The sequence below is a fragment of the Corapipo altera genome, unplaced genomic scaffold, assembly GCF_003945725.1.
Source record: "Corapipo altera isolate COAL_440 unplaced genomic scaffold, ASM394572v1 268, whole genome shotgun sequence".
Taxonomy (NCBI): domain Eukaryota; kingdom Metazoa; phylum Chordata; class Aves; order Passeriformes; family Pipridae; genus Corapipo; species Corapipo altera.
Genome location: NW_020884901.1, coordinates 9,637,014 through 9,738,440, shown reverse-complemented (window position 1 = coordinate 9,738,440; position 101,427 = coordinate 9,637,014). Strand labels below are relative to the sequence as shown.

Below are 101,427 nucleotides of genomic sequence, written 5' to 3'. Positions count from 1 at the left end.
CGGGGCGGGGGCGGTGTGGCCGCCGGGGGGGCGCTCGCTGGAGCCCCGCGGGTGTCGGGAACCCGCGTCCGGCGGGCTCCGGGGCTGCGTCCCCGCGGGGCGAGGGAGGCTCCGGGCGGGGGCTGCCCGCGGTTCGGGGGCTGCCCGCGGTTCGGGGGGTGCCCGCGGTTCGGGGGGTGCCCGCGGTTCGGGGGCTGCCCGCGGTTCGGGGGGTGCCCGCGGTTCGGGGCCGCGCTGGGCTCCGCAGTGCCCGGCGGGACCCCGCGCTGTGCGGGGCAGCCCCGTCATGCGGTGCCCGGGGCTTTGTTCGGCCCCTCCGCCCGGGGTTCGGCTCTCCCGGCCCGGCGGGTCCCCCCGCTCCCGCCCTTGTGTTTTGGGTGGTTTGGGTGTTTTTCTTTCCCTCTGCCCCAGCAGCGGCTGCCGGGGCTGTGCGAGCCGGGGGTGAACCCCTGCTGTGGTTTGTTCTGCTCGGGTCCCCAGACCCGGTTCTTCCTCCGAGCCGGACACCCGTGCTGGCTCATGGCTCGTTTGCCTGTTTGTTTTGTTTTGTTTTCACTTTATGAAAGAAAGAAATTCCCTCTATGAATTTTTTTTACTTAGCAGACTTCTATGGGAAAACTTTGCTTTTAAACTTTTATTGAAGCTTTTTCTGGTTGATGCCGTTGCTTGTTCAGTGGTGTGGTTCCCGTCCTCTCCGTGCTGGATGTGCTGGCTGTCTGTTCCTTTGGCTTGCACTGCCTTCTAAGTGTGCTTTAATGGAGAGGTAGGATTGGGAAAAGATAAAATATGAGAACATGAGACTATTTTGTGTCAGCTTCTCTAGTGGCATCATGTTAACCAAAGAGGAAAGAAAAAAAAAAGTGATTAAGTGGAGCTCAGGGTGCTTTGCTTTGTTGGAGGCAGAAAGGGAAAACTGTTATGAGGGAGTGACTGAGATTTTGTTTCACTTTATTTCTCTTCTTTTGAGGCTGAAAGATAAACCAGCATTTTGAAATGCTTTGGTTTAAAATGCCGAGCTCCTCATTTTCTCTTCAGCTGACTCCATTATAAAAAAAAGTTCTTTTTAAAAAAAAAAAGTAGCAGCATTTCTGCAGTTCTGGAGCCAGCAGCAGTGGTGTGTGTGGGCAGAGAGGCCTTGCTGCTCTTCCATCAGCCGTTCCTGCCTTGTCTCTGTGGACTATAAAATTAGAAAGGCTCCGATGTCCGTTCAGTCTGATGGCTGGGTAATGTGGGCTGTGGAGATCAGGAGCTCTCTCTGAATTAGCTGCTGTGCCGCTCGTGGCTTGCTCAGCCTGTGGGTTGTGGCCTCTGGTGTATAATTGAGGAAAGTAAATGTGCTTTAAGAAGCCTTAAATCTATTACCCAGGTGTGTGCTTGTCCCCTGGGCACGTGTTGGGGGTGTGAGCATTTCTGTGAGCAAATGATCTCTATCCTGCTGATGGTCATAGCCTGCACTCTGAAATGGGCAGCAGCTTGGAATCACTGAATAGCGTGGGTTGGAAGGGACCTTTAAAGCTCTTCTAGTCCAACACCCCTGCAGCAAGCAGGGACATCTTCAACTAGAGCAGGTTGTTCAGAGCCCTGTCCAGCCTGGCCTTGGACACTTCCAGGGATGGGGCACCCACAGCTTCTCTGGGCAACCCGTGCCTCAGCACCTTCATTTCAAGAAACTGCTTCCTTATATCTAATCTGTCCCCCTCTTTTAGTTTAAAAGCTTGTCCCGCTTAACTTAAAAACTTTAAAACTTCCAAGAGTGGTCCACGCTTCCTTCAGGTTCCTTGTCCTTTTCCTCCCCTGGGAATGGCCCAGGTGACCTCTTCCTCCTCCCCTGGAGCTGGCTCCTTGCCTTTCCCAGGAGCTTTCATCTTTCTCATTCCATTTACTGTCCAGGAAGGCTCTTATGTGTCGCCTCTTCCCCGAGTTTGGTTTTTGTGCACAGTGACAAGCCCAGCCGTGGAGAGCACAGGTCTGTGGTGAGGGACAGAGCCAAGAACAACTAGAACTGGGTGTAATTGAGAACTGTCAGCTTTGCAGCGAAGGAGGGTGTTCAAAGCATGTGGCTTGGGGTAGATCCTTGGATAACACTGAGCAGAGAATTGGATCTTGGAGTTCTAAAGAAAGTCAGAATATCCAAATCCTGAAGAGTTTTGTTGGCTGGAGCCCAAAGGTGAGATGGCAGGAGGGCTTTGGGTGGCTTTTCTTCAGAGGTGCTGCTGCCATTCTGCACCATCTGCCGTGGTTGCTGTTTCAGAACAGCTGAAATGTTCAAGTCCTGGTGTTTTGGAGTAATCTGCTTGTTCCAGGTTTCTTGACCTTCCTTCCCTTGGAAGTGGCTGTTTCCTGAGGGGTTTGGCTGCAGTGCCCTGGAGGGACCAGCAGTGTCCTGTGAGGAGGTTTTGGGGGAGCAGGAGAGCAGTGCAGAGAGCAGTGTGCCCACCCAGTGTCAGGAGCACTGGGAAGCTCTGGGCTGGGCTCAGGCAGTGCAGGGGCATCCAGGAGGAGATTGGAATTTGGGAGATAAGGAGCAAATGCTCACCTCAGCAGTGAAACAGCACAGACAGAATAACTGCTTCTGCCCGGTGTGCCCTGGCTGGATGTACTTTAAGCAGTTTCTGGATGAGCCTGTGGGTGAAATTCAGTGTTTCCTTCCCCAAATGTCCTGCCATCCCCTCGGGCCATTGTATCTGCTGGTGTTTGCCAGATATTGGCCTGAGCTGCTCTTAAACTGCAGCTGTTTTTGCAGGTTCCCAGTTACTGCACAGTTGTTCTTACTGTGTTTATTTTAGTGGTTATAAACTGATTTTTAAAAAGGAGTTGGAACTTGAGCTGGAAAGTCTCCTTTTTCTTCTTCCCTTCATGATTTGGTTGGGAAGCTGCACCAGAGGAGGCAGCAGCTGATCCCTTCAATATTGCCCCCCTCCTTTTATACTTTGAGTTTTCTGAGCTGTGGTTTTCCAGGGATTTGGAGGTGGTTGTCCTGTACCTTGATTTTAGTAGCAGACAGATGGTTGGGGGGGTTGTCTGCTCTTAATCTGGTAAAATTAGGAACTTGGCTAAGGAGTAAAAAGCTTGAAGGAGACTTTTCTCATAACATTTTGAAGGTTTGCATTCAGAGCTATGTGTTTCTTTTTCTTAAGGACACAGAAAGCAAAAAGCTTTTTAATTATTGCAATTATTTCAAATTGCTCTGAGGTTCAGAGTGTCGTTTGGAGCTAGAAGGTGCCACCATTGACCAAAAGAGTTGCAGCATGACTGTCATCCTGCATTGTCCAGGGGCAAATCACCCTGATTCACACAGTGGCTTCAACAACTATGGATTGAAGTGTAGGTAATCTTTATAAAAAGCAATAAGTGGCTTTTGGAGAGATATAAATTGAAGGAGAACCCAGTGTGGTTAACTTGATCCTCTGCTCTCACGGTAATAAACGTGTGTTGCCTGATCTTTGCTTCCTTCTGTTTGTTTCAGAACAGTTACTTTTTCAAGTTAAACTGAAATAGGTGCTGGAAGTGGTGAATAATCACTTCACTTGGAATGTAATCCATGTCTGGGAAGAGCCAAGGGCTCAGTCCTCCTGATCTCCTTTGTTAGAGACAGGCTAGCTTTTTCACCCCCTCCCTCCCCTGTTCTGTGTTGAACATTAAACAGTGATTTCTATGCAAGAATTTTAAGAAAAGTCTTTCAAAGCACTTGAATGACCAACTAGGGGCAGCTGGGAAGGGGTTGCCTGGGAGATGCTGCCGAGAGCAGCTCAGGCAGGGTGTGACAGCCTGGAAGGAAGTGAAGAAAGGCAGGATGCTGCTCTGATCTTCCCAGCCTCCCTGCTGAGTGCAAGAGTGGTGGTCCTGCTTCTGGGAGCTCGGGGGATGCAAATGTGCCTGAGTGTGTGAGCACAAGAGCCTGTTCTGCTCTCCACGGTGCTCCTGCTGCAGGAATGAGGTGCAGCTGGCCCTGCACAGCCCAGCTGGGAGCCTGCTCTGGGATCAGAGGCTGCACTTTGTCCTACACTCTGCAGTGCTCGCCAAGGTTTTCACTGGGAAGTGAAAGGTGTTGCCTTCTGGGGATGTTGTAGCACTGCAGCATCCCCAGAAACTCAGGTAAAATTCTGTTACATCACTTTAAGCAATCTCAGGGCAAAGTTGGGAGCTTATTGCTTGTTCCCTTCCTCCTCTGCAGAGCTCCTGCTGTACTGGTTATTCCTGTCTTCAGGTTTGTGTCCAGGGTCCAAATGATAATTGTGGGGAAATGCTGAAATACACCTCCAGAAATTAAGAGAATATTCTGTTTTACACATTCAGTGTGGTGTTCCATGTTTAATGGATTGCTTTGCTGGATGCTGCTCAACTTGCAGCTCTGAGTTTGTCCTTGCACTGTTCCAGTGCCTGCTTAGGATGAGTTCTGCTTGGAAATGGGAGTGATTTCAGGCTGTGGAGAATGCAAATAGGATGCTCCAGTTAGGTGTTGGCAAACTGTCCTGTCTGGAGCTGTGTGGGAGGAGAAATGGTTTCTTGGTTGTGTGACCCCAATGGGGAGAAGAGCAGCTGGGGTTTAACAAACTGCTTAAAATTATATAGGCCCCCAAATTCTCCAGAGACATCTCTCCTTTCCTAGAAGCTTCCTTTAACAAGCTGATTTCTCAGGCTGATTGCTTGCAGATGAGATCATGCAGTGTGTGTTTTGCAGGGAAAGAATCTGAACTTCAACGGGCGAGCCAGAATGTTTTAACACACAAGTCACATGCCCGGTGTCCTCATGGCACACACGGAACACCAGAGGCTGTGGAACAGCCCAGTTCAGGGCAGCTTTGTGCTCCAACAGCAGCTTCCTGAATGCAAAGAATACCCAGGGATGCTCTCGAGTGCTGGGGCTTGTTGCTTGGACAGCAACAGGAGATGATGGCAAGGAAGTATTTCATCTTTCCTTAGCTCTGTTTCTCTCCTTAGTGTGTGTGGTGTTGGGATAAGCCCAAGCCAGGGAAGGCTCTCATCTGCCTTAATTCCTCAGACGTTTTTCTGCTGGCTTCAGCAAAGGAATTTGTGTAGAATTGATGGGGTTTTTTTCTGTTAATGCATGAGAACATTCTGAGCAGGGAGAACTCGATGTAAATGTTCTGCTGCAGAGGATCCCAGCAGTCTCTGGTGCCTCTCAAAAGGGATGCTGGTTTCCATTTCTCATGATGGCAACTGGGTTACTCTTCCAAAATAATCACAGCCATCATTTAGGAGTGTTGAAAATTAGGCAAAGCTGTTCTGAGGTGATGTTGGGTGGTGTTCCCATCCTAGGGAGCTTTTCTTGCCAACAGCTTTAAAATACAACCTGTTCTCACAGGCAAGGTAAGAAGGCACCTTTCTGATGCCAGAGTCTCTTTGTGCCTAAAATCACTTCTTCCAAATCAAGAAGGTATTAATTATGCAAAAATGGATTGGGGGAGGGAGGAGTTTTCATTGGTTATGAAAACAGGAGCCAAAGAGCCACTTGTTTCCCAGTCTCTTAAAAAAAAAAAAAAAGGTAAGCAAAATGATGTCTGACTGGATGGGGAAAGTTTCAAATCCCAAACTTTAAATTTATCAACATTTTGTGCAACTTGAAGACAGGAATGTGTAAGGCAGTATGTGTTAAAACCTCCTACTACTTCACAGCCACGTTCTTCTGCCTGTAGGGAAGTCTCCTTCTGTGGGTCACTCCTGTGGGCTGGCTTTTTGGAACAAATCCTTGAAAGTAAATCTTAGAGGTGAGCACAGGCTTGGTGTTATTTTGTTTTCCTGCCATTTCAGCATATGTGCTCTATGGGAGTTTAGCAGAAGCTCTTTGCAATGCATAACTTCACACAGGTATTTTACAGAGGTGGAAAGTCAAGCACACAGAAGTGGGAATCTCCTCTATGCAGGCTGAGCAAACTTCATTTGGCTTCCTTGTGAGTGTGTAGTACCATGCAAGTATGACACATACTGAATATCTACTTTCTAAGTCGTATTACTTTATTCCCTTAGTAAAATAGTTGTGAACATAAGCTGCTTTGGTTCCATGCCCTTACCAGTAATCCCAGGAGCCTCCTCCCAATGGAAAGCACTGGTAGAGCACTTGTTGCTCTGATGGATGGCAGTGAGGGTGTGTATTTTTTGCAGCAGCTCAACCATTTCATTGTTCACTTTGCTCCTGGATGGGATCCTGCTGGGTCTGTTCACGGGCTGTCTGTACCCCTGGAGCCTGTTTGAAGGTCATCCTGGCTGGGTGCACATGGGAGGTGATGGTCTGTGCTCTGAAAAGTGCTGCTTAAACCTTGTTTTGCCCATGAAGCTTCAAGTGTGGAGCTGTTAGAACACCAGCCCACTCAGAACTAATGCTTGCAGAATGCATGACCAAGGAATTAAACTGGGTGGAGTTGTTCCAAAATTTGGATTTGAGGCCTGTCTGCTCCTAATGCAGCAGCTCTGGGTGTTTGCTTGGAAGTGCTCCCGGCATGGATGATGCTCTCCTGACCTGATCTGACTTTTCTTTTTTGATGCTTAGGGTGCTGTGCCCAAATCTGTCCGCAGAGCTCTGCAGTGCAGAGCTCCAGTGCCTGATGAACCTGAAACAAGTCAGCTCCTGTCAGGAGATGGCACGGAGATGATGGTGCTGTGGGGGATGGAGGAGGGGCAAACAAACAGAGTGAACAGTTGAGTTTCTTCCCCAGGACTGTCCTGTGTCCTGAGGCTGCCAGCTGCAGTTTGGAGGCCAGAGGAGAAGGGCGGGGTATTTTCTTCCAACCAGATGAATTTATGCTGTGAAAATGAGAAGTTAGTTCACTTTCTCTGGGAATAGCATTTAAGGTGTTAAAACGTCCCACCCATCGGGAATGAAGAGCTGCTCAAGAACAAGCAAATACAGAGATGGAGCCTGCAGAGTTTGCAGCTCTTCTGCCTCCTTGAAGGATGAGAGTCTGGGCATGTTTTTGTTGCATTTATCATTTGGTTGTGGTGTCAGTTCATTTGTGTTGCCTTCTTATGGAGAGCTAAACTAGCCAAGTGTCAGGTTTTGTTGTCCTCTATTACTGTTATGTTATTTCACTTGTGCTCGTTTGTTTCTGCCTGTCAAAAGGTAAAATAAATTAAATACTGCAGCAGGAATAGCTAGAGTACCAGTATTCTCCAACAGGAAGATGTCAGTGCTTTTCAGGCTGTTTCTGCTCTTCCTGACAAGGTGTCACATCTTCATGCTGGATAGTTTGACCTTCCAGGAATCTTTATCTTTTCTTTCTGCATTTATAGTGGAGCTGAGCTGGGGGTGGTGGGGTGTTATTTGGTGGTGTTTTTGAGATGAGGTGCTGGTCATGTGCACTGTGATTCAGCTGCTGAGGAGAGCAAACCAGCAGAGCTGCCCTGCAGTGAAGCTCCTGCACTGTTTCCTTGGATGAGGGTCCCAAAGCTGTGAATTCATCTTGAGGACTTTGGTTTTGAGTGCATGTACTTTACATTAGTCTGGATTGTGATGGATATTCTAATAACTCAACTTCCCAAAGTGTCCTTTCTATTTTCCATCAATTTGATGACTTCCATCTACATATTTAGCTAGAAGCAATCTTTTTTTTTTTTTTTTTTTTTTATGTTTTGGGGCAAACTGGACAGGGCTTTACTCTGAGAAAATGAGCTTTGCTGGCCAGGGTCATATGCAGATACCATGGTCAGTCCTGGCAGCACCATGGGTGGACATCAGGGAGGAACAGCATCAATGGCAGATTCGCTGGTCACAAAAAACCCTCTTCTATCTTGGTGCCTGCTGCTGCTTCCCCATCACCCTCCAGACAGCACCTCATGGAGACATGCTGCCTTCTTCCCAAGGCCTGAACCCACCAGTGATGAGTGTGGTTCAGTCTCTGCTGTGGCATTTTCTGGCCTCCTCCCAGCATTGGAAGGACAGCAGAGAGCAGCAGTGCTGCTGAGGCCTCCCCAGAGTAAAGACTTCGAGTGGGAAGTGAATTTTCTGATTGCTTCTAACGTCTTGGGAACTATTGGCTGTCTTGCTTTTAACCTGTGTTCTCGGATTATTGCAAGCTATTGTATTTGAACACATAGCTGAGTTAAATGCCAAAAAGAAATCTCTTCTGGCGGGTGTTAATTTGTGCAGGAACAGTGTGATGCGGTGCTCTGACCCTGCGTGGGACCCGTGCAGCACATTGGGGCTCAGATCCTGGTATTCCAGAATTCCTGCCAGTACAGAGTTAGCCCTCACTGAGTCAGTGCAGGCATCTTTGCTAACCAAGCTTTTAAATATAATCTGGGAAGATCTCTTCAGAGAAACTCAATGCAAGTCTGTCGTCTTTGCAATGATTGCTCTGCCTCTTCTCCTTTGCTGTCACAGAATGATGGAAACACAGATATCAGGAGGTGTCTGGCCTGACCTCCTGCTTGAAGTGGGACTGTCTCCAGTATGTGATCTCCTCAACCATGGCTTTGTCTGGCCAAGCCCTGAACATGTCTGGGGATGGAGCACTGGACCATGACAGATCAGCTTTTGTTTGCTTTTGCTTGAGAGTTGTACCTAGTGAACCACCCTATAGTGTGGGTTATGCATTTACATTGGAATTACCTCATCCTGCAGGTTTAAAAACATTTAAGTGAACTGTTGGGAAATGTCCCAGTAGGACTAATAATGTAATGTATCCCAATCCTTCTGTCTTTTCCATGCTAGTACGGGAAATATGAGCAGGCCCTCGTGCTGTTTGTGCAGGGGAAGGCAGGGATCCCGTTAGGTGGTTTTCCCTTGTTTGCACGGGGGATTGCAGGTGAAGCAGTTGCTTGTAGGACATTTGCTGGAATGATCTCATGGGTGTTTTCCCTTGGGTGTTATCCCTGGTGTTTGTCAGGAGGTGCAGCACTGTGAGCTTCCTTTGCCCTTGTGGGGTTGGTGCTGCTCAGTGTGCTCAGGCTGAGGCCACACATGCTCAAAGCACACAGCTGCCTCTTTATCCACCTTCCTCAGCCCCTCACCGTGGGAGGAGAGGGTTTTTCCCAGATTCTGCTGCAGTTATTTCAGAAAACCTCCCATGAGAGGCCAAGAGATGTGCTGGAGCTCACATCTAAGTTACCCATCATGGTCCTGAGCATTAATGGGATCACAACAGCTCTACATCTGAGGAGTGAACTTCCTTCCCACATGCCATGAGCCTCTGGACACAGTGGGTGCCCAGGGATGGCATGCAGTCAGGCCAGACCAGAGGCCTGCTGCTGAGCCTGGGCTGGGCTGGATTTCTTCAGGCAGAACTGCAGATTGCAACACCCTGGTGCTTGTGTCAGCCAGGAGGCCTTGCTTGGAAGGGAAGTGGCTGAGATGGAAGGAGCCGCTGAGGAGGTGGAAGCTTCCCTAGCCAAGGCCTCTTTGTTAGACTCCAATCTGGCTGCATCCCTGGACTCTGCATCCCCTCATGTAACAGGGAGATTCGGAAATGGTGTGTGTGCTTCATGGGCACTGAAAAGGAGAGTTCCTGTGGCTGGTCCCGATCTGCCTGGAGATTCATGATTCCTGATCTGTCTGCACTGCCTTCTGCTCTGGAGATTCATGTTGTGTTCTGTTAGAGTGCAAACCAGCCCTTGTGTGGGCTGAGTCTGGTGTGTGGGGTGAGCAGCAGTGTCCTTGGGCGGATCGTGAAATCTCACTTGCAGAGGGGCCCTTTGGTATCCTGTGCATCTGAAGTGCTCCTGCCTTTTGTTTCCATGCCAGAAAGGGCAGCCAAAAGGTCTGGGAGCATGGGCTTCTGTGTGCTCTGGTTATTTGAAGGTGCTGGTCCTCGCTGAGGAATCACAGAAATGTGGTGATCAGTGTTGTCAGCTGCTCCCTGTGTGTGCTCCTTTGGCCCCAAGTGCAGGGGTCAGGTTTGGGGTTGTGTGGCCAGAGGGTCCTGGAGCAGCAGCTGTACAGGGCTACAGGGGTGTCAGCTAGAGGCTGACAGCTCTTTTGTTACCACCAGTTCTTCCCTGCACCACTTATTTTTGGTTTTTATGGGGAGCTGTAATGGCATTGCTGCCACGAGCTGAGCTCTGCCTGTTCCATGGTTCAGCTGGATTGGTGTCCCTTGCTGGGAAAAGCACATGGCTGGTGCTGAATCTCTCCCTTTCCACGTGCTGTTCCTCCTCAATGAATCTGAAAGCCAGTGCTTATGGTTTGCTTGGTTTCCTGCTGTTACTTTCCATGTCTCTGGAATAAAATCTCCAGTGAAAGAAGCTGATTAGATTTTCTCTGAGCTGAATTTGGAGTTAGTACTCAGACATTGGTCTTCAGGTCCCCACAGCTTGTAGTTTTGAGATGTAATATGCCAACATAGATTCACCTGGGAAACTTCTGGGAGGGAGGAGCAGACATGGGGAAGTATCAGTGGGGGTGACATAGCAGGACTTGGTCCCCAGCAGTCCCAGGACCTGTGTAGCTCTGCTTGTCAGAACTCCCTTGCTCCGAAGTCATTACAAGGATGGAGGGCAGAAAGAGCTGCCTTGCTGCAGTGGTGGGGAGGAGCATGTGAAAGATAATGCTCAGGATGTTAGATACTATCTAGTGCTTCAAGAAGAAAAGTCAGCTTTGAAAGAGGCCCTGTGCCTGCTGAATATTATCACCTGCTTCCAGGGATTAGGTGTCAAACCCAGAGCACAGGTTTTCCAGCTTGTGGGAGTTGAGCCCTTCCTTGACATGGCAGTGATCCTCATCTGCAGCAGGACACCAGAGGGTTCTTGGCTCACCATGCAGACAAGAGAGAGGCTGGAGACGTCCTGCTTGGGCTGGTCCCGGTGTCCAGGGAGAGGGAGGGATGTCTGTCTGCAGATAATGGTTTTCTCTGCCCCTTTTCTCACAGTTGCGTCAGAAAAGATGGGCAGGGAGAGTGTTTATTGGCGTGTCCTTGCTGGGCCTCAGTGCCAGGAGTTCATTCCTTGTCTGGTTGACGTGTTCCCTGGGCCTTTGTCGTTACAACAGCTAAAGCTGAACTGATCTCACTGCCCTGGTTCTGACCTGGGGCTGCAAGTACCACCTTCCTTTACTCTCACCACCTTTGAGGCAGCCCATGATGTAGCAGCTGGGGACAGGGTTGTTTAAAAGACAGGGCAAATAGGAGGCTGCTGCTGTTTGGATCTTTTCTGGTAACGCAAAAGCTCTGAATGGGATTTTTGGGGCTGCAGTTCTGGGGATTTTTTTTGTTTTTCCATTGCCACCTCCTCAGCCATTCCCTGGGTGAGGGAGCTGTGGTGGCAGAGCAGAGCTGAGGCCTCTGCTCTGGTCTCCCAGCAGGACAGAGCAGTTGCCTGGGTGCTCAGAAACAAGCAAATTGGCTCAGCTGCAGAATTTTATCTGTTGGGGGCATCTGTCCCATGGCTGGACCAGAGGTTGTCCTTGTTTTGGTGATTTGGGAAGGGACTGAGGGGCACAGGAGACACCATGCTGCTCTGTGGGCTTTCATCATCTCCCTTTGGAGCAGGAAAAGCTGCTCTGGCATAGGGTGGGAGGCATGTGGAGGGTGAGTGCTCCCCTTACATCCATTGTTTTATGGGTTTAAACCACTTGGGAAGGGTGTGTCCCACATCAGGTATCTGTAATGTCACCACATGCCCTGTCCTGTCATCTCTGAGCCTCCTCCTGTTACCCTGCAGAGCAGCTCTAGTCAGCACCTGGTAAGGGTGGTTTGTCAGAATTTCCTGGAGGATGTCACACGTGTCTCAGACCTGCCCTCCCCACCATGCCAAGCCCTGCCCCGCTTCCCTCTTTTCCCAGGTTGATGGCTGGAAGTGGATTTCTCTGCAGTGTCAGAGCTGGGCTGAGCAGATGTTCAGCTGGGTGGTGGGAGTAAACACTCTCTCACACTGTGGTAAGGACAGGACAGGGCTGGAGGGTGTAAACAGAGCACTTTTACAGCAGCCTTCTGTGTTCCATCAAAAGTTCCTGGAAAGGTGAAGGAAGCTGGCTTTCACCACCTCTCACTGAAAGAATAAAAAGCTTGAACACTGTGCAGGCCCAGCCTCCTCACTGGGACTGTCCTGTGCTCTTCACCTCCTGTGTCCCTGTTGGCCCAAGGCTGCTCAGGTGATGGCCTGGTCCTGTGGGACATGATATGTTGGTGCTCACAGGATCACCAGCTCCTGCTGTGGCCTTCCTGGATGAGGGCAGGTGGAATTCCTGCCATAGCCAGCCTAGGTGGGAGGCAGGGAGTATAAGGACCGTGGAGCAGAGCCACTGTGGAGAGGCAGGTGGTGTTGTGGGAACAGCCTGTTTGCTGCTCCTGCTGCAGGAGAGGCCTGGCAGAAGGAGCCTTTAGATGCTGTTTAATGGGCATGTTCCTTATTCTCACTCAGACACCTATTCCCAGCTCACTGGTGGTAACTGGGGTGGTTCTCTGGCCACAAGTCACAGGTCTTGTCACTGCTACAGTGGGATTATGTAGCTTTTCCTCTGCAGGAACCTTGTGCTTGGTACAGAGGAGGGAACCTCTCAGGTGCTCCATGTCTGTCTGGAGCTGTTTGTCTAGTTGCCTTAGTGCCAACATGATCGTAGGTGTTCATTAATTTATTTCTCCCAGTGCCACCTGGCTTGGGGACAGCAAAAGGCAACTTCCCCAATCCCAGTGTGATCAGCTCACCAGTTCATCACCCACAAATTTCAAATTCCTGCTTTGCTGCTCAGCATAGCAGGTTATTTTTAAGCACTGGGAGAAAAAAATCCCCAACACTGAAATCCTTTCAAGGCATTATTTTTTATTTTGTGAGTCCAACTCTTCTCTTCTTAGAACACTTCTGGAATACTTCTGAGATTAATGATGCCGTATAGATGCCTTAAACCAAATAGTCCTGCATCAGGATAAAAAAGCTTTTGTGTCTAAATTTGTATGTGGAATTTAGTATGTGCTAATGGGTCTTCATCTGTTAATTGGATGGATCTTTTCCAAGGCCAAACACAGCCTGCTGGAGAAACCATCACGGTGCCAGCCCTGGCCTGAGCTGGTTCTGCTCTTTTGCCTGTGCTGAAGAAAGCTGTTCTGTGCAAAACCAAAACAGGGTCTGTTGATGTTATTCCTGGTCCTTTGAGAAGATGACTTAGTGGTCACATGTGCTGCTATGAGGTCATTAGGAAGTCTCTCAAATACACAATTTGAGAACCAGTGATGCTATTGCAGAAGTATGCTCCCTCTGCGATGAGAGATGCAAAACTCTCCAAAGTACTGGAGTTTGCAATAGCTCCGAGTGGGATCTGTTATTGTGCATATTTGGGCTCGTTCCAGTGGGGAAAAAAAAAGGCTGTTTTCTGCTTTGCTTTATCCCTCGATTGATTAGTGGATGTGTACCGTGGGATCAGATTACATCTCAGAGGGCACCCAGCAGGGAGCCTGTTTCTGTGCTGAACTGCTCAAGTGAGGCTGACTGCAAGGTCAGCAGTTTTCCAGCAGTGTTTTGTGCCTCCACAGCATTGTCCTTCCCCAGGGAAAGGAGTTCCTCAGCTCTGTTTGTGAGTTGGGCTGTTGCTCTTCCCAGTGCTGCAGGGAAATGAGAGCTTTCTCTGCACCCTTGATGGTGCTTCTGTGATCTGCAGCTGCTTTGGTGCTTGTATTGATGTCACTCCTGGACTCCCTGTTCCTGGATGTCCAGCCTTTCCTTCTACTGCAAACTACCCTGTGTCCTCCAAAGGGAATTGTTTTGGTCCCAGCTTACCCCTGTATCCAGCTTGGTTTGTGTGTACCATCACGTTGACCATCCTTGTTTTGGGATGAGAGGCCTTGGGAGGGTGTTATCCATCTCAGTGACACCCTCTTGGTGCAGGGCTTACCAGGCAGGAAGGGGCCTGATACCTTCCCACATCCACCCTTCTGCTGGCCCTGTGTTTCTGTCCCAAACCTTAGGGATTATCCCATCCCTCTGAGCTGATTGACTCACTCACACATGGGAAAATTACCCCTGGGGGGTGGGGGGGGGCGGGAAATAGTCTTCTGCAGAGGTGGATTGTGTGTCTGGGATGGGGTGTGGAGGCAGGGAGGAAGATGGCAGCAAGGTTCTCTGTGGTGATCAGTGACAGGACCTGAGGGAATGGCCTGAAGTTGTGTCAGGAGAGGTTTAGGCTGGATCTTAGAAAAAGTTTCTTTCCCCAGAGGGTGGTTGGGCACTGCCCAGGCTCCCCAGGGCAGTGGGCACAGCCCCAAGGCTGCCAGAGCTCCAGGAGGGTTTGGATGATCCTCTGGGGCTGTCACACCTCACAGGGTGTGACTCTTGGGTATGGGTCTGTGCAGGGCTAAGGGTTAGAACTTGATGATCTTGGTGGGTCCCTTCCAACTTGCCATATTCTGTGATTCTATGTCTTCCAGCTCACAGCTGTATTTTCCAGTTGGGACTTAGTGTGGCACAGTGTGGTGCATATCTGCTTCCTTTTTTCCTTTGGGATACCCAGAATACCTGCTGCTTGTGTTGAGGCTTTGCTGTGATTCCTGCCTGAAGCTGCTGTAGCACGTGGGAGTGTGAGGAAGGGCTGAATGGCTGCTGTCCCCACTCCTCAGCCTCCTGCTGTGGAATCCTTGGGAGTCCTGCACAACACCAGCATCCACTTCCCACCCGAGCACTGCTGTCACAGCCCTGCACTGCTGGCCCCAGGAGGGTGTTCACCCCTGCCAGGTGTCCAAGTGGGACATACTGCCCTTTCCTTGCAGGAGGCAGGCTGGCACCTGCACTTCCCAATAGGCAAGTCAGCAAAATCCATCTGCTCTTCAGTCTCCCTCTGCTGCCGTGGTCCCTGCTGCTGGTGCCCCAGCTGGGGGTGCAAACCAGTGCCCTCAGAGGGTGTTCCTCTCAAATCCCAGTGACCTTGTCACCCAGGTGAGCGTTGCCCCAGCCTTGTGTGTGCTCTGGGGCTCTCCAGGAGCAGTGGCTCTGCAGTGGAGCCCATGTGGGCAGGGGCAGCAGCTGGTGCTGGGGGTGGAATGGCTTTGCAGCAGTTTTGTAGCCCCTGTGGCAGGTGGGGGGGGTCTCCCAGTTTCTGGTCTGTGGGTGGGGTGCCACAGCTTGCTGGGCCCCCCTGCCCAGCTCAGTGCCTCCGTCTGCTGTGGTCCTGCTTGTCCTGCCACCATGGAGCCCCAGCAGTACCACCTGCCTGTGAGGTTCCTCCAAAGTGCCACAGCCTGGTATTGAGTTCTGTACTTTCCCTCTCTTTCTGTATTTTTAGGAGGAAGGGAAGGGAATGTGGTGTCACACAGCTGTCTGACAGCTGCCTTGGTGGCCTTCACTCCTGTGGGACCCCAACCTGAGGGCAGCAATAGGGCTGATCTGTTGTGCTGAGCAGGCAGTGAGCCCTTGTGTCACTGCTGGACTCTCCCTCTTCCAGGAAAGGCTTTGGAGGCAGAAGTCCAAACATCTGAGAAGTGCCCAGGGTTACAATAATTCTGTCTGCTGGACTGGCTTAATAAATGACTAGTTCTGTCTTTGCTTTTTACCTTCCCCCCCCGTGGACAGCCCAGGCTGGTGGAGGGTGAGGGTGAAGATGGAGATGTTCCTGCTGGGATCCTCCCTGGGAGCACACGGCCGTGTTAAGCAAGAAGGTGCAGGCTGGCTCTGCGGTGCCTGGCCTGCCCCTGGGACTACACGGGCCCTGCTTCCTGAGCAGGAGAGCTGCTTTATGTTGTGGTTTTACTAAATGAATTCAAAGCTTGGCCTTCCTCCAGGCAAAGTCTGGGCCAAGTGCCAGCGGAGCAGCCCCCAGGGAGAGCACTGGAGCAAGGAGGGGCCAACAGCAGGGAAGAGCAGAGGAATCCAAGAAGGCAGATTTGCCTAGAAAACAGCTCTGTTTCCATCTGCTGGGTCAGGAGTTGCTATAGGAACTGGGATGATAGAGGCAGGGCCATCTCCTGGGCCTGTCTGTGTGTGCGGAGGGAGGGAGGAGGGAGGAGTTACTCAAGTTTGAACATATCATGTGTGCTGGTGGAAAGTTGCAAGGAATGTCGAAACTACAGCCTGGCTCAACCTGTGGAGCTCAGAAGAGACATGGCAGCTGTTCCCTGTGCTCAGCAGGCCCCAGGAGAGGCAGGTAGGGTCCTTCCAGCTTAACCTGGCTCTCAGCTTGTTATCAGCTCTCCTCCCTCAGTTTCTGTCCTGGGATAAAGCACAAACGCCTGTGGAGACTTGTTGGAAGTGTGGGATTTGTGGAGGTGGCGGTGCTGGGAGGTGAAGGCTCTTCTCCCTGGGCTGGCAGGGAGATGGTGGCTCTTTGCTCCCTGTTTCACCTCCTGCAGCTGTGGGAGGGCTCACAAGTCATGGGTTTTCCCTCGGGGATGTGTGCCTGGGGACCTCTGGGACCTGCAGGGTCTCCTGTGGGCAGAAATGTGAAGGGGGCTGGTGGGGTTCTGGCCAGAAGTGGTTCCTGGAAAAGTGCACAGTGTTTGATCTCTCAGAGGTGCCTGAGATGTTTCAGGTGTTTGATCTCTGAGGTGCCTGAGATGTTTCAGGGCTAAGGCTGAGACAGATGTGCAAGAACTGGGGCTGGCAGTGAGTTGCTTGTGGACAGTGGGGAGTTGGGGGAGATGTGCTCCTGCCCCCCGAGCCCCAGCAGCTCTTGCCCCAGATGAGTTTTGTTGGCTGCACGTTGCCTGTGTTCCCTTTTCTCCTGAGGAGAGGCAGACCCTGTCCCCTTCTGAAGCACCTACTGCAATTTTGGGCACTACCAAACTTTCTCAGACTCCCATTTAGCCTAAAACATGGGAGTGTGACTGTGCAGGAAGCTGCACCTGAGAATCCTTGTTGTTAGGGTTGACCATGGGGCTCTCCAGTAGCAGTCCCTCCCGATAAAATCTGATTTAATTCCTCAGTAAACCAAATTTTTCAGGTGCTGAGAACTTTCCAAAATAGCTGTGTTTCCACCAGAGCATTCCAGGGTCGGTCACTGCTCCACAGGTATTTATTTAATAGGTTTGGCTGAAATTTCATCTGCCCTTCTTGTGTCACAGAGGATAATCTTTGTTTAAAAAAAAAAAAATAAAAGGTGGGTAGTGTTGTTTCTCTTCTTGAGAAGCTGCACAATAAGCTGCTGAAAACTGAAATGTGATCTCTATCCAGAGAGGCAGAGCTTGCCAAACTGGCTGGGATCACAGCCCACCTACTCAGGCACCATCTTATCGTGGGCACAGGAAAGCCCCAGAGCCTGAGGGCAGACAAATGTGGAATAACCTGCCCGTGCAGGAGATAACTTTCTGGTCACATTAATTCCTGGTTTGCTTATGCCTAACTAGAGGAAAATTTATATCCAGTGTACTCTCTTTTCACGTTAATGGAATTGCACATGTTCTTATTATGTAGATCCACTTCCAATATTTTATTGAATTACTCCCACACTGCTCTGTGGCAATATGTCCCAGAGGCTTAATGTGCATGGTATGCTGTGGAATTTCATTTCCTTAGTTTTAATTTGTTGTTTTTTAATTTCAGTTCATTTTCAATATGGAAAAGAGGTAAAGGGGGTCCTTTTTTTTTGGTCTAGGCATCATTGTTTTACATGTTTCTCCCCCCCCCCATCTCTTCTCTTTCTCTTGCCTTTGCCTTAAACAATCCTGGGATTTTCCTACAGCTACCTGCCTTCTGTGTAATTGCTAAATCTTATTACTTCTCTGTGGGCTTCTGTTTTCTGGTCTGTCTTGAGAAAATGTGGTCAGAACCGGCCATTCTGCCTTTCCAGAGCTGTGAAATGCTGCTCGAGCTTTCTCTGTGTCCTTGGCTTTTCCTTTGTTTATAAGCAGAGCATTTGGTTTGATTGCCTGAAATGCATTGTGGTAAGCAAAGATCTTCTCTGAGCTGTCTACAGTCATGCAAGGTATTTTTGCTGGAGCGTTTAAAGTTAAAGGCAATTTCATCCCTGTACATGGGAAGTTAAATTTTACTTGCAGAGTTGTTCTAGTGAATAGTAAACCCAGTGGAACGTGGTGAGTGAGACCTGCCTGGAAATCCTCCCTGGAGTCTCCAGGCTTGATGCAGCGGTTTCAGGTGATCTGTAAGTGTTGCCACTCACTGCTCCATCTTTGCCAGGCACTTCATAAATTAAACTTTAAAACCACTTTGGATCATAAGCAGAGTTTGCTCGAGCTGAATGAAGCAGCTGTTTGTACCCAGGCTTGGCTGCCTTGGCTTGGTGTGCAGGATGGAGGTTCTGCTCAGCCCCTGGAGAGACGGGACCCAGCGAGGTCACAGCCTGCCCTGTCCCCTGTGAGGCTGTGGGAGGGCAGGAGCACACCCCACTCACTGCAGTTTGGTATTTGGAGTAACTTCAGTCTGTGGAGCGCTGGAAAAAGCTGCTTCAAGTTTCATATCTTCCTGCAGCTGTAGGACATGGCTCTTCACATTTATAAACATTATTTGGTGAGACTACAACAGAGCCCATACTGCTCCTCAAGGTGAGGGCAAGGGGCTGTGTACCAGCAACAGGTGCTCTGAGTTTTATTTTTACAAATATGAAGAGACATTACAAAATTCATAAAATGTAACTCTTGGTAGTGTCAGCATTTCTGAAGTGGTTTGATGGAGACTAAATAGCCAGTTAAATTAGTAATGCTCCAAAATCATGTTTCTGGTTTGGTTTTCACTGAACTCTCTTAGGTTTTGGCTTCTACCCTTGCAAATAGCAGCAGGTCTCAGCTTGGTGCTGGGTACAATGTGCTGCTGGTTCTCCAGTGGTTGTGCAAAGAGTCCATCACCAGTAATCATGTTTTAGCTTTCAAACAGATTCCACTATGAGCAATTTGCCAAACAAAGGTTGTAGATAAGTGGCTGTTACTGTAAAGTCGGTGTTTTGAAAGTTAGGCAGTTGATAAGGAAAGCTAAAGAGAACTGGAAAAGTACAGCAAATATATTGTGGGGCACTGAGAAATAATATCTGTATAACAAAATAAATTTCATCAGTGGTATTTATATTGCTGGGAAAGGTTGAAAAACCCTACTGATTGCTGATAATAGAGAGAAATAAAACATTTCCCATGTTTGGGAAGAAGCTGGATGATGTCCTCGCTTTTATGAGGATCTCAGAAAACCTCCCGTTGCACTGGTAACCAGGGAGGGTGTTAAACCCAAGATAACATTTCAAAGCCTTTGAAACTCGAGCAACTCTGGAACCTGTTTGTTTAAAACAAATTGGCAAAGCAGCTATCTGAATCCTGGCTGCTGATTTGTAATAAATCTGGGAAGACCAAAGGAGTTCCAGAAGTTTGGGCAAACATAAATGCTGTGTAGCAGTGTTTTAAAATAAGAGAGGGAGCAGGTAACCAGCGGGCAGTGGAGACCAGCCTCTGTCCACAGAGAGATCTGGGGGAGCTGGTGCATTTGTAAATCAATGCCACATTAAAGAAGGAGTGTTCTCAGCGATCTGTGTGCTCTGATGGAAAACAGATCATGTCTGAAAAGTCTTCAGATTGTGGTTTTTAATGAGATTCCTGTACCAATTGCCAAAAGGAGCTGCATTGACATCGTATATCTGTGTCCTGACTAAGGTCCCTGCTGTGACCAAGTGCTGCTGCTCCCAGGAGGCAGAAGAGGCTCTGCTTTGGGATCAGGAGTGTTTTGGATCCCCTGGCAGAGCAGTGCAGGCAGGTCCCCCTCACCCTGGGACTGATCTCTGGCATATCCTCCAGGCTTTCCTAGGATGCCTCACCGCTGCTGGGGAGCTCTGAGCTGAGAAACGCCTTCCTGAGCAGTTTTGGTGTCTCTGATCTTTGCACATCCCCAGTCCCTGCCCTGTGCCAGGGTGGCAGTGCCTCAGTCTCCGTGTCGCTGACCAGCACCATGAATAAGCTGATTTAGAAAGTGCCACCTGATACCTTTCAAAAATAGTTACCAGTGGGAATGTGATCCCTGTACTCCCTAAGCAGAGGGCTGTGGAGTAGTGCCCAGTGTCAGTATGGGACAAACTCTCAGTTATTCCCTAGTTTGCTCATGAAGAAGCTGGTGGGAGTCATGGCAAAATCCAACCAGAGCTGTCCCACTGCAGTCCCACTGGTTCTGGATGGAGCCTCTGTCTCACCAGTGGTGGAGGCTCCCAAGTGGTGACTTGGCAGAAAGTATTAAGTAATGTAATACTGAAATTTGACTTCCCTGAGTGGGCTGGTGGAGCCAGGGTGGCTTAGTCAGGACAAGAGAAGGTGTTGGGATACCCAAGAGCAGGTGATCAAGAAGTCTCTTTACTGAGCAGGAGGGTTGACAGTGATTGAAATCACAGGAGTTCTACCTTGGCATAAGGAGGGGTAAAGTTTTCCCTTTGCAGCCAGTCGAGCAGTGTCCAGAGAAGTGGGGGAACTTCCATCCTTGGAGGTTTTTAAGACCCGGTTGGACAAAGTCCTTTGCAGGCTGTTCTGAAATTGGTGCTAACCCTGCTTTGAGTGGGAGGTGGGATTAGATGCTCTCCTGAGGATCTCCTCCAGCCCAAATGATTCTGCAGCTTGGTAACCTGATCTCCTTCCGAATGCAAGTTAGAGTACAGTTAAGTAAAATGTTATGGTGGAGCCCCTTGAGGACGGGGAGGGAGGAAGGTGGTTTAGATTGAGTGCTCTTAATACCCCATCTGTCATCTCTGTGGTTAATGTGTCACAGAGATGGTTGGTATGTGAGACTCTTGCAGTGGAAGATTGTAGGTCTTGAGAGGACTGTTGCTGACTTGTAGTTGGTATGTTTTAAGAAAAGTTTAAAAAATGAGAAAAAGCTCGACAGAGATGCCAGTATAAGGAACGGGGTGAAAATGTCACTGTGCTGGGTGCTCTCTGTGGCCTGTCAGGGTGGGAAGGAAGCTCCAAAAAGGGACAATAAGGAACACTGCTACTTGGGCAGGGAGAAGGGAGGTTCTTGGAACCTTTAGTTTGTACACAGTCTTCTCTTCTCCTGACACTTCAGTCCTGCAGAAGCAGTGGGACTGGAGCCTCTGCAGTTGAGGGAACCTATGTTTTGGAGGGTGTGCTAGGGTGCATGAGGAGAAAACCTGCTCCTGGGTTTAGGGTTCCTGGGGAATGCCATGTGCTTGTGTCCTGTGCAGAGTTGCAGGGGACCTGGCAGGTCTGCCTGGGTCGTGGGAAGTGCTTCCAGATTCCTCAGCTGAGATCAGCACAGGGTTCCCATGCCCTGGGCCAGTGGGGAAGGGGAGCTTTGTTTTTGGATTAGCTGAGCTAAGAACCACCACTGTGGTACAATGAATTTGCATTTCCTTATCTTTGGCTTTGCCTTTCTAATGGTTTCTAATTTTGGCCTTGTTACTTTGATGGATTAAATTACATTTAATGCATGTTCTTTTATCCCCAAGTCTGGTTTTGTGACAGAAGTGCTCTGTGCAGTTTCACAAGCCAAGGACTCCCCTCTCCTGTGGGACTGGCCAGCGGGCAGTGGGAAAAGCTGGAGGATTTATTGGTCTCCTTTCTTGTGCAGAAACACCAGCCCCTCTCTGGGCTGTAGGTGAGGCACTCCCTGAGGTTTGAGTCCCTGGGCTGAACCTCCTCTCAGTGTGTCATGGGTGACCAGAATGCTGGTTTTCTCCTAAAATCTAGTAAGAGTGAGGTGTCACTTTTTTCATAATAACCCTATTAAGATGTTTGGCTGCAATGTGGAAAATGAGGTTCAAACCTTCCTCAGCCTCAGGGCAGGTCTGTCCCTCAGCCTTCAAGAAAGTGACCACAAAGTACACCCAGACCTCGATGCTCCCATTCCTCTGCCACTGCCTCAGACCCAGGTCTGTGGTGTCTCTGTCCCCACCCCAAGTGCCACTCCTGAATGTTGTCCTTCTAGCCCCACATCTCTTGTGGTGACAGGTCTCCTAATGCCACCTCAAAGGTGACACTGGAGCCTATTCTTGTCTCCCTTTTCCTGTTCCTGTGACTGACTTCTCACATGCATCTTGATTAACTCAACCCTTTCACCTATAATCTGCTTGGTTTTATCCGTCCAGCCTTTTTGCTGCTCTGGACATCACTCTGTGGTGTCACTGTTTCTGCCCCGTCCCCTACCATGTTCCTAACATTGCAATGGGTTTTTCCTCTCTGGTGCCCATATCCAAAATCTCCTGTTGCAGCCTTGCACTTCATGCCAGGATCTTGCAGCCCCTGGTGTGTTGATTTTTGGTGTGACTGCTGGCACTTGGTTTGTCCAGATGCCACCCACATGTCACAGAGAGACCTCTCCCCTTGTGTGGTTGGTTGAATGTAGGGAGAGAGACCACACTCTTGAGTTCACCTAAGGGAAAACTTGTTGCCTCCTTTTTCCAGTCTTGTGTCAGTATTTGAATTTTAAACTAAGCAGAACGCTTTAAAAAGTGATCAGAATTCTTTCTGCTGAGAATTTTCATCAGCAGATTGTTTGGTCCAAACTGGAGCTGCGTGGGCTGTGTGTGCTCCAGAGGAAGGCTGCTGGGGGTTGGGGTCTCTCAGATTAACTCTGAGGCAAAGAGAAATGTTCTGCCATCATTTTGGAGCCAGAAAATTGAAAATCACACTTTCCAACCTCTTATTTCTTCAGGCATCAGATACTGCCCCAATTATTAGCTTTGCTGTTTCCTCGTTGAGTTCCTTTAGGAATGGTAGGAGGTGCCATCCAGTCCTCTTGATCCCGAACCTCTTCTGAGGATGCTTTGATTTAGGATAGATCCCCATGTTGTACACAGATCTCTGTGTGTTATACACTCCATGACTGTGGAGTTTCTTGGCATCTGTAGTGGGATTCCTGCAGCAAACCCTAAGGTCCCACTCCGAGGTAATGATCTGCGAAGGAACCAGTTAAAACAAATGCCTGTTTCACTTGGGATCTAGAGAGGCTTGCAAACATGCCAGACCTCCGTAATGGATCTCTGGAGGGAGAACAGTGCCTGGAGGAGCTCCAAGTCCCACCTTCTTCGTGCACATCACTAAAGAACAGCTCCCTCCTGTGCCCGCTGAGCCCGGGACAGCGCTGGGTCACAGCGAGCTGGTTCTCTGTGGAGACATGGATTGGCTTTTTAGGCATGGTGTCTGCTGGGTTGACTGGGGAAAAGTGCCCTCCTTTGGATTTCTTGTTGAGTTTTTAAACTAGTAGATTTTTTTTTTCCACTCTCCCAATGATTGTAACAGGATTTTATTCTCCTGCAGCCAGCTGTTAGCAATTAGCAACTTGATCCAGTCAGGCCTGAGAACAGAGTTTAACACTTTCTTGCCTCTGAGAGGATGTTGCTAATCCTGTTTTTGCTGGGTTTGGGCTTGTGCTGGAGTTTTGGCACTTGGTGTGTATGTGTGGGCAGGTCAGGAAGAAAGGCATGAGTACAGCAAGGGACTCTAATGCAGCTGAAAGAGCAGCAAGGAAAAGTATCAAGTCATCTACCCAGAAAAAATCATGGGGAATAGAATTTCTAGGCAGTTTGTACAGAGGGTTGTATTTAGTAGTATATTCCAATGTCCTAGCACTGGGAATTGTGCAACTTGGAAGTCCAGTCTGCTCCTGGCTGAGATTTAGACTCAGCAGAAATCAACATCAGTAGTTCTTCAAACAGGGATTTCTGACAGTACCAGCTCCTGAGTGGAGCTGAACCTCCTCTAAATGTTTCACCCTCCAAAGGGGTGAAGAACACTCTTGCTGACCTTGCTTAAGCAACACCAGCATTTGAAGATGAGCAGTGGCACTGTTTACTCCCTCTGTGCAGTGTCTCTCCCGGGACTCCCAAACAGGCACTTTGGTGGTCCAGGACTGGGAACCAAATGTGGTGGAAAGGACAAACCCAGCACAGCCTGAACCAGCTGCTGAGGTCCCTGGGTAGGGCTGAACTGCTGGAAATAATTCATCACTGCCACATGCAAAGGTGAGAATTCATGTCACCCAGCTGTGGCCACCTGGCAGTGGCGAGGCTGGTCCAGGCCAGCCTTCTCCTCTGTCAGCAGCACAGACACATCCAGAGAGCTTTCATCCTGCACCTTGGACACGCCTTAGGCAAAGCCCAAATTCAAAGCCAGCTTTTGTAGGCATGGAGCTGCTGACAGGTGAGCTCTAGAGCCAGCTCTGGAGCTTTCCTTTCCTCCCTTGGAGGCCAGGTTGGCCTCTATGGCCACATCTTCCAGTTTTGGCTTGGAGTTGCCTCAAGCCATGCTGTTTTTGTGGAGTTGCAGAGGTCCATGAGAAGCCCCTGGCTCTCAGGGTGGGAGACAGCTCTCTGTGCCCCACAGCCCTACCTTCCCTCCAGCCTGGTTCCTGGCTCAGTGGCAGGAGCTGACATGGTGCTCGTGTGACTTCCCTTGTCCATCCTCCACCTCATTCCTCCTTTCCTCCTGCTATTTTCACTCTTATCCCCACATTCAGGCAGTTAAATGATATGACTGGCTCTGTGGCAGCACAATAGGTGTCATTTAGAACATGGTGTGAGCTTTGCAGAAAGCAAATAGGAACTTAAATTATCCTGCTTGGTCTGTACCTGGTCAAGTAAGATAATGGTCCTGTTTGTGGTGCCTTTATCCTGTTGCTGGGACACTGTGGCCGTTGTCATGGCTCACTCACGGGTGATTTTGGGAGGATGGGACACTTAGCACAACTTCTCCTTTGTCAAAGGAAAGTCCTTATGCTAAGTCCCACCTCAGTACCCCTCACTGGGGGCTGCAGCCCATCCCAGCTGGGCTGGGAGGCAGAGGATGGGTGCTCCCCTGCTCTTGATCCTTCTTTGCTGGGCTTTGGATCAAATGGGAAGCTGAGGCATTTGAACACTTGGCAGTGTCTGGGGCTGCTCTCATTCCTTTGTTGTTTCAGCAGTGGGCTCTGGCCCTCACCTAGCCATGTGTGATTCCTATTGCAGTGCCTTCTGGCTCTCTCTTCCCTTATTCCTGGACAAGTTAAAAGAGAAATCCCGGAGTGTTTGGGAGCTGTCCTAAGTCTTTATGGATGCCTGATTTCACCCTGTTTACCAGGCTCTGAGGGGATGATGAGGTTATGCAGTCCATGTGTGCTATCCTCTGCCATCTCAGGGCTCCAGTAGAGCTGGCAGCTTTTAAAGCTCCAGCTCAGTTGTCACCTGGGAGATGTTTCCAAGCTGCTGTTCTCCTGCCAGGACCTCCTCAGCTCTGTTCAGTGGCTGGCCCAGCTGGGCACCCATGGGAAGGATCTATCCCAGGCTTCACACATATGGTGGAGCTGATCTGGGCAGACACCTGGGTCATGGTCAGGGCACCCCGTGTACCACCAAACAGGTCTCTGCTGTGTTCCCATCACCTCCTCCAGGAAGGTGGTTCAAGTTAAAGCCTTAATGTTTATGACAAACACCTTTCTGAGGTCCTGTGTCAGGACTGTCTCCCCTAGAGCTGAACTCTCTGCAGGTCCTGCTTTGGGAGCTTCCAGGACACCTTAGCAAATCACCTGCATAAATTAACACCCACTTGTCTTCAACCTCTGCCACAAAACTGTCTCTTTATGAAGTCTCGGTCCACTTGACTACAAGAAGTTGGGAGTTGCCATCTGTCCTGGGATGGTGGGAATCAGTGTGTTTTCATCAACCATCACCCCCTCCCATTTCAGTGGGGAAGGGTGGGTGACCTTGGGTCCACACACAGCTGGAGAGTGCTTGGTCAAAAGCTCTTTTGTGGTCACCAGACCCTCCTACTGAGATTTGGGCTTTTTCCACCGGTGCTTCACTTTCACTGGCCACCCAAAATGCCACGAAATCACAGCCCCTCTTTGGCAGCCCTCTCCCAGCCCTGGCCAGGGTGTTGGGGTGGGGATAGCTGGAACAGGAGGGGTGCTGCCCATCTGAAGGTGTGTGTTGGTTTGCTGGCCTTGTTCCCTGGCTGGGCACAGCAACCACCCAGCATTAGCTCTCCCCCCTGCGGGCATGCTTGGCTCCTTTCCCAAAAGGCCCATGGTTGTTTTTCAGGCTCGGAGCCATCTTTTCTGCTGGAATCCAGCAGGGACAATGGCCAGTAGCATATCCTTAGGAAAGAGAATAAAAACAGGGCAAGCTTCAGTGATTCTAACCCTGATTTAGCTTCTGGGCGTCCAGCAATCTGCGGTTTTACCTTTGGATGTAAGAAGCTGTGGTGTATCTGTCTGTTGTGAATGTATCCAGTTCCTTTGGTATCCACGGCAACTCAGGGCTGCGACTTGTACAGTTTAATTATGTTGGGTGGAAAAATAGAGCCTTTTGTTAGAAATCTCTGAGCTAATGGCATCTGATGCTCCTGCACTCATGCATGCACTGGCATAGTGATGGGCCCTTTTGTATCCTTTCTTTCTTTACTAACAAATCCAGTGTTGCCTTTTTACTACAGCTCTGAGGATTCTTGAGAAACACCCTCTGGTCCTGGCAGCTTTACATTTATTGATTTGTTCTGTTTTCTTCTGGCATTTCATTATGAGGCAGAGCCTCTAACCTTGCCTCCTGTAAAATTATGCTCCAGGATGGGAACCTCCCGAGGCTCTTTGTAGTGAATGTGGACACAAAGAATTCGCATAACTGCTGATGTGACCTCGTGCTCCTTTAGGTGTTATCATGGCTTTCCACTGAAATTGCCAGTGTTTAGGCTCTTTGCTGTTTTCCATGTTTCCAAACAGGAAATGGAGTGTGCTCACACATGTGAGTGCACATGCATTTTTGGCAGCAGTGTGGACATGTAGGGAGAGAGTTTTCACCCTGTTTTGTGCATATAGCTTAAGGGTGTGTGGCAAGTTCCAGAATGCTCACTTGGCTGCTTGGAGTAGGCACCTGGTGCAGGCAGAGGTGGATAGACCCTGCTTGGGGAGCCAAGTTCATTGTTGCTGCAGCCTCAGTACTTGTTAATGTAATGAGGAAGGTGAAGAATTGGTGAAGGAGAGATAACTTTGCATTGGACTTGTTTAAGAGCAGTTAAGAGAGTACATCCACCCAGGAGTCCTGGCAGCTGAGTGCCTAAAGGCCAAGTTGCAGTGACAGCTTTAGAGGTGGTGTAGACAGTCAGGTGATTATTAGTTCTTCACTGATGCAGTGATGGGTCAGAGCAGGGCTCAGGGCAAAGCCATTCTTGAAGGCATGGAAGGTTGCCCAGCCCATCACGAGGTGATGACAACACAGCCAGTGTGCAGCACAGAGGAGCCCTGTCTCTGGAGGACTCTCACCCACTCTTTGCTTTGTCTTTCAGAAATGTAGGTGGCAGCTGCTGCCCTTGAAGGACTGGCACCGGTCTGACCCTGCGGCGCCTCCGACTGCTACCATGATCTTCTGCATGCTGCTGCTGGCCTCACTGCCTGAGCCCTCTGGCACAGAAGTCAACCCTGGTAGGGAGAGGGTTCTGGTGTCCCACCTTTCATTTGCTCCTTCTCAGCCTTTCTTTGCCTCTTGTGGCGGTTGCATACGAGTGTAAAGATTTGATGTAAACACAGTCACTAACGCAGTTCCTGAATGTCCTGCTCTGGGCTGGGATGGCCAGTAGTCCTTGACAGCTGTGTTGGGGTGGGACACTCCTCCTGCCAGTCCCAGGAGGGCTCAGGCACATGGACATACTCCTTTGTCTTCCCACCCAGAGGGTCTGTGCTCTCAGCAGGCTCTGAATATCCCTCCACTGCTTTGACTGTGTGTCCTGCAGAACAGACCTGGCTCTAGGTTGGCTCAGAGATTCTGTGCTCACTGTGGAAAGCAAATTACCAGTTAGCAAAGCATCAGCCACAGCTCTGCAGCCAGCAAGGGGCATTCTGGAGAGAGAAGAGTGGAAGGAAAGGTAGAAAACCCCACCTGGCTAGGGTGGAGACAGAGATGTAAGCCTGTGAGTCCCTGTGGAGGGCAGGACCTCTTATCCTCCAGCATTTGGCAAGATACAATCATGATGGAGATGAGTAAGATAATTGTCTGTGATATATTGCAAAAATTCCTATAATGAGGTGTTTTGAGCTGGAGACAGACCGAGAAATAAATGAGTCTGATCCTTTCCCAGCTTGGCTGAAGGTGTGGTGAGGCGCCAGTGCTGGCTCTGCTGGGGCTGGCTCTGTTTATTTGGAGCCCTTTGTGGCTGGCTCTGACCCTGCTCTGGCCTGTGGATATTTGCAGAGGTTTGAGGTTGTGCTGCAACCAGCCAGAAGTGAAGTGAGGCCTGTGGGGGAGCTGAGCAGCACCACAGTGCTCCCTGTTTCACAGCCATTCCCTGCACTGGACAGCCCAGCACACATCCAGGGTGGGTTCTGCTGGCTAAACCATTCACAGAATCATAGAATCATAGAATCCTCTGGGTTGGAAGGGACCTCTGAGATCATCCAGTCCAACCCTTGATCCAACTCCGCTGTGGTTCCCAGACCATGGCACTGATGCCACATCCAGTCTCTTTTTAAAAATCTCCAGGGACGGAGAATCCACCACTTCCCTGGCTGATCACCATTCCAATGGCTGATCACCCTCTCTGGAAAGAAATTCTTTCTAATCTCCAACCTAAACCTCCCCTGGCACAACATGAGACCATGCCCTCTTGTCTTGCTGATAGTTGCCTGGGAAAAGAGACCAACCCCCCACCTGGCTACAACCTCCTTTCTGGTAGTAGTAGGGAGTGAGGGGGTCTCCCCTGAGCCTCCTCTTCTCCAGGCTGAACAGCCCCAGCTCCCTCAGCCTTTCCTCATAGGACTTGTGCTTGAGTCCCTTCACCAGCCTTGTTGCTCTCCTCTGGACCTGCTCCAGCACCTCAATATCCTTCCTGAACTGAGGGGCCCAGAACTGGACACATTGTGGAAGAAGAGGGAAGGTGGCACCTGGAGGGTCAGTCCCACACAGATTCCTTTGGGTGGTGATTAGTACAGAGGTTCCTGCACCCAAGGGTGCGGGAGTAGCTTCCCCCCTCCAGCTCCAGGGAGGTGGGGTGGGCTCTGAGCACAAGGCTGTGGGCCAACCCTCCTGCAGGAATCTTTTCCTTCAAGAAACAACCACTCACACTTGTCAGTTCTGCCTGTGACATGCTCAGGCTCCCTCAGCTGCTGTGCCCTGTTCTTCCCAGCCACACTCCAGCACCCTGGCCCAGCTGATGCCCCTTGGCTGTGATGGCCACAGGCTCTGTGGGTTATCCCAACCTCCTGATCCAATCCAGGAGCAGTTGGAAGCACCTCCTGCATTGGCTTCCAAACCAAGGGGGCTGCTTTGTGGGTGATTTCAGACCCATGTAGGAGGGTCCTGTGGAGTCTCTTGCCTTGCATCAGTTGTCTGACCTCCCTGACAGGTGAGCTGTGCCATTTCTCTGAGCCCCAGTGCCTCCTGTCTGCATGGCAGGTGAGTGTATCCCTGAGTGCATGGTGAAGGGTCAGGGATATCTGAGCAGGAGTCCTGGTGGCACCTAAACATAACCCAAGGGTGGTTTTGCTGCTGATAATGTGCATTTTGGTGAAAGCCTCATGCTGCTTGTTTTAGTGAGAGCCATGGCCACCCGTAAGAGTGTATCTCTTGATGCCAGGGACACTCTGGCTTCTGTCTGCCAGCCCTGGGGTTGTGAACAAACGAGTTTTGTTAAGGATTGCAGTAAGTCCCAGTTCCCCAGGGACCTTCCCAGCTCCCTCTCCATCTGGCACTGCTGTGTGGCGTGTGTTTGACCTTTAAATAAGGTGTGACCATACAGGACTCCCACTGCAGGAGCACAAAACCCACTTTCAGATGATGATCCACCCTTCTGGAAAACCTCCATGTATTTACCCATAGCTCAGTGACATGGCAGCTCTCCAGCAGTGGATCAGGGTGTACTGGTCTGTGGTGGGACAGGTAAGAGTGAAGACAGTCAAAGGTAATTGAGTTTACTAAATAACCTTATTGCACAGTGTCAGAGCAGTAGGCAGAGCTCCTGGCTGGCTCTCAGCAGTCACAATCATGCTTGATCCCAGGCAGACACCAGTTACATCCCAGGAAATTCTACAGAGAGACCTCAGGCATGGGAGTGACTGTTCTGGGGAGACCAGAGGCCCATCCAGCTCATGGCCTGACTCCAGCAGGGTCCCATCCCTCTGGTTCTGGAGGAGTGCAGGGATGGGCAGGCACACAGCAGTGCTTTACCTCAGGAGTGCTCTCACATCTCTGCAGCTTTCAGAGCTGCTGCCTGGGTATTTGCTTGTGGTAGCTGTGGGTCTGTCCAGCTGAGTGGTTTTTTTGAACCCCTGGGGACCTGTGGCATTGGAGTGTTTAATAGATTCAGGATGTATGTGCTGGTTTTGAAACTCTCCTACCTGACCTTTTGATTGCTCCTGGCTCTGGTATTTTGAGAGACAGTGAGGGTATGTATTGTTCAGGATATAAATGATCTTTGTCATACTTCAGTAATTCCATGTGTGAAGATGAGGCTGCTGATCTTTCCTTTTTCATCATCTGTGTCACCTTCTCTGCATTTTGACGAGAGGAGGAAGGAGCCAAGAGCTCTATTCCTTATCTGCCTGGCATCTGACCACAAATACAGACAGTGCTGTAATGCTGTTTTCTAGTTTATTTTATAGGTATTCCCATAATTTGCTTTTTTTTTAATATAAAATAGTTTGGTATCGTTAACAAACGTTGTTACCTCACCACCCATCTCCTTTGCAAGATTATTTAGGAACATATAAGGTGCCTGGCAGCTGCAGGCAAACCTTATTGAAGCACCCTCTCTTTGCAAACACTTGTACATCGAATCTCTTGGGTAGTTATTCAGCCTGTGATGGTTTATTCTCTGTGATGATAAAAAGGAGGTGGGTTTCATCCCCCTGTCTTGTCTCTTAATTGTTTCATTATTTAATCCTACCTGACTGTGGGATTAAATAGAATAGAATAGGGATAGAAGCTATTTAACTCCTCCCTCGTTACTGGGCTGGTGAAGATAATAATTGTTCCTATTTGAACACAAGTGGAACATCCAGTTTATTCCAGGAGAAGCAAAATGTTTAACAAAAGCTTCCTTTTTATATCACATCACTATTGATAAATAATTTTTCATTGTAAAACGGGCCAATGCAGCCACTAACAATAACATGGTTTGGGATTTCATGTTCTTAAAATGATTCTTTGTAAAGTTCTGCTTTTCAGCTCTGACTGAATGATACTGTAAGTCTATTAAATGACTTTTAATTTCAGTTTATGGTAATTATGAAGTATTTAATGCTTTTTATTTGCATCCTTTATTTTAGCATTACCATGTTCATTCCCTAGGCACGATAGTTATTTAGTTAAACTTGCCTGGTGATTTAAAAAAAAATCAGTACTGATTTTTTTTTTTTTGTGTGTTGTTTGCTTGCTTTGTGTTCCCATTTCCAGCTATCTGCCGTTATCCCTTGGGAATGCACGAGGGGACCATAAGGGATGAAGACATCACTGCTTCCAGCCAGTGGTATGATTCCACAGGACCCCAGTATGCACGGTGAGTACACTGGCAAAAAAATTCATCTTTTTTTTTTTTTTCTTCCAAACACCCAATATGTGATTTGGGGAAGAAGATCCCTCAGCCTTAAAACCTGTTTGCTTTGCCTTCCACGTTAAATCTGGTTGGTGCATAGTGAAAGAGCCAGAGGCAGTGGTCATGGCCTCAATCTGTAATACAGGAAATTCTGATTAAATAATAATAATAATAATAAAAAAATACCTCCCCCATGAGAATGAAGTGGGGGGGCAGGTACCCAGAGAGGTGGTGATGGTTCAGGACTTGGCTGTACAAGGCCTTGAGCAACACACTGTGGAGTTGGTCCTGCTGGGAGCAGGAGGCTGGACTGGAGGCTCAGAGGTTGCTTCTGACCCTCATCTGCCTGCAGTTCTGTGGATAAATCTCTAATGGGTTTGTGACTTACAGGTCAGCCAGGGACAGTGCCCCTGGGGTTCTTCTAGAGTGCTTGAAACCAAATCATAGGAAATCCTTTATAAGGGTGAACTTTTCAACAGCATCCTATTGAGGAAATGGGCTGTGCTCACTCTGACTCAAAAACCTGGGAACTGCAGAGTTAAGGAATTGTTAACAAGCAGTTACAGGATTTTCCTTCACTGTCAAACAGGACTACAGTGTTTGCCATAAACTTGGCTTTTCATTTTTTTTGGTAATCTTATTTCTCTCAAAACTGATGATTCACAAAATAGTTACAAATGTGAATTTCCTTAGATTTGTTTGTAGTGATGATGCCAAACACTCCTACAGTTTTGGTGCAAGTCAGATAAGAATTTCAGATTACTATGGTATTTTTGGATGAATTTAGGCAGTCCAGAATTCAGAAAATTCTCCTAGTGCTTGATTATAATTTTTTCTGTCTGTGGTAGAACAGCCATGCTGTGTGCTGTGTTTTAGGGGAGTCTGGACAAGCCTGTGGACCTGAAAGCTGAGAGACCTATTTTGTCCTCTGAGTTATGCCTTATGTCCAGTTCTGCAAACACTTTGGGCATCATTTACCATCTGTTACCATCATCCCTTTGCCAGAGCAGCTGGATGTCCACAGGGTGAAGACATGAAGCAGCCTCTAGCTGACTTTGTCTGGTTAGAGGTCACAGTTGTCCTATGCAGATGTTTGTTCCTGTCATTTCACAGTCGCTTTTCCTGCTTTTTTTTTATGGCTTTTTACTTGCTTCTTCAGTGTAAGAGTCTTTCACAAACAGCTGACCAACAAGAGACTAAAATCTTCTCTAGCCTGAGCCTTGACATTCAGCATGTCCTGGCTCCCACCTTCCTTGGTGCACAGGGGCTGGCACACTCTGATCCCATCAGTTAGAGGTGGATAGCTGTCTGAAAGGCAAGGGCACTTCAAGGCCTTGCTGTTTGCCAGGAAATCCCTGTAGTTAAAAAGCCCAGATGTATTTTTGGTGTCTAGATAAATTTTTCACCTCTACATCTCTCACCACCTCATAGCCTGGACAGCTGAGCCCTCAGCAGCCTGGGCCAGGTGCTTCCTGCTGTGGCTGATGGATGCAGTGCTGTGCTGGCCTGTGGATTCATGGAGTCACAGGCTGGTTTGGGTTGGAGGGACCCTAGACCACCTCAGTCCACCCCCTGCCATGGGCAGGGACACCTTCCACTAGCCCAGGTTGCTCCAAGCCCCATCCAACCTGGCCTTGGACACTTCCAGGGATGGGGCAGCCACAGCTTCTCTGGGCAACCTGTGCCAGGGCCTCACCACCCTCCCAGGGAAGAATTCCTTCCCAATATCCCGTCTAACCCTGCCCTCTGCAGTGTGAACCCATTCCCCCTTGTCCTGTCATTCCAGCCCTTGACAGAACTCCCACACAGCCGTCTTGGAGCCCCTTTAGACACTGGAAGGGGCTCTACAGCCTCTTTTCCAGGCTGAAAAACCCCAACCTCTTATTTCCAAGGATAAATACCTTAATCTTTGCAGCTGGTGCCACAATGTTCGACTTGGAGGCAGAGACCTTCCCATCACACAACCAGCAGTGTCCTGCACCAGCAGCTCTGATGGCTGAAGGGAATGTGAAATATGCATTGAAGTGCCCCAGAATAATTTGTAGATGGGCAAGACTTCTTGCTAAATCTTGTAGATTTCTTGCTAAAATGTATTTTTAAGACGTCTCCTCTTGGTGCTTGGTAGAGCTGCAGGAGATGGTTGAGCAGGAGTTCAGGCCTTACCTTGTGTGGTTTAGGAGCAGTGAAGATGCACTTCACCAGTAAGGTGCTACAAAGCAGTGAGCAGGATGGTTGTTTCTGATCAACATGAAAAAAGTACGTGTCTGGGGAAGAAATTATTTCGAGCAGTTAATGATAGATACCTGAAACTGAGGAGCTGTTCTGAAGTGCCCATGGGACTCCAAATCTCACCTGACCATCATCCCAAAGGGCAGAGGTATTCGGTAGCCATCTACCAGGTCTCACTTGCTGTTTTGGTTGATTCCTCCTAACCCTCAAAGCCTTGGTGTTTCCTCAGTTGCTGGGAAAGCCGGATCCCGTGAAAATGCCGTTCTTTGTGACGTGTGTGGTTTTCCCCTCAGGTTGCAGAGGGAAGAGGGGGATGGAGCCTGGTGCCCAGCTGGCTTGTTGCAACCAGAAGATGTCCAGTTCCTTCAGATCGACCTGCACAAGCTGTTTTTCATCACCCTGATCGGCACCCAGGGCCGTCACGCCCGTGCCACGGGCAAGGAGTTCGCCCGCGCCTACCGGCTGGACTACAGCCGGAACGGGGAGCGCTGGATCTCCTGGAAGGACCGCCAGGGCAGGAAGGTGAGGGCAGTGGAGCACACAGGGCAAGTCTCAGAACTAGACTGTGGAAGGCACATCCTCTGCATCCTGCTCTTTCCTGTCTCCTCACTGCCAGGCAGCGGGTCCTGCCTCGGTCCTGTGTGTGCTGTGATGTTGGGCTGTTGTTCCCCTGACCTGATCCCCAGATCACAGCTGTTGATGTGATAGAAAACTGGGTCTCTTTGCTGCCTTTCTGTGCCTGTCCCAAACATCCTGTGAGTGTCCCTCTACCAGCCATTTCCTTGCTTCTAAATTGGAAGCTGCAAAGCAGGTGCCTGCTTTGGCATTGAAAAAGGAAGGGGGTGGCAAGGAATGGAGAGGAGTTTCTGGGTGTCTGATAGTGTTCAGGAAGGAGTTTAGAGAGTAGAAAATGTGCTGAGCACACCCAGGGAGGCTTCCCCACTCACCAGAACTGTGTCTAATGCTATTTTTCCAGACCTGAGCACACAGTTTGTTGCTGGCTGAGCTCTGGTCATGTTCATAAGTGTTTGTTAAACTTCTGGGAAGGAATCCCTGTCTCTCAGCTGCAGCTCCTCTAACCTGGTCCCCTTGCCTCAGGCTGGCTTGGGGAGTCTGAAGACCTAAGCCAGACCAGAAAGGTACTGGGTGTGGTGATGTTTTCTTGCACTGGGTGTGCTTTGGAAGTCACAGCGGGGTCTGTAACAGTATTAGATAACAGCCTTTAGCTTGTTAATGAATTATTTGCTCACTCAGACCTTTGATCAGCTGTTTGTTCATTACCATTGTCTTGCCCATCCCTCACATTTTGGTGTGTGCTGCAAACACTGCATTTGCAGATGGGAGGGGAAGTTTAAACTCAATGAGCTTAACTCTGTCAGTGTTTGGTAGGTAAAGTCTGTCTTCATTTTGAGTTATACCAGAATTCAGTTGGTTGCACTGACCACAAGCAGTTAAATGCCCCTTGTCTCCCACCCCAGGCCTGTGCAGAGCAGTGTTCTGGGGCACTCAGGGCTGAGTTAGTGTCAGGTGTGATGATTTAGTGCAGGTCAGCTTTTACAAGATCTCCCTCTTAAGCCCTAATAAGGTAATGAGCTGTGTGATGCTGAGAAGTGAGGCATTTGGTCAGTAAATGTGGAAATCCACACTCTGTCAGTGTGTGTGTGTACCTGTTCCCAAGTGCATGAGAACAAACAGTTTTCTCTTCTGGTATCCCTGGAGGAGGTGCTTCTGCTCCTCTGCTCCTCCTGGCCTGAACATACACAGTGGGGTGCAATTCCTGCCATTTCACCTCCTCTGAAAAATGACTTTTCATAAAAAACCACGTTTTTCAAAATGTGTCACCAGTAAATGATGTATTTCATTAGTAAATTCATATTTTAGAAGTGTTGCTGTCTGCTTGCCTAATTGGGTAAAAGTGTCCTGTAAAGTCATTCAGACCTTGAAATGAGGTGCAGATGGAGGTGCAAGATCCCAGTCTATTTATTTGTATGCACTGGGAAGGCCTCTTTGTCCTGCAGCTGCTGGATGCCCAGTCACTGGTATTTCAGAGCTGTGACCATGGCTTGTCTCTGCCCAAGGGATCCCACAAAAGTTTCAGGCAAAAAGCTCCTGGGGGGGCAGCTGGATGGGGTGACTGTGGTGATGCTCAGCACTTCAGTCCAAGGTCTCTCCTGTGCAGCTGTTTGCACTTTCATCCCTCAAACAATGCAGCACCTCTGGAATTTTTTTGGCTTATAGAGAAAGGACATCAGGACCCTCCACCAGGTGATGAGGGCAAGCTCTCAGTTACCTGTTGTTGGAATGTACGTGGAGACTCTCTTAAAACAAGATGTTCCATTGTAGTAACTGGAGCTGTCTGCAACATAGCTGGGAGGTGAAGGTGCAATCTGTCTTTCTCCTCTCCCTCAGTGCTGCCTGGTGGGGGTCTGCAGTGGGCAGGAGGTGGGATGGCAGCACCTTTCACCCCTCAGCCAGGAGATGTAATGTCAGCACCTTTCACCCCCTGAGCCACATACCAGGGAGGAGGAGCCGGGGAGCAGCAGCAGCTCACCCTCTGCAGATTCCCAGTCTCAAACAACAGGGTACAAGTGCACCAGTGTGCAAATGAACAGCACAGTGGGGAGCAGTTGCTGGTAGGGATCTTTCTCCCCCAGGTGATCCAAGGAAACATCGACACTTACGACGTGGTCCTGAAGGATCTGCGGCCCCCCATCATCGCGCGGTTCATCCGGGTGATCCCCGTCACCGAGATGCCAATGACTGTCTGCATGAGGGTGGAGCTCTATGGCTGTGTCTGGTATGGTGAGTACCCATTGCCATGCCTGTCACTGGAAAATGGTCCTTGCATGACCCTGGCTGGGACTCACCTGCGTCCCCACGGGTGCAGAGGGGACCCCAGGCCACGGAACTGCTTCTGTTGGTCCAGGCCACAAATCAAAGGACCTGTGGGCAGAGATGATGGAAGGCTGCTGCTGTGTTTCTGAGGTGTATGGCCTTCTTTTTTAGATGGTTTGGCATCCTATAGCATCCCTGAAGGAGGGACAATAGCGGCTCCTGGCTTCCCCATCGTTTATCTGAATGACTCAACCTATGATGGATACCAGGAGCGCAGGTGGGAGAAGTTGTCCTGTTCTCTCTCTGTCACTGTGCAGATTCTCTTCTTTCTTCTCACTCTGTCACTAGTATCTTGTATCCCAAACACTGGGAGCTGCAAGTTCTCCAAAGCACTGTGGCTTTGTTATTCCAGGCCCTTTGACACGTTGTCAGTTGGTGTTTTAAAGGAGGGCTCAGGATGTATCAGATTCATTTCCCCCAGCTGGCAAAGGCTGTTGGCTGTGAAGAAGTAATTTTTTTATTGTTGGAAGATGTTGCTTCTCTTTAAAGAGATGACTGTTCTTAAATAACTCAGTGTTCTCTTTACTCATAGCTTCAGTCTTTACATGATGTGACCATACAATCCTGATGCCTGATTGCCTTAAAGCCCTCATGGCTCTTGGTCTCTAATTGTGATCATACTCCTTGCCCTGATTTCTCTGTTGGTTCAGGTAGAGCCTTTAGCTGTCATTGATACTGCAGATCTCAGATTGCTGCTACTCTTCTGTTGCCCCAGACTAGAGTGGCAGATCTGGCTGAACCTTCTGCCTGTGCAATCCCAGTGTCCCTGGAGCAGATGAAGGGCCTTCCCCTGTTCATTGCCTGTGTCGCTTCTGCAGTTTGACCCCTGACCTGCACTTTCTAGCAAACTGCATCTCAAACTGTTGCAGGAGGTCTCCAGGGTAAACTGAGCGTCCAGGGAAGTGCACAACACCTGAACTCTAGGCCTGCACTTGGTACCTGTCAGCTTCTGGACAGATTTGAGATACTGTTTTTGAAAACAGAGCTCTGATGGACTCGAAACAACTTGGAAAACTGCATCACTCCCTGTGAGAAGCTCCAGGTCAGCAGAGGCACCACTGCCCATGTGGTATGAGAGGATGGTGGCTGATTACTTGGGTATGATGCTTTTCCAATTTGGAGTCAAAAAGCCTGAAGTAACTGGATTTTGACAAGGTCTGTTAATTTTTCCTGTCACTGAGGTGAGATCGGTAGGGTGGCATGTTTTGAGGTGTCTCTGGTTTACCCAACAGTTGGCTCTCATGGAAGGAAGGTGCATTAAGAGTCTGTATCTGAAATGTTAAATAACTGGCTGAACTCAGAACATTTAGTATGACCACTTTCTTTGCTATAAATACAGATTTGAGTGTCTTTCAGTGGCTTGAAACCTCAGGCAGACTTGGGCATGGGTATCCTGAGACAGCATATCCCTGCCAGGGCAGGAATTGCCTAATGACTGATCTGACAGTGTCTCTTCAGTGACCTGGTGTCATCCATTGACTTGAGGTGTTTTTCCTATATGTCCTGTTTCAGCTGCCATTAACTTTCTGTAAATTTTTTTTGTTACCTAATTTTTTTTTATGCTTAAAGGTGATTTTTTTTTTTTTTGGTAAGCTTATTTGTATTCTGTCATGCTGGAAGTTAAAATAACAGGGTGGGAAGTACATTCTTCTACATGCTTGAAGGATGTTGCAAGATACCAGGTAGCAATGTCTTTATATGTTAATATATGATACTTTCAAGCTGTGCTGATGTAGCAGAGCTTGGATATCCACAAAGAAAGGTTTCATGTGCAGCAGTGAGCAGCTGTTGTGTGTAGCTGTCCAACACTGCTTAGGAAGTTGGGTCTGCTGGGGAGTGTTGGGGAGCTGCAGATTTAGGCACAAACCCTAAGGTGCTGAGCAAGGACTCTTTCAAACTACTTAACCTCTAGTTCATGTGCCCAACTGGCCTAGAAGCAGGAGTCTGCCTCTTCCAGCTGTTAATCCTGGTTTGGAGTCCAAAGGGATGTGTGCCTGTACTCCAGTGACGGGGACTCACCTGGGATGGACTCAGAGCTGCAGCCCAGCCTGGGTTACAAAGGCTGCCCAGAGACAGGGGAATGAAACTGGTGCAGGGAGTGAGTTCAGGCACTGACACAGCTGAGCTTTTGCACTTCTCCTGCTGCAGGACAAGGGACGTGGCAGGGCTGGCTCCCAGAAGGGTCAGGAGTGGACCACACTGTCCTCTTCTGCTCTGGGACAGTGCTGGAAAACTGTATAATGGGCTCTGCACCCTCAGATAGGAAGTGGAATGAGGCAGGATCCTGACAAAGAGTCTAATCAGCCTTGGAAACAACCAATAACACTCTCCTCTTGCACAGGAAGAGCCAGAAATGTTCCCAGTTAGAACTGTCTGTGACTGGGTGAGCTGCTCATGATCTCACTACTCCCTTTCCTGCTTTTCTGTGCCTGCCTGCAGATCTTCCCCCACAGGTTGCCCCAGGGCAGGCTGGAGCAGTGTTCCTCCTGTGCAGCTGCTGGGTGAAATACTGCAATTAAAGCTGTGTTTGGAGAACACAGTGTCGTTTTCTGTAGTGTCACTTTTTGCTCCCAGGAGGCTCTGTGCTCATAGCTTGGCTTTGCTGTCAGTGCAAAAACTTCTGCATTTTAAAAGCCCAGCCCAAACAAAATGAAGGTGATGTTGTATAAGAGCAGTGAATGAGTTCTTGTCCAGGGTGGTTTCAGAGTAAACTAATATTTTCCTGGTACCTGTTGAAAGCCCTGTGTGGTCTCACACTGGAGCTCCCCTGCTGCTGCTCTGGCTGACTGTGGGTTCTCCCTTTCCAGGCACCTGTATGGGGGGCTGGGCCAGCTCACAGATGGTGTGCTGGGCCTGGATGACTTCACCCAGAGCCACCAGTACCGTGTGTGGCCAGGCTATGACTACGTGGGCTGGAAGAACGAGAGCTTCAGCACGGGCTCCGTGGAGATGGAGTTCCAGTTTGACCGACCACGGAACTTCACCTCCATGAAGGTAAGTCAGGGTGGTCCCTCTCCTGGGGGGCAGGCTTGGGGGCTGGGTGCTTCCAGTTTGCCCCTTTGGGTCATAGAATCATAGATTGGTTTGGCTTGGAAGGGACCTTGAAGCTCATCTCGTTCCACCCCCTGCCATGGACAGAGACACCTCCCACTAGACAAGGTTGTTCCAAGCCCTGTCCAACCTGACCTTGGGTCCTCTTCCCCAAGCAGGAGGATACAAGGTGCCTGACAGCAGAATTTGAGCTGGAGATGTCCCAGGTTGCCAGTGTAGAAAGGTAAAGTAGGAGAGCACTTGCCTCTCCAGAGCTCAGACACTCTCCTTTGAGCATTTGGTTTAAAGGCATTAAAAGCAGACACCTGAGGCACTGCTCAGGCAGCCAGGATGGATTTAGGGTCTAGGCTCTGCTGTCTAGGGACTGCCTGACCCTTGAGGTAAAGGAATGTGATTGTGCTTCCATTTTGCCCAAGTGTTTCTCTGGATGCCTCAGTCTGTGCTTGTGCTGTGGGAAATTATTTAAGCACACAGGAAAAGCACGAGCTGAACTTTGAGTCTGTAGTAAACAGCAGGATCTTTTAAAAACGATTGGTGGCTTTTCTTGTAGAGATTTCAAATGAAGGAGAACCCACCACATCCTTAAGTAAATTGTTTTGGTGGTTACTTACTCTGGTTTTATTTTGTCTATTTTTAACTCGCAACCGTTGGCTCTTTGCCTGCTTTCACTGGCAGAAATAAGAGTCCTGCCTCCTCTGAAATCTGCTTGTACACTGTGATTAAACAACTCTTTTAAGCTCTGCTTTACTAAACTCAGTTGGCTGGACTTCTCAGTGCTTTCCTGCTGAGACCCAGGGTCATTTTTGGAGCCATCATCCAGTGCTTTCTTTCTTTGCTGGTATTCTTTTAGAGGTACAGAATCTGGATCCAAATCCAGGCCTTCCATCAAATTGCATAAAAGAATGGGACCAATTTCCTGCTTCTGGAGGATTCTTTTTGTTTTTGAATCTTGTGATGATTTTAGTCCTCCAAACCAACCGAGAGGGAGCCAGTGGTCATTTGGATTTTGGTATCATGCTAAAAACCAATTCCAAGTTACTGGTGTCCAGGATAAAAGTCCAGTGTGGAAAGCATCACTTACATTTTTGTCCCTGAGTTCAGTGCCCTGGCATGAGTCAGTCCTGAAAGCTTCAGATTATTTTTGGAAACTCCCTCCCCCCTATTTAATTTATTTTATTGGTAGTGATTCTGCTGTCTCTTCCAGGTCATTGAAAAACATAGCAAATAATTTTTATTTAGGAATCCATTCCTGTTTTATAAACACCTAGAGAACAATTTATACCTTAAAACTTTGTAAAACTTACTAGTTGACAATGTTTAATCAAATTACTATAATACATGAGTCCATACTGTGCTAATTGGAGACAGATGCTGTGAGTAAATCAAAGCCTTCCAAAAGTCTGTCATGTAAACACAGCCATCCTGATCAACCAAACACATTATCTTATAAAAACAACTACTTCATCTGGTATTTCATTATAAAGCTGTTTTTATTAGCATAAATTAGTCTTCATTATTGATTGAATGTTGCCTGTTTCAGCTTTGCATTTATTTTGTACAGGCCAGGTGGTCTATGAATAATTTTTGTATCCTCTTACCTGGTAGCTTTATCCCAGTCCTCTGAACTTTTCCAGTATCCAAGAAAGTATTAAAAATAAATGTTAGCAAGTAGTGCAGCTGCATTGCAAAATACTTAGGCTTGAATACTGTAAAATTGGACTTCAGTAGGAGGTGTTTGGAATAGAAAGTGTCTCTGTATCAGTCCAAGTTGTGAACATATCCAGCTCCTGTCCAAATATGGCCCAAATTGTATATTCCAGGCATCAGGCTTTCCTGCCTTGTTATGGATGACTGTTTCTCCTTATTGAATAATGTTGTCTGAGCTTCATCTGTTCCTAATTATATGCAAATACTCTTCTTTTGTCCTTTTACTGCTCATCAGGCCTGTTCTCCTCATTACTGCTTCACTGCTATTCACTGCAGGACCTGGCAGGGGCCAAGCAATTAATGGGGTTCAAAGCTGTGCATAGTTTGGAAACTGTTGTTGTCACAGTGGCAGTACACTCCAGTCATTAGGAAATAATTCCTAGAGTTCTGGGGAAGGTTGGACCACTGTGGCTATGAGAATGGAGCAGGCTGAAGACTTTGAGTCACCTTATTCCTTCTGGTTTCTCGTCACTGGGGTCCAGATCTTCAGGTCTGCGTGGCAGAACTCACTGGTGTGTGTGTGTTAAAAAGGGAGCAGGGTAAGATTTGCACTGCAGACACAGTGGTACAGCATAGAAGATGCTTCCAAGCATTGTCCCTCTTCCCAAAGCCTCCTTCCTTGGAGGTGCTGGAGGCCTGGGAGAGCACCAGGAGTTTGGTGCTCGTGGGTCTGCGGTGCCACACCCCAGGAAGATGGAGATGTCACCTTTTGGGTTGGCTGCAGCTCAGGAGCAGGGAGGGAGAAAGTTGCTCCCAGTTCTTGGAGGGTAGAACAGAGCTCTCAGGGAGGTGTGAAGTCAGTCTGAGAGGTGTTTGTGAAACACTTGGTGTGGAGCTGTAACTGGGAGCTGAGAGGAGATGCCTCTGTTCTGGTGAGGTGTTGGTGTGGCAGCACAGTGACTGCACTGACATTCCAGTGTCTTTAGCTAAAGCACAGGTGCCATTGCAGCAGGGACAGCCTGATGAGGAGCCACCAAGAGAGGCTGATGGATCGTGGTTTCCCTAAAACTCACATCCTTAGTTGTCTTCCAGGTGCAACTACAGCAGGACAACTGCTGTATGTCCGGGGAATTTCTCCTTGAACTTGTACTTTTTAATGTTTTTTTGGAAGAGATCGGCTTAGACTGCACGTGTTGAAAGCTTCCTAAGTGCTAAGGAAATTTTGAACACTAAGTTAGATTGGTTTATTGGCACAGATCAATTGTGATGTCTGGTAGCTCGAGCTGGTGCCTCAAAAGAGGGACCATGGACAAAGAAATCCTGGGGATCCTTCATGCAACAGTCCAGACCAAGAGCAATATTAGGGTCTGTGTCTTCTCACTCTTCATTGCTTCACTGTTTCATTACCAGGAGGCTGCCCCATGGTCACCTTCACCCTGCCCTCTGAGCTGGGTTTTGATCAGTTCTGTAGTCTGTTGTAACATGGTTGTTACAGTTCATAGACCACCAACTGTGGGCTGTTATTAATTTTTAAGTAATATTTAAGCTGCAGCTCTGGCCTGTTCTAACTAGTATTAATGATCAGATTCTTATCTTCAAGTTTTGCTACAATCCATCTTTACTGTTATTAATGATTAGATTATCAGCTTCAGGGTTCACTATAATCCATCTTTGATTTATACAACAGAACCATGTAGTTCAGATAAAGTTCAGCTTGTGGCCTAACAGTTCCAGCTGCTTATGTGAGGCAAGCACTTAGCTATTCAAATAACATCAAATTTTCAACACTAATAGAGTCTAAAGCCTAGGTGTGTTTTTTTTTCTTTCCCCTCTTAGGTTATATGTTCAAGGAGAATTGATCTGTGAGGCTTTAGATCAGTAGAGGGTTTGTTGGATTGATTTTTTTTATATGGGCCTTTTGAAGAGCCTGCCAAAAGGTGACCATTAGTGTGGCTTTTGCAGGTAAAGTTTTAGAGCTGTTTCAGAAGAACTTTTTGCACAGATGTTCTCATTGCACACTGTGAGCTACAAAGTGTTCATACAGGGAGATATTGGGAATGGAAAATTTTCATGAATGGAAAAATCCTTGAGGCTTGATGTAGGTGTCAGTAAACCTCTGGTTGATGGATCTGTTCTCTTCTTCCAAGGTGCATTGTAACAACATGTTTTCCAAGGGGGTGAAGATTTTCCAGAGGGTGGAATGCCTGTTCAAACCACGCCTGATTGCAGACTGGGAGCCTGAACCTGTTGGGGTGGCCACAGTCCTGGATGACAAGAACCCCAGTGCCAGGTTCGTGACCGTGCCCCTGAACCAGCGCGTGGGCAAAGCCATCCTGTGCCGCTTCTACTTCGCTGACACCTGGATGATGATGAGTGAGATTTCCTTCCAGTCAGGTGAGTGAGTGTTCCTCTGCTCAGGCAGGCCTGGGAAAGCACAGAGAGCAAAAGAAGTGTGGAAGTACAGGATGTGTGGGGTTAACAGAGCGAAGGTACCGTGGGGCCACACAGTGGAAAGGAGGAGGTGGGACAACAGCTCTTCAGTGGATGCTTTTCAGGCTGATACTGATGCACATGTACAGGAGCACGACCAAGGCAACCAAAAATTGGACCATAAGAGCATTTCTTCTTTTTGAGACAGTTCATAGAATCATAAGATATCCCGAGTTGGAGGAACCCATCAGGATCATCAGTTCCAACCCCTGGCCCTGCCCAGGACACCCCAGCAATCCCACCCTGTACCTGAGAACATTGTCCAAACCCTCCTGGAGCTCTGGCAGCCTTGGTGCTGTGCCCACTGCCCTGGGGAGCCTGGTCAGTGGCCAACCACCCTCTGGGGGAAGAACCTTACCCTGAGATCCAACCTGACCCTGCCCTGACATGGCTCCAGTTGTTCCCTGGAGTCCTGTCACTGGTCACGACAGTGAAGAGATCAGTACTTGCCCCTCTGCTTCCCCAGTTGCCTGCTGGTTATGAGGTTGATTTTTAGTTCTCTTTACCAAGTATTTTGTTATGACTAATTTTAGTAGATCTACAAATGATGATCGAGTTAGCAGATTATTAAAAATGAGAGGCTATTTTTTTTTCTCAAGTCTTAACTGTGGTGCAGAGGTTGGTGCCATGAGGTGCTTTAAAAGGCTCTGGAAGGGAAAGGACAAGAGACTTGGAGAAAACCACCAGCACTGATGGTGAAATGAGCTGACTGTAGCTAATCAGCTGTAGCAGGAAGACATTCCTGAGGAAGGAATGCTTTGGGTGCTGCTTGTTGCTGACCTTGCTGACAGCAGCCCCTCCTGGCTACTCTGTCACATGTGGGGCCAGGCAGGCTGTTGGTCCAGTCTTAGATCATGCTGAAGTGGAAAAAAGGCTCTTGTTCAGTGCCCTGTGTGTGGCTGAGCTCGGGGAAGGCCCTGCACACACTGGTGCTGTGCTGTGGCTGCACTGTACGTGCTGCTCCGTGCAGAGGCTCATCCTGCAGGTGTGCTGGGAAGGGCTTGAGAATCTCTACTCAGGCTGTTCCTGCCCTGCCTGGGCCTCAGCCCAGTTGGGATTGCAGGGAATGCTGGCAGGAGCAGGGAGGTTTTGTTGCACTGACATGTTCCCTTCCCTTCCACAGACATGGAGAGCGTGAATCCCAGTTTTGTTACAGCAGCAACAAGCACGACGGATCTGCTGGAGACAGAGTACAACGTTACTGAGGGGACCTGGGGTGAGGATTTCTGTCCCTTAGCCATGCCAGGGGCTCAAGTGCTGGGGGTTTTCACAGTGACATCCTAGTGAATGTGGTGTCTCCCTCCACTTCTGGACACCTGGGGGTGGCCTGGTTATTGCCCTCATGCACAGGGCAGCATCCGACAGGCTCAGGTGTTTCCTTCCCTCAGCTGGCTGGGGCTGCCTTGGAGTGGGGGCTGAAGGTATGTGTGCAGCCAGTGAAGCTCTGAACACTGTCTTGTCTAGTATGGATCCATTGCAGGGCCTGTTCTGCTAAGGACAGTGTTTGATTGCAGAAGGTCTCTGCACAGTTCTTATCTGAGCCTCCAAAACCAGAATTTCTGATAAGAGCAAGATGTGAACACAGCTAATGGTTGTGTTCAGGGAGCTGCCCAAGATCTTTTCTGTACCAGACTGTAGGAGGTTGGCCAGCACAGATAACAACTAGTGCTTTAACTCCAAATTCTTCTCTGTACCTCTGTGATTGCAGAAACCACATCTTCTGTAACCAGCACCTGGATAGGAGAGAAGGCAGATGACTCCAATACCTCCATCCTCGTGGGCTGCCTTGTGGCTATTATTCTGCTACTTCTGATGATTATAATCATCATTCTTTGGAAGCAATATGTTCAGAAAAGGCTGGAAAAGGTAGTACAATGGGGCTGTTTTGCAGACACAAGTTCAGTACTTATCATTAACCCTGATGAGCTCAGAACTGTGCAGAGCACAAGGTTTCCCCAGCTCTGCAGAGCAGCTAAAGCTGTTCTCACAGCAGGGGAGGATGCCAGCCCTATCCAAGATGTTACTGGAAGTTGCTGTGGTTGCAGCCAACACATTACTTAACAGCTGAGCAAGGCCTCAGTGTTTTTCCCCTCTCTCCTGCAGGCCCCACGTCGAATCCTGGAGGAGGATGCAACTGTTCGCCTCTCCTTCTACAGCTACACCATTGCCAACAACCAGACCCAGATCCACCAGTCAAATCCCACCTATGAACGTGCTTTCCCACTGGATTTGGAGTATCACCAGCCAGCTACACTACTCCAAAAGCTCCCAGAGCTCTCCCAAAGTGCAGAGGATTCAGGTAATTTCATCAGTCTCTAGAAGTTATGCGTTTATTCTTCCAGTGTTTCCATCAGACTGTAAAGTGTGCCACTTCTCAGTGTCTTAAGTTCTCATCTTTGACTCCTGTGCAATACAGTACTTAACCCAGGGACCTCAGGCAGTATTCTGGAGCTCTGGAACTTTTTGGCATGTAACTGTGACAGCTGGAGCAGCAGCCCCACTAGAGGGTGGTGGCCTTTTATTGTTTTATGTGAAAACTGTTTATACATTACCCAGGTCATCTTTTAGCAGCTGGTTTGAGCAGTCACAGCAATCACACTTGGTTTGTCTCATGGCAGTGGAGTGGCTGCCTGCAGCACTCTTGGGAGAAGACCTTTAGCACCTTTTTCTTAGAAAAAGCAGAGGAAAATGCAGCAGGGAGTTGTCAGTGGTGTCCTTGCTTCCAGCCCTGGGGAAGGTTTTGGACCCACGCAGAAAGGAACATTTCCAACAGTGTTTTGTGCTCAGCAGTGGCAGTGCTGAGCAGTGGATGGAAGGGCAGTCCCATTCCTGCATTCCTCACCCTGACAAGTTGCTAAGAAATCCAACATTATACTGCACAGAGAGACTGATTGGATTGAGTGAGGGTGTGAATTTGAAGCAGAACAAAGGTTCTGTGTAATACTGACCGTGCAGGGAGTTAATTCTATAGTGCTATCCCATGATATTTATGTGAATAAGCTGTCAGAGGGAGTGGGGTGTGCTAAAGAGGATGTGGGAAATGGAAGCCTCGATCAGTTCTTGTTGCAGAAGAGAATCCAGAGCAAGGTTGGAGTCACAAACAACATCCCTGCATCAGGTAATGGGAACAGATTGTATTTAGGATGAATCAGAAACAGAAAATCAGGCTCACCTCTCCATGTCTGGACAAGAACTGTAACTCTCATGACTGACTAGAGCAGGCTGTGTTGAACAGGAATTTGCTGGTGCTTCACAGGTATTTTGGTGTCTGCAGAAATGTGGCTTGTTCTGGTTGAAGCCCTGGTTAAAACAAGGCAGTGTCTCCCATGTGGGTGTCCCTTAGTACAGTAGTAGGTGTGTGTTACAACCTGCCCCAGAAAGGGGGGGGTAACCCAGGTTCTTATTAATAAATCCCTTGGGGTGGATTAGAGTGAAATGACACTGAATAATCGGTGTTTGAAAACTTATATATGTAGGGTTTGTTTTAGAACAATTTTGTTTCAAAGGTAGAGAGGTATGTTGCCATTTTGGGTGTTACCATCTATATCTGTCATCTACAGCAATATGGCATAAAGATAACCTTTGGGGAAAATGCATAAGGGAGAGAAAGGAAAGACAGGATAAGGGTAAGGGAGAGTAAGGGAAAGAAAAGATGAGAGTGGAAAGATGTCTATAGTCACTGCCCACGGGGTCCAGAGATGGAACTTGGTAGTTGCGTGTCTGTCATTTGAAGTGGTGGCCTTGATCTGTTGGGGATGAAGGAGGGAAGCCCCCACAGTCTAAGAAGTTATGAGTTATTATATCCATGGATGGTGTCCCAGGCCATGCCACGAGCCTCCAAGGTCTGCTGGGCCTGTGCAGAGTTCCCATGGGCCTGGTAAGCAGGGCTCTTCTCACCTTTTCAGGGCACCTCCAGCAGCACTGGCAGGGGTTATGGGTCCAGCTGCCTCTTCCCAGCCTGAAAAAGTCCCCTGGCAATCCTAGAATGCATAAATCACTAACCATTTCAGTCTCTGACAGCGTGCAGCTGGGCTGAATTCCCAGAGGAGCTGAGAGGACTGAATGTGGGATTGAGAGCAGTGCAAGCTGGTCCTAAGGCAGTCTGACTTCACCCCTCTCTGGTTTGCCCTCAGTGTGCAGTGGGGACTATGCTGAGCCCGACCTGACCAAGTCCACCCCTCACCAAGGCTTCCAGAACAACGTCCCTCACTACGCCGAGACCGACATCGTGCACCTGCAGGGCGTGACCGGCAACAACATGTACGCGGTGCCCGCCCTCACCGTGGACTCCCTCACCAAGAAGGACATCTCTGTGGGGGAATTCCCTCGGCAGCAGCTGCGCCTCAAGGAGAAGCTGGGAGAGGGGCAGTTTGGAGAGGTACAGCCCTTCTCTTCCTCTGCTCCACCCAGAGAAAGGAGGTGCCTGGTGGAGCTGAGTCCTCTGAGCCGCCTCTTGGTGGGGCTGAGGGTTCTGCATTCCGTTCTTTGCTGTGAGAGTGGTGTGAACAGTTTGCCCTGGGAGGGTTGTGAGTGCCCCAGCTCTGGCAGTGTTCAAAGCCAGGTTGGATAAGGCCTTGAGCGGCTGGATAACTGGTTGTAGTTCCTGGGTGCTTTCCTGCATGCTCTCCATTGGGATACATGTTCTGGTAACTTCTTAAGCAAGTGTCTTGTCACCCCTTCGTGTACAACCCTGGTGGTAATTCTATGTCTTCATTTGTTAATTTATCAGAAGTAATGTGGAATTGTGTGTACTCATCAGAGTATTCGTCACTGGGGAGGTGTTCACATCACAGACACACACACACGTTTTTCTCCCTTTTTTTTTTTATCTCTGGAATTAGAGGACTTTGGATAACTGGTTGTAGTTCCTGGATGCTCCTCAGTTAAGTCTGAGCAGTGGTCTAGTGGGAGGTGTCCTTGCCCATTCTGTGGTGGTTGGGACTAGATGAGCTTTAAGGTCCATCTCAACCCCTTAACATTCTATGAATCCATGATTTTAGTTAATATATGTTTGCCCTTGGGGAAAGCTGCTGTTCCCTAGGCTGGGCCACAGAGCCCTGTTCTGCAGCTGTGAGCCTCTGCTTCGTACCATGGAAGCCTTTCTCAGCAGATGAACTTTGCAAACTTTTCTGTTTTACTGTTTATATCCCTATTAATGACCTTATGGAAAAGGGCTGGGGGTGGGAATTCAGCTTCACATCTTCCATGGACATCTCAAATGTGATGCTGTCACCCACCGTTAGGCATGTGAGTTTGAAAACTGTCAAGTCCAGCTAAGATGGATCCTAGCTGTGTAAAAACATCTTTCCCATTCCCAGATGAAGGTTCTGGGAGTGCTCTGCACACTCACCCAAGCCAAGACAGACATTCCCAAGCACTGTGGTGCTCTCATTCTCCAGCATTGCTGCTGCTCAGGCAGTGTGATGCACACATCTGTCACCCACCAAGCTTTCCCTTTGGTCCTTGAGCTCCTTTTAAGCTGTGAATGTTGTCACCCTGCCTTTTCTTCTCTCCCTTCTGCATTTCCACAACATCCCTAGTTCCATCCTGAGCAGGTCTTCCCCTCTCTTGCTCTCATTCTTCCAGTGTTGTTTTTTTCTTCCCAGTTTTTGTTCACTCAGCCTTAATTCTACCTGTCAGCCACATTTTGGCAAGCACAGCCCTTTACTGGCTGCTTCCTCCTCTGGATGTGCCCATCTTTGCAGTTCCTCCCTTCTGACACCACACCTTCCCTATCCCAGCCCCTTGCCTGTCCCCTCACTTCTTCCTGGCTCACTCTGTGTGCTGAGAAGGTTGTGACATCCTCAGCCTCTTCACCTGGTGTCAGTGTGGCCCCTTCTGCTGTTACCTGGATCCTGCCCTGTCTTGGGCTGTGCTCCAAAAGTGAGACAAGAGAGGGTGTTATTTTCTCATTGTTTTGCTTCGGGTTTCTCCTTTCTTCTCATCCCTGTCCTTCTGTTAACTGTAAGAACTCCTCCTCTGTGTTGATGGGAGATGGCTCTCCCATCTCCATTTTCCTTGGTGGTGGATTCAGAGCCTGTTCCTCTCCTCACATCACAGGCTCTTGCCCTCACCTTTGCAAACGTGCTGCCCCACATTCTCTCATCTCTCCTTCTCACCTCCTTAGTCTTTACCAGACTGGTCTCCCTGTGCTCTGCTGCACTGCTCTGGCTCAGTGTGCAGCCTTGTTTCTAGAAGCATGGCTCAGCTGCTTTCGCCTCTCCACTCGAAGCTTCTTTACCACTCAATCTTTTTTTTTCTTCCTCGTTCCTAACCGTCCCCTCCCTGGACTCAGTGACACATTACCTGCACTTGGCATACCTGTGCTTGATCCTGTGGCTCTGTTCCCTGTTCCAGGTCTCATGGCTGTATTTTCACCACAGCAGATTCATTCCCTGTGGAATTGCAGCAGCATCTTTGTGCTTCTCTTCCTGTTCTGCATGTTTGTCCCATTTTTTGTGCTGTCTCATTTTTCTCCTCACCATGTTTTGTCACTGAAATTCTTGCTGCTTTTTTCATACAAAATTCATCGTGCTCCCATTACATTCTCCTCAGTGCTGCAAGTCTGACTGACACATCCAGTCTGCTCCCCTCCTCCAGTCCTTGTTCTATCCACACAGTCAGGTCTGGCTGCCTTCCCCACCCAGGTCTCCATTTGGATACACATTCTGGTAACTGCTTAAGCAGTCACCCCTTCTTGTACAACCCTGGCAGTAATTTTATGTCTTTATTTGTTAATTTATCAGAAGTAATTTGGAATTCTGTCATCAGAGTATTTGTCACTAGGTGAATGCACTGGTGAGGTGTTCACATCACAGACACACACACATTTTTCTCCTTTTTTTTTTTTTTTCCCTCTCTGGAATTAGAGGACTTTGGATAACTGGCTGTAGTTCTTGGATGCTCCTGAGTTAAGTCTGAGCAGTGACTCAGGCCAGGCTGCAGGACAGTTCTGGGCTCCTGTGGCTGGTGTGAGGTGCTGTCCCTGCCAGCCCTGCTGCACTTGTGCTCTTTGCCTGCACATGCAGAGCAGACCTCTCCAGGCTCAGGGGCCTTTCTGAACACCTCTAGTCTGTGCTGGGTGAAGTGGATTGCCCCAGGAGGCTGCTGCACCAGTCTGAGATTGTGCAGAACATCACAGATTCTGTGAAGAATTCTTGTGAAGAAACACAAGAACTCAGTATGTTGGAGACACATCTGGCTGCAAGCCCTGTGCATTCCTATGCCATGGGCCCTATAGTGTATGAACATGTTTGTCCAGGATCTAGGACCAACCCAGGGGTTGTTTCTGATCAGAACTGTCACCTTCATTAGATCATTCACTTGCTCATTCTGCCAGCAGTGACCAAACCAGTGATGTTGTTTTCCTCTGGTTTTCTGCCTGTTCATGCTCTTACATCTGCCTCTACCCTCTTCCCTGCAGGTGCACCTTTGTGAAGCTGATGGCCTGCTGGAATTCCTGGGAGTCTCATCCTCAGAATTCACTCACCAGCCAGTTCTTGTGGCAGTGAAAATGCTGAGGTCAGATGTCAACAAAACAGCCAGGTAAGTGCACCTGCAATACCAACCAGCTGGGGAGGAGAGCAAAGACTTTTCAAGCAGCAGCTTCAGACGGGGGACTTGTGTAAAAGTGTCATGTGTCTCTGGTGCATGTTCCATGTGTTCATGGAAGGAACAGGACACAGCAGGGAGTGGGGGATAGGGGTAGCTGTAATGTCAACCTGAAATGCTGCATTAATCCTGTTCCCTGGGAAAGGGGCAGTGTACAGAAGCACAACCAGCTTTCGCACTTTGCTGTGTGCAGGAGTGTAAATGGCTCTGACTGAGATGTTGTCACGTGCCTCTTGTGCTTTTCTGAGATGGAGGAATAGTTTAGGATATTCAGCCATGTTTTCTGTTTTACAAGAAACGATTTCCTGAAGGAGATCAAGATCATGTCCCGGCTGAAGAACCCCAACATCATCCGGCTGCTGGGGGTGTGCGTGCGCGACGACCCCCTGTGCATGATAACGGAGTACATGGAGAACGGGGACCTCAACCAGTTCCTGTCACAGAGGGAGATCTACAGCAAGTTTGCCATTTCAAACAATATTCCCTGTGTCAGGTAAGAGGAGCTGCCAGTTTTGGGATAAATAACAAGAGAGAGCTGCCAGTTCCATCTGCTGTGCGTTGCAGGCAGTGACCTTCCTCCAGCCCAGCCACTGCCATGGCACGTGGACAACTAGTCCTGCTTTGTGTGGGAGGTTGTTCTTGAGGCCCGTGGAAGTCTGTGTTCCCCTGAAGTGTCCCTGACTGTGGGCTGTTCTGGTCACAGTGACCATCCTGATGTGTTGTTTATTGATGTGGCCATCTGTTTATGTTAGAGGGCTTGCATCAAGTATTTCATTAATATGAGAAGCCAGTTGCATTACAGCAGGAATTTTGGGATGAAAATCAAGAATGTCTCTTAAGATTTTAAGAATGTTCATATGTTCTCTGGATGTCTGATAAATATTGCTGAGTGTAGAGCTTCACTAAGGAAAAAAGATTTCATCAGCCTGTAGAAGGAGAATATTTGGCAAAGAAAACCATATTCTGTCAGTGGTGGCACTTGTCTCCCTCCTCAGTGGAAGGATTAAATCTGACATAAAAGCATCCCTGCTATTGCAGAAATCCTTTCCTCAGAGGAGAGTTGTGTGCAGGACTAGCATGTTCTGCCTGATAAAGAACCCTGCACTGCTCAGGAGCTGTGGCATTGCTGAGCCTTTGGCATGTTCTCCCCAAAGGATTAGGTGGATTTGTAGTTCAAGCACGAGGCAGTTGTGCAGAGCCAGTTCTGAGGTGCTGGACAGAACATGACTGGGTTTTACCATGTCCAGGCAACACCACAGTTGCTGCCAGAACCTGTCAGTGGTCCTGCTGGGAGTGCTAACCTGGCATCCTGCAGTCAGGACACACCAGGAGCTGCAGGATGAGAGGATTTGCATCTGACTAGAGACATGTTTCAGCTCTCTCCAGTCTTCTACCCTTCTTGCACATCAGAAACATCATTCACCTTTAGACTTGTGGCTTTTTTCCCCTGGCCAAAGCCTCAAAATGTTCTTTCTTCTTTATCTCCTCTTCGCTTCTTATCTGACTTCAGCACTGTCACTCACATTGTTCTTCCTTGGTTTCCATTACTTGGCTCTACCTCCAGTTTTTCATTCTCTCCTGCTGATCCTCCAGCCTCTTTTGTCCCTCCAGCCAGACACAGTGTCACATTAAAGGCAGCAGACTGGCTCAGATAGCTGGGGTTGTTTACTGAGTGACGTGAATCCCCCTGCCAAAGAGAAGTGCTGGCTCTGCTGGTGCCCAGGGGTGTCTCACAGATGTGAAAGGTCCAGCCACCCCACTCATCTCTCAAACCCAGTATTTGGTGCATCAAATGTGGTGACCAGCCCTTTCCTGCAGAGAGGTCACACATTCTTTGGTGTTTGAAATGCATCCCCCTGCTGTCCCTCTGGCTGTCTGCTCACAGAGTCATTTAGGCTGGAAAAGCCCTCCAAGATAATCGAGTCCAACTGTACCCCCAGCACTGCCAAGGCCACCACTAAACTGTGTCCCCAAATCCCACATCCACGTGGCTTGTAAATCCCTCCAGGGATGGTGACTCCCACCACTGCCCTGGGCAACCTGTGCCAGGCCTGGACAACCCTTTCAGTGAAAAATTTTCCCTGATATCCAACCTAAACCTCCCCTGATGCAATTTGAGGCCATTTCCTGTCCTGTCACCAGGAGAAGAGCCTGACCCCCACCTGCTCCAACCTCCAGGGAGTTGATGAGAGTGAGAAGGTCCTCTCTGAGCCTTCTTTTCTCCAGGCTGAGCCCCCGCAGCTGCTTCTCCACCAGCTTTGTTGCTCTTCCAAAGGCAGGTCTGCCTTTCTGCCTTTGGGGTGTTGGCCCCGAGGCACGACGAGGACTCTGTGTGTCCCATCCTGTCCCTCTGTGTGTGGAACCACTCGTGTGGACCCTGCAGAGCTGGCTGAGCAGGGGGCAGGAGCCAAGAGGAAGCTGCTGATGGGACCCTGCGAGGCTGCAGGTGGGACAGGAAAAACGGGGCTGCTGGGGTGGGAAGAGCAGCAGCCCCAGGCAGGGAAAGAGGCACAGCTGAACGTGGGATCCTGGAGGCTGTGCCACGAGCCAACAACCAGCTTAACAGGGGACAGGAGGGTGGCCAGGTTCCTTCTCTGGGGCCTCAAGAGGCCCACCCTGATCAGGAGCAACGTGGAGCTGACTGTGGGACTGGTCCGGGGGTCGACCCAGCTGGGTTATGGTTTCACCACACTGAGAGGTGGTGCCTTGACCCTCCAGCCAGGGCTCTGCTGGGCTGAGGGGCTGCCTCTGGATCACTCTGGTGATAGCTCAGCTGCTGGTTAGGGTAGATTGAGTGCATCTGTTATTGTTAGAGGCATTACAGTGCTGTCATTTAGATAACATGATAGTGCTTTCCTCTTTGTACCTTAAGGGGGCTTTTAAAGGGGAGGAAGACTTGTTATAGGGGCAGATAATGACAGGACAAGGGACAATGGTTTTAAAATGAAAGAGGGTAGTTTTAAATGAGATGTGAGGAAAAAATTGTTCCCTGTAAGGGTGGGGAGGCCCTGGCACAGGTTGCCCAGAGAAGCTGTGGCTGCCCCATCCCTGGAAGTGTCCAAGGCCAGGCTGGATGGGGCTTGGAGCAACCTGGGCTAGTGGATGGTGTCCCTGCCCATGGCAGGGGGGTGGAACAAGATGAACTTTAAGGTCCTCTCCAATCCAAACCATTCTACCATTCTGTGATTGTCACCAGAACACAAAGAGAAGGAGAGTAAGTCTTTCTTATTCTGACCCTTATCAGAAAAATACTGTGAACAGTTTACTAACTGTGTTCTGATGAGCATTTGGTGTTGTGAAGCATTTGAGATGCACAGTGGGAAACAGAGCAGTGGTGTGTGGAGAATGCTGAGAGTCTGATGGTCCAAACTCTGTGTATCATGTAACTTCATTAATGCTATCTTCATTTTGCTAATGGGAGAATTAAAATTAAATTAGATGGAAAATGCCTGTTTTTATTTTCAGTAAAGCTTAACATATTTTTTAAAAATAGTAAGCTCTCTCATGTGGAGTGACGTACTTATGTTAATATAAGCACGCAGTAGTGATGGTGTTTGAAATACCAGACTAAGTGGCTCATAAGATATGAGATTCTGAGATTGTACAGCCTAATTTTTCATGTCTCTCTGCAAAAAGCTGGTGCTTTGATGCACAAACTCTTTGAAAATCTTGAGATTAACGTTTGATATTGAAAAAAAAATAAAAATCTAAAGGATGTCAGATTCCAAGGGCCTGAATTTCAGGGACAGCTTGTCTGTTCCTGCTTAGTCAGCTCAGGAGACTTAGTCTGGCAGGGGAGGCTGTTTGTGCCCTGAAATGAGACAGTTTAGTTCCACTGTTATGGCAGAAAATAAAGTGACAGGTCACTGTAACACATGAAATGCAAGGAAGAGTTGACTGTGGGGAACTCCGTTGATTTATTTTTCTTTTTCCTTCTGTTTTGTTTTCCTTCATGCAGCCACTCCAACCTGCTGTACATGGCCACCCAAATCGCCTCTGGGATGAAGTACTTGGCATCTCTGAACTTTGTGCACAGGGATCTGGCAACTCGCAACTGCCTGGTGGGGAACAACTACACCATCAAGATTGCAGACTTTGGCATGAGCAGGAACCTCTACAGTGGGGATTACTACAGGATCCAGGGAAGAGCTGTGCTGCCCATTCGTTGGATGGCCTGGGAAAGCATCCTCCTGGTAGGGGCTGCACAAAGCCTCCCTTTATTCCTTCCTCTGATTTCCACTGTGCCCCTGAAGCAGTGACACGTGTCTGTGTGACAGTCCTGACAGCACCAAAATGTGTGCTGGAGGTGGCCCCAGGTGAGGAGTCCATCGGGTTGTGTTGGACATAACTCGTATCCTGGGAAAGGAGTGTGTCCTTGCAAATACAACACAGGTCATGGAATGGTTTGGGTTGGAAGGAACCTTTGAAGGTCATCCAGTCCCACCCCCTGCCATGGGCAGGGACAACTTCCACTACAACAGGTTGCTCCCATCCAGCTTGGCCTTGGACACTTGCAGGGATGGGGCAGCCACAGCTTCTCTGGGCAACCTGTGCCAGGGCCTCACCACCCTCACAGGGAACAATTTCTTCCCAATATCCCATCTAACCCTGCCCTCTGTCAGCAGACAGCCACTCCCCCTTGTCCTGTCCCTCCATCCCTTGTCCCAGGTCCCTCTCCAGCTCTCCTGGAGCCCCTTTAGGCTCTGGAAGGGGCTCTCAGGTGTCCCTGGAGCCTTCTCTTCTCCAGGCTGAACACCCCCAGCTCTCCCAGCCTGGCTCCAGAGGGGCTCCAGCCCTTGGAGCGTCTCCATGGCCTCCTCTGGACTCTCTCCAGCAGCTCCATGTCCTTGCTGTGCTGTTCCCCAGGGCTGGAGCAGCTCTGCAGGGGGGTCTCCCCTGAGGGGCAGAGGGGCAGAATCCTCCCCTGCCCTGCTGCCCACGCTGGGGGATCAGCCCAGGGCACGGGGGGTTCTGTGCTGGGCCATGTCCAGCCTCTCCCCCACCAGCACCCCCAGGACCTTCTCCCAGGGCTGCTCCATCTGCTCATCCCCAGCCTGGATTGATACAGGGGCAGCACCAGCACTTGGCCTTGTTGAACCATTGTCCCCATGGGCCTACTTGGTTTTGTCCATGTCCCTCTGGATGGCATCCCTGCCCTCAGCCCTCATCTGGGGCCTGACTTCTGCTCTGTGCCTGCCATTCAGGATTCCTGCTGCAATTGTAAGGAAGTTGTCTTTCTGTGTTAATTTTCCCAGCTGGGAAGCTCTGAGGGGCAGGGGCAAAACTTGCTGAGTTTCAAGAGCCAAGTCTGGTTTTGAGCTGGGGTTTCGTTTCGTGTTTAGGGGTCCTGCTGTCTCCCCTCAGGAGACTGTTCCACAGCCCAAACACACCCAGCCTGGAGGCACTTCCTTAATATTCAGCCCTGTATTTCTTTCTCAGAGCAGTTGGTGAGATCACTTGGTTGCATTTTTTATTACAACATGCTCTCCAGGTACCCAGAGAAAGTTGCAGTTCCCTCTGCTATAGAGGCTACCAGGCCTAGGCTTTTCTAAATTCACCTTCTTTTCCTGGTTACAGCTGCATCTCAACCAGAAGTCAATCCCATCTTCCTTGTGTGAACATCTTCCAAACCTTGACAGACTGCAGGGGTTGCCAGATAAAGCCTGGGCACTGCAGGGCTTGGATGTTTTCAGCCCAAACAGGCCCTCCAGCCCCCAAGTGTTCTGTGTTATTTTCTGAGCAATCTTTTTTTCTCTCCACGAACACATTGTTCCAAACACAGCCAGTTTGGGCACATTTTTGGAAGACACAAAGCAGGGACAGCAAGAGCACTGTCACTGGCTTCTTAATGTGCAAAAATCAAAATGATCTCAGGGTTTTCTCTAAGAGTCTGGAGTCTGCTCCAGCTCTGCTTTCACCCCCAGGGCTTTGCTTTCCCCTTCAAAGGCTTTTCTCTGTTCAGAACTGTTTCAGGTGCAGGTAGACAGTGGCTGTCCATCCCCAGCTCATTTTCTGCTGCAAACACACTGTCTCAGGAGGGCCAGAAGTCTCTGGCTTTCTCTGGGACGTGCTCCCTGTTGCAACAGGTTTACCCCAGTGAAAACTGCACCTTCTTAGAGCTGTCCCAGGGGTCCCACGACTGCTCCTGCCCCACAAACAGCCTTGGACCCTCTGTGTGTGGCTGAGAGCAGCTCCCCTGCTCTGCTGGGAGCATTTTCCCAGGTGTGGATCCTGCATCCTCGTGTTCAGCTGCAGAGGGTGCAGACTGAAAGGGGTTTTACTGAAGGGGGGCTGTGAAACAACCTGGGCTTAAAAGATCCTTTCTGTCCACAGGGCAAATTCACCACAGCCAGTGACGTGTGGGCCTTTGGGGTGACCCTCTGGGAGATGTTTGTGCTGTGCAAGGAGCAGCCCTACAGCCTCCTCTCGGATGAGCAGGTCATTGAGAACACAGGGGAGTTCTTCAGGAGCCAGGGCAGGCAGGTGAGGAAGCAAACACAGCTCCTTCCTTCCCTGGAGCTGGTCCCATCCAAGTGGATGTTCCCAGGGCCTCTCTGCTGGCCTTACTCATCTGCAGGAGTCTCGGCTGCCACTGCTCCTCACGTGTGTCCTGCCTCTCCTCCCCTTTATTGCACCAACTCTCCTCTCTTGGAGTCCCACTGGAAGAATCCCTTGACCCTGTCCAGTGCTTCTTTCTTATTATTATACTTCACTCTGCCCTGTCCTTGGCTTTTCCAGGCTCTCCTGCACAATTCCTCTCCTGCACAACTCTCTCCCCCCAGCAATGCCTCTGAAAGATGAGGAAGCACTTAAGGAGGTGGGGAAGGAGGATTTGTAACTTCCTAGGGCTTAGATACTCCCTGTAGTATCTCCACATACACCAGGAGGCCTTTGGCCATCTCCAGTTGCTGAAGGGCTTCCCTGTGTCATTCTGTCCCCTCTCACTCACTCCCAGGATTGTGCACCCCACTGCTAGATACCAGTGATGGTGCAGGACACTCCAGCTCCTCAGTACCCAAACCTGGAGTGCCAGTTCAGAACAGTTCACTGTTCTCCCAAAAATCACCTTTAGCACCAGAGAATTAAGGGAAATAAAATGATCAGGGGGGTTAATCACTGTCTCCCAATTAATCAAGAGCCTAAAAAATATGAGCCTAAAAGATGAGAGGGGGAAATATAATCATTCTGCCAAGGTGTGCTGTAGAAAAGCTCTAAAAGGTGTTTTTTCTGTCTCTGCTAACAAGCTGTCACGATGCTTAGAAAGCCTCATGGGTTGTCTACGGTGAGTTGAAAGTATTTGGATTTTATTGTGGTAAATTTGGTTTTGGTTTGTGTTTTGCTGTCTCTTGGAAGACAAATCCCTCTGAAGCATTCATGTTTTCTGGGAGACAAAGGCCTGTTTTGTGACCAGCTCATCAGACAAGTTGGCAGAGTGTCCGTGGTGCTGTTTGAGGTGGTGTTGGGGCCCTGTCCAGACTCCACTGCCAGGCTCAGGCTGACTGGATTTCCAACACTGCATGGTGGCTGTGTCTTGTAAACCTGGAGTGGAACTGTCTTTTGGTGTTACTTCAGCAAAGGTTCAGTTGTTTTGTGCAGGTCCCACTGAAATAGCTGTCACTCTCTTCCTTTCAGATCTATCTCTCCCAGACTCCTCTGTGCCCTAACCCTGTGTTCGACCTGATGCTGAAGTGCTGGAGCAGGGATATCAAAGATCGTCCCACTTTTGACATGATCCACCACTTCCTGCTAGAACAATTGGAATCAAACATTTGACTCCAGAGAGAGAGACAAACTGTCGAGAACAGAGTGACTCTGGGGTCTCTTTGCCTGTTCCTCACAGAAGATGGTCAGGCCACCTCGCTCCCCTCCCCGACTGGGCCCTATTTGAGTTGAGACGTCCATGGCAGCTGCTCGTTCTATTGGCCATGGTCTGACACACAGGACCAGAGGATCTCATTTGGTTGAAAAAATCATCTCCTCTTCTGAATCATTTCCTGGGAATACTGTGAGAGGGGGTTTTATTGGATACTTCAGGCGAAAGGAATGAGTAGAACTCGGAGGGACTTGGAGCTCTCTCCTGGCTGGAAGAGAAGGCGCCGGTCGGTGAGAGCCACTCGAGAACAGGTTTCTGGAAGGAAAGACTTGAGCCTTCTAGAGCTATTCCATTAAATCAGATGGAAGTCTTGTGCACATGAGCAAGTGTTTCTGTGTGCTCTTGCTACACACAGTAGCAAGAGGCCAGAAACGTCTGGAGCTGGGAAATGGTTTAACGGACTCGGGAACTGACGGAGCATTTTTAGCAACCCTTTGGGAGTGACACTGCCAGGGTCTACAGAGGATGCTGAAACAAGAGTCCAAGATGATGTTCTGTTTTCCTGTGGTTGTTAAGCACTGCTTTGGTTATATATGTGCGTTTTCCCCACACTGGATTTTTTTTTTTTCTAGAAAAAAATAATTTTGAAAATGAATGTTTAAAGGGTCATGGGAAGGTCACTGCGGTAGAAGATCTTCCCCTGACCTACAAATTAAGGCTAGGTAGGGAGTTTGTATTGAGAAGTAGCTGATACTGTACTACTGTCACTATGTAGATTTATTAACCTAATGAACTTGTAGCCACAATGGACTGATGTGCAATTAATCCTGTATAATTACCCATCAATATGAGATCTCTAAGTCAATGCTGTTATGTGTGAGAGGGAACTCAGATTTGGTGAAACCGGGTGGCCGAGAGCAGAACCCTCTTTGTCACTTGTCACAGCTCACAGGGGGGACGGGAGCAGCACCCGGGTCACCCCGGCACACGCGTGTCTGGGGGCACCCACACGTGTGTGCCTGGTGTCAGAGGTTCCTCCCCAGGTCTGCAGCAGGTTCGTGCCCATCAGCTGGGCAGGGGCAGCTTGGCCAGGCTCTGTCATTGTCCCCTGGCCCTGGGAGCTGGGCTGGCACATCCCCTCAGGGGATCTGTCCTGTATTTCGGGTGCTCCCCGTGCAGCGCGGGGCCAGTTACTCATTGAACTTGGGGTTGGTTTGTGTGTCCTGTCACAAACAGCTCATTCTCTGGAGGGTTTTAGAGGGCTCTGAAATCCATTTGGAGTGAGTTAGAGAGTTCAGTGTGTTTCTACAATAAATCCATTGTGGATTTACCAGGTGCCTGGGGAATACTCTGCTATTCCCTCTTTAATCGTTTAGCAAGATACTTAGGACCAAACCAAACATTTCATAAGCTGGGAGAGAATGAAAGCTCAGCACTTGGCTTCTTTTTTTTTTTTTTTTTTTTTTTTTAATAAGCAGCATCCAGCATAGCATATATTTCCAGTAAAGATGAAAAAGATAATTTTTATCTTAGCCACAAGCATAGATGCCTGGCTGTCTGTGCTGCGAGCTCTGCGAGAGGGCACTGCTGAGAGAGGCAATGTCTGAACAGTTACAACACAGCCATGATTGTGTTCAAAGAAAAACCCTGCCTCTGAACTGGCAGATGCCAGGATGGAGTGTGGCATGGCTGTGTCTGCTGCCTGGGCACATCAAACTCCCTTGTGACGTTCCCCAGCCTGGGAGGGGCCATGCTCAGGGTGTCCTGTCCTGGCTGTGTGGGGTGTCCCCATCTGAGCTGCTCCTCTGAGCCCCTTTGTGGCTGAGCAGCTGGAGGGCCCAGATCATCTCATCCTCCCTGCCCAAGCTCAGGTGAACCTCACCCCCAGTTCTTTCCCCAGTGACTGGGGGGGAGCTGCCATTCCCTGTGTGTGCCATCTCTCCAGAGCTGGGTGGTGGGAGCTGGAGTTGCTGCAGCCTGTTGGGCACCTGGCAAACCACTCAGCCATGGTATTTCTGGAGTGTTTCTGTCCTGTCCCAGAACATGTACCCCAGTAACACACAGCCCTGTGCATGGTCTCCTGTGCTGTAAAGTCACCAGACAGGCTCTGTGCTCCTGTTCCATCGGGATGTGCTGTTCCTCCAGTGACATGTTGACATACCAAGTTTCTCTCATATCAATAAATTCTAATGATAACCTTGACAAAAGCGAATTTCTACTTCTTTTTTGCCCAGGTGTCTGCCCTGAGCACTGATATTTTGGTGTGATTGTTCAGTAGCTCTTTGGTAAGTGTGTGACCCCCAGATTTGGAGGGAGCAGCTCTTGACCATCTAAAGAAATGAGCTTTGAGGGGGATTCTGGAAATGCTGGAAAGGTGCCAGCCCAAGGCCCCTCGGGCTGGTTGGACCTGGAATGGTCTGGGGTTGTTGGTTAGTGCTGCATTTCAGCAAGCAACTTTTCATCTTAATGTTAAAATCAGGTGCTTTAGGCTTTGTAGGTCCCTTATCAACCTGTCCACTAAAAGCTGAGCCAATTTCAAAGCTCCTTTGGGGTGCTCTGGGCCTGACCCATCTGGGCTTTGAACATCTCCAAGCTTGGAGATGCCACCCCCTCCCCTGACCCTGTCCCAGGCTGTTCTGTGCCCACAGAGAATTTTTCCTTGTGTCTGCTGGGCCTTCCCCACGTGTTTTGTGCCTGTTCCCTCTTGGTTTTCCACTGTGCATCTCTGAGAAGAGCCATCCTACCCCTGGCACACCCATCCACCCTGTGGACCTCACATTGCTGGGCAGTTTTGCCCCTGATCAGAGCTCAGGTACTTGGGCAAGCTCAAATACATTTTATAAAGGCTGGAAATACCAGAACTCTCAGTTTAGGCACCCAAAGACAAGAGTCAAGCAGCATTTTTATACCTTCAGATACAATTCTGGACGGAATTGAGACACCTAACAGGTGAGAACAATATTCAAAGGTTGCCCAGAGAGGTGGAAGATGTCCTATCCCTGGAAGTGCTCAAGGTCAAGTTGGACAAGACTCTGAGCAGCCTGATCCAGTGGAAGGTGTCTGTGCTCACTGCAGGGGGGTTGGACTAGATGGGCTTTAAAGGTCCCTTCCAACCCAAACTATTCATTGATTCTATGATTTAATGATTCTGTGCTTTCTGGTAGCTTTGAAACCTTAAAGGGACTCTGCAGCCACATGACCAAGCTCTCCAAGGCCACAGGGGACTTTGGCAGTGAGTGAGGCTGGTGCCTGGTATTGGGGTTGGTGGAAATTATGCTGGTGCCAACAGGCATGGGAGGATCTTTGACTTGAGGACATTTGGGGCCCAGTTGCTCTGGAAAGCCAGGAAAGCTGGGGGGGGGGGGGGTTTTTTTGCGGGGGGGGGGGGGGGGGGGGGCAGGTTTAGATCAGATATTGGGAATAAATTGTTCCCTGTGAGGGTGGGGAGGCCCTGGCACAGGTTGCCCAGAGAACCTGTGGCTGCCCCTGGATCCCTGGAAGTGTCCAAGGTCAGGTTGGATGGGGCTTGGAGCAACCTGGGCTAGTGGAAGGTGTCCCTGCCATGGCTGGGTAGTTAGAACAAGATGGGTTTTATGCTCCCTTCCAACCCAAACCATTGTAGGGTTCTGGGCTGTTCAGTGAACAGGAGCCCCATGTTCTTTCATGGGGGAGAAACCCAGCACACACCAGACAACGTGACCATACAACACTGGGAATGGAACAGCCTTTATCCTACGTGGAACTGGCAGGGAAGGATCACATCCTCCAACAGCCAGACCTGGGAGGGCACTGAAGAGCAGGGAGAGGAGGGTCGAGCCTCCCCCTGAATCCCTGAACCGGAGCCTGGAGGTTTCTGTGGTGGGAGCACCTGCAGGAGCTGTGGGCAGTGCTGGCCTGGCCAGGCAGGCACAGCCAGGCTCTCCTGAGGCTGTGCTGGCCATGAACCACACCATGGACATGTATCTGTGCTGGGGCTGCTTACAGGGAACGTCTGGCCCTGCTGTCCCCAGGCCTCTGAGCTCTCAGGACACCTGACAAGCACCATGAAATCGCTGTGCTCATCCAAAGCTTCCAGGTGGGGGAACAAAGAGCTGTGTCCAGGAGAACCTGAGGAGTTCTGTGCTGCAGATGGAGCTCTGTCAGGTGCTGACATCACAGAGGTTCCCCTGGAGACCACATCTCCTTCCCCCCTCCACCACCACCAGACGTAACATCACCATGGCAGCCTCCAGGGGGAACAACATCTTCCCCAGAAACCCCTACTACCTCCCTGGGTAAGTGCTGAAGTTCATCCAAAAGGTCCATTTCTGATGCAAATAGCTCTGGTTGGGATCATGTAGTATTTATGACTCATGATGTTTTGGGGTTTTTTTTTAAAGACACTATTAAATATTCCATGTAACAGTGCTCTGAAGGAGACAGAGCTCCAGGAGAAGCAGCACCTTCCAGCAGGGTAGAACTGCAGACCATGGCAAAGAACACTGAGGGCAAAGCCAAAATTTTTCTTTTTCCCTCCTTTTTTTTTTTTTCCCATTTCTTTTAAGCTGCCAGATGTTACCAGAGCTACTGTGCAGGGTTTGGCTTCTGAACTGTCATAATTTTTGCACCAAGGATTTTTGAAAGTCTCCTTTGAGTAAATAGTTGCACAGACATGGCACTCTCTGGTCAATGGGCTGGACCACAGTCCTGCTGGTGGGTCTGGAATGAGTCAGGGATTGGGAATGCTGGAGGTCTGGTCCATAGGTAGTAGGATTTCTTTCCAAAGGTGTTTGTGACATTCTCCTCTAAAGGCTTGGAGAGAAGAAACCAAGCTGCCAGGGGTAAGAGGGAAGGAGTTACAGGTGAGGAGGTAGGACAGGAGTGGCAGGAATAAGGGATTGGCTTCACTGGGAAGTTGTGTTTGGGGTCCTGTGGTCCATGAGACTTGTGAATGGGTTGGGAAGGGCTGGATGGCTCCTGAGGAAAACCAGCTGCTGTTGGCACAAAATCACTCAGATTAGCCCAGCCTGAGGTGAGCTGGTGCCTGACCAGGCTGCAAGCCCTGGCACAGGGAACGCCAGCCCTGTCCCCTGGGTGCAGGGCAGGTATGGGCAGGAGGCAGATCCTGAGCCACTGATAGAGGGTGGAGCACATTCCCTAAACTCTGCTTCTGCAGTGCTGATCCAATCAGTCCTTCCCATCACAGTGACATGCAGGATTTTTCCATTACTGATCTCTGTACCTTCCATGCTTACATAAGCTCTGGGGTTGGGGTTTTTTGGCATATTTTTGCATTGCTGTGGCCATCTGATGTGATTTTCTGTGTGTGTGCTGTCAAAGCCCTGTGCTGGCAGGGAAAGAGGAGGAGCAGCAAGGAGGGGGCTGTGGCAGGGCTTGCACCCCCAAAAGCCTCCAAACCTTCCCTTGCCTGCAGCAGCTGCCCCGGGAGCAGCTCCAAGCCCAGCACAGACACAGCAGCTGGGGCTGCTCCTCTCCAGGGCTGTCCCAGCCTCTGCAGACAGGAGGAGCAGCCAAACTCTGCTGCTGCATTTCTTGGTGCTGTGCAGGCTCGTGGCATCCCCCCAAGCCCCTGAGGGTGCTGCTTTGCATCTGCTTTGGGTGGCTGAGGGCAAGGAGGAGCTGCCTGAAGGGCATTGCCCGAGCCCAGCAGACAGTGCTCCCTGAACTGAGGTGCCAGCAGGAGGGGGGGATGATGCTGTGTCACAGGTGTCACCAGTTGTGCCATGTGCTGGTGAACCCATGAACACAATGAGGGGAACAAAGCAGGTTGCTGTCCCTTGGGCCAAGGGCCGGGTCCTGCACTTTGGCCACAACAACCCCCTGGCAGCCCCACAGGCTGGGACAGAGGGGCTGGAGAGCAGCCAGGCAGGAAGGGAGCTGGGAGTGGGGATTGACAGCAGCTGAACATGAGCCAGAGTGCTCAGGTGGCCAACAAGGCCAATGGATCTTGGCCTGGACCAGGAACAGTGTGGCAGCAGGAGCAGGGAGGGGATTCTGCCCCTGTGCTGGGCACTGGGGAGGCCACCCCTGGAGTGCTGTGCCCAGTTGTGGCCCCTCAGCTCAGGAAGGACATGGAGGGGCTGGAGCAGGTCCAGAGAAGGGCAGCGAGGCTGGGGAAGGGTGTGGAGCACAAGTGCTGTGAGGAGAGGCTGAGGGAGCTGCTCAGGGGGGCTCAGCCTGGACAGGAGGAGGCTCAGGGGAGACCTTCTCACTCTCTGCAACTCCCTGACAGGAGTGGGGAGCCGGGGGGGTGTCGGGCTCTGCTGCCAGGAACCAGCAGCAGGACAAGAGGGCACAGCCTTGAGCTGCCCCAGGGCAGGTTTAGGTGGGACATTGGGCAGAAGTTGTTTGCAGAGAGAGGGATCAGCCCTTGGAATGGGCTGCCCAGGGAGGGGGTGGAGTGCCCGTCCCTGGAGGTGTTTGAGCAGAGCCTGGATGTGGCATCAGTGCCATGGTCTGGGTGACAAGGTGGGGTTGGGTCACAGGTTGGACTCGATGATCTCAGAGGTCCTTTCCAACCCTGTTGATTCAATGATTCTATGAATGGTCACAGCAGGAGTTTGAAAATGCCAATGCCGTGCTTGAGAGCTTTGGGAAGCCTCTACCCAAGGAGTGGGATGATTTGGGACGTTGGTGCACAGAGAAGGGGTCAGTCCATGAATCCTGGGCACAACCCTGCCTACCCTGCCCTTGATCTGCAGAGCTGGGAAGGGTTTGGAGCTGAGTGAGGATGGGCTCAGGGCCAAGGCTGGAGACCAGGGAGGCAGAGCAGGTTTGGGTGTCACAGTCTGGAGAGTGGTGATGGGAGAGATAGGGCTGAGCAAGAGAAAAGGGAAATGGGCTCAGCCTTGGGCCAGGGGGTGATTGCTGCTCTCCAGTGAGGCCTGAGAGCAGCCACTGCAGCTTGAACTGGGAAAATGAGGATCCCTTGGGGTCCTGCATCACAGTCCCCAGCACAGGGGCACAAACAGCCCTGCTGAGGTTGGTCTCTTCCCCAAGATTTTATCAGCAGCACTGTAATTCCCTCCCTGGCAGATCCCTTCTCCGGGCACCCAGACTGACTCGCTGGGCTCCTCGGGTTACTCGTGTTTAATTGCTGGGCAATGGAATCCTCTCTCAGCCCAACCATTACTATGTTCATGATCAGAATCCCTCCAGCCATCCTGTAATTACCCAGGCTGTGTCATTTGTGCTCTTACTCAGCTTTATCATCCTGGTGCTGCTTCCCCATGCTGCAAGAACTTATTGGAAGTCCCTGGGGATGAGCCACCGAGCTGCTCCGGTGGCTGCTGGGGAGGGATCCCGCATGCAAAGTGGGAAAACCTGCCAAGTGTGAATGCACAGCTCTGCTCGCTGCTGCTTAAACTATTTGGAAGGGAAAGTACTTACTCATCATCTTATGATCCTCATGCATCATCTGGCTTTGTCCCCGGCTCCACGCTGGGCTCATTGACTGAATATTTCTGTCTGTCCATTGCAACTGGCAGCTCTGCCTTCCTTCAGTGGTGGAATAACATCACCATTGGGAAATTTGAGACTGGAGAAGCTGAAGTTTCTCGTGGTGCCTCGGAGCAGAGCCAGAGCTCCAGCACCTGCCCTACCCTCAACCACCCAAAGTCACACTGCCTGTCCCAGGGCTGAGAGCAGAGAGGTAGCACAGAGATTTCAAAAAAACAGAGCTGAGTTTGTTCCTGGGGTTGAGCAGCTGCCTGCCCACCCCTGCCTCCCCCATGCCAGGCAGTGCCTGGGGGGGCCCATGAGCCTGGAACTGAGTGGAGAGGGGGGGTGGAGGGTCCAAGCAAGGAATTTTTCTGCTTTTGAGTTTCAATATTGAACAAGAGACATTGGGAATTTCCCAGTTACTCACTGTGTCAGAGCAGAGAGGCATTGCAAAGCTTAAACTGGGGCATGTTGAACTGGGAATGGTATTTTAGCTGGGAGTCTGTGGATGTCAGCACTGCCAAAGTGACCAGCCCAGGCTGTGCTCCCGCTGGGAGTTTTCCCATCCACAGGTGCTGCTCCCTGAGCTCATCCCGTGCTCCTCCACAAACCAGAGCCTGTGCCTGCACATGCCTGGGAATCGATGAGCCAGTTTTCATGCTGCCACACGAAAACATGTGTGTGAAACCCAGACCCACCCTCCTGGCTTCATGTGGAACCACACGTGTCTCCTCAGCTCTCCCCTCGTGCTGCTGCTCCGGTGGCAGCAACTCATTCCCACTCAGGGGCACATCCTGTACAACCACCTTCCCTGGGCTCAGGTGCTCCTGGACGTGGTGTTTCCAGCACACAAAAGCTCTGCAGCAGATTTGCACTGACAGAGGGCAGGGTTAGGTGGGATATTGGGAAGAAATTCCTTACTCAGAGGGTGGGGAGGCCCTGGCTCAGGTTGCCCAGAGAAGCTGTGGCTGCCCCATCCCTGGAAGTGTCCAAGACTGGGTTGGACGGGGCTTGGAGCAACCTGGGCTAATGGAAGGTGTCCCTGCCCATGGGGGGTGTGGAATTGGATGGTGTTTAAGGTCCCTTCCAACTCAAACTGTGATTCCATGGTTATCTACCAGAGGGCACCTTCCATCTCAGTGACGGTTCTGTTCTGGTTTCCTCCCCAGCTACACGGGCTATGTCCCTCAGTACACCTACAGGTTTGGGAAAACCTATGGCAGAACCACCCACGATGTGCTGACAGACCCTGCCGTGGCCATGAGCCCCCGCTCCGTGCTGGCCCCGCTGCACAAGCTGAAAACTGTCAGTGAGTTCAGTTCCCTCCTTGGGCGTCCAGGTGGGCAGAGCTCGGGTCTCCTCCCTCCACCAGGACAGGCCCTGCTGATGGGCACAGGGTCAGTCACCTGCAGGGGGGTCTGTGCCCACCCTTGGTTGGCTCCTGGGTGAAATGGGACCTTTTCCTGGGAGCAGTCGTAGGGTAGGAGTGCAGGTGCCTGGAGGGCAGCACGGTGAGGGGCTGGAGCTCTCGGCCTCAGCTCCTGAGGGTGGGGATTGTCACGTTGGTGCCCAGTGGAGAGGAGAGTTTTAGTTCCCAGGTTATCTTTAGTTAGATGAAGACAAGTGATTTGATGCCTTTTTATGAACTCACTCCCCGATTCTCCCAGATTCCTGTCAGGGTTGGGTTAAACCCCACACAGCCTCTTGCTCACAAACCCAAAACAGGGCCCAGAGTAGCTACTACAGGGAAAATGACCTCTATCCCAGCCAAACCCAGCACAATTCCACAGGCTAAAATCCATCTTTCTGGCGAGGTTGACTCTCCTACCTCCAATCCTTTCCTGACTGGTGTTGATTTGTCTTCTTGCTGCTCCTCAGCTCAGCAGAAGGGCTCCTGTGCCTTCCATTTCCCTCCTCTCCCTCTCTTTCCCTTCCCTTCTTCTGCTAATGGGCCCCATCTCCTCCATCAGACACTGGGACATGCTCATGTAGACTCCCAGTGCTGGGAATTTGCAGGAGTCTCCTACCAGGTCCCAGCCCTTTGGGGCAGTGTCTGGTCCCTGCTGAGCAGATCCAAAGCAGGGCACAGCCCAGCCATCCTGCTCAGCCCCTTGGGAGCACATTTGCCATGTCCCACCCCCTGTGGCTGAGCTGTAGCTGTTGTGGAGCCCTGGACAGTGGGACTGAGCCTTCTCAGCCTGAACACAAGGATAACGTGCCCATGTGGGATCTGGGTCTTAATTTCCTCAGGGGTGGCCACACCAAGTGGTGCTTTCCCATTTCCCACTGGGAATTCAAGCCGTGTACCTTCCTCCAAACTTCTGGCCTCCCTGATTTCCAGGATCCAGGTCTCCACTACACAGGTGGTGTTTACAGCCTTCATTCCTGGACATTTAAATTTGCATTTCCTTGGACCAAAAGAGGGTTTGGACGGACCCAACCAACCAGCTGACCCAGTTGCTCTCTCTCATTATCCCACCCTTCTCCTGTGTCTCTCCTCACCTGCAGCTCAGAGCTCACGTTTGCTGCCCCTTGGTGAGATGCTGGAGAACGTGGCCGTGGGGAGCCACACCTTGCTGTGCTGGTAGCTCCCCACCAACAGCTCCTGCTGCCCAGCTGTCACTGTGCCACCCCTTAAACCCTTCTCTGGTGCTGCCCTGGGTGTTTTCTGGGATGGAGATCTAAGAGCTCATGGCACTGTTGGGCCTGTGGTGGCCTTTGGCAAATTTGGTCTCAGGACTTTTTCTGGACGTCTGGTTTTGGTAAAGCCTCGTTGATGGGCACCAAGTACTTTGCTGGCTTCTGTCAGTTGAATCCCATGTTGTTTTCTGTCTGGAAGTGAGGTCAGGCTCTGCTGCTTGGGGATATTTTGCCTCTGGTGACCAGTGACAGCACCCAGGGAATGGCTGGAGCTGTGCCAGGGCAGGGCCAGGTTGGATCTCAGGAAAAGGTTCTTCCCCCAGAGGGTGGTTGGCACTGACCAGGCTCCCCAGGGCAGTGGGCACAGCACCAAGGCTGCCAGAGCTCCAGGAGAGTTTGGACAATGCTCTGAGGGACAGGGTGGGATTGTTGGGGTGTCTGTGCAGGGCCAGGAGTTGGACTGGATGGTCTTTGTGGGTCCCTTCCAAGTCAGGGCATTCTGTGATTCCATGACATCAGCCAGGGTTGTGCTGGGTTATCCATCATCCGTGTTGGCACTGAGGAGGTTGTGGCACAGGCAGGAACCTGACCTGAAAATGTGGATATTTACTCAAATCAAATGCTCAGAGCTCTCCTGGCTTTTCATTTAGTGCCTCTTTGTGCAGCCTTTCTGAATCAATCAGTTTGCAAAACCCAGGGTCATAAGAAGGAGCTCATGTGGATTTCTCAAGTACAAAACAATTTAAGCTTCCTTTTGCTTCGGTCTGTGGGAGAAAGAGAGCAGATGCAACATTGTCATTAATAATTAAGTAAGAAATAAGACAAGTTGTGCTTTAAAATTTGCACACTGGATCGAAAAATGGCTTTCACCAAGGATTTTTCTTTATTTTGTTGCCAGCCTGGACACTTGATAATTCAGTTACATGGAGCATATTATACCTACTTCACAAAGTTATACACACAGTATATACAATTTATCATACAATTATGGGCAGATTGTAAACATAAATGCCCATCAGAAGTTTATACACTTGTGGAAAGGGGCAAATTTTGCTCTGCACTGTAATTCCCCAGAAATCATGGAATCATTCAGGTTGGAAAAGACCTCTAACACTGAGTTCAGCCATTGACCCAGAACTGCAGACGAACTGAGTCTCTCCAGATGGAGCCTTTGCTGGAAGATGATGCCTCATCCCTGGGGCTTTGCACTGGGATGCAGATGTCCTCCCAAGAGGAGGTCACAGGAAGGCTGTAATGACCAGAGGGTGGAAAAATAATGACCTACGAGCACAAAAATGGGAGGAATTTGGTTTGTTTTAAAAAGACAAGGCTGAGCTAGTAGCAGTTTTCCAAAAAGGAAATGGTGGTTGTGGGGTGCAAGAGTGATCCTCCTCTGGAACCACTGAGGAGGGAGGAATGGGCTTCCCTGCTGGCACAGAGCACAAGGAAGTGCCTGGGGGCTCACACGGGGCTGGGGCACCTGGGGAGCCACATCACAGGGGTTTTTAAGGGAAAATCAGACAGAAGTTGCCAAGCCCAGCTGTCCCTGCGCTGAGTGGATCTGCAGGGCTCTGTCCCTGGTTCACAGTGGAGATATTTAGCATATGCTGGATGTAGGATACATCTTTTATGCCAGTGTTACAGCAGAGCCTTTCCTCGATGAGCAGCAACGGTACCAGTGCCAGAATTCCTCGGTGTTTGGGGTGAGCTGATGCAGCCACAGGGAGTTAAGGATACAGGATGGTTTTTTTCCTGAGCTGGAAGGGACCCACCAGGATCATCCAGTTCAACTCCTGGCCCTGCACAGGCACCCCAACAATCCCACCCTGTCCCTCAAAGCATTGTCCAAACACTCCTGGAGTTCTGTCAGCCTCAAGGCCGTGTCCACTGCCCTGGGGAGCCTGGTCAGTGCCAACCACCCTCTGGGGGATAATATCCAGCCTCAACCTCTCCTGACACAGCTCCAGCCATTCCCTCGACTGGTCTTAATGAATGTCCTGTACAGGGATTGAACCCACAGCCTTGGTGTTATTAGCACTGTTCTCTGACCAGCTCAGCTCATCTCCCCTTCCTCCTGCCTTGGCTGGTGTTTTACAGTTTATGTGACACTTAGGAATAAATGTTAAGTCATTTGACTTGTATTTGTGCAGGTTTTCTCTGCAGGTTTCCCTGGTGGAGCTGACAGCACTCACAGCCTGTAGGATAATCCCTTCCAACTCGAGCTATTCTATGATTCCACGCTGTTGAATTCCAGTTTCCTTTCCTTTCCTACAGAGGGGCGTGGGAAGGTCCAAATGACGGGAATCCCACCCTGGGCCACTCCTTCCTCCTGACTCTGTCTGTCCCACAGGCTACTCTCCCTATGATGCTGCAGCAACCTCTCCTGAGCTGCTCATCGGGCCCAGGCCCATCCTGCCGGGGCCGGGGCGGGCGCAGGACGAGCCCATGATGGTTCACATGAACCCCACGCACTGGGAGCGCCCCGCGGACACGGGCGCGCCCGGCACCCACCAGACCTGGCCCAACCAGTGGGGCCCGGGGGGGCTCTCCCTGCACCCCGCAGCCGAGGAGAGGGAGAAGCAGCTGTCCGAGGTCCCCTTGTCCTGCTGCCAGGGAAAAGGGCCTGGAGCCGGGCACATCTGCGGCCCCTGCGCGGAGAGCAGGGTGGTGAGTGGTGAGGGACGGGGGGTCGGGGACTGGTGGGCACGGGGGGATCTCCTTGGTGCAGGGGTGTGAGGGTGGAATCTCATATGGGCGTGGATGGCAAAGGCAAGGGTGGAAGGTTTGGGGTGCTGTGTAGAGGAAGGTCAGACACACCAGTGTTTCCAGCAGTGGCAAATCTACTGGATCTTCTGGAAATTGTTTCAATAGTTAGTTGTGATTCCTAACCAAAAACGCTTCTCATTTGGTTGGGCTTAGCTTCAGCCCCAGTCACTAGATCCTGCTGGGCTGAGCAGCCAGGCTTTGGGTGCCCTTGGAGCCCTGATTGCACCCTCCTCCTGCCCCTGAAAAGACAGCACTCCCAGCACCTTTGGTTATGTGCCGGGTTTCTGACCCCATAACTGCCCCGACCATCGTTACCCCTCATTCGAACACAGGGTCTGGGATTTGCCTGTGGAGCTGGGGCTGTCGAGCCTCCCACAGCTGGTGTCACTCTGAACCAACGTGTTTGTGCCTTGCTTTCCCTCCCAAGCCACTGACAGCATCTGTCACGTTCCAGCAGCCATGGCTCTGCAAATCCTCTGAAGGCAGAGATTAGAGGTTTGACGTATGGAGTCAAAAGCTGGCTTGGATATAAATCCCAAGAAGGGGTATTCCTGCTCCTTGCCCTCAGAAACAGATTTGCAGATGAGTTCACGCCCAAAGCTCCCCTTGATCTCCACGGGGATTTTGCAAAGGTCTCTTCAAGATCTACTGCTTGCTCGTCCAGTAATTTACCAGAAATCTTTGGAATAGCTCTGAATATGAAGCTGGGAAGAACTGGAAATGGCAGTTGCCATTCCCAGGCTCTGGCAGAGATTTAAGCAATGGAGCCAAGGGAAGAAGCGAGTTTTACTGGTGTTTATTTTATTTTTCCTATATTAAACAGCTCGAAACTGGAGGCTTCACGCTGCCAGGAGGGGCTGAAATCCCGTATGAGGAGCAAGAAGATCCATTGCCAGTACTGCCTGTTCCAAATGCCATCCGACAGAAAGTCACCTTAGGTAAAAGAGAGGGGGGTCTTGTGCAGCACAAGGCCACCTCAGAAGAAATCAGGTCACCCTTTCTCTCCCATGGGGAAACCTCAGAGGCACTGGCCAGTTGCTCCAGCTCCTTTGAACACTTTGGGATGAGGAATGCCCCCGCTCCTCTCCATGCAGGGGCGTTTCTTTGGGATGCCGTCACCCCTGTGGGTGTGATGCTGAGAGCCAGTGGACAGGTGGAAGGGATTCAGGAGCCACCTCAGCTCCCTGCAGGCTCCAGAAAGTGAGGAGAGATGGGCTGTGGGCTCTGTCCCACCCCAGTGGCTCTGAGCATCTGTTCCCACTGAGGCAGTTATTCCTCTCCCTGAAATAAGGTGTTTTTCTCATCACCAAATCCACTCACAGTGGTGTGTGGCTCCCCCATAAAGGTATGAACCCTGTCCTACAAGGTTTATACTTGCTCTGGAAGAAGGTTCCTGTGCAGCAGAAGAGCTGTGATGGGTGTTGGACTGAGCTCCCCCTCGAGGGCCCAACACCAGTGGGTGGGATATTTCACTCCACAGGAATACAGGGATCACAATATTTCAGTTAAAATGAGGGAACATTCATGCTTAAGATGCAGAAGACAAATCTCCCTCTCCAAAGCATTCCTTTGGAAAGAGGGAGCTTTGGATGCTTTTAGGTTCTACCTGTCTGTGTTTTATGTAGTTTTAGACTTAATAAAGTTTCTGTCCTGGAAATGTGTTGGATGGGCAGAGTGGATGAGGAGGAAAGGTTGGACACCTGGTTGTTAATGCCTGAATGTGTATTAAACTGGGAGAGAACATGAAAGAGCTGTTGATGTAAAGAAAGACTGTAAGAAAATGGTTCTTCCATACTCATGGAGACCAACAAAAAATCAGTTCAGCCCATTGTGCTTTCCTTGGGAATCATAGGGAAAAAACTCTTTCAGAGAAGATGCTTTAGGAGTAAGAGTTAATTTTAAATTTAAATAGATTAAATTTTCCTTCATATACTCTGAGGTTTTATATTCATCCCAGGCTCCTCCACTTCCAGACTGGGTGATCCTTAAATGATATGTGTGTTCTCAAGCAGAAAATGTTCTCTCTTGCCTTCATCCCAAGGCTACACCGGATTCATCCCCTGCTTCACCAACAATCTTGGTCTGACCTACATCCCAGGTGTGAGGAAGGCAATGAAGGAATTTGACAACTACCAGGTAGATCACATATTGCTGAAATAAGAATGTGCACAGTGTTGATGCTGATCCACCTGAATTTTCAGTGGTAGGATCAGAAGTGGGTTATAAGTACAAATCAAACGCTGAAAAAAACATGAGTGATTAAATTCTGTAACTTGTTTCCTTGGGACATTAAGGGAGGATAAACGAGTTCATGAAAGGATTAAGCAAATCTACTGAGGGCTGGGTCAAAGGTGGCTGTTAAAAATGTTGCTCTGAGTGCAGAAATACAGGATGCAACTCTCTGCACTTCCCTTATGGAATATATCTTCATCTGGATGGCAGTGCTGGAATGGCTTCCTGTGCTGCTTGGGTGAATGTGTCTCCCTTTTAATTGGTTGTAAGTCTTTTTCCTTTACTGACATCATTTGTCTTAAAAGGATCTAGATCTTCTTTCTCCTCCTTTTTTGGGAGAAATATCCCTACTGGAAAACTGTATTGTAAGAGGTCCCATACGATGCCACATAATCCTCCTGCACAGAAAATGAGATCCCTCCCACAGCAGTTAATAGCTTGTATTCAAAGCACATCCCTTCCTGCCCCCGGGATGCAGGGAGATCCCCTGGGATGCAGGGAGGTCCCCTGGGATGCAGAGAGATCCCCTGGGATGCAGAGAGACCCCTGGGATGCAGCAGCCTCGCTGGTCCAGCCCCGGTGAGCGCATATGAGCTCACTGAGAGCAGGCTACGACATTCCAGCCCTTCCTGCTCCCCGGGAGCCGCTGTCATGCCTCTGATGTAGGAAAAACATCCAAGACTGAGCATCCCCAGCTCAGAGAAATCAGCTGGGAAGAAATGAGGCAGGGGGCTGAGCGCGTCGTGCTTTGGCCGAGATGTGTTTCCCCGCTCCGGCTTCCTTCTCCTTCCCTGCTGCCGTGAACAGGAATTGAAATGGAGCGAACAGAACAAACCCCAGGCATCATCCAAGCTAAATGTGCTGCTTGCAGAGCCTTTCTGCCCCTTCACTGCCGTGCAGTAAATCAGCGAGGGAGGTGTCAGGATCCGGCGCAATCCAGGCTGGCTCAGCAGCACCGAGGGAATAGGCACGCAAAGGAGAGAGAATCACACCGCAATTCCATCTAAGATGGCTTCTGACTTCAAGCCACTAATCTTCTGCCCTAAATCTCTGTTGCCCTAGGTTACGTGCGGGGCTGTGCCGTGGATCATTGCTCCCTGCCCGCACCCGGCAATAACACCCCTCCCTCCCCAGCGCCCTGTGAGGAGCCGCAGCCACAAAGGGCTCGGTGGCCCCGCGGTGTGACCCCCGCTCCGAGGGGGTGGCACAGCTCCAGGGACACCTTTAGGTGGCTGTGACACCCACCCCCCTGCCCAGCCCCTCGGAGGGCAGGGACTCTCCCAGGAGATGATTTACACTCTCCCTTCTTATGCTCCCTAAGCCTTCCTGTTCCTCCCGGCCTGGGAATTACAGGCTAATTGCTGTTTGTGGGACTCGTGGGTCAAACCCAGCACAGGTGTGCCCAGCTCCAGCAGGAACTGCTGGCTCACAGCAAGGCACCAGGCATTTAGGACTTGGGGATGATGCCCAAGGTCAGCAGAGATCCTTAGGACTTGGACTTGCTGGTCAGGACTCGCTCTGGGCAGTGCCAGAGGCTGCTGCCAACACCTGCCAGGAGAAAAACTTATGGAGTGGAAAAGGAGAGATTTCAGTGTGGCTTTTAATTATAAAAAAGCAGGGTTGGAAAGAGAGTTGCTTTATGTTGGCTTAAATATTTTATGTAATGTAGAGTCAAAGCACATGACTTTGGTAAAAATAGTACTTTTTAAAATAAACCGTTTCATGTTGTTGTGGGGTTTTTTTTTCCTTTTCCAGCTTTTGAAGAAAAATCCACCTTTCACCTTGGGCATGAGATTTCCCCTGACACACTGGCCAGACACCAAAATCTACAACAGTGGTGGACTGAAACCTGCCTACACAGGCTTCGTGCCACGTAAGTTCATCAACTGAGTGAAAAGTGAAAGTCACCGATACTAATTACTGTGCTAAGTAGTGCTGTTATTAGCTGGAGTGGCATGGAAGTGAACAGTTGCTGAAATGTTCCATACAGGTAGTAGAGTCTTTTTTTTTCTGGAGCTGTGCCTGCTGTGGGAGAGCCCAGAATTCCCACTGCCAGGCTCACCAGGACACAGTTCCAGCCACCAGCCCCTTACTGAGGCAGGAGAGACTCAGTGACACCCCAATGGTCACATGTCAGGGAAGGGATTCTGTTCTAAAAAGCCTCAAGTCTGATAAAAAGCAGAAGGTAGATGATACAAAGGGGTTGAGATGGCATAAAAAGTGTGGGAAATGGGACTGGCCATCAGGACATGTGCCTGCCTGAGCCTTGTCAGGTCTTGGTGCTGCCTAAAAGGAGAGGTCTGGAAGGATTTTGTGTGTAAGGGGAAAGTACCAGGCTAAAATCTCAACAAATCAGCAACTAATACATTGGTGTGTTTGGTCACAGCTCGGTAATGTGGGTGGGAAATCAGGGAGAACCAAACTCATGGCTTGTCCTTACTGCAGTGCAGAGGGAAAATAATAAAATAGATAAAATGTGGAAGAATTGAAAGCAAAGAGCAGGAAAATCATCGTGGCAGGGCTGGGCTGTGGCTGATGGAGAGGCTGAGGCAGTGAGTGTGGCTTTAGTGAGACTTGCAACAGGACCTGGGAAAGCCAGGCAGGAAAAGCCCAGCTGGACACCCTGCCAGTCAGGGAGCAAGAAAAGCCCACCCTAAAATCAAAGGCAAAAATCAAGTCCTCAGTGTTAATTCAGGCTTTAGGGATCTGTTGCCATCTTTCCCCCTACAGCCTGTTCTGTGCAGGTCTGACATTCCCACTTCCCTGCCCCAGGAGCCACCGGAGTCAGCACAGTTTTAACTGCTCCAACCAGTCTGGCTCTGGGTGGAGAAAATTAATTAAAGCAGAAAACCTTTAAACCAAAGCAGTTATGATTTAGAACCCTGACCAGAATTTCTCCAGCAGGGAAGCAGCCTGTTCCCTCCTGTCCAGCTTTGTCACTTCAGGTGACACTGAACACGTTTTTTCCACAGTAAAAATGTGTTGTGTTAATACAGGGTTTCCATGAGACAAACCAATGTCACTGTCAGGTGTTCAGCTCACCCCAAAAGCAGAGGCTGCACCAACACCTGATTTAATTTCAAATTCCCTACAGTGATTTAAGGGCAACTGCAGCAGAGCTGTGTGCACAGGACAGCTCTGGTGTCACCTGCCCCCAGCAGCAGGTGCCACCCAGCCTGTCACAGCTGCCCCCAGCACTCCTGGGCCAGGACACAGCTCCCTGCTGGGTTTGTAGAGCTGAGGAGCTGCCGTGGATCAGCTCAGCCGGTGCCAGGGACACCCTCAGTGCTGTGGCACTCGCTGGCACCATTTCATGCCCAGGCAGCTCAAACCTGCAGTGGCCCCTTCGTGCCCAGCCCAGCAGCTGCTCAGCCCCTGCCCTGCCAGGCTGCACAGGCCATGGGCAGGGACCCAAATTTAGAAACAGCTTGGAGCCAATTCCACCCTGTGTGTCAGTGTGTCCCCCCTCCAGCAGTACCTGATCACAAGGGAATACCAGGGAATTTCTCCAGTTCCCACAGCAGGGCTGTCACCACACCAGTGACACATCACCTGGCTGAGGGCAGCAGAGCAGGGGCGTTGCCGTGGGGTGCTCGTGCCAAATCCACCGTGTTCCTTTTCCAGACCTCCGTGACCTGTACTCGCTCACCTACGGGAACGGCACGCGGGAAGCTTACCGGAAAGAACAGAGGAGACGGGGCTTTGCACTGTGAAAACTGCTTTAATGGTGCCTGTACAGCATTGGGAGTGACTCGGAAACAGCAATAATAACACAACACAAACAGAACCTTTGAATGAGAGAGAGTTCATACAACTTTAAACAAAATTTACAGGTGTTCAACTGCATAGCTTTACTCTGCCTCCTCCTCAGCCTCCTCCTCAAACTCCCCCTCCTCCTCGGCCGTGGCATCCTGGTACTGCTGGTACTCGGACACCAGGTCGTTCATGTTGCTCTCAGCCTCTGTGAACTCCATCTCGTCCATGCCCTCGCCCGTGTACCAGTGCAGGAAGGCCTTTCTGCGGAACATCGCAGTGAACTGCTCAGAAATGCGTTTGAACAGCTCCTGGATGGCCGTGCTGTTGCCAATGAAGGTGGCAGACATTTTGAGGCCGCGAGGTGGAATGTCACAGACTGCTGTCTTAACGTTATTGGGGATCCACTCAACAAAATAGCTGCTATTTTTGTTCTGAACGTTGAGCATCTGCTCGTCCACCTCTTTCATGGACATGCGGCCCCTAAAGACGGCGGCCACCGTCAGATAGCGGCCGTGACGCGGGTCACACGCTGCCATCATGTTCTTGGCATCGAACATCTGCTGGGTGAGCTCTGGCACGGTGAGAGCCCGGTACTGCTGGCTCCCACGGCTCGTGAGCGGGGCAAAACCGGGCATGAAAAAGTGCAGGCGAGGGAAGGGGACCATGTTCACCGCCAGCTTCCGCAGGTCAGCGTTGAGCTGGCCCGGGAACCGCAGGCAGGTGGTGACACCGCTCATGGTGGCCGACACGAGGTGGTTCAGGTCCCCGTAGGTGGGGGTCGTTAACTTCAGCGTTCTGAAGCAGATGTCGTACAGCGCCTCGTTATCGATACAGTACGTCTCGTCCGTGTTCTCCACCAGCTGGTGCACCGAGAGCGTGGCGTTGTAGGGCTCTACCACGGTATCTGACACTTTAGGGGAGGGCACCACACTGAAAGTATTCATAATTCGGTCTGGGTACTCCTCACGGATTTTGCTGATGAGAAGGGTACCCATGCCAGAGCCTGTGCCACCACCCAGGGAGTGAGTAAGCTGAAAGCCCTGCAGACAATCGCAGCTTTCTGCCTCCTTCCTTACAACATCTAACACAGAATCGACTAATTCAGCACCTTCCGTATAATGGCCCTTTGCCCAGTTGTTTCCTGCTCCGCTCTGACCTGGAAAAGAGCCATTTTCGTATTAGATTACGGTCACTGCTTCCTGCTTATTGCTTGCAAGCAAAGCTTAAGAGCATCAGGCTCCACGAAAAAGCTTTCATCTTATCGAGCGCAAGGGCTGTGGTTTCACACAGGCACCTCCGCAGTGGCTCGGCAGACACAGGCAAAACATTAATTATCAATGATACAGCAGCCACTCCGTTTCTCTCGGTGTGGCAAGGGAGGCGGCAGCAAGAATGAGAAAGAGCAACGACCTCTGGTGCCGCCTGGGAGCTGCTCCCAGCCGCAATCCCGGTGCTCCACGCCAGGATTAGCCCCGGCGGGGCCGGTCCCTCGGAGCATGTGCGGCGGGGCAGCCCCGCAGTGCCCGGCCCTGCCCCACCCCGCGGCTCCTCCCGCCCCCGCGCACTCACCGAACACGAAGTTGTCTGGCCTGAATATCTGCCCGAAGGGCCCCGAGCGCACCGAGTCCATGGTGCCGGGCTCCAGGTCCACCAGCACGGCGCGGGGCACGTACTTGCCGCCTGCGAACACAGCGAGAGCCGTCACTGCGGCGCCGGGGGGGCGCGGGGAGCCCGGGGGGGGGGGGGGGGGCGGGGGGGGGGGGGGCGGCTCGGGAGGGGCCCGGCCCTACCTGTGGCCTCGTTGTAGTAGACATTGATGCGCTCCAGCTGCAGGTCGCTGTCCCCGTGGTAGGTGCCGGTGGGGTCGATGCCGTGCTCGTCGCTGATCACCTCCCAGAACTGCCGGAGAGAAGCGCGTCAGGGGCGGCCGCGCCGGGCCAGCCGCGCCCCTCTCGCCCCCCTCCCTCGCTCCCCCCCGAAGCCCCTTCTCCCCGCCCGGACCTTGGCACCGATCTGGTTGCCGCACTGCCCGGCCTGCAGGTGCACGATCTCCCTCATGATGGCGGCTGTTACGAGCGCTGCCACAGACCCCAACCTTCCCCCAACCGACTCTGGCTGCGTGAGGCAACCGCCAGCCCTTATATAGCAGCGGAATGCGCGCGCAGCCGCTTTTTCCCCGCCCAGGAGTCCACGCGCAGCAACGATTGGCTGCTTATAACGAGGCTCCACAAGCGAGACGATCCAGTTGGCCGCGTGGCTGTCACTCAAGCCGTTGGCTCCCGTTGGCCCCGCCCCGCTGTCTGTTGGCTGTGCTGTGGGGGAACCGCGGCCCGCGAGTGCCCGCCCCACCCGCTGAAAGCGCTCCCCATTGGCCGAATTGAATGATTGATGTCGCAGGCGATTGGCCGGCGGCCCCGGGGGATGAGCTCACGCCGCCTGATTGGCCGCGGGGGCCGTGCCCTGGTAACCGTCGCAGTGACTCCGCAGCGGGCGCTGGGCGGTGGCCGCCGCAGCCGCTCCTTCGCGGGCGCCGTGTGCGCGCTTTGCGCAGCGGAGGCGGCGGCTCCTCCTCACTGCGGGACAGGGGCGGGTTCCTCGCGGGCCCACATTGGTTCTCCTCTCCCTCCCCGTCCCGCTTCCCGCCGACCCCGGGGGCGCCGCAGCAGCGTTGTGTGTGTGAGGCGGGGGCGACAGCGCTACCCCATGTGCGCACGCGCGGGCTGCGGCGGCGTTCCAGTACTTTCTGGCGCGCGGCCCCGCCCGAGGGGCGGCGGGGCAGCGCGCGCGCGGGCGTTGTCATGGCGACCTCGCGCTTGGGAGGGGGGAGATGAGAAGAGGGGCTGGGGCGGAACATGGTGGAGGAGGGAGGGGGGAAGTGTGAGGGAAAGGCACTCTTTGAGGGGCTGGTAGAGTTCAGGGCGCTGTGAGGGCTTGGGGAGCTGTGACGGGAGCGTGAGGGCTCGGGGGGTCCAGTCGATATGGGGGCTTGGAGATCTGTAAGGATTCAGGGGTAGATGAGGGGAGTGTGAGGGCTTGGGGGTCTGTGATGGAACGGTGAGGGTTTGGGGGATCTGGGGGCTGTGAGGGCTCAGAGGGTCCAGCTGTTGTGAGGGGGCCATGAAGGTCCATGGGGCTTTGAGGGGTTGGGAGACTGTAAGGACTTGGGGGCTGTGAGGGCTTGGAGGTCTGTGAGGGGATTGTGGGGGCCTGGGCAGCCATGAGTGGTCTGGTGCTGTGAAGGCTCAGGAGGTCCAGCATTTTGAGGGGGCCATGAAGGTCCATGGGGCTGTGAGGGCTCGGGGGGGCTGTGAAGGGTCGTGGGGCCATGAGAGCTCTTGGGTCAGGCTGAACCGCTCAGTGCCAGCTCCCCTGTGCTGTGAGGGGAGTGCCCCTGTGAGGGGGTCTGTGTGAGGTGGGTGCTGCTTGCCCTTGGTGGCCCCTCCATCCTGAACTGTGTGTGGGTGCTGCAGCCTTGTCATGAGGCAGCTGAACACCCCGGGCTGGAGAAACCACCCTTGCCTTTCCTCTGACCCTTATTCCACCGCCCAGCTTTGTGAGCACATTCCTGCCCAGCCAGTGCATCCATTGGTCACAGTTTCTATTAAGCACACTTTGATTATTGTTTCAGCAGAGCCTTTGTATGGTTATATGTATTCATTGGGATGCCAGCTGGGTCTACGAGTCCCAGCATCTCTTCTTGTTTCACACTGTAGCAAAAACTTGAAAGAGGCTCCTAAAGCCAGGGAGTCTCACCCTCCTGCCTCGTTGTGCTGAGGCAAAGGCAGCAGTGACCTCAATCCTGCCGACACACAGAGCACACCAGGCCAGCTCTGTGTCACTCAGGCGTTCATGTGACACACAGAGATGTTGTTCCTTGTACACATATCCTGGGATCTGTGCCTGGATAACAATAATCCAATCCTGTGCCTGCATCAGGCAAGGAGGTGGCTGGAGAAGAACAGCCCTGTGGAGGTTGAGTAGCCCCTGGTAGTTGGCTTAATATAAAGGTTATGGTGATCGATATTTCTGGCATATAAACATCATATTCCCACAGAGGTGCTGGAAGGAGTCCAGGAACTCTTGGAGCAGCCCCAGAGACCCTGGGAGGAGCCCCAGAGCATCGGGAACCTGAGAGGATCCTGGGACAGACCTGTGTCTGCCTCAGAGGTGCCCAGGGAGACACACAGAGCTCATCCTTCACGTCTGAAACCGGAATGCAGGAGGTTTATGCAGTTTTCTTTGAGATAGCTGAGTAATGCAGAGCCATTAGGGTCCAGATGTATCCACTAATTACAGTCATTGATTGAATAGCAAACTCTGGGCTGTGTTCACACTGGAATCAGTGAAAAGTGTTGCCTTGGCCCACCCCAGCTCAGCACCACTGACAACACATTTCTGTTCTCTGTAATGGTGTTTGATGTGACCAATTCCAAAAACTGCAGCATCATTTAAGTATCAGAGGCAGCCAGGATAAATCTGGGCAGGACTTGCTCAAGATTTCATACAAGGCTGTACTAATCAGTAAAGACAGCTTTTCCTCCAGGATGTGATGCCATCTCTTCAGAGCAATGCACAAAAGGAATACAGTCTTCTTTCTGTTTAAGGCAGGGAATGTAGAATGCCTTGCATGTGTCATGCTCTCCAGGAAAGTACATTCAGCATCAATTCTCATCAGGTGTGCTCAGCACAGCGTTCACAAACGTGTGCACTCAGGAAGCCCTGGAAAACCCTCCCTAAAATGGAGCAGGGGATCCACTGCAGGGCTCGGATGATGTTTCCTGGTACAGGTGCTGCTGGATTTAATGCAGATACAGTTGGGTTTTTTTTCAGCCAGGGCCAGAAAGCAAAGGCCTGCACGTCAGTGCCATCCATTTCCTCACTTCCTTAGCAATCCTGAGCCTTTGTGCTTCCCACAGCCTGTGCCTCAGCCAGTGCTGCCTTTCATGTTTGGGAAGCTGCTCTGTAATGTGTGGAGTGAGCAATGTTTGCCACCCCAAGCATTCCCAGAGGCAGTGTGAGAGTGGGAACGCTCTGCTCAGTTAAGGCTCCAATACCTGTCTCTGGAACACCAGCAGGATCCCTCCTGCAGAGCAGGGGTAGGACCCTGTGGGTGGTTAAATTCTGAGCTTGCAGAGGTTTCCCTGGGAGATTCAGCCACCTGAATATCTGTGGGATAGGAGACATTTCCAATTATTTGTGCAACATTTATTTTTGCTAATTCTAGCCCAGCCAGTGAGTACTTCTGTTCTTAGCTACGTGCACATCCACAGGAAATGACAATTCTATCTTAAATATTTTTGCGTTTTAAAAAAAATGCCCGTACTTTTAAGCTCTCTGTGAGAAGGAACACAGGAGTCTGAGCCAGGAATCTCCATGGAGAGCTGCTGGAGCTGCCGACCATCTCAGCCCTGTGACTTCTAACGCCGTGGCACCACTAATTAGTGCGTGCCAGAAGGTGAGCTGGCAAGTGCCACAGCAGGTCTGTGCCAGAACTTTGGCTCACATGAAGCATTCCTCCCAGGGCAAACCTCTGTATGAAATACTGAGCACTGGGCACATTCTGGGAGAAAGAGTTGCACATTCCAAGGTCCTGCCTGAGCCAAATGCTGAAGTGTGTTTGTAATGGTCGCTGGTTTGGTGGAGAGGCTGCAGCTCGGTGGAGTGGGGAATGTTGGAAAGCAACTGGGAGGGCAGAGATGGGAATAGCTGGACCAAGGTGGTTCCCACATCGTGTTTCCACTGAAGACATCTGTCTTAGCTGGTATTTGATTTCTTTGAAAGCTCTCCTCAAACTGCTGCGAGCAACGAGCAAGGAGGTTTCACCTCATTTAGGGGCTTCTACACTTCCCAGCTGAAGTTTGCTGCATCAATTAATGCTGTAACAGGGTACTAGAAAACATCAGGGGCCACTGTTATGAGGCCAAAGACTCTGGGTATTACCCATAGAAAAAAAAACCATGATAATGAAGTTAAAGCTGACTTGGAACTTGCCTTTCTGTTTCACCGAGGGTTTTTTTACTTTTTATTGTAATTGTTTTGTTTGGTTTTGTAACTATTTTTACTACTTTTTTCTTGGAAACAGATTTTACTGTAAATACAACTGGTTTGAGGGGAGTGGGGAGGGACTTTCCTTTAACTTTTGAGTGTTACCTTCCTTTTTGCTGAACCAGTGTTCTCTGAGTGAGTACTGAGCTGATCCCTCCCCTCAGCAGGCAGGCAGGCAGCAGCTGTCAGTCTGCTCTTGGTGCTTAACCAGCAAGACAGAAGTCTGTGTCTGAAACAGCATCTAGTCTGAGGTGAGCCTGTATCTGGGCTTGCAGGAGCCCGAACAGAAATCACAGAACTAATTCTGGTTCTGTAGGTAAAATCATGAGGCCCTGAGTTCCAGGCAGGGACACTGCAGGACGAGGGTGTGGGAGCTGCTGGTGTTGGGGTCATTCCAGGTTTATGGTAGTGCTGAAGTGGGACGTGGGTATGTGCAGATGTTTTCTCATTCTAGTGTTTCTGATTGTTACTTCTAAGGATTTTTTAGAAGTAACAATTTTTTAGAAATTATGCTGCTGAGAGACCAAAGTTCCTTGAAGTGAGGGGCTGCTTCCAGAGGCTGGTGAGTGAGGAGTGCAGTTGTGGGATTCCTGCTTGAGAGAAATCAGAAGGGCTGGATGGGATCAAGCCACAGGCCCACCCAGGCCAGCATCTTGTCTCTCATGATCTGCAGCAGTTACCAAAGAACAGAGCAAGCAGATCTGGATGTGGCAGGTGGTTCAGCCAATTCTTTAGCCACAAGCAAGTAACTTTTTGTTTAATAGCCCTAATGGGTTATTATGAATTTATCTAATCACCTTTTGCAGCCCTGTAAACTTTTGGCATAAACAACCTCCTGTCCTGATGAGGTTTAACCATGAGCTCTGTGGAAGAAGAGCTCCTTCCATTTGGTTTGATGGTTTCCACTGAGCTCCTCTGCTCAGAAGGCTGTGAGCCTGTCCCTTCAAAGCTTGCACTCCAGGAGTGTTTAATATTGTCAGTGATACTGTGAGACAGAAGGTAAAGTTAAACCAGATTTTGAGTGGTTTAAAGTTCAGCATTGATTTTGCATTTGCACATCCTTGATGTTCAAAACCAGTGAACTTTGAACGTTGTTCCCGTGGAGGTTCCACAGCTCTGCTGCTGTTCATTGTCCACTGATAAGCCCCAAAACTGTCGCCTTCTTTCATTTGGAAAATCTGTTTCTCCTGAGAATTTCCACCAAGAAGTGGTGACTAACTCGATCATGAGGTGCACATATGGTGACACCCCTGCTGTGAACAAAAATAAGCTTTCCTTCACACAAAAGTTGATTTTATCATTGCTCTGTCTCTCTCAAGCCTCCTCTTCATTCCCAGGCCAGTCCTCTTCCTGGAGGAATTGTTATTTCTCCCCCTTATTTCCAAAAGAGCCTTCATCCCTACTCCATGCAAGTGCCTGTCTCCCTGCACAGGGGAATTCTTCCAATGCCACAGCTCCTTAAATCACTGGTTAGAGCTGCTTTCACATCCCACACATAGAGAGAGCTTCCTACTGCAGTGTCTTTCCCCTGCATCCACATCAGGAGTCTGCTTGACACGTTCCCAGAAATGCCTGCTTGCTAAATGATGTGATTTGTGGTGGGAGCAGCTCCTGGCTGTGTTGGAGATTTCCTAAGGCTGCCCTGGCAGCCTCCCTCTCCTGACTGATCGCTGGCATTGCACACAACTCCGGGAGCAGCAGTTTGTGTTCTGTGTTCATCTGACAGCCTCTGACTGCAGGAAGGCTGTGAGCACCTCACATCGAGGGCATGGTGGAAACCTGGTCACTGCTGTACAAACACACAGTGATTTCTGCACCTACAGAACATCAAAGCACTGTGACTTGCCTGGGTTTGATGGCTGTGTGAGAGGACTTTTATGTGAAGAAAGCTGTGGCAAAAATCGCAGGTTTGCTGATCCCAGTATTTCTTCAGGCTTGTTCCTCTTCAGTGTGTTCAGAATTAGCTCCTCAAGTAGGAGTGACAGTCCATGAGGTAGGATATAAACATCATATGGCTTCCTATTTCTCTGGAAAGATACTCAGATATGTGATCATAAACACGGTATAAGAACAACATGAAAATATACTGATACTAATTCCAGCCATCCTAAAAGGCATTCTTCTCATCTGCTGCTGGATTTACCCTTCTAAGTGGTTGTGGATTTCAAGGGCTGGGTCTCTCCTGGAAGAAAGAAACAACTCAGATCCTGTTGGGATGAACTTGGTACAGCAGAGTGGGACTGCAGGCAACCAACTGTTATTTCTCTCAGTTTTCATGGGAATTCATTGGTACAACCCAGATGGGATGTGCTGGTTGAGAATCCATGGTGCTTTGGGAATGGTATAGAAAAACAGGAGCAAATGTATTCCTACAAACATGCCTAAATGACATTTAGGCCCCAATAGCCAGGCCAGCCAACCTGTTGTGTGTCTGGAGCTAAAATAAAGAGCTTTCTGGTGTCAATTTTTGTATCTAATACCTTTGATTTCCTTCTTACTGACAGTTGCTGAGAGCAGCAGAACTGCAGTTGCACATGAGCAGAAATTATCTGCCAGAAGATCTCTCCCAGGGTTCAGCCTGAGTGAGAAGCAAGGGACTTGTGTATAAACATAAAGAACTTATGGACAGATAGAAAATCCTCATTATTTATCATTTCCACAGTTGAATTCTAACCAAAGGCCTGCAAGCATCTTTGTTTCAAAGTGAGTTATTTCATCTAGAACCTCCTTTTAAGTTCCGTGTAATCTAGGGATTAATTCTGCAAATTTACATAGTGCTGACAGGAAGGAGCTGCTCTACAGAGAGCTGGGAGAAAGGAATATCTTACTTTGAATATTTTCCATTCTTCTCATAGATTCCCCATTTTGTTATTTTTTTTGCCTTTTTTTTTATAACTAAAACCACACTGCAGTTTTAAAATCCTAATCTATTTTATCACATAGTAAATACATCTCTAAATGTTTTTATCTGGCAGGAAAAGAATCTCAAGGGGTTGTGGGTTGTTTTCTCATGGCAGTGCCAGGGGTTTCACAGGCACAGCTCAGTGGCACGTGCAAGGCAAAAGTGAAGAGTCAGGAGGCCATGCTGAGCTCCTTGCCTGATTGCTCACTTATTATCTGCATGGAAGTCCCAGAGCTTCTAAACAAGAGCTCGGGGAAGTTCCAGCCGTTGTTGTGTTTCTCTTGGACCCTGTGATCTATTCAAAATGAAGAAGGTGCAATGACTGACAGGCCAGAGCACCTGGGGCTCCTGGCATCTCACTGGCTTGTTTCCATGTCTGACAGTGGTAGGATTATTCTTGGGCAGGTTCCAAATGTCAGCCAGGAATCCCAGAGCTCACCTCTGTGCTGACAGGTCACAGAGCCAGAGCTCTGTTTAGTGATTGCATTTCCAGGTGTGGGATGAATGAAGTCTCAGGAATTTCCCTGCTATCACTGACTCCATGATAACCTCTTTTTTCTCTCTACCCAGGCTTGCCTAGATCCTTCCTACATTCTTCAGAAGGTTTGAGCAAAGAACACATCAGAAGGTGTAGGCACATCTCCCACCAACTAAATACCAGCAGCCAGGTTATCTGAAATAATTTTCTTTCACTGTGCCTTCAGGTGTTCCCATTGTAGCCCCAAAGTACAGCAAAACACAGCAAAACAGCTCTGGAGTAAACAGGCCAAATCAGCACCCCCCATCCTGCTCACTGAAACACTCTGTGTTCACAATAACCCCCCTGCTTTGATCCCTTGCCAAGAATAACACAGACAGTCTATTAAAACATCTTTAATAACATGATATAATTAAAAATATCTAACGTGCAACTCAAAGAAATGAATATGAAGCTTGTTTAAGTCTGTTTCCACACCCCTCCAAACTTGACTGACGGGTTCCAAACCTTTGTTAATTGGATACCTCAGTATTTCTGTGTGTGTGTGTCCTGTGTATCAGTTGGGAGCAGAAGTGGCAAATAATCAGATTTGAAAGGATTTAGGTGCCATGGTAGCTTTAAAAATCCTGCAAGGCACATCACTGCATGTGTGAGCATCTACATTTCTGTTTAAAGTGGCCTGAAATGCACTGGAGACACTTATCCCTGAGGCTTTTATCAGCCTGTGTGTTTTAAGTCTCTGAAGCAATTGAGAAGTGAACTCTAAATGCCTCAGTCAAAGGACAGTGTTTGACTGAATCAATCCCTTTTCTTCACAGTAACACAGAGAGTTTGTACAGCACCTCATCTTTTAGACAAGCAGAGCAGGCCAGAGGAGCCAGAATGAGTGCCAAGTCCCTGAGGAGTCCTGACTATTGGATTATGCAGTAACTCTGGTCATGGTCTAATATGAAAGTCAGTGTTCTGACAATCAGGAAAGCTTCTGTTCCTGGGTCTGCTCTGGTCTAAAGGACAACGTTGGATGAGTCACTTGCACAGTCAGCGAGATAAGCAGGTCAGTGCAAATAAACAAACAAGTGAACTTCAGCCCAGCGTGAGCCCAGTTTTAGCAGAGGTGAAATTAAATGTTCATTGAAGTCCTGGTTAAAGAGTTTAAATTGGCAATTTTAACCCTGGGTTGCCATGACTCAGCTGAGAGACAAAAACTCAGCTGTGTGTGTCTGTGCCCTTTGTTTCTCCTTTGATGCTCTGTAGAGACCAAGATTAAAGAGCATTGGTTTTGAATGAGCATTCACTGGATACTGTCACTGAAATGGAAGCACAGGCAGGTCAGCAGTGGCAGGCAGGAAATACCTGCACTTTCCCTAGAACATGGAAGCAAGTTGGCTGTTACATTCTGACTATATCTTAGTGCTCTTCCAGTCTTCACTAGTGGCAATACTACAGGTATCATCTCTTGAGGAGAAGACAGAGCACTCTTTGTCAGACACCAGCTCTCCTGATTTGACAGGATTATTCAGTACTCACTCCACAATAGCTCAGGGCCTGCCTGCTCAGAGGCATCGCCTCGTGCCTGACATGAGCGATCCCAGCTGTAGCCCAAGGAAGAGCCATGCAGGCTGTTCTTGTTTGGAGGATGAATAGCTTGCCATCCACTGGGAATCCCAGGTTTCCTGTGGAGCAGGATCCATTGTCTCAAAGTACAGTAGTGCAAGTGCCAGCAAGTTGAAATAAGGCATCAAGGTTCTGGGAGTCCTGCAGGGAAATCACTTCCATCCTCCAGTGACTTACACCTCTGTGGTTTCTGTCTGGACCCTGTTGACTGTGCTCTGGCAAGAGTCTTGAGAGCCACAGAAGTGTCAGTTGTCATCAAAAACGCTGCTGTTCCTGTTGCTGAGGGTGTTCTCCTTGGCCATCACCCGGTACGAGATGCGCATGAACGAGCCAGTGAGCAGCACCACGAAGAGGATCAGGAGCAGCGACCACACCCCTGGTTCAATCCCCTTGAGGATGCTTGGGCTGTCCTGGGGGATGGTGTTGGTCAGGCTCAGCAGGTACCCAAGAGTCCAGCCAGATGATCTGTCACCCATCTATTGAAATAAAAAGGAGGAGATGTCAGAAGAGAAGGAGACAATCTTGACCCCAGCTGTGCTTTTGTGCACGGGCCAAAAGCCTCATATGCCTTATCTGAGACTGGTCCAAGGACTGGGCTTGGAATGAAGAGCTCTCCCACTCTCAGTGCCCTGAGTGCACCAATGGGCCTTACTGGCCCCAACCAGCCTCACCTGGCACTTCCACCCACACCTCTGCCCATGGGCACGGGAGCTCCATTTAAGCTCTGACCTGGGCAGCCACCTGTTTCCTGAGCTGTGCTGTAGGTGTGTGCTGTTCCTGCTCCCTGACTGGTTTTCCCAGGTGGATCTCAGGTCTGCATTGTGAGCAGTTCTCTCTCAGACCTTTGTTGTAGGTTGCTTGTCTCTGGCTCTCCAGGCTGGGCTCCCTGGGGGGCCCTGGTCCTGCCTCTTTACCTTCCCTTTCTTTGATGGTCACCTTGTGGCTGACTGAACCGCAGCCCTGCTCAGTGGTACCCTGGCTTTGTGGGGAGCTGGGAAGAGGTCTAGGAAAAGAATTTCTTTTCCTTTGTGTAAGGGAAGGACCTGAATCAAATCCCCCTTTCCATAGGAGCTCCAGATCCTGAAACAATTTCAGACCTTATTAGATATTAGATTAAATTATTAGATATTAGATTAAATTATTAGATATGAGGAAGAAATTCTCCCCTGTGAGGGTGGAGAGGCCCTGGCACAGGTTGCCCAGAGAAGCTGTGGCTGCCCCTGGATCCCTGGAAGTGTCCAAGGCCAGGTTGGACGGGGCTTGGAGCAACCTGGGCTAGTGGAAGGTGTCCCTGCCCATGGCAGGGGGGTAGAACCAGATAAGCTTTAAGGTTCCTTCCAACCCAAACCAGTCTGGGATTCTGTGATTATAAGGCATTTATAAACCCTCACTAGTGAAAAGGGTGAAAGGGTTACAAAGAGGTAGGGCGGCATCTTTTGGCTCAAGAAATGTTATCAGCAGTTTGCCTTCAGCATTGAGTGGAGATCAAGCTGCACTTCCTTCCCTGTCCCAGACTCCTAAAGACAGTATTGCTCCAGATAAGGTCTGTTTTTCAGCGGGGACAAGTGTCACCTCTAGCTCTGTGACACTGGTTTTCTTCTTTATCACAACTGTGAATCCACTTTGCAAAACCATCCTGCTGGAGAAGCCCAGCTGGTCAGGGCTTGTGAGTGTGGAACCAGCCCTCCCTGGTGACTGACCTTCTTCTGGAACGCAGTCCAAGCAGGCCGGTCAACGTCGAGTGTGTACCCCTTTGTACTGAGATGGAAGATGAAGGCAGACACAGCACAGTACTCAGCAAGTGTATCCTGGCTTGCTTGGGACTCCCTAACCAGCTGGTGCCATTTCCAAAAAAAAAAAAAAAAGATGGGGGAAAAAATTAAAGAAGTATTCAATGGGTGAATTTCAGGCCAACTATAACCTCTCCTTTCCTGCTCTGGGAGTGGAGGAGGGGTTTGTGTCCTGTGCAGACTGAAAGCCATTTCCAGCACCCAGTGGGCTGTGATCTGGGAAGCAGTGTCAGCTCTCAGTGCCTTTGTTCCCATCTTATTAAGCCAGGCAGATCCAAGAGCAGCAGGACTGGCAGCCAGGTCTCCCACTGGCCTTGCTGGTGGCTTGTTTGGTGTGATTCCCTGCTCTTTAATTAGACTGAGCTAATGCTGCAGCCTTTCTCTCAGCAGGAACAGCATTTCCTCCATCCACAAGAGAATGATTTTGGGAACTGCTTATGGGCTTTGCTGCCTTATCAGCAAACCCTGTAGGAATTGTCTCATTCAGATGTTACTGTGGATGCTCAGTCAGTGTCAGTGCAAATGGGGGTGACCTCAAAACCACCAGCTGAGGGAAAGGACTGGCAAATTCCCCCTGGCTTGTTCTCCTTGGGCTCAGGTGAAATGGGAGCATCCTTGGAGTGTGAGTGGAGACTTTAGGAGAGGAGGATAACAGGAAGACCAGGTGATATACAAGAGAGAATCAACAGCCTTCCTGTTTACTCCTTAAAATGGAGTAAAAGGTATTTGTGGCTTTTCATTTAATTAAGTCCAGGTGTTACCAGCAGCAGCTGGGATTTGGGAGGAAGGAAAATAAGTGGAGCCTGTTTTCTCAAAGTGAAAAAAAAACCAAACTGAAACCCCAAAAAACTAAACACAACCCCCCCCAGAAAACCCAGACCCCACAAAAATCAAGCAAATCCAAGTTTTTCCCTAAGGGAGCCTATAAGTTACAGCTCTATAAGTCTGAGCTCTGTTGGCTTTTACAACAGGCTGTTTCTTCCCACTCTCCCTGCACACGAAGTTATTCCACAGTTACCTCTTTGAGGGACATCCCACACAGCCTCCTGACAGCCTGGCCCAAGTCAGGAGAGGGAACAGTTTCTCTCATGAAGTCCATGGCCTCAGAAATCACCTACAACAGCGGCAGAAATAACCATCAGGTGGGACTGTGCTCTGTGTTCCTGCATTGCACTCTGTGCCCACAGGAAAGGGAGGGGCAGTGCAGTGCCAGGGTGCCCTGTGTGTGCTGTGGTGGTGGTGTCAGGGCCTCGGATGGGTGCAAGGAAGATAAGATCTGTTACTGTCTGGAGATGGAAACATGTCTGTTCCACATGCAGAAGCCTTCCTGGCCCTGTATGGATAAGTAGACTAGTCACAGAATCATAAAATCATTTAGATTGGAGAAGATGTGTGAAATCAAGTCCAACCATTCCCCCAGCACTGACAAGGCCACCACTAACCCATGTCCCCAGGTGCCACATCTACATGTCTTTTAAATCCCTCCAGGGATGGTGACTCCACCACTGCCCTGGGCAGCCTGTTTCAGTGCCTGACCATCCTTCTGGTGAAAAAATGTTTCCTAATATCCAACCTAAATCTTTCCCTGGCACAGCCTGAGGCTGTTTCCTCTCATCCTGTCCCTTGTTCCCTGAGCCTGACCCCCCCCTGCCCCAGCTCCCCCCTCCTGTCAGGGGGTTGCAGAGAGTGAGAAGGTCCCCCCTGAGCCTCCTTTTCTCCGGGCTGAGCCCCCCCAGCTCCCTCAGCTGCTCCTGCTGCTCCAGCCCCTTCCCAGCTCCATTCCCTTCCCTGCACATGCTCCAGCACTTCAATGTCTGTTGTCTGTCTTGTAGTGAGAGGCCCAAAACTGAACCCAGTATTCCAGGTGTGGCCTCACCAGATCCTTGTGTTCCTCAGCACCATGTCCATGGGAGACTCAGGAACAGGGAGCTGGGGAAATTCCCAGAATTACCTTCTTTGAAATGCACTTAGTTTTTCCCGGGATCTTTAGCTGCTCTTGGCTCAACAATCCAATGCCTTTGGACACTAGATCCAGGTTCTCAGATAGAAACATGCTGGTGGTGAAGCATGCCCTGATGTTTGCTGAGGGAGTGGCAGAGGATCTTCAGCTTTACCATGGACTTGGTGTGGGAAGACCTGCTTAGCACACAGCTCCTGGCTCTCCCATCCCTGCTGGCTCTGTGGACACCAAAGTTGGTCACAGGAGCTCCACAACAGTCACTGGTGGGAAGCCAGGGATCCATGAAGAACAGCTGTGTGACAATGAGGGGGAGAGGGCAGGAGTGCCCCGGTGTGGCTGTTCCCACTGTATTTATTAATGGTCAAACTGGTCCCATTCCATGGATTCTCTGTGCCAGCTGTCTGCCCCAGTGTAAATGAGAACTCACCAGAAACCTGGTCCGGAGGGGCTGGAGAACACTGCTGAGGGAATGCTTGGAGAAGCTGCAGGAAGAGGAGGAGTTGAGCAGCCTTTGCACAAGTCTCATGCAGGCGGTGGGATTGCTGGAGCCCGTGATGTTGAAGACCTCCTTGGGGCCAGGGGTGTCCCATGTGTCACCACTGACAGCACAAGGCCCAGCATGCACTGACTGCCACTGCACTTCCCGGGAGTAGAAGAGGGGCCAGCAGGGATTAGACATAGTTTTAGCACTTCTCTGCTCCTGGAGGCAGAATAAAACAAGGACAGCAAGGGATGACATGGCATCCCAGGGTTTCACACAGGGAGCCAGAATGTTACCACAGAGCAGGACAGATTTCCTCTGGCCACCACAATGTTGAAGTGGAGCAGGAGGCTGTGAAAGGGTGGCCAAATCTTATGTCACTGAGTGAACCACAAGGCCCAGGCTGCTGCAGCCCTCTCACAGCTCCTGCTGGGGCCGGGGCAGCCACAGGGGCTGGACCTGCTGCGGGGGGCTGAGGAGTCCCAGCCCTGCCTGCCCTCCCCTAGACCAGAAATACAGTTTCATGCATCCTGTACTCTTTCTAGTTGCAAGAAAGAGGCTGTTCAGGTCTGCTTTCCAAGGGCTCAACCCCTCAAGAATCAGTGTTTCTTATCTCTAGTAATTCCCCACTGTAACCGTGGTGAACTTGGCCTCCATGAGGGACATTCAGGTCTCAAACAAGGGCAGGTAGGGTTTGAAGAGAGGCAAGTGCAGGGGCAGGGAGGAGTTAATTTCTGAAAAATTAGGTTTTTTATGCAGACTAAAGTGATTTCTGAGTTTGTATCAGATCCTATCCCACTCCCACCGTTCCCCAAATGAAATAATGTTTGGAAGAACCAAAACACCTGCATGTTTTCAAAATGAAATATTGCCCTGTTAAAGATGCTTCAGGGTTAAAAGCCAGCAAAGGGATTACCCCAAATGAAAGGTCCCAGTTGGTTCCTGGGTTGGTTGGTTCTCATTCTAGGATGGAGGAGCAGTTCATAGAAGGCAAGGGAAGCCCTGGCTTCTTGTCACCCTGAAAAGGATGTTGGCACCTCTGGAGAGCAATTTTGTGCTTGTGTGTATTAAGTAGGAGGCCAAGTAGAGCCTGCAAGTGGCAAACTCTAGAATGGGTGCCTGTGTGTCTGCTTGGAGGGCACTGATTTGGGCATAGAGGGTACATTTTACGAATGCACCGGGCTCTCTATAGATATGTGCAAATGGCCTCCATTAGGGGCATTTTGCCCATTAGAAGCTACACCTTGTGCAGCTGTGATTTAGGGTATCCAGGGACTTTGCTCGTGTCCTGTGGCAGAACTCACCTGGATGAGCAGGGAGAGCAGCCTCCTGTGGAGCTGGTCGGTGCCATGGCAGGGGCACTGATGAGTGTACACCCTGTGCATCTGCCCATACAGCTGCAGCCTCACTCCCTCCTTTGGGACCTGGTTCTCCTCTTCCAGCTGGGATGTGAGCCGTGCTGAGGTTCCTCCCATGGACAGGACTCCTGCCATCCCCTTCCCGGAGGGCACCAGCTGCCCTCGCCAGTCGTACTGACCAGAAAGAACCAGAGAGGTCAATCCTTGAGAATTCTCCATCTGGGTCACAGTCAGGTGCAAACAGTGCACAGAGGGACAAAGCAGCTTGGTGGTGCAGCACAGCCCAACTCTTTTTGCCAACAGGACAAAAGCCCATGGATGGGTTTGGAAGGAATAGAGGAGTCATTGTACAGGCACTGCCACCTGCACAGAGACCTTCCCACAGCCCGTGGGGGCAAACAGGGCTCACCAGCCTGGGGGGGCTGCTCAAGGCAGTGGTCTCAGCAGGCAGGAGGAGGGGAGAGAGGGAATGGCAGGGATGTTTCCAAGTGGGCAGATATGGGCTTCAAGTGCTGCCTTGGTGCTAAAGTGATCCTTCTGTAAGAAGAACCCTGTGGTTTCATCTCCTGCAGTCACTCACGTGAGCACCCTGAACGTTGTCCAGAAAGCCTCATGTGTGTCAGGGCAACTGCATGGGTGTGTTCATGAAAGGCTATAGGAGAGGTTTGGTCCTTCAAACTAGTTATAACCATAGAATCACAGAATGGTTTGGGTTGGAAGGGATCTTAGAGCTCATCCCCTTCCACCCCCTGCCATGGGCAGGGACACCTTCCACCAGCCCAGGTTGTTCCAAGCCCCGTCCAACCTGGCCTTGGACACTTCCAGGGATCCAGGGGCAGCCACAGCTTCTCTGGGCAACCTGGGCCAGGGCCTCACCACCAACTCTCATGAGGCTGGCATTTGATCCAACCTGCATCCTCTGAAAGGCAGTGGAACTTGTGCTCAACCACTGCTTAAACTACAAGGTTTTACCAATCCCTCCACGTCTCTGTAGCTGTCTGTTAGTAGGATTTGCTCAGCCCCAGGGAGAATCGTCCTTTACCTTGAAGAAGTTCTCCAGGACATAGTTCACAGCAACCCAGTTGAATGCTTCCTCATCTGGGCTGGACAGGATCTGTGCCCCCTGAAAGCTGAAGGGGGATGACTTCAGGGCCACAGTCAGGGATGCAAGGAGATCATCAGAGAGGGTGGGATGGGCGAGGCTAAAAAGAAGACAAAAAAAGGACATATTTGTTGTTACAGGACCCTGCAGGGCTCCTGCTGTGCACCCCACTTTGGGCTGTAGCACAGAGACACAACAACAATCCCACTCCTGCTGCTGCTTCCCTCTCCCCTCACGTGGCACTGGGGGCAAGAACAGCACAGGGATGATTGGAGCAGTTGTGGCACCATTCAAGAATTTAGGACTTCAGTACCCTCTGCCACCAAGGAAATCCTCTGGCCTCACCCCACTGACCTGGTCCCCTCCAGACCTTACTTTTCCCCAGTGTCTAAAAGGGAAAAAAGCCCTGGTAATGAGGGGACTCAGAAGAGTTTCCACAAAAGTGTGTGTATGATAAGATGGATCTTCCTGCTGCCATTCCCAATTTTTTGACAAGAAGCACCCCTGCAAGTCCATGTGTGTTGTCACATAAGCTGAAAACATTTGAGCTTCCAGACTGACAGATGTTTTCCCAAACAGTAATTGTGAAACTGTAACTGGGAAGGAAACACAGCACAGACTGGCAGCAGGGGCAGCACTGTGGTGCCCATGGCTGCTGGGGGGACAGGATGGAGCCACAGCCATGATATTCCTCTCAAGGACATCTGGGCCTGAGGGAGGTTTAGCTGATCAGCAGATCAGGGTGGAACACACTGCAGAGCAGACAGGGTGAGGTGCATGCACAGAATGATCCGTGTGATGATCTCTGGGTGTGGGTTTGCAACATTCACTCACTTCAGGTGCCTCGTGCTGGTGGTGGCTCCCACGTACAGCGGGGTTTGGCTGTGCTGCTCTGCTGGGATCTCCTTCTGGGCCCAGTTCAAACATGGCTCCAAGCTCTTCCCTGCTTTCTGAGGAGAATCTGAGTAGTTGGAGACTCCCAGACCTGAGAACCAGGGGACAGAATGAAATTTTAGGGAAAGTTATGGGAGAACTGTGAGAACTGTTACCCCAGAGATCATTGTCCTAGGGCATGGTTAAAGGCAGGACCTGTCACAGGTGGAATGAAGGAGCTCCTCCAGGTATCCACCCTGCTAAGATATGGTACTGGGAGCAAAACATGTGCATATAAATCCCAAACTGCACTAACAGAACCTCGGCTCTGCTGCTCAGATATCCACATGACTGCTGCAACAGCTGAGGCTTTCTCAGCCCACAGAGGAAGAAATGTGGCTTTAGCTGCTATAAAAATAAGCAAAAGGACACATTGTCACGGAGACAGAGCTGAGGCTGATGTGTCACCTTTCGCCTCCAGCCACTTCCCCTTGTGTTGGCAGAGGTGGCTCCTGAGCCCCTGCCTGCAAGGCACCCCTGCTCCAGAGGAAGCTGGTGCTCTGCAGAGGTGTTGTGTGCCAGCCTTGACTCATTTTTCCAGCAAGTCAATGGGGTCTTAAATACTGGTTTTGAACTGCTACCCAGGAAGATCCTCACTTCCCCATTCTCATCCTCCTGGCTGTGACTCCTCACCACGTGCTCTGCTCCCCTGGGCCCCTTGTAGGGCCGAGCTGCAGCTTTCCTACAGCTCCTGCAAGGCTGTGACTGTGCTGCCATGCACACAGGACTCCTCACACCTGGGCAAGAGCCCTGCCTGGGCCTCTTGTTGCTGCTGCTGAGGACAAACTGCGTCCCAGAGCTACAGCTGCTGCTTTTAGCCCAGCCATGAACATGGCAGCAGTCAAGGGATACACACAAGGTTTCAGGGAGCCCTTATTGCATCTTCTGTGGGTGGTTTGTGTTGCTTGCTGCCCTCCCACAGCACACTGAGGGTTCAGTCCTTCCCAGCATCCCGCTATAATCAGGCTTTGACATCAAAGCAAGATTGAGAGATAGGGAAGGAAAACCACAAGCATTAATGCATGGAACCCTTTCAGCTGGCATTGGCAGGGTCAAACTGATTCAAACTGGTGAGGAAAACCCCAATATTCTCTGAAATATGACACCTAAAGGCAAGCTGAACTCCTGCTTGTGCTGTCAAACCCCAAATAGGGGGTTGGAGCCTTTGCACTTCTGTTGTCCTGGGGCTACACCACTTACTGCCCAGGACACAGTCAGGAGGAGGCAGAAGGTCCCAGGAATCACCCTGCAGCCAGATCTGTGTCCATTGCTGTTCACTGCCTTGCCTTGGCTCTGCCACTGATCCACGTGGACATCAGGATGAGCCCCAACCCCTCTGCGTGCTTCCCTTCCTGCAGCAGCCCCAAAATCCTGTCACCTGCTCCTGCCAAGTGCCTGATGCCCGGCTGTGTGTGGCTAAACCTGCCCAGTGGAGAAGAGCCATGCTGAAAATAAGGTTGTGCTTCACTATTTCCGTGCACAGCTGGGTGATGAAGGAGCCAAGGAATTTGTGGCCCTGGTCCAACACAGGTCTTTGGCTTCCCATCCATCCATCCCCTGCCAGTCCCACAGACCACTGAGCAGGAACTGGGCACCTCACCTTGCACAGGGCAGGAACTGCATCCCCTGATCACCCCGGTCTTGTTTGCCTTGGTGGCTGTCCACTGGTAGATGAAGAGGATGGTGCGGGACGGGCCAGCATCCAGAACGATGCCATACTGGAAAACCCCCAAAACATTCCAGGTAAACACCACTGAATGCATGCTGCCTTGTTATTGTAGGGTTACTCAGTGTTATGTGGGTACTCAGGGTGACCCCTGGGCCTGCACTGCAGAATTTGAGTTCACTTTTTACATTCAAGGAGAGGGTGAAGCCAGGAGATAATGAGGATTTGTGGGGAACCATCTGCATTCCTGAATATACATGAGGAACAGCAGGAGTGGAGAAACGCCCAGAAACACATCAGGCCTCCAGTGGCACCCTCTGGAGCTGTTCCTGAAACCAGGCAGAGGGCTTCCACTGAGAGCTCAGCCACCTGGAGCTCAGGAAAAACAGGTCCTAAAGCAGTGGGAGATGGCACTGTACAGGTTCTCCACTGAATCCAGGGCTCAAACTGCTGCTGATTGGTTTGCTAAGGCTTTTGTGCAGGAATTGGAGGGCTGTGGCTTGTTTCTCCTGAGGAACCCGAGACTCCCGTGTCTCTTTGACGCCCCAGTGCAGCAATGGTGTGACATGGGCTGGGTTTGCCCCAGCATGTGCAGAGCTGTGGGAGCTGCAGCACGCTGGGACCAACCAGCACAGGCACTGTGCGAGGTGGCAGCCCCACAGAGACAATGTCTTGGCAGAACGAGCAGAGCAGTGACCATGAGCTTTCTCAACCCCTTGTCCCCCGACAGCTCTGCTCCTGCCCAGCTGTGGGGCTGAGGCATCTCTGCCTCTTTGCACCCCAGTGTCTGCTGTTTGCTGCTGCTTGAGCCTCACTGAGCTGCTCCCAGGACACGAGGGTGAGGAAGTGGAGGCCACTGGAGTCCCTGCACAGCTGTCCTGGATGTCCCCACAGTCCAAACAGCCCCAGTGCTGGTCCAAGGTCTCCTGCTCTCCCCCTGTTACATGACCCCAATCTGGGATATCTCCCACACAGCCTGGAAGGAAACTCATGAGATATGTGGTGGTGCTGGTCTGAGCTGCATCTTGCACACAAATAGTTGGAGCTGTGACTGAGTGGGAGGAGAAACCTCCTCAGAGGTTGATGTTAACAGCACCAGAAGGGTTTCAGAGGGAGGCAGAGCTGCTGCTTGCTGCTCTCCTGGGAGCTCCGGCTGCACCAGACACCCAGGGCAGGGGCTGGTGGGGCTGGGCTGGAGCAGAAATGCGGGAGGAGGCTGGAGCTCCCTGCCCCAGCCTGCTGGCACCTCCCACACCAGTGACAGCTCCCATTCCTGGCAGGGACGTGCCGGCTGCTGCCGCACAGGAGGAAGGAACAAATGGTATTGGTGGAGAAACTTGGACTATTTTTTCCTCCTTCACATAATGAGAGGCTACTGTGGGAGCGCCAGGGAGGAGGGGAGGGATCACCACACCCCTGCCCAACTCAGTACCAGGGAAGGACAGAAAGCGGAGCAATGAGGGAGTTTTTAGTCTAATTTTGTTTCTGACAGGAGCATGGAGGAGGGGTGCTATCTCTAAACACGCAGGATAACCTACTTCTGTTGGGTTAAACCATGGTGTGCCACTGGACCTCAGCAATGGGTGTTCAAGAGGCAGAGAGGGTGGGCATTAACCCCCCCTCAGACCTAGCCCTGCTGTGTAGAGCAGGTTGGCTCTTCAGTTAAAATCAAGATAGGACCAAAGAGAAGAAAGCATACAAGACAATTTGTTTTTAGAGAAAGAAGCAGCAGCTCAGAGCCAAATTCCTACCAACTTTCAAGAGGGACTGACCTCTTTCCCTCCACTGACACCACTGGTCCCTTGCTGCTCTGGGGGAGCTCCAGACATGAGCTGCCTCCCCTCAGCCTGCCGTGAGCATCTCTGCAAATCCGTGGACCATATTCTGCCTGTATTCCCAGACCAACCAAAGGAGTTGGTTTGGTTTTGGTTCAAAAAGCTACAGCAAGTTGAAGGATACCAACCTGCCCTTGCAGTCTTGTTCTAGTCCACCCCTCAGTTTGTAAACGGCTCAGTAATAAAATGAATGTCCAAAGCAACACAACAGCCCAGTTTAACTGCCCTTACCTTGGTCCTGAGAGGGGCCACGGGCACATCTTTGGTGGAGACACAGAGCAGCACGATGCCCGTCAGTCCCGCCACGATCACCAGCCAGGGGGGAAGGAGCTCACGCCAAGACATGAAGCGCCTTCTCCTTCCTCAAGGAGCCCAAAGGGGAAGCAGTGGAGCAGCAAACTGACACCGACTGCTTTAACAAGCTTTAAAGAGAGGAGAAAGGCGGGGCCGGGGCCAGGCTCTGACTTCAGCCCAGCCCCAAAGCCACAAGGACCACAGGGACGCGTGGGCCAGGCTGCGATGTGTCAGGCAGCTCTCCCTTCCATTCCTCCTCTCCATAAATAACGGGAGGGCTCCGTGCCCGCCCCAGTTCTCCCTTCCATCCCTCCTCTCCATAAATAACAGGAGGGCTCCGTGCCCGCCCCAGCTTTGCAAAGGCACCACCGCAACCTCGAAACTGCCCCAGGCGGCGGGGTTGAGGTAAACACAAATGTGGGGTTAACTCGGCTGGGTAACAAGCAGAAAGCAGGCAAAACTCATCTGTTTGGTATTCCACGCCTGGCAGTGCTGGCTGCCCAAATTAGAAGTGGGGAAACTCCTTGTCACTGGGTTTAATTTATATCTGAGGGCTCCAGGGCGGAGCTGGGGTGCTTCCCCTCAGGCACGTGTGCGTGGGGCTGGGGCAGAGGACACACTGCCCAGACCCTTCAGACTGTGCCTGCCCCCTTTTTCACTTTCAGGTGGCATAAAAGCATCTGCACTTTTGGGTTTCCACCCACAGGAAACTCTGCCTGGTTCGGTCCTTGCTGTGTGTAGGAGACAATGGGGCTGCTCAGCTCTTTTGCCCCCAGAAGGCCAGTGTGAGCCTTCTGGGGTGCCTGTACCCCCCTCCCTGACAGCTTCCTGTGGAAGATAACCAGCACTCAGACTTTATGAAACACATGCCTGCTTTCTCCTGTCTGATGCCACAAAGAAACATCCTCAAAACCAGAATTTCTGCAGAAAACTGCAGCTGCTCACACTGTGGCTGAGCGCTCGTGTCCACGTGGTCATGGCATTTATTCCAATATCACAATATATCATCAGCACCTCAGGATATCCAGCAGCTACTGAGGAGATTCCAGGTCCTGCCGTGGTCAGACCAGTCCTGCTTTGCTCCTGCAGGAACCCCCCCCC

General features: G+C 50.5%; 4 protein-coding genes and 1 long non-coding RNA gene across 9 annotated transcripts; 3 read left to right on the top strand and 2 right to left on the bottom strand.

Annotated features, from left to right (window-relative positions):
• The first annotated feature begins 678 nt into the window (after positions 1–678).
• On the top strand, positions 679–61,236 carry LOC113950353 (discoidin domain-containing receptor 2-like). 4 transcript variants are annotated; one of them, XM_027650114.1, is made up of 17 exons: positions 679–763; positions 27,060–27,195; positions 31,160–31,262; positions 33,821–34,049; positions 36,182–36,329; positions 36,534–36,639; positions 39,230–39,416; positions 43,268–43,514; positions 44,734–44,826; positions 45,319–45,476; positions 45,714–45,909; positions 47,744–47,988; positions 51,034–51,155; positions 51,517–51,714; positions 55,180–55,414; positions 57,555–57,704; positions 58,854–58,994. In XM_027650114.1, the coding sequence occupies exons 2-17, from the start codon at positions 27,132–27,134 to the stop codon at positions 58,992–58,994; spliced, it is 2,622 nt and encodes an 873-aa protein (XP_027505915.1). In that variant the 5' UTR covers positions 679–763; positions 27,060–27,131. The 4 variants fall into 4 exon arrangements, with proteins under 4 accessions (XP_027505915.1, XP_027505914.1, XP_027505916.1 ...); XM_027650113.1 differs by lacking the exon at positions 679–763 and adding an exon at positions 15,774–16,015; XM_027650115.1 differs by lacking the exon at positions 679–763 and adding an exon at positions 20,604–20,626.
• Positions 61,237–63,192: 1,956 nt separating this feature from the next.
• On the top strand, positions 63,193–77,896 carry FAM166A (family with sequence similarity 166 member A). 2 transcript variants are annotated; one of them, XM_027650352.1, is made up of 7 exons: positions 63,193–63,308; positions 67,644–67,783; positions 71,465–71,781; positions 72,704–72,818; positions 73,922–74,016; positions 75,868–75,985; positions 77,737–77,896. In XM_027650352.1, exons 1-7 carry the CDS (start codon positions 63,253–63,255, stop codon positions 77,823–77,825), a joined length of 930 nt encoding a protein of 309 aa, XP_027506153.1. In that variant the 5' UTR covers positions 63,193–63,252; the 3' UTR covers positions 77,826–77,896. The 2 variants fall into 2 exon arrangements, with proteins under 2 accessions (XP_027506153.1, XP_027506152.1); XM_027650351.1 differs by having other exon boundaries at positions 67,644–67,813.
• Positions 77,814–80,040, bottom strand: TUBB4B (tubulin beta 4B class IVb). The gene is made up of 4 exons (XM_027650350.1): positions 79,870–80,040; positions 79,659–79,767; positions 79,438–79,548; positions 77,814–79,024 (listed from the first exon to the last, which is right to left on the bottom strand). The coding sequence occupies exons 1-4, from the start codon at positions 79,924–79,926 to the stop codon at positions 77,964–77,966; spliced, it is 1,338 nt and encodes a 445-aa protein (XP_027506151.1). The 5' UTR covers positions 79,927–80,040; the 3' UTR covers positions 77,814–77,963.
• A 657-nt stretch (positions 80,041–80,697) lies between these two features.
• LOC113950473 lies at positions 80,698–87,736 on the top strand. The gene is made up of 4 exons (XR_003528743.1): positions 80,698–82,091; positions 84,418–84,658; positions 86,418–86,616; positions 87,386–87,736. It is a non-coding gene; the product is annotated as an uncharacterized LOC113950473 (long non-coding RNA).
• Positions 87,737–88,513: 777 nt separating this feature from the next.
• On the bottom strand, positions 88,514–100,786 carry LOC113950470 (ectonucleoside triphosphate diphosphohydrolase 2-like). The gene is made up of 9 exons (XM_027650349.1): positions 100,264–100,786; positions 98,132–98,249; positions 96,433–96,583; positions 95,539–95,698; positions 94,443–94,670; positions 93,085–93,357; positions 91,716–91,811; positions 90,608–90,742; positions 88,514–89,383 (listed from the first exon to the last, which is right to left on the bottom strand). Exons 1-9 carry the CDS (start codon positions 100,375–100,377, stop codon positions 89,153–89,155), a joined length of 1,506 nt encoding a protein of 501 aa, XP_027506150.1. The 5' UTR covers positions 100,378–100,786; the 3' UTR covers positions 88,514–89,152.
• Positions 100,787–101,427: the final 641 nt, after the last annotated feature.

What these genes read in the sequence shown, in the direction of transcription:
- FAM166A (XM_027650351.1), top strand. Translation starts at nt 63,253, where the DNA reads ATGGCAGCCTCCAGGGGGAACAACATCTTCCCCAGAAACCCCTACTAC. An exon ending in AACCCCTACTACCTCCCTGG is followed by an intron (nt 63,309 to 67,643) that starts GTAAGTGCTGAA and finishes TTTCCTCCCCAG; the next exon opens with CTACACGGGCTATGTCCCTC. An exon ending in CTACACAGGCTTCGTGCCAC is followed by an intron (nt 75,986 to 77,736) that starts GTAAGTTCATCA and finishes TTCCTTTTCCAG; the next exon opens with ACCTCCGTGACCTGTACTCG.
- LOC113950353 (XM_027650114.1), top strand. Translation starts at nt 27,132, where the DNA reads ATGATCTTCTGCATGCTGCTGCTGGCCTCACTGCCTGAGCCCTCTGGC. An exon ending in ACAGGACCCCAGTATGCACG is followed by an intron (nt 31,263 to 33,820) that starts GTGAGTACACTG and finishes TTTTCCCCTCAG; the next exon opens with GTTGCAGAGGGAAGAGGGGG. An exon ending in AGGACCGCCAGGGCAGGAAG is followed by an intron (nt 34,050 to 36,181) that starts GTGAGGGCAGTG and finishes TTTCTCCCCCAG; the next exon opens with GTGATCCAAGGAAACATCGA.
- LOC113950470 (XM_027650349.1), bottom strand. Translation starts at nt 100,377, where the DNA reads ATGTCTTGGCGTGAGCTCCTTCCCCCCTGGCTGGTGATCGTGGCGGGA. An exon ending in CAGTTCCTGCCCTGTGCAAG is followed by an intron (nt 96,584 to 98,131) that starts GTGAGGTGCCCA and finishes CCTGGTTCTCAG; the next exon opens with GTCTGGGAGTCTCCAACTAC. An exon ending in GGACTGCGTTCCAGAAGAAG is followed by an intron (nt 89,384 to 90,607) that starts GTCAGTCACCAG and finishes TTATTTCAATAG; the next exon opens with ATGGGTGACAGATCATCTGG.
- TUBB4B (XM_027650350.1), bottom strand. Translation starts at nt 79,926, where the DNA reads ATGAGGGAGATCGTGCACCTGCAGGCCGGGCAGTGCGGCAACCAGATC. An exon ending in GCAACCAGATCGGTGCCAAG is followed by an intron (nt 79,768 to 79,869) that starts GTCCGGGCGGGG and finishes TCTCTCCGGCAG; the next exon opens with TTCTGGGAGGTGATCAGCGA. An exon ending in CTACTACAACGAGGCCACAG is followed by an intron (nt 79,549 to 79,658) that starts GTAGGGCCGGGC and finishes CTGTGTTCGCAG; the next exon opens with GCGGCAAGTACGTGCCCCGC.